General features: G+C 47.8%; 1 protein-coding gene across 1 annotated transcript; it reads left to right on the top strand.

Moving 5' to 3' along the window:
- The first annotated feature begins 38,583 nt into the window (after nt 1–38,583).
- LOC135057080 (gastrula zinc finger protein XlCGF48.2-like) lies at nt 38,584–127,155 on the top strand. The gene is made up of 10 exons (XM_063962978.1): nt 38,584–38,668; nt 53,919–54,035; nt 99,446–99,670; nt 101,370–101,431; nt 101,651–101,791; nt 104,312–104,503; nt 106,385–106,463; nt 106,582–106,679; nt 107,210–107,690; nt 125,361–127,155. The coding sequence occupies exons 1-10, from the start codon at nt 38,584–38,586 to the stop codon at nt 126,587–126,589; spliced, it is 2,709 nt and encodes a 902-aa protein (XP_063819048.1). The 3' UTR covers nt 126,590–127,155.
- Nucleotides 127,156–144,179: the final 17,024 nt, after the last annotated feature.

Genomic DNA, 144,179 nt, shown 5'->3' with positions numbered 1-144,179 from the left:
ACATCTGACGAATTTACCCAACTTCTCTCCTCTGGGCCATAACCAGACCAATCGACCAGGTACTGGAGACGTCCATACCGGCAACGGGAGTCCAGAATTTTACCGATCTCGAATTCCACGCCCCACTGAGTTCGAATTTTGGGGCCAACTGGAAGAGCACTCTGAAAACGGTTCAGGACTAGAGGTCTGAGGAGAGAAACATGAAAAGCGTTAGGTATTCGAAGAGAAGGTGGTAACTTCAGTTTGTAGGCCACTGGGTTGATGACTCTTTCGACAGGGAAAGGACCAATGAAGCGTGGTGCAAACTTCATGGACGGGACCCTGAGACGGAGGTTACGGGTTGACAGCCAAACCTTGTCCCCAGGTTTCAGATTAGGAACCGCACGTCTCTTGCGGTCGGCAAAGAACTTGTACCGGCTGGAGGCCTTTTTGAGAGAAACGTGAATTTTTCTCCAAATTGACGAGAACTGAGTCAGAGCAGTAGTGGCAGCAGGAACATCCATATGAGGGAGTTCTTGGAAATCTGGAACACGGGGATGTTGCCCATATACTGCAAAGAATGGTGTTGTTTCAGTAGCAGTATGGTATCGGAAGTTGTGGGCAAACTCGGCCCATGGGAGCAGATCGAACCAGTCATCCTGGGAAGATGAAACATACAATCTTAAAAACGTCTCTAGTTCTTGATTAACCCTCTCTGTCTGCCCATTCGTCTGAGGATGGTATGATGACGAAAACTTCAGTTTGACCTGCATGGCAGAACAGAGGGCCCTCCAAAACCTCGCTACAAACTGTACCCCCCGGTCAGATATTATTTCTGAGGGTAAACCATGTAAGCGGAAAATCTCCCGTAGGAAGATTTGGGCAAGTTTCGGGGCAGAAGGGAGACCCTGGAGAGGAACAAAATGAGCCATCTTGGTGAATCTGTCCACTACAACCCAGATGGTATTGTGTCCTTGAGAAGGAGGAAGGTCGGTGATAAAATCCATGGACAGGTGTGACCAGGGACGACTAGGGACAGACAATGGTTGTAACTGACCTGCTGGAGACTGACGAGGAGTCTTGTGCTGCACACACTTAGGACAGGATGCCACGAAATCCTTGATGTCAGTTTTCATCTTTGGCCACCAGTATGTCGCAGAGAGGAACTTGAAGGTCTTCAGGACACCAGGATGACCGGTGAACTTGGATTGATGGGCCCAAGATAGCAACTTGGGACGGAGTTCTGGGGAAACAAAAGTCTTACCAGGAGGAGGAGCTGGGGAGACTTGAGAGGCAGCGAACACCACTGGACTCAGGATGGAATGTGGCACTGAGTCAGGCGTTTCCTCTTCGGATTCCATAGATCGGGATAAAGCATCAGCTTTCACATTCTGCGAACCTGGGCGGAAATGAAGCTTGAAATTAAAACGTGAGAAAAACATAGCCCACCTGGACTGGCGAGGATTAAGGCACTGAGCTGCCTTTAAATATAGCAGGTTTTTATGATCCGTGTAGATGTTGAACGGATGTTTGGCCCCTTCTAGGAGGTATCTCCATTCCTCGAGAGCCAGCTTGATCGCCAGTAGTTCTTGATCTCCAACGGAGTAGTTAGCTTCTGCAGGAAGAAACTTGCGAGAATAAAATCCACAAGGGTGGACTTTCCCATCGGGTCCCTTCTGGGAGAGAACAGCTCCAACCCCAACTGTAGAGGCATCTACCTCCAACTCGAACGGTCTGTTTATATCTGGCTGAGACAGAACTGGAGCAGACATAAAGGCCAGCTTGATCTTCTGGAAGGCTGCTAAGGCTTCTTCTGACCAGTTGGAATGGTTTGCCCCTTTCCGAGTCAGGTTGGTAATAGGAGCGATGAGAGTGGAGAATCCCCGAATAAATTTTCTATAGTAGTTGGCGAAACCCAGGAACCGCTGGATAGACTTGAGAGAATTTGGAATGGACCAATTGGCAATAGCTTCCAATTTTGTCGGGTCCATCTGAAGACCCGATCCGGAAATTATATAACCCAGGAAGGGTATAGAGGGAACTTCAAAGGTGCATTTAGATAGTTTACCGTAGAGCCGATTCTCACGAAGACGTCGGAGAACTTCACGGACTTGTAGACGATGAGATGGAAGGTCTTGGGAGAAGATGAGGATATCATCCAAGTAAACAACGAGGTACTTATACAGGACATCACGAAAGATTTCGTTCACAAAGTGTTGGAACACTGCTGGAGCATTACTCAACCCAAATGGCATTACCAGGTATTCGTAATGGCCATCTCGAGTGTTAAAAGCTGTCTTCCACTCGTCACCACTCCGGATTCTGATGAGATTGTAGGCACCGCGGAGATCTAACTTGGTGAAGATGCGGGCTCCTTTAACTCTGTCAAATAATTCGGTAATGAGTGGTAATGGATAACTATTTTTGATGGTAATGTCATTGAGACCCCGGTAGTCAATGCATGGACGCAGTCCTCCATCCTTCTTTTTAACAAAGAAGAAACCTGCACCAGCGGGTGATGATGACGGACGGATGAATCCCTTCTGAAGATTCTCTCTGATGTAATCGCTCATCGCCTCAGTTTCAGGAACAGACAACGGGTAGGTGCGCCCCCTAGGTGGCTTCTTGCCAGGAAAGAGATCGATGGGACAATCCCATTCCCTATGGGGCGGCAGGACATCAGCGGCCTTTTCACAGAAGACATCTGAGAAGTCTTGATAAGCTGCTGGGAGACTTGACTGTGTCTTAACTTCGGTAGACTTTATGGGACACACTTGGGCTAAACAGGACTGATGACAATGTGAACCCCATGAGGTAAGCTGCAACGTTGACCAGTCAAACTGTGGATTATGTAGCTGGAGCCAGGGCATGCCCAAGACGATCTCCTGGGTGGCTTGAGGGATGACCAGGAACTTAATCAGTTCAGAATGTAGGAATCCAACTCCCAGGACCACTGGGGCAGTTTGATGAGAAATGTTCCCCTTGGAGATTCGACTACCATCCACAGCAGTAATATAAACTGGACAGGAAAGTTCACATATAGGTAAGCAAAATTTATTTACCGCAGCTTGGGTGATGAAGTTTCCTGCAGCTCCACAGTCCACTAATGCTGACGCAGACTGGAGCCCAACTGAAGTCTCTAACGTCACAGGAAGGATAAGGTCTTGATTAGAAGGAGCTTGACTAAAAGATCCCAACTTGACTCCTCCTTTACAAGTCAGGATCTGGCGTTTCCCGAACGCACTGTGCAGGAGTTAATCTGGTGGCCCGCAGCCGCACAGTACAGGCAGAGTCTCTCACGCATTCTTCTTGCCCGCTCTTCAGGGGTTAGGCGGGACCTATTTATCTGCATAGGCTCGTCAGAAGAGGGAGACTGGAACTGTACAGAAGGTATTATCCTTGATCTGCGTGGCTCACTCCGAGCGCGTTCATTATTGCGTTCGCGGATGCGAGAGTCCAACTTAATGCACAAGGAGATTAATTCAGACAATTGTACAGGAAGGTCGCGGGTCGCCAGTTCATCTTTGATCCGTTCAGAAAGTCCATGCCAGAAGGCTGCTACCAGGGCCTGATTATTCCACTGAATCTCTGCGGCCAACGTCTGGAACTGAATGACATATTGTCCCATACTACGGGTACCTTGACGAAGTTGAATCAGGTCAGCAGAAGCTGATGTTGCACGACCAGGCTCGTCGAAGATCCGTCTGAAGGTTGACACGAAGTCTGTGTAGTTGTTAATCAGAGGGTCAGCACGTTCCCACAGAGGAGACACCCAGCTCAGAGCAGATCCAGAGAGTAAGGAGATGATGTAGGCAACCTTGGATCTTGGCGTGGGGAAATTATGTGGCAACAACTCAAACTGGATTTCGCATTGGTTGAGAAACCCGCGACATAACTTTGGACTGCCATCATACTTGCTCGGCACGGGCAGGTGCAGACGTGACACTGGAGCTGATGCAGCCGGCATAGAGGAACTCACAGCACTGGCAGGTGCTGGAGTAACAGGAACAGTAGGAGTGAGTACACTAGGCAGGGATTGCTGTAGTGTATCTATCCGGGAGGACATCCCTTGCAGGAATTGAAACATCTGCTGCTGCGCAGCCTCTTGACCATCCAGACGGGAGACCAGATTTTGCAAGGCCTCTGACCCCACACTCCGTCCACCATCCGAGTCCATCGATCCTGGACTTACTGTCAGATTGTGTTTCGGTTGTGTCCCCGGAGGGGGCGCTAGTGGGTCAGTGGAGGTAGGTGGGAGAAAAGGAGGAGGCTGGATAATGTTCCTGCGCATGAGCGCAATGATATTTATTAGCAGATGATATAAACAGAATGGCAGCAGAAATAATAATAACAAATGGAAATGTCAATCACACAGCGTAATAGCTGAAAGTCTATGGCAACTGGATGACAGATGACTGGAGAAATAATAACCGGTAATATAATAAACAGGAGAACAGGTGCTTGTGAAGATGATGCTGGTTTGGAAACCAGTGCAGGGTTAAAACATGAAACTTGGCAGCAAGGTGTAGAATGGCAAACCTGGTAGCAGAGGCAGGAGTCTGACTATTCACAGTGCAGGTGATGAAGCACTGGCAGCGGCAAGCTGTATCACAGGTGGAGGAATGGAACACACCTGGAGTCAGTCTCAACTGCAAGGCTGAAGCACACAAGGTGGTGATGAGTGTGAAGCCTGTTTGAAGTTGCAGGTATTGCTGGGCCTTGAAGTTCCACGGAGCTGTGCAGAGTAACCAGGAGTACAAGTCCTTAACCAGAGAGCCAGGAACACGGGAGGAACAGGAACAGATCCTTTCACATGGGTCGCAGGAGTGACACAAAGTCCAGGATGCCTGCAGACTGATCCTGCAGTCTCTTATGTACCCCTTGGTGCACAGGCATTGGATGAGTGAAGGAAAGTGGGTGCGGCCAAGCACCGGATTGGCCGCTGTATGCTGGTTGTTTGCAAACTGTCATGGCGGCGCCCACGCCGCGGCCCAGCGGGGACGCGGCGCGCTACACGCCCGCTGTCACAGGAGCGCTCCCAGGCCCGCGATGGCGTCCCATGGCAGGGGCACAGGCGACAGGCGACCGCAGGGAGCCAGGACGGAGTCCGCAGCGGCGGATGGATGTCAGCTTGGTAAGTCGATTCCTGACAAAATCAGGTAGGGGCTCATGTGAGACAACGCCCCTACTTCTGACATACGTATTGCTAAAGCCAATGCTAAGGAACTTAACGTCAACCTCCTGTAACAGTTCAAACCAGTCCGATTGGAGGAACTGCAGCACCAAGTTGAGATCCCAAGGTGCCATGGGAGGCACCAAGGGAGGTTGGATGTGCACATCACCTTTCAAGAAAGACTGGATCTCGGAGAGAAGCCAATTGTTTCTGAAAGAAAATAAACAAGGCAGAAATCTGGACTTTTATAGAGCCTAGACATAGGCCCGCATCCACTCCTGACTGCAGAAAAAGCAGGAAACGTCCCAGATGAAATTCCACCGTATAATATTGTCTGGTTTCAAACCAAGAGACATATTTTCTCCAGATACAATGGCAATATTGAGACGTTACCCCCTTTCTAGCTTGGATCCTAGTCGGAATGACCTTGTCAGGAATCCCTCTCCTGGCTAGAATCAGCCGTTCAATTTCCATGCCATTAAACATAGCCGTGGTAAGTCTTGATAGATGAATGGGCCCTATTGAAGAAGATCCTCGCAAAGAGGTAGAGGCTACAGATATTCGAGGAGCATCTTGAGAAGATCCACATACCAGGCCCTTCTTTTTAGAATTCTTGGGATCAGTGGAAGTGGAGGAAACACGTACACCAGCTGGTATACCCACAGAGTTGTCAGAGCGTCTACCGCCACTGCTTGTGGGTCTCTCGACCTGGAACACTACAGCTTGAGATTCTTGTTGAGTAGAGATCATGTTGATTTGTGGATATCTCCACCGACGTGTCAACCACTGGAACACCTCCGGGTGAAGGCCCCATTTACCTGGGTACAGATCGTGTCTGCTGAGGAAGTCTGCTTCCCAGATGTCTACTCCCAGGATGAAGACCGCCGACTATGCCACTGTGTTTTTCCGCCCAGAGGAGAATTCTTGACACCTCTGACATTGCGGCTCTGCTTTTGTTCTGCCTTGTCGGTTTATGTTCGTCACATTGACTGACTGGACCGGAATAGCCCGATTCTGAAGAAGAAGTGCAGCTTGGTGAAGGGCGTTGCATATAGCCCTGAGTTTCAGGATGTTTATTGGAAGGACAACTTCCTGACATGACCACCCTCCCTGAAACTGTACCCCCTGGGTGACTGCGCCCCAGCCTCTGAGGCTTGCATCTGTGGTTAGTAGAATCCAATTCTGAATCCCAAACCTGCGGCCCTTGACAAGTTGAGAAGTTTATAGCCACCACAGGAGGAAGATCCTGGCTTTTGGGGACAGGCAAATCCTCTGGTGCATGTGAAGATGCGATCCGGACCATTTGTCCAACAGATCCAGCTGGAAGGGCCTTACATGAAACCTTCCGTACTGAAATGCTGCGTAAGAAGCCACCATTTTCCCCAGAAGGCGTATGCAGAGATGCACTGAGATTCGAGTTGGCCTCAAGACAGCCTGAACCATCGACTGGATTACAATCGCCTTTTCCAGGGGAAGGAATACTTTCTGAGATTCTGTGTCCAGTATCATTCCCAGGAACTGAAGCTTCTGTGTTGGTTCCAGGTGAGATTTTGGAAAAATTTAGAATTCACCCATGATCCAGAAGTAGTCTGGTCGAGAGGGCAATGCTCTACAACAGTTGTTCCCTGGACGGTGCCTTTAATCAGTAGATCGTCCAGGTACGGAAATATGTTCACTCCCTGTTTGTGGAGCAGTAACATCATCTCTGCTATCACATTGGTGAATACCCTCGATGCCGTGAAGACCAAATGGCAGGGCCTGAAACTGGTAGTGACAGTCCTGCGGTGCAAAGTGTAGATAAACCTGGTGAAGCGGCCAGATCGAACTATGAAGGTAGGCATCCTTGATATCCAGTGACACTAGGAGTCCTCCTCCAGACCTGAGATCACCACTGTCAGAGACTCCATCTTGAATTTGGACACCTGCAAGTACGGGTTCAACGTTTTAAGATTCAGAATCAGTTTAACCGAACCGTCCGGCTTTGGTACTACAAACAAGCTGGAATAATAACCCTTGTTTTGTAGATGAGGTGGAACTGGAACAATTACTTGGGTCTGTAAAAGTTTTTGAATGGCATCCTGTAAGGTTATTCTTGCCTCTTGTGAAAGAATCTGTGAGGTGGGAGCTCCTGGAACTCCAGTCTGTAGCCCTGGGACATGATCCTGGCACGATCTTGTCCAGATGTGACTGAAGAATTTTAGCTGGGCTCCCACCTGACAGACTTCCAGGCATTGTGGTCCAATGTCATGCGGAAGGTTTTGAGGAAACAAAGCCTGAACCCTGTTCCTGCGAACATGCAGTCAGGGCCGGCTCCAGGCCTACTAGCACCCTGAGCGAGAAAATGTAAAAGCGCCCCCCACCCCCCATGCGCGCGCGCTCCCGTAAAAGTGGGTGTGGCCTCTGGAAAAGTGGGCGTGGCCTCATAACTTCATATCATCAAACTATAAACACATTTTCACACAATTAGCCGCCTTACACATAGCCACAGTAGTGTTCCTTACACACAATGTCTCCAGTATAGTGCCAGATACACATAATGTGCAGTGCCAGCTACACATGACATGCCCCGCAGCAGTGCCAGCTAGCCAGCTACACATGACATGCCCCGCAGCAGTGCCAGCTAGCCAGCTACACATGACATGCCCCGCAGCAGTGCCAGCTACACATGACATGCCCCGCAGCAGTGCCAGCTACACATGACATGCCCCCCAGCAGTGCCAGCTACACATGATAGTGTTCACTTTTTAGGGCATGGTGCTGATCACAGGGAGGGCACTTTTTTAAGTTAGGAGGGCAAAATGATGTACATACTGCTTGTTGTTCCCATACCTATATGCCAAAGAATGGACAGTGCGCGCCGAAGGCGCGCAGCAAAAATTAAGGGGAGTTACTTCGTGGGGAAGGTACGTGGCCACATAATAGTGGCAATTTGCATTACACCACACAGTAGTGCAGCTAATACACACTGCACCAGGTAGAACCTCCTATACACTTTGCGTCAGGCACAGCATTGAGACACATTGCACCAGGGAGAGCACTGAGACACATTGCCTAGCCACAGACGCCTAGCGGGAACACTACATGACATGCCCCCCAGCAGTGCCAGCTACACGTGACATGCCCCCCAGCAGTGCCAGCTACACGTGACATGCCCCCCAGCAGTGCCAGCTACATAAATGGCCACACAGTGCCAGATATGCACCCACAGTTCAGATACATAAATGCCCCCAAAGTGCCAGATACATAAATGCCTCCACAGTGCAGATATGCCCCCCACAGTGCCAGATACATAAATGCCCCCACAGTGCCAGATACATAAGTGCCCCCACAGTGCCAGATACATAAGTGCCCCCACAGTGCCAGATATAAAAATGCCCACACAGTGCCAGATATGTCCCCACAGTGCCATATATAAAATTGCCCCCACAGTGCCAGATATGCCCCCACAGGGCTAGATATGCCCCCAGTGCCAGATACATAAATGCCCACATTGCCAGATGCATAAGTGCCCCCACAGTGCCAGATATGCCCCCCACAGTGCCAGAAATGCCCCCACAGTTCCAGAAATGCCCCCACAGTGCCAGAAATGCCCCCACAGTGCCAGAAATGCCCCCACAGTCCCAGAAATGCCCCCACACAGGGCCAGATAAATGCCCCCACACAGGGCCAGATAAATGCCCCCACAGAGCCAGATATGCCCCCAGTGTGCCAGATATGCCCCCAGTGTGCCAGATATGCCCCCAATGAGCCAGATATGCCCCCCACAGTGCCATAAATGCCCCCACAGAGCCAGATATGCCCCCAGTGTGCCAGATAAATGCCCCCACAGTGCAATCCATAAATGTTTGACCCCCCCACCCCACCCCACCAAATACCTGAGGCGCTGAGTCTGAGAGAGGGAGGAGGAGTGCTGGCGTGAGTGCTGGCGGGCGGGAGAGTGAGGATCCGAGTGCGGGTGGGCGGGCGGCCACTTGTGTGCGCTATGCGCGGCGCCGCGCACGCCGCACACACGGACGGCGGGGACAACGCGCTGCACACACACACAGGGCCGGCTCGCTTCGAATATGGCGGCGCCAGCGCGCGGCGCCCATTAAGGGTGGCGCCCTGCGCGGCCGCTCTATTCGAACATGCCTAGAGCAGGCCCTGCCTGCAGTAGCTGGTTTCTGTGGTTTACCGCTAGCACCTCTGGCTGCGGCAGAAGAACCTCTGGCCTTGCCCCTAAACTTGGCCATCCATTTTTTCCTATCCTCAGAGGGAAAGGGAAAAGATTACAATAACCGCTTGGGAATTAGAAATTGTTTTAATCTGGATTAACCCACGGTTGTTCAAACAGGGTATTTAATTCTTTTGACACAGGAAAGTGGCTGAGGATTTTTGAGGTACATTAAAGCAAGATTTCTCACATACTTCTTTCACCTTATTGGAAATATTTAGGACTTCCCTGATGGCATCTGTGAGCGCCACAATAACTCCCCAGCGTCTATATCCACTTCACCTTCCTCCCCTTATGACCCATTATCAGAGTAAGAATGCAGGATTTGTACGTTTTTGCGGACAAATGACAGAGGACTGAGACGCTGGTCTGAGTACTGAGTCCTTTTGCATAAACTCAGCCATAGACTTTCTTTAGTATTGTGTCTCTTTCTCGTTCTGAAATATTTTAGTAGAGACGGTGGAGATTATCCCCTTAAAGGGGTCCAGCCACACTGGCTCTGCCCCACTTGTATGAAAAGGGACAATACACTGAGTACATACTAGTGAACCCCCAGGAGTAGAGGAACACTGTGAACCCCCATCCCTGCAATGGAGCGCGGTCATCCCGCTCTTATTTATACTGGCTGAAGTAATTTTGTGCCTAAAATGGAGTCAGCCCCCTTTTTAAGTCTGTAATGCCAGTCTGGGCACTGTGTACACATACAGTGGGGCAAAAAAGTATTTGGACAGCCACCGATTGTGCAAGTTGACCCATTTAAAAAGATGAGAGAGGTCTGTAATTTCCATCATAGGTACACTTCAACTGTGAGACACAGAAACCTAGGAAATCACATTGTATGATTTTTAAACAATTTATTTGTATATTCTTGCAGAAAATAAATATTTGGACAATCAAAAAGTTTAACTCAATACTTTGTAATATAACCTTGGTTGGCAATTACAGAGGTCAAACGTTTCCTGTAGTTCTTGACCAGGTTTGCACACACTGTAGCAGGTATTTTGGCCCACTCTTCCATGCAGATCTTTTCCAGATCTGTCATGTTTTGGGGCTGTTGCCGAGCAACACGGACTTTCAACTCCCTCCACAGATTTTCTATTGGGTTGAGGTCTGGAGACTGGCTAGGCCACTCCAGGACCTTGAAATGCTTTTTATGGAGCCACTCCATGCTGGAAGACCCAACCACGTTCCATCTTCAATGCTCTTACTGAGGAAAGGAGGTTTTTGCCCAAAATCTCACGATACATGGCCCCATTCATCCTCTCCTTAATGTGGATCATTCGCCCTGATCTCTTTGCAGAAAAGCAGCCCCAAAGCATGATGTTTCCACCCCATGCTTCACAGTGGGTATGGTGTTTTTGGGATGTCATTCATCATTCTTCTCCCTCCAAACACGGTGTGTGGAGTTTATACCAAAAAGTTTGATTTTGCTCTGATCTGACCACATTACATTCTCCCAATCCTCCTCTGGATCATCCAGATGGTCACTGGCAAACTTTGGTCACTGGACATGTGCTGGCGTAAGCAGGGGGACCTTTCGGGTGCTGCAGGATTTCAATACATGATGACGTAGTGTGTTACTAATGGTAACCTTTGTGACTGTGGTCCCAGCTCTCTTGAGGTCATTGACCAGGACCCCCCGTGTAGTTATGGGATGATTCCTCACCGTTCTCCAGATCATTGATACCCCACGAGGTGAGATCTTGCATGGAGCCCCGGGTCGAGGGAGACTGTCAGTGATCTTGTATTTTTTCCATTTTTAAATAATGGCGCCAATAGTTGATCTCTTCTCACCAAGCTGCTTGCCTATTGTCGAGTAGCTCATCCCAGCCTTGTGCAGCTACAATTTTGTCCCTGGTATCCTTAGACAGCTCTCTGGTCTTGGCCATGGTGGAGAGGTAGCAGTCTAACTGTTTGAGGGTGTGGACTGGTGTCTTTTATACAGATAACCAGTTCAAACAGGTGCCATAAATACAGGTAACGAGTGGAGGATAGAAGAGCTTCTTAAAGAAGAAGTAACAGGTCTGAGAGCCAGAAATCTTGCTGCATGGTAGGTGTCCAAATACACTGTGAAATACACTTCTGTGAAATTAAACTGTCCACTTAGGAAGCAACACTGATTGACAATCAATTTCACATGCTGTTGTGCAAATGGAATAGACAACAGGTGGAAATTATAAGCAATTAGCAAGACACCCCCAATAACGGAGTTGTTCTGCAGGTGGTGACCACAGACCACTTCTCTGCTCCTATGCTTTCTGGATGATGTTTTGGTCACTTTTGAAAGCTGGCGGTGCTTTCACTCTAGTGGTAGCATTAGACGGATTCTACAACCCACACAAATGGCTCAGTTAGTGCAGCTCATCCAGGATGGCACATCAATGCAAGCTGTGGCAAGAAGGTTTGCTGTGTCTGTCAGCGTAGTGTCCAGAGCATGGAGGCACTACCAGGAGACAGGCCAGTACATCAGGAGACGTGGAGGAGGTCGTAGGAGGGCAACAACCAAGCAGCAGGACCGCTACCTCCGCCTTTGTGCAAGGAGGAACAGGAGGAGTACTGCGAGAGCTCTGCAAAATTACCTACAGCAAGCCACAAATGTGCATGTGTCTACTGAAACAATCAGAAACAGACTCCATGAGGGTCCGATGTCCACAGGTGGGGTTTGTGCTTACAGCCCAACACCATGCAGGATGTTTGGCATTTGCCAGAGAACACCAAGATTGGCAAATTCACCACTGGCGCCCTGTGCTCTTCACAGATGAAAACAGGTTCTCACTGAGCACATGTGACAGACGTGACAGAGTCTGGAGACGCCAAGGAGAACATTCTGCTGACTGCAACATCCTCCAGCATGACCGGTTTGGCAGTGGGTCAGTAATGATGTGGGGTGGCATTTCTTTGGGGGGGCCGCACAGCCCTCCATGTGCTCGCCAGATGTAGCCTGACTGCCATTAGGTACCGAGATGAGATCCTCAGACCCATTGTGAGACCATATGCTGGTTTGGTTGGCCCTGGGTTCCTCCTAATGCAAGACAATGCTAGACCTCATGTGGCTGGAGTGTGTCAGCAGTTCCTGCAAGACGAAGGCATTGATGCTATGGACTGGCCCGCCCATTCCCAAGACCTGAATCCTATTGAGCACATCTGGAACATCATGTCTCGATCCATCCACCAATGCCACGTTGCACCACAGACTGTCCAGGAGCTGGCGTATGCTTTAGTCCAGGTCTGGGAGGAGATCCCTCAGGAGACCATCCGCCACCTTAAGAGCATGCCCAGGCATTGTAGGGAGGTCATACAGGCACGTGGAGGCCACACACACCTCATTTTGACTTGTTTTAAGGACATTACATCAAAGTTGGATCAGCCTGTAGTGTGTTTCTCTGACGTCCTAGTGGATGCTGGGGACTCCGTAAGGACCATGGGGAATAGCGGCTCCGCAGGAGACTGGGCACAAATAGAAAGCTTTAGGACTACCTGGTGTGCACTGGCTCCTCCCCCTATGACCCTCCTCCAGACCTCAGTTAGATCTTTGTGCCCGGCCGAGCTGGATGCAAAGATCGGGGGCTCTCCTGAGCTTCCTAGAAAGAAAGTTAGAATTAGGTTTTTTATTTTCAGTGAGACCTGCTGGCAACAGGCTCACTGCTACGAGGGACTAAGGGGAGAAGAAGCGAACCTGCCTGCTTGCAGCCAGCTTGGGCTTCTTAGGCTACTGGACACCATTAGCTCCAGAGGGATCAAACACAGGCCCAGCCTCGGACTCCGGCCCCTTTACAGAGCCAGAAGCAAGAAGTGGTCCAGAAAATCGGCGGCAGAAGACATCAGTCTTCACCAAGGTAGCGCACAGCACTGCAGCTGTGCACCATTGCTCCTCATGCACACCACACACTGCGGTCACTGATGGGTGCAGGGCGCTGGGGGGGGGGGGGGGGGGGGTGCCCTGAGCAGCAATACTGACACTTTGGTTGGCAAACTGGCACCATATATAGCCCCAGAGGCTATATAGGTGCTTTTTAACCCCTGCCAGAATCCATAAAAATGCGGGAGAAAAGTCAGCGGAAAAGGGGCGGAGCTATCTCCCTCAGCACACTGGCGCCATTTTTCCCTCACAGCTCCGTTGGAGGGAAGCTCCCTGGCTCTCCCCTGCAGTCAATACACTACAGAAAAGGTTAAAAAGAGAGGGGGGGCACAATTTAGGCGCAGTATACAATATATGCAGCTATAAGGGAAAACACTTTTATAGGTGATATCCCTGTGTTATATAGCGCCCTGGTGTGTGCTGGCATACTCTCCCTCTGTCTCCCCAAAGGGCTTTGTGGGGTCCTGTCCTCTGTCAGAGCATTCCCTGTGTGTGTGCTGTGTGTCGGTACGGCTGTGTCGACATGTATGTGGAGGATAATGAGGTGGAGGCGGAGCAAATGCCTGTAAATGTGTTGTCACCCCCTGCGGGGTCGACACCGGTGTGGTTGGACTTGTGGAAAGATTACGTGAAAGTGTCAACTCCTTACACAAAAGGTTGACGACACAGAACAGCCGGCTACTCAGCTTGGGCCTGTTCCAGCGTCTCAAATGTCATGGGGGGCTCTAAAAACGCCTGCTACCTCAGAGACACAGATGTCGACACGGATACAGACTCCAGTGTCGACGACGATGAGACTAGTGTACCCTCCAAATAGGTCCACCCGTTACATGATGGAGGCAATGAAAAATGTATTACACATTTATGATAATACCCCAGGTACCACATAAAAGGGTATTGTGTTGGTGAGAGAAAACTATTAGTAGTTTTTCCTGCATCTGAGAAATTAAATGAGGTGTGTGAGGAAGCGTGGTCTTCCCCCGTTAAGAAATTGATAATTTCAAAACGGTTATTGGCAGCGTACCCTTTCCCGCCAGAGGATAGGTCACGTGGGGAAACACACCATAGGGTAGATACAGCGTTTACACGCTTATCAGAAAAGGTGGCACTACCGTCTCCGGATACGGCCGCCCTGAAGGAACCTGCTGATAGAAAGCAGGAGGTTACCCTAAAGCAGGCTTGTCCAACCCGCGGCCCGCGGGCCGCATGCGGCCCAAGTCGGCTAGTAATGCGGCCCAGGAGCAGCGCTGCAGCAGAGGTTTTTTGTTTTTTTCCCCCCGAGTACGGACACCACATGTGAGGCTGAGCCGGCCCCAGCAGGCTGTCAGCACATCCTGATTGGATTGCTGCTGCTGGGACCAGCACCAGCTCACGCCCTCTCCGCTGTCAGTCACAGTGTAGCTCTCCTCCGCTGCATAGCGGCACACGTGACTGAGCAGCGCGAGAGTAGAGGAGCCCAGCGGAGAAGTTGGTTGTACAAGAACACGTGGAGCGGCGGACGGAGACGGAGGAGCGGTAAGTATGTGTATGTGCGTGTGTGTGGTTTTTTTTACAGCTACAAGGGGCACAGTACAAGGGCGCAGCTACAAGGGGCACAGTACAAGGGGGCAGCTACAGGGCCACAACTACAAGGGGCACAGTACAAGGGCGCACCTACAAGGGGCACAGTACAAGGGGGCAGCTACAGGGCCACAACTACAAGGGGCACAGTACAAGGGGGCAGCTACAAGGGGCACAGTACAAGGGGGCAGCTACAGGGCCACAACTACAAGGGGCACAGTACAAGGGGGCAGCTACAAGGGGCACAGTACAAGGGGGCAGCTACAGGGCCACAACTACAAGGGGCACAGTACAAGCGGGCAGCTACAGGGCCACAACTACAAGGGGCACAGTACAAGGGGGCAGGTACAGGGCCACAACTACAAGGGGCACAGTACAAGGGGGCAGCTACAGGGCCACAACTACAAGGGGCACAGTACAAGGGGGCAGCTACAAGGGGCACAGTACAAGGGGGCAGCTACAGGGCCACAACTACAAGGGGCACAGTACAAGGGGGCAGCTACAAGGGGCACAGTACAAGGGGGCAGCTACAGGGCCACAACTACAAGGGGCACAGTACAAGGGGGCAGCTACAAGGGGCACAGTACAAGGGGCACAGTACAAGGGGGCAGCTACAGGGCCACAACTACAAGGGGCACAGTACAAGGGGGCAGCTACAGGGCCACAACTACAAGGGGCACAGTACAAGGGGGCAGTTACAGGGCCACAACTACAAGGGGCACAACTACAAGGGGCACAGTACAAGGGGCACAGCTACAGGGGCACAGCTACAAGAGGCACAGTACAAGGGGGCAGCTACAGGGGTGCAGCTACAGGGGCACAACTAGAGGGGGCACTGTACAAGGGGCACAGCTACAGGGGCACAACTACAAGGGGCACAGTACAAGGGGCACAGCTACAGTGGCACAACTACAAGGGGCACAGTACAAGGGGGCAGCTACAAGGGGCACAACTACAAGGGGCACAGTACAAGGGGCACAGCTACAGTGGCACAACTACAAGGGGCACAGTACAAGGGGGCAGCTACAAGGGGCACAACTACAAGGGGCACAGTACAAGGGGCACAGCTACAGTGGCACAACTACAAGGGGCACAGTACAAGGGGGCAGCTACAAGGGGCACAGTACATGGGGGCAGTTACAGGGGCACAACTACAAGGGGCGCAGCTATAGTGGCACAGCTACAAGGGGCGCAGCTACAGGGGCACAGCTACAAGGGGCACAGTACAAGGGGCGCAGCTACAGGGGTACAACTACAAGGGGCGCAGCTATAGTGGCACAGCTACATGGGGTGCAGCTACAGGGGCACAACTACAAGGGACGCAGCTACAGGGGCGCAGCTACAAGGGACGCAGATACAGGGGCACAGCTACAAGGGGCACAGTACAAGGGGGCAGCTACAGGGGTACAACTACAAGGGGCGCAGCTATAGTGGCACAGCTACATGGGGTGCAGCTACAGGGGCACAACTACAAGGGACGCAGCTACAGGGGCGCAGCTACAAGGGACGCAGATACAGGGGCACAGCTACAAGGGGCACAGTACAAGGGGCGCAGCTACAGAGGCACAACTACAAGGGGCACAGTACAAGGGGGCAGCTACAGGGGCACAACTACAAGGGACGCAGATACAGGGGCACAGCTACATGGGGTGCAGCTACAGGGGCACAACTACAAGGGACGCAGATACAGGGGCACAGCTACAAGGGGCACAGTACAAGGGGCGCAGCTACAGGGGCACAACTACAAGGGACGCAGCTACAGGGGCGCAGCTACAAGTAAGTTTAATATGTTAACTATGTTTTCTATGGTTTTTTTGGATGATCAGGTATCGTTACTGTTATTTTATTTTATGTGCGGCCCAAACCAAATTTTCATCTTCTAATGTGGCCCAGGGAAGGTGAAAGGTTGGACACCCCTGCCCTAAAGGATATAGTCACACACTCGGGCATTATATTGCGACCAGCCATTGCTTCGGCATGGATGTGCAGTGCTCCCGCTGCATGGTCAGATTCCCTGTCGGAAAAAAACTATGGATAGGGACAATATTTTGCTGACGATAGAGCATATAAAAGACGTGGTCTTATACATGCGTGATGCACAGAGGGATATTTGCCAGCTGGCATCAAAAATAAGCGCTAGGTCCATTGCCGCCAGACGGGGGTTATGGACTCGGCAATGGTCAGGCAATGCCGACTCGAATCGGCACATGGAAGTTTGCCCTATAAGGGGGTTAAACTGTTTGGGGATGGTCTTTCAGATCTCGTTTCCACAGCTACTGCTGGGAAATCGACTTTTTGCCACAGGTTACCCCACAACAAAAGAAAGCACCGTATCATCAAGTACAGTCCTTTCGTTCCCAGAAAAGCAAGAGGGCTAGAGGCTCATCCTTTCTGCCAAGAGGCAAAGGTAGAGGGAAAAGCTGCAGCACACAGCTGTAGTCCATAGTGGATGCTGGGAACTCCGTAAGGACCATGGGGATTAACGGCTCCGCAGGAGACTGGGCACAAAAGTAAAGCTTTAGGACTACCTGGTGTGCACTGGCTCCTCCCCCTATGACCCTCCTCCAAGCCTCAGTTAGGATACTGTGCCCGGACGAGCGTACACAATAAGGAAGGATTTATAAATCCCGGGTAAGACTCATACCAGCCACACCAATCACACCATACAACTTGTGATCTGAACCCAGTTAACAGCATGATAACAGAGGAGCCTCTGGATAGATGGCTCACAACAACAATAACCCGATTTAGTTAACAATAACTATGTACAAGTATTGCAGACAATCCGCACTTGGGATGGGCGCCCAGCATCCACTACGGACTACGAGAAATAGAATTATCGGTAAGTAAATTCTTATTTTCTCTGACGTCCTAGTGGATGCTGGGAACTCCGTAAGGACCATGGGGATTATACCAAAGCTCCCAAACGGGCGGGAGAGTGCGGATGACTCTGCAGCACCGAATGAGAGAACTCCAGGTCCTCCTCAGCCAGGGTATCAAATTTGTAAAATTTAGCAAACGTGTTTGCCCCTGACCAAGTAGCTGCTCGGCAAAGTAGTAAAGCCGAGACCCCTCGGGCAGCCGCCCAAGATGAGCCCACCTTCCTTGTGGAGTGGGCTTTTACAGATTTTGGCTGTGGCAGGCCTGCCACAGAACGTGCAAGCTGAATTGTATTACAAATCCAACGAGCAATAGTCTGCTTAGAAGCAGGAGCACCCAGCTTGTTGGCTGCATACAGGATAAACAGCGAGTCAGATTTTCTGACTCCAGCCGTCCTGGAAAGATATATTTTCAGGGCCCTGACTACGTCCAAAAACTTGGAGTCCTCCAAGTCCCTAGTAGCCGCAGGTACCACAATAGGTTGGTTCAGATGAAACGCTGAAACCACCTTAGGGAAAGAATGAGGACGAGTTCTCAATTCCGCCCTGTCTGAATGGAAGATCAGATAAGGGCTTTTACAGGATAAAGCCGCCAATTCTGACACGCGCCTGGCCGAGACAGCATGACCACTTTCCATGTGAGATATTTTAACTCCACAGATTCAAGTGGTTCAAACCAATGTGACTTTAGGAACCGCAAAACTACATTGAGATCCCAAGGTGCCACTGGAGGCACAAAAGGAGGCTGTATATGCAGTACCCCTTTTACAAACGTCTGAACTTCAGGAACTGAAGCTAGTTCTTTCTGGAAGAAAATTTACAGAGCCGAAATTTGAACCTTAATGGACCCCAATTTTAGGCCCATAGACACTCCTGTTTGCAGGAAATGCAGGAATCGACCTAGTTGAAATTCCTCCATCGGGGCCTTACTGGCCTCGCACCGCGCAACATATTTTCGCCAAATGCGGTGATAATGCTTTGCGGTTACATCCTTCCTGGCTTTGATCAGGGTAGGGATGACTTCATCCGGAATGCCTTTTTCCTTCAGGATCCGGCGTTCAACCGCCCTGCCGTCAAACGCAGCTGCGGTAAGTCTTGGAATAGACAGGGTCCTTGCTGGAGCAGGTCCCTTCTTAGAGGTAGAGGCCACGGGTCCTCCGTGAGCATCTCTTGAAATTCCGGGTACCAAGACCTTCTTGGCCAATCCGGAACCACAAGTATAGTTCTTACTCCCCTCCGTCTTATAATTCTCAGTACTTTTGGTATGAGAGGAAGAGGAGGGAACACCTACACTGACTGGTACACCCACGGTGTTACCAGAGCGTCCACCGCTATTGCCTGAGGGTCCCTTGACCTTGCGCAATACCTGTCCAATTTTTTTGTTTTTTTTGTTTAGGCGGGACGCCATCATGTCCACCTTTGGTTTTTCCCAACGGTTTACAATCATGTGGAAGACTTCTGGGTGAAGTCCCCACTCTCCCGGGTGGAGGTCGTGCCTGCTGAGGAAGTCTGCTTCCCAGTTGTCCACCCCCGGAATGAACACTGCTGACAATGCTATCACATGATTTTCCGCCCAGCGAAGAATCCTCGCAGCTTCTGCCATTGCCCTCCTGCTTCTTGTGCCGCCCTGTCTGTTTACGTGGGCGACTGCCGTGATGTTGTCCGACTGGATCAGCACCGGCTGACCTTGAAGCAGAGGTATTGCTTGGCTTAGGGCATTGTAAATGGCCCTTAGCTCCAAGATATTTATGTGAAGTGATGTCTCCAGGCTTGACCACAAGCCCTGGAAATTTATTTCCTGTGTGACTGCTCCCCAGCCTCGCAGGCTGGCATCCGTGGTTACCAGGACCCAGTCCTGAATGCCGAATCTGCGGCCCTCTAGAAGATGAGCACTCTGCAACCACCACAGGAGAGACACCCTTGTCTTTGGTGACAGGGTTATCCGCTGATGCATCTGAAGATGCGATCCGGACCATTTGTCCATCATTCTTGCGTGGAATCTGCCGAATGGAATTGCTTCGTAGGAAGCCACCATTTTTCCCAGGACCCTTGTGCACTGATGCACTGACACCTGGCCTGGTTTTAGGAGGTTTCTGACTAGTTCGGATAACTCCCTGGCTTTCTCCTCCGGGAAAAAAACCTTTTTCTGGACTGTGTCCAGGATCATCCCTAGGAATAGAAGACGTGTTGTCGGGATCAGCTGCGATTATGGAATATTGAGAATCCAACCGTGCTGCCGCAACACTACTTGAGATAGTGCTACCCCGACTACCAACTGTTCCCTGGATCTTGCCCTTAACAGGAGATCGTCCAAGTAAGGGATAACTAAAACTCCCTTCCTTCGAAGGAGTATCATCATTTCGGCCATTACTTTGGTAAAGACCGGGGGTGCCGTGGACAAACCAAACGGCAGCGTCTGAAACTGATAGTGACAGTTCTGTACCACAAACCTGAGGTACCCTTGATGTGAAGGGTAAATTGGGACATGGAGATAAGCATCCTTGATGTCCCGAGACACCATATAACCCTTCTTCCAGGTTCGCAATCACCGCTCTAAGTGACTCCATCTTGAATTTGAACCTTTGTATGTAAGTGTTCAAGGATTTCAGATTTTAAATAGGTCTCACCGAGCTGTCCGGCTTCGGTACCACAAAAAGCGTGGAATAATACCCCTTTCCCTGTTGTAGGAGGGGTACTTTGATTATCACCTGCTGGGAATACAGCTTGTGAATGGCTTCCAATACCGCTTCCCTGTCGGAGGGAGACGTCGGTAAAGCAGACTTTAGGAAACAGCGAAGGGGAGACGTCTCGAATTCCAATTTGTACCCCTGAGATACCACCTGAAGGATCCAGGGGTCCACCTGTGAGTGAGCCCACTGCACGCTGACATTTTTGAGACGGGCCCCCACCGTGCCTGAGTCCGCTTGTAAAGCCCCAGCGTCATGCTGAGGACTTGGCCGAAACGGGAGAGGGCTTCTGTTCCTGGGAACTGGCTGTTTGCTGCAGCCTTTTTCCTCTCCCTCTGCCACGGGGCAGAAATGAGGAGCCTTTTGCCCGCTTGCCCTTATGGGGCCGAAAGGACTGCGCCTGATAATACGGCATCTTCTTATGTTGAGAGGCTACCTGGGGTAAAAATTTGGATTTCCCAGCCGTTGCCGTGGCCACCAGGTCTGTTAGACCTACCCCAAATAACTCCTCCCTTTTATAAGGCGATACTTCCATATGCCTTTTGGAATCAGCATCACCTGACCACTGTCTTGTCCATAACCCTCTTCTGGCAGAAATGGACAGCGCACTTACTCTTGATGCCAGTCGGCAAATATCCCTCTGTGCATCACGCATATTGTCAGGTCTGGTCTTGTCTGTGTCCCCAGAGGGGGCGCTAGTGGGTCAGTGGAGGTAGGAGGGAGAAAACTAGGAGGCTGGATGATGTTTCTGCGCATGGCGCAATGATATTTATTGGCAGATGATATTAAACAGCAAGTTCACAAAACGGCAGTAAATAATAACAGGGAGAAAGTGCAATGTCAATAGTACAGCGTGGGAGCTGAAAGTCTATGGTAACTGAAGCATGATAAATGGATGAATGATAACTGAAGAAATGGTAACCGGTAGTGATGATAACAGAAGAACAGGTGCTTGTGAAAATGGTTCTGGTTTGGAAACCAGTGCAGATATTTAAAACAGGAACTTTAGGCAGTGAGATGTGAAATGGCAAACCTGGTAGCAGAGGCAGGAGTCTGACTTCACAGTGCAGGTATTGAAGCACTGGCAGCAGCAAGCTGTATCACAGGTGTTGGAATGAGACACACCTGGAGTCAGTCTCAACTGCAGGCTGAAGCACACAAGGTGGTGATGAGTGTGAAGCCTGTTTGCAGGTATTGCTGGGCCTTGAAGTTCCACGGAGCTTGTGCAGATAACCAGAGGTACAAGTCTTTAGCCAGAGAGCCAGGAACACAGGAGTAACGGAACAGATCCTTACACATGGGTCGCAGGAGTGACACAAAGTCCAGGATGCCTGCAGACTGATCCTGCAGTCTCTTATGTACCCCTGGGTTAACAGGCATTGGATGAGTGAGGGAAAGTGGGTGCGGCCAAGCACCGGATTGGCCGCTGTATACTGGTTGTTTGCAGACTGTCATGGCGGCGCCCACGCCGCGGCCCAGCGGGAACGCAGCGCGCTACACGCCCGCTGTCACAGGAGCGCTCCCAGGCCCGTGATGGTGTCCTACGGCAGGGACACAGATGACAGGTGACCGCAGGGAGCCAGGACGGAGTCCGCAGCGGCGGACGGATGTCAGCTTGGTGAGTCGATTCCTGACAGTACCCCCCCCTTTAAGGGTGGACACCGAACACCCACGTGGCTTGGAAGGATGAGTGCTGTGGAAAACACGGACCAACCTTGGAGCATGGACATCAGATGAGTTTACCCAACTCCTCTCCTCTGGGCCATAACCGGACCAATCGACCAGGTACTGAAGACGTCCATACCGGCAACGGGAGTCCAGAATTTTACCGATCTCGAATTCCACGCCCCGCTGAGTTCGAATTTTGGGGCCAACTGGAAGAGAACTCTGAAAACGGTTCAGGACTAGAGGTCTGAGGAGAGAAATATGAAAAGCGTTAGGTATACGAAGAGAAGGTGGTAACTTCAGTTTGTAGGCCACAGGGTTGATGACTCTTTCAACAGGGAAAGGACCAATGAAACGGGGTGCAAACTTCATGGACGGAACCCTAAGACGGAGGTTACGGGTTGATAGCCAAACCTTGTCCCCAGGTTTCAGGTGAGGCACCGCACGTCTCTTGCGGTCGGCAAAGAATTTGTACCGACTGGAGGCCTTTTTGAGAGACACATGAATCTTTTTCCAAATTGATGAAAACTGAGACAGAGCAGTAGTGGCAGCAGGAACATCCATATGAGGGAGTTCTTGGAAGTCAGGAACACGGGGATGTTGCCCATATACTGCAAAGAATGGTGTTGTTTCAGTAGCAGTATGGTATCGGAAGTTGTGGGCAAACTCGGCCCATGGGAGCAGATCGAACCAGTCATCCTGGGAAGATGAAACATATAATCTTAAAAACGTCTCTAGTTCTTGATTAACTCTCTCTGTCTGCCCATTCGTCTGAGGATGGTATGATGACGAAAACTTCAGTTTGACCTGCATGGCAGCACAGAGGGCCCTCCAAAACCTCGCTACAAACTGTACCCCCCGATCAGATATTATTTCTGAGGGTAGACCATGTAAGCGGAAAATCTCCCGTAGGAAGATTTGGGCAAGTTTCGGGGCAGACGGGAGACCCTGGAGAGGGACAAAATGAGCCATCTTGGTAAATCTGTCCACTACAACCCAGATGGTATTATATCCTTGGGAAGGAGGAAGGTCGGTGATAAAATCCATGGACAGGTGTGACCAGGGACGACTAGGAACAGACAATGGTTGTAACTGACCTGCTGGAGACTGACGAGGAGTCTTATGCTGCACACACTTAGGACAGGATGCCACGAAATCCTTGATGTCAGCCTTCATCTTTGGCCACCAGTACGTCTCAGAGAGAAACTTGAAGGTCTTCAGAACACCAGGATGACCGGTGAACTTGGATTGATGAGCCCAAGATAGCAACTTGGGACGGAGCTCTGGGGAAACAAAAGTCTTACCAGGAGGAGGAGCCGGGGAGACTTGGGATGCAGCGAATACCACTGGACTCAGGATGGAATGAGGCACTGAGTCAGGCGTTTCCTCTTCGGATTCCATGGATCGGGATAGAGCGTCAGCTTTAACATTCTGCGAACCTGGGCGGAAATGAAGCTTAAAATTAAAACGTGAGAAAAACATAGCCCACCTGGACTGACGAGGATTAAGGCACTGAGCTGCCTTTAAGTATAGCAGGTTTTTATGATCCGTGTAGATATTAAACGGATGTTTGGCCCCTTCTAGGAGGTATCTCCATTCCTCGAGAGCCAGCTTGATCGCCAGTAGTTCTTGGTCTCCAACGGAGTAGTTAGCTTCTGCAGGAAGGAATTTGCGAGAATAAAACCCACAAGGGTGGACTTTCCCATCGGTTCCCTTCTGGGAGAGAACAGCTCCAACCCCAACTGTAGAGGCGTCCACCTCCAATTCGAACGGTTTGTTAACATCTGGCTGAGACAGAACTGGGGCAGACATAAAGGCCAGCTTGATCTTCTGGAAGGCTGCTAGGGCTTCTTCTGACCAGTTAGAATGGTTTGCCCCTTTCCGAGTCAGGTTGGTAATAGGAGCGATGAGAGTGGAGAATCCCCGAATAAATTTCCTATAGTAGTTGGCAAAACCCAGGAACCGCTGGATAGACTTGAGAGAATTTGGAATGGACCAATTGGCAATAGCTTCCAATTTTGTCGGGTCCATCTGAAGATCCGATCCGGAAATTATATAACCCAGGAAGGGTATAGAGGGTACTTCAAAGGTGCATTTAGATAGTTTTCCGTAAAGACGGTTCTCACGAAGACGTCGGAGAACTTCTCGGACTTGTAGACGATGAGATGGAAGATCTTGGGAGAAGATGAGGATATCATCCAAGTAAACAACGAGGTACTTATACAGGACATCACGGAAAATTTCGTTCACAAAGTGCTGGAACACTGCTGGAGCATTACTCAACCCGAATGGCATTACCAGGTATTCGTAATGGCCATCTCGAGTGTTAAAAGCTGTCTTCCACTCGTCACCACTCCGGATTCTGATGAGATTGTAAGCACCGCGGAGATCTAACTTGGTGAAGATGCGGGCTCCTTTAACCCTGTCAAATAATTCGGTAATGAGTGGTAACGGATAACTGTTTTTGATGGTAATGTCATTGAGACCCCGGTAGTCAATGCATGGTCGCAGACCTCCATCCTTCTTTTTAACAAAGAAGAAACCTGCACCAGCGGGTGATGAAGATGGACGGATGAATCCCTTCTGTAGATTCTCCCTGATATAGTCGCTCATCGCCTCAGTTTCAGGAACAGACAACGGGTAGGTGCGCCCCCTAGGTGGCTTCTTGCCAGGAAGGAGATCGATGGGACAATCCCATTCCCTATGGGGCGGTAGGACATCAGCAGCCTTCTCACTGAAAACATCTGAGAAATCTTGATAAGCTGCTGGGAGACTTGACTGTGTCTTAACTTCGGTAGACTTTATGGGACACACTTGGGCTAAACAGGATTGATGACACTGTGAACCCCAAGAGGTAAGCTGCAACGTTGACCAGTTAAACTGTGGATTATGTAGCTGGAGCCAGGGCATGCCCAAGACGATCTCCTGGGTGGCTTGAGGGATGACCAAGAACTTAATCAGTTCAGAGTGTAGGAATCCAACTCCCAGGACCACTGGGGCAGTTTGATGGGAAATATTCCCCTTGGAGATTCGACTTCCATCCACAGCGGTAATATAAACTGGACAGGAAAGTTCACAAGTAGATAAGCAGAATTTATTTACCGCAGCTTGGGTGATGAAATTTCCTGCAGCTCCACAGTCCACTAATGCTGATGCGGACTGGAGCCCAACTGAAGTCTCTAACGTCACTGGAAGGATAAGGTCTGGATTAGAAGGAGCTTGACAAGAAAATCCCAACTTGACTCCTCCTTTGCAAGTCAGGATCTGGCGTTTCCCGAACGCACTGTGCAGGAGTTAATCTGGTGGCCCGCAGCCGCACAGTACAGACAGAGTCTCTCGCGTATTCTTCTTGCCCGCTCTTCAGGAGTTAGGCGGGACCTATTTATCTGCATAGGCTCGTCAGAAGAGGGAGACTGGAACTGTACAGAAGGTATTATCCTTGATCTGCGTGGCTCACTCCGAGCGCGTTCATTATTGCGTTCACGGATGCGAGAGTCCAACTTAATACACAAGGAGATCAGGTCAGATAATTGAACAGGAAGGTCGCGGGTCGCCAGTTCATCCTTGATCCGGTCAGAAAGTCCATGCCAGAAGGCTGCTACCAGGGCCTGATTATTCCACTGAACCTCAGCGGCCAACGTCTGGAACAGAATAACATATTGTCCCATACTACGGGTACCTTGGCAGAGTTGAATCAGGTCAGCGGAAGCTGATGTTGCACGACCAGGCTCGTCAAAGATCCGTCTGAAAGTTGACACGAAGTCTGTGTAGTTGTTAATCAGAGGGTCAGCACGTTCCCACAGAGGGGACACCCAGCTCAGAGCAGATCCAGAGAGTAAGGAGATGATGTAGGCAACCTTGGATCTTGGCGTGGGGAAATTATGTGGCAACAACTCAAACTGGATTTCACATTGGTTGAGAAACCCGCGACATAACTTTGGACTGCCATCATACTTGCTCGGCACGGGCAGGTGCAGACGTGACACTGGAGCTGATGCAGTCGGCATAGAGGAATTCACAGCACTGGCAGGTGCTGGAGTAACAGAAACAATAGGAGTGAGTACACTAGGCAGGGATTGCTGTAGTGTATCTATCCGGGAGGACATCCCTTGCAGAAATTGAAACATCTGCTGCTGCGCAGCCTCTTGACCATCCAGACGGGAGACCAGGTTTTGCAAGGCCTCTGACCCCACACTCCGTCCACCATCTGAGTCCATCGATCCTGGACTTACTGTCAGGTCTGGTCTTGTCTGTGTCCCCAGAGGGGGCGCTAGTGGGTCAGTGGAGGTAGGAGGGAGAAAACTAGGAGGCTGGATGATGTTTCTGCGCATGGCGCAATGATATTTATTGGCAGATGATATTAAACAGCAAGTTCACAAAACGGCAGTAAATAATAACAGGGAGAAAGTGCAATGTCAATAGTACAGCGTGGGAGCTGAAAGTCTATGGTAACTGAAGCATGATAAATGGATGAATGATAACTGAAGAAATGGTAACCGGTAGTGATGATAACAGAAGAACAGGTGCTTGTGAAAATGGTTCTGGTTTGGAAACCAGTGCAGATATTTAAAACAGGAACTTTAGGCAGTGAGATGTGAAATGGCAAACCTGGTAGCAGAGGCAGGAGTCTGACTTCACAGTGCAGGTATTGAAGCACTGGCAGCAGCAAGCTGTATCACAGGTGTTGGAATGAGACACACCTGGAGTCAGTCTCAACTGCAGGCTGAAGCACACAAGGTGGTGATGAGTGTGAAGCCTGTTTGCAGGTATTGCTGGGCCTTGAAGTTCCACGGAGCTTGTGCAGATAACCAGAGGTACAAGTCTTTAGCCAGAGAGCCAGGAACACAGGAGTAACGGAACAGATCCTTACACATGGGTCGCAGGAGTGACACAAAGTCCAGGATGCCTGCAGACTGATCCTGCAGTCTCTTATGTACCCCTGGGTTAACAGGCATTGGATGAGTGAGGGAAAGAGGGTGCGGCCAAGCACCGGATTGGCCGCTGTATACTGGTTGTTTGCAGACTGTCATGGCGGCGCCCACGCCGCGGCCCAGCGGGAACGCAGCGCGCTACACGCCCGCTGTCACAGGAGCACTCCCAGGCCCGTGATGGTGTCCTACGGCAGGGACACAGATGACAGGTGACCGCAGGGAGCCAGGACGGAGTCCGCAGCGGCGGACGGATGTCAGCTTGGTGAGTCGATTCCTGACACATATATAGAAATGCATCTTTTAAATGCTCTATAGTCAGTAATATACTGTCCCTATCTAGGGTATAAATATTGTCAGTCAGGGAATCCGACCAAGCCACCCCAGCACTGCACATCCTGGCTGAGGCGATTGCTGGTCGCAGTATCACACCCGTGTGAGTGTATATACATTTTAGGATATTTTCCTGCTTTCTGTCAGCAGGTTCCTTAAGGGCGGCCCTATCCGGGGACGGTAGTGCCACCTGTTTAGACAAGCGTGTGAGCACTTTATCCACCCTAAGGGGTATTTCCCAACGTGCCCTATCCTCTGGCAGGAAGGGGTATGATGCTAATAACTTTTTAGGAATTAACAGTTTTTATCGGGGGAAACCCACGCATCATCACACACTTCATTTAATTCCTCAGATGCAGGAAAAACTACAGGCAGTTTTTTCTCACCCAACATAATACCCTTTTTAGTGGTACTTGTATAATCAGAAATATGTAAAACATTTTTCATAGCCTCAATCATGTAACGTGTGGCCCTACTGGAAGTCACATTCGTCTCTTAATCGTCGACACTGGAGTCAGTATCCGTGTCGGCGTCTGTATCTGCCATCTGAGGTAACGGGCGTTTTAGAGCCCCTGATGGCTTTTGAGACACCTGGACAGGCACAGGCTAAGTAGCCGGCTGTCTCATGTCATCAATCTTTTGTAAAGAGCTGACACTGTCACGTAATTCCTTCCATAAGCTCAGCCACTCAGGTGTCGACTCCCTAGGGGGTGACATCTCCATTACAGGCAATTGCTCCGCCTCCACACCATTTTCCTCCTCATATATGTCGACACAATCGTACCGACACACAGCACACACACAGGGAATGCTCTGATAGAGGACAGGACCCCCTAGCCCTTTGGGGAGACAGAGGGAGAGTATGCCAGCACACACCAGAGCGCTATATATATACAGGGATAACCTTATAGAAGTGTTTTTCCCCTTATAGCTGCTGTTTTATTAATACTGCGCCTAATTAGTGCCCCCCTCTCTTTTTTAACCCCTTTCTGTAGTGTAGTAACTGCAGGGGAGAGCCAGGGAGCTTCCCTCCAATGGAGCTGTGAGAGAAAATGGCGCCAGTGTGCTGAGGAGATAGGCTCCGCCCCTTTTTCACAGACTTTTCTCCTGCTTTTTTATGGATTCTGGCAGGGGTTAAAATTCATCCATATAGCCCTGGGGGCTACATGTGATGTATTTTCGCCAGCCAAGGTGTTTTTATTGCTGCTCAGGGCGCCCCCCCCTAGCGCCCTGCACCCTCAGTGACCGAAGTGTGCTGAGGAGCAATGGCGCACAGCTGCAGTGCTGTGCGCTACCTTGGTGAAGTCAGGATGTCTTCTGCCGCCGATTTTCCGGACCTCTTCTTGCTTCTGGCTCTGTAAGGGGGTCGGCGGCGCGGCTCTGGGACCGGACTCCGAGGCTGGGCCTGTGTTCGGTCCCTCTGGAGCTAATGGTGTCCAGTAGCCTAAGAAGCCCAATCCACTCTGCACGCAGGTGAGTTCGCTTCTTCTCCCCTTAGTCCCTCGATGCAGTGAGCCTGTTGCCAGCAGGTCTCACTGAAAATAATAAACCTAAACTAAAACTTTCACAAAGAGCTCAGGAGAGCCCCTAGTGTGCACCCTTCTCGGCCGGGCACAAAAATCTAACTGAGGCTTGGAGGAGGGTCATAGGGGGAGGAGCCAGTGCACACCAGGTAGTCCTAAAGCTTTACTTTTGTGCCCAGTCTCCTGCGGAGCCGCTAATCCCCATGGTCCTTACGGAGTTCCCAGCATCCACTAGGACGTCAGAGAAATATTACATACAACATACAAACCCCAACATACAAACTCCAAACAGAGTGGCCTCTGTTCGTGTGCGTTACAGGCATGCGTGCGCATACATGCAGCATGCACAGGTTTGTGCGCCATGCGTATTAATGCATGCCGAGAGTATATACAGTAGCATTCGCAGAGAAGCCACAAAGACCTATTCAACACATTCATACAACACATAGATTACACATAGACAAAACATGTTTAGCACCAGACGTGTATTATACTGTATTTATATAACGAAGTGTAAAACCAGATATATATGTATTATTGGGATGCAACAAGTTAATTATATCATGCTTAGTGTCAAAATGATCAGGAGAATGTGTGGATTAATTTGATAGCTATGGGTAAATTGTAGCATATTGCAATGATTAGTTATGACCAAATGAATGAATATAAGGTCACATTCTACGACATTCTTCCTCAGAAAGCATGTGTGCAGAAAACCAGTGGTAAACCCCTATAACTGTATCTTGAAACTGGACATTGCTTGCATATGAACGGACCAATAACACAATGAATGAGAGACCTCCCTCCCCCAGACCAATAGCAGAAGACCCAGCCCCAGACATGTGCCTTCTCCAATACACAGTATATAAGTATTTTCCCTCACCCAGGCAGTGCAGTTGGTGATGACTCTAAGATGGAGATGACTGTCCACTGAGCATAGGGTTACATATACTGGCTGTAACTGCTTCTTATGTAACTATAACTCTGTACCACCTACTTAGGCATATTTATATATGTTATACTGAATGATATACTGTTCATATGTTATTTTGTATGCATAACTTAATATCAAATATATATATATATATATATATATATATAGCCAATGATGGTTCTCTGGGACGGATTACAGCTCCTCTCCTCTATGCAAAAAGAACCAGGCGGCACTCCACGGATTTAAACAAGTATAAATGTATTCTTAGTGAATCAAAACATTACAGGCATAGTGGACACCAACGTTTCAACGCCACCTGGGCGTTTTTGTCAAGGTGCTACGCTGTGTTGTGAAAAACAAAAAACTTACTAACATTACCGTTGTATTTTCTTACCTTTAAAGGTATTTGTGTAGGACTGCCTCCCCTCCATGCCGGCGTCCTCCTGGGGCCGGGAGCCGCGTCCGCCAGCTCTTCCGGGTAGACGCAGCGGGCGTGATGACGTTCATCGCTGTGTCGTACCTAATTGGCCCGCGTGCGGTTGTTCTCCGTTGCCAGGGGTACCGTCACTATGGAGACAGGGAAACAGTAAAAGTTACCAAATCATGATTATAACTTGGAGCAACTAGGCTCCGTGATCACATGGGCTTAGCATGCATTTAGGAGAGTCTGGACAGTTAATGTATGTACATCCCTGCATTTACATCCCAGTATTGAGGCTTAGTTAGCTGCAAAGTAAATCCCATTCAAAACACATGAGGGGTGTTATGGTATGTTCCCTAGTTGGTTTTAATTGGTGGCGGTAATACAGAGCAGCACTGTTTTAGTCACTGTGTTAGTTACAGTAATATATGACTGATCACGGAGCCTAGTTGCTCCAAGTTATAATCACGATTTGGTAACTTTTACTGTTTCCCTGTCTCCATAGTGATGGTACCCCTGGCAACGGAGAACAACCGCACGCGGGCCAATCAGGTACGACACAGCGATGAACGTCATCACGCCCGCTGCGTCTACCCGGAAGAGCTGGCGGACGCGGCTCCCGGCCCCAGGAGTACGCCGGCATGGAGGGGAGGCAGTCCTACACAAACACCTTTAAAAGGTAAGAAAATACAACGGTAATGTTAGTACGTTTTTTGTTTTTCACAACACAGCGTAGCACCTTGACAAAAACGCCCAGGTGGCGTTGAAACGTTGGTGTCCACTATGCCTGTAATGATTTGATTCACTTTGAATACATTTATACTTGTTTAAATCCGTGGAGTGCCGCCTGGTTCTTTTTGCATAGAGGAGAGGAGCAGTAATCCGTCCCAGAGAACCATCATTGGCTATACCTTGGAAGGAGGGCACCCCGGTGGCTGTAGAAGGGACAGTGAGTGCCACTATCACACGCATGTATATATATATATATATATATATATATATATATATGAGCGTTGGACCTCAGTATACCATGTGCGTGAGTACTTGCTTTCTTTTGAGGGCCATAGTGCTGCGACATTCAGCGCACTATTATTGTATATGGTAATAAGATACGCCTGGCGTCCGCAGTATATATTAATGCTGGCATTGAAATGTTTATTTAAAATATGGAAATTCACAGGGCACAGAGGGAGGAGCCAGTGCACACTATCAAATTCTTAAAGTGCCCAAGGCTTCTAGTGGACCCATCTATACCCCATGGTACTAAATGGATTCCTAGTTTCCCCAAAGATGTAAGAAAATCTGAATTTGCGATAATTCTTGCGTTAAGAACCAAGTAAATCCGGACCCGCTCATCTCTAATTTTCTTTTATTAAACTGTAATTGCCACACTCTTGACCATTCCTCTATTCTACCTAGATCTTTAATCATTTGTACTACCCCTCCTTGTGTGACTAACCTGTTGCATATCTTTGTATCATCTAAAAAAAAGGCATACTTTCCCTTTAATGCCATTTGCAATGTCACCAATATATTAAAGAGTACTGGTCCAATTACAGATTCCTGGGGTACTCGATGGGTAACATTTTCCTTCATAGAATGCACTCCATTTACTACAACTGTCTGTTTCAGGATACAGCCAATTTACCGGCAGTCGGGATCCCAGCATTCAGGAGACCGATGCCGGAATCCTGACAGCTGGTATTTTACCAACAGCCAGAATCCCGACACCCGCCCGGTATTCCCACTCAGTTGGTGAGTCCACACCATCAACCGAGTGGTAATATAACCTATGGTGAGCACAGCGAGCTACTGGGCTCAATACGTGGTGAGCACAGTCGCTGCCTCGCAGCCGGGATTCCGCTGTTGGTATACTGACAGCCGGCATCCCATCTTCTGGTATATCATATGTATCCCATCTGTTTCCTCTCCTGCAACCAGGTTCTTATCCTGCGATGTAGGACAGTGTAAAATGTCTTACTGAAGTCTAGATTATGCTACATCTACTGCCCTCCTTGATCTATTATTTTAGTCACAGTCAGTTTTTTTTTTTTAATAAATTTCTTTATTTGACAGCCATAGAGTCACAACATAAGTTATCAGGATTCAATTCACACAGATATTCAGCAGTGACAAATAATCAAATTCAATAACGAATAAAATGCAGAAAACTAAAGGCTGTCTGTTTTTTTGTTTTTTCTAGTAAGAGAGAAAAGAAGAAGAAAAAATATTACACATAGAGTAACATCAACACAGCTGTCCATCAGCAATAGTAGTGGGTCCGGTACACCAAGGTGCACCGCTATCCCCAGCATCAAACAACGTACATAATATATAAACTAACTATCACAGCTGTAAACAAGAAAGAGAGACAGGAAAGGAAAAAGAGTAGAGATAGAAGTAAAGAGAGGAAAGAAGAAAGGAAGAAAAAATAATACAGAGATACTATATATAGACGGTGTATATATTGCCGGGGGGGGGGGGGGGGGGAGAGGAGCTATTCAGGAGTGAAGTCTGGATGAGAAGGTGGAGTCATGGGTTTGGGGTGAGCCCTGTGGTGTGCAATATCACAATTTTGGATAGTCGATGGTATAAGTGGGGTCTACTCAGTAACCCTACCCTTTAAAATAAGAAGATCAAATAATAGTTCCCGCTATCCGATTAATCCAGTACCACGTTGTGTCTCGGAAAACTCTCCAAATACATTCACGTCTATCCCGGGGCAAACTCTCTATATAGATTCCCCATTTTTTATGGAAAAGCATAACTCCATTTTCAATTTGGAAAGTGGCCATTCGTCTCTCACAAAATAGTACGTCTAATAAAGCGGATTCCCATTCTCCTACCGTTGGGGCAGTTTTATATATCCAGTGCCTCAGTATCACCTGTTTTGCTACCGTAACCATCACAGTCAGCAAAGGGTCCACCTGAGTTAGATCAAATCGTGACAGCCAGGATGAGAAGTCAGCGAACAGCAGCGGGCCCACTACTGCAGGAAGCGTTACTTTAAGTAGACGGGATAAGTATTGAAGAATCTTACTCCAGAATCGTTTAATTTTCCCACATAACCAGAGATTGTGTGCAAGGGATGCTCCACTTACTCCACATTTAGGAGAAGTGCCTGATTCACCCGGGCGAAAGTGTTGTCTTTGGGAGGGGGATATATACATCCTATTCATTATCCTTAAATGTATTTCTTGTAATGTAGCGGATTTTAGAGCCTTGAGAACTAGGTCAGTGTTTGCAGAAACCCCGCCCATCTCGGGTGACCCTGGGAGTTCCCGCTGCCAGGAATTCGAGAGAGGGGACCAAGAGGGGGCTGACACTTCAATCAGGTCATTGTAAAGATATCGAATTTTGAAGGGATTGTGTCTGCAGAACGTGAGAGTGTCGAGAATTGTCCGAGTAGAGGTCTTTTTACCTAAGGGATCAGTAAGAGAGTTGACATAATGACGCACCTGGAGAAACATGAAAAAGTTGGAGTGGGGTAAAGAGTATTTGTCACGTAATTGCGTGAAGGAGAGCATGTGTCCACCAGGATCAAAGACGTCTCTAATGGTGTATATCCCCTTACATTTCCATGTGTAAAAATGACGATTATCTAAAGAGTAGGGGAAATTGGGGTTACCCCATAAGGGTATGTACGGTGACTCATACGGATCAGTACGAAATAGTTTATGGATGGCGGTCCAGGCTCTATAAGTGTTCCAAAATTTAGTTTGGGACTCGGTGTGTGAAGTAATGCTGCAGGGGAGTAAGGAGAGAACAATGCCTCTTCTAACTCCAGGTTCGTGAACATGTCTGACCGTAGAAGTCAATCTGAGACAAACTTTAATAGCGCTGATCTAGCAAACATCGTTACGTTAGGCATACTCAGTCCGCCCTTTCGTTTATTAACATAAGTTCAGGCTTTGGGCATGCGTGGTTTTGAATTTTTCCAAATAAATTTTGAGAATATTTGCGAGCAGAGTAGGGCATCTTGTTTAGTGATCGTGACGGGGAGCATTTGAAGTAGATAGGCCAGTTTCGGGAAGATAATAGCCTTTATCACTACTACTCTGCCTAGCAGAGAAAGTTTGAGGTCTTTCCAGGTTTGTAATAGTGTTTGAATTTGGCGGATAATGGGTGTATTGTTATATAGATATAACCGGGGGAGCTCCGAGGGAATATAAATACCTAAGTATTTTAGTTTAGTAGGGGTCATCGTGAATTGGGAGGAGAAGTCGGAGTGGAGAAGAGGGTCTGCCGTGTTAGTCAGAGGGAGTAATTCAGATTTATGGGTATTTATACGATAACCAGCAAAGGCACTAAAACAATGTATGGTTTCAAAAATAGCAGGTATCGAGGTGCGGGGTTTAGAGACAAATAAAATCATGTCATCTGCAAATAGTCCAAGCTTAACTTCCCTCTTTCCTACTGATATCCCCGAGAAGGTCGGTAACTGTCTCAATGCTACAGCCAGGGGCTCTAACGCTGCCGCAAAAAGCAGAGGGGATAAGGGGCAGCCCTGCCTGGTCCCCCTATGAATCGTTAGGGGTTGAGACAGATATTGATTTGTGAAGACTTGCGTAGATGCATTATGGTATATGGTGTGTATACTGGCCACAAATCGGTCGGAAAATTCAAAACGTCGGAGTGTCTCAAACAGGTGGTCCCACGTCACCAGATCAAATGCCTTTTCAGCATCCAATGATAATAGGAAAGTAGGACTATCCATCCGTTTCCACCCCCCTCAGGTATTGTAGAACTGTTAGGACTTTACGGATATTGGTTACCGAGTGTCTGCCTGAGATAAAACCGGTTTGATCCGTGTGGATTATTTCAGGCAAGATAAATTTTAGTCGATCTGCTAACAGTTTAGTAAATAGTTTGTAGTCCACATTAAGTAAGGAGATAGGGCGGTAAGAAGATGGGAGGAGCGGGTCTTTCCCAGGTTTGGGTATAACTCGGATCAGGGCAGAGTTAAAATAGCGTGGGATAGTTAGATTGGAAATAATAGAGTTAAAAAAGGCTGTTAGAGAGTCCACTATTTTAGGGGAGAGTAATTTGAAGAATTCCCCAGACAAACCATCAGGGCCTGGGGTCTTCAGCGGTTTAAGGGCTTTAATAGCCTCCGTCACTTCAGTAACAGTAACAGGGGCCGTCAGGGAATCTGATTGGTCCGGGGAAATCTGAGGTAACTGTACTGTTTCCCAGAAGGAGTTTTTGTTAGATTGGTCAACATTACTATGAGAGTAGAGATCGCTAAAATAGGAGTAGAAGATGTCAGTGATCTCCTTCCCTTCGGTTTGCACAGCTGAGGTCGAGTCCCTCAAAGCTGCCACGTATTGGAGTCCCTTATCTGATTTAAGTAAGTTGGAAAGCATTCGGCTCGGCTTATCTATGTATTGAAAAAATTTATATTTACCTGCTATAAGGAATCTATTATCCATATGTGTCAGAGTATGATCAAACTGGGTCTTAGCATCTCTATATTTCTGCTTGTTAGCTAATATAGGTGAGGATTCGAAAGATTGAAATGAGGAAGTGAGTGTGGATTGTGCTGCCCTATATGTGGCGTCTTGGTCCCGTCTATATTTCGTCATGTATGCTATTATATCTCCTCTTAGAACAGCTTTAGCAGTCTGCCAAAATAAGGCAGGGTCAGAAGTATGGTCTGAGTTGTTAAGGACATAGGAGTCCCAGAAATTCGTCAACATGGTTTTAAAGTCCGGAGAAGCCGCCATCTTGGCAGGGAATCTCCAATGTGAAGTCGTACCTAAAGTGAGTCTGCCTTGAAGCACAAGTGAAATAGGGGCGTGGTCTGAGATAGTTATAGGGTTAATAGCTGTCTCAGTGATCCTGGGGGACAAATCGGTGGAGACAAGGAAATAATCTATTCGTGAAAAGGAATTATGGGATGAAGAGTAGTAAGTATATTCCAATTCTATAGGATTATGGAGACGCCATATATCAATCAGTCCCAGCTGTGCAGACATATAATCCAGGTTGATCTTGGGTAGTCGGGTCCACCGGGCCGAGGTACCCTTCCTGTCCAAAACCAAAGAGGACACCATATTCATATCTCCTCCAACAATGAGAGAGGAATGCGAATATGGGCGGAAAATATTCGTTATCTCCAGGTAGAATGATTTATCATACACAGCCGGTGCATAGACATTACACAAGGTTAATCTAGTGCCTTCTAAGGTGATATCTAAGACAATGTATCGACCCAGAGGATCAATAATCTGATGATGTATGTCAAATACCACCCCCTTACGGATAAGGATAACTACCCCCCTTGCCTTAGAAGAGAATGAAGAAGATGCTACAACTTCTTGCCTAAGCATGATAAGTTTAGCATGTTCAGGAGGGGTCAGGTTTGTCTCTTGTAACATAGAGACGTCAGCTTTTATTTTATTTAAATAGGTAAGGATGCATCTCCGTTTAATAGGAGAGTTGATACCCCTAACATTCCATGATATTATATTAAGCTGTGACATCTATAACATCAGCAAGGGAATACAGAAGAATAGTAAGATGTCTTGATATAAGAAGCGTCGGTATACAGGTATTCCAGAGTATCGTAAAGATAAACAATTCCCGCCCCAGCCGTCTAAGTATCTGCAAGTAAAAAGTATCGTAGAGTAAAGTAAAAGAAGTCAGAAAGAAGAGAGAAATGTAGAGACAAAGATGAAGATAAAAATAACATATAAGAACGTCTACACCAGCATATATCAGCATAAACCTTCAGCGTGATCCCGCTGCAATGTAGAGTAATAGAAATAATTAAATAACCAACAGGCAATATGAAGACAATAGACTTAAACAGACATTCTCATGACCTAAATAGAAAAGAAATTATTTTCTAAGTGGTCATGATGGGAGTCAAATCTAAACCACCTCACAATAGAATATAATTAGTAACAATATCAACCCTTATAAGAACATGGACAAAGTCCCGGTATCTGGTATCAATCATTATCATCCACATTGCTTGGAGAGGATGGATGTGAGGCCGAAGGTGATCTCGTGGGATCGCCAAGCTTCCGTGATAAAGCCTTTAGCCGAGTCCACCGAAGTGAAATCTTTCGGGCCTTGTGGAGTGAAGATGCGCAGCCGCGCAGGGTAAAGAAGAGCAAATCGGATACCGGTTTTCACTAGGTGAGAGCATATTGGAGACATTTCTCTCCTGGCTCTAGAGACTTCTGCGGAGTAATCCTGAAAAAGGAATAGTCGCTGACCATCCCATTGAAGTGGGCCCTTACTTCGGGCCGCAGACCAAATCAGTTCTTTATGTCTGAAGTTCAAGCATTTGAAGATAACTGGGCGGGGTCTAGATTGATTAGAGTCACGTGGGGGACCCAGTCTATGAGCTCGTTCAATTTCCAAGGAAGAGAGTTCTTCAGGAATACCCAGGAGATCTGGCAGATCGGAGAGGAGGAATTTCAGAAGATCAGGGCCCTTCAGTGATTCTTTAAGGCCCACGATTCTCAGGTTGTTACGTATCGAACGATTTTCCAGGTCGTCTATCTTCATCATCATATGTTGACGTGTAGTTGTTAAAGATACGACCTGCTCTTTAAGATCCTCTATTTCCTTAAAGTTAACTCCAATCCTATTTTCGTTCACCGAGATTTTGCGGGACATAGAGCCGAGTTCTGATTTCAGGTCTGATACTGCAGTCATAAATTTATCTGCCTGAGCTTGTAATAAGGGTTCCACGGTTTCTTTAATTGCTTTAACTATTTCCGAGTAGGAAGGAGGAGCAGGGGGGGCTTTTGGGGCCATGATAGACGGTGATTCAGTGATAGCGTCTATACTGACAGGCTGGGAGGACAATGGTGCTGAGGTGGAGCTTGGTTCACCACGTTTATTGCCACTCCTATATCTTTGAGGTTTTGGTGTGGAAGATTTTAAGAATTTGTCCATAATATTAATTACGAGCTCATGAGGGTCGGGCAGGTGATATGGTTTTCCGTTGGTTATATAGATATGGAGAGGACTACATCACAGTTGAGATTGGTGCGGATTCACATATCGCTGTGAAACGTGTCCATTAATAGGGAGTTGGGAGCGGGTGTAGTTCACCAAGTTGTCAGTGAAATGCTATCGTGTTTACCAAGTAGGAAATTGCTATCGTCAATATATATGGTGGCAGCGAGACTTAGAGAGCGTGGTAAATAATATCTGATATGTAGTATTTCAATTACAACGGCAATCCGGCCTGTGGCATCACCGTGTAAGTACGGTAAGTAAGATATAATCAGTATAGGATGAGGGGAGGCAGGGTACCTGGAGCTTCCCGGCGGGCAGGAGCAGAAATCAATACCGCGGCTCTGGCACCCGGTGTAGGCCACAACCCGCAGGGACCATAAAAACGATCCCCCGGCTCCGTGACCAGACACACAGGTACCCGGAGTTATTAGGCGGGTTATGAGGGCGATATGGGGGATATATTTCAGCTGGAATTGGTGCTTTTTATGAAAATTGAGCAGGAGGTCCGAGTTCCTGCTTCCAGCTGCCTTTCCAGTCAGGCCACGCCCCCAAAACTCTTTCTTTTAATAGTTTTTCCATTACTTTTCTTACCACTGATGTAAGGCTTATGTTATGATTCCTGTACTCCAGACCGAAGGAGATCTTATGGCAGGGATCTGAGTACAGGAAAATAAGCTGGTTGTGGGAGCTGGATAGCCTAGTAACCCCTGGCGCCCTAACTCCGTTGTCTCGCCCGTGTTATCAGAAATCCCCTGCGAGACTATGGTTGCTTGAGCCCATGGCAGCCGCGTTCGAAGGGCGGATTATGTCTGCCCAACCCCGATGCCCCCGCAGGTCTTAATGGGAGACAAGGGGAAGTCCGAGACAGGGTGATAACAAGGGGCCCTCTGACTAAGCAACCAGGCCAGGGGTTACAAGCTAACTAACTAAATCAAAAGGTATGTGCGGACTAGCCACCAGGGAAAAGGACAACCAAAGATCCACTGATCCGACACTCCTATCCGGCACCGCTGGACACCAGAGTGGATCTGTGGAAGCGGAATCCTCCGCAAAGCTCCAGAACACAATTAACAAAATAATAAACAGAAGCGGACAAGCCGCAACACACGGCTGCGCCGCGACTCACGAACACCACCAGATGTTTAAAGGTGCTCGGTCAGACTCCAGGAACAGATGGTAACTTCCGAGTACAGGATCTCTGAGGACAGGAACAACCGAAAAGACCGGGACTGGGAACTCTCTGCAGCAGACACAGGCAAACAGGAAGCTTTGGAACTGGCAGGAACAAGCTAAGCTCTCAAGCAGACTGGAAAGCTAGAAATATCACCAGCATCTGCGAACTGCCCTCAGCCAGCATATAACAGGGAGACCTAATTAATAATCACATGCAGCTGCCTTGTTGCATGATTCCAACCTGACCAGATGCAATTAGCAGCCAGGTGAGGCTGAACACATGGAACAAGCTGCAATTACACAGACTAACCAGCGGCAGCAGACAAGAGCATACTAAAACAGAGCAACAGGAAATCCTGGCATGCAAGACAACTTAATAAACATAAAATAGGAATGAACCACTACCTGTGGTTCATAACAGTATCCCCTCCTTAAGGGTGAGCTCCGAGCACCCCATGACACCCACGGGGAACATAAACAGAAGTATAACATAAAATACAGAACCAAAATGCAAAACAGGAATGAGCCACAGCCGTGGCTCATAACATTACCCCCCTCTTGAGGAGGGGTCAAAAGACCCCAAAATTCAGACTATCCAGAACAAGGGATACAAAAAAAAAACTGACACATTGGTCAGACAGACACGAAAACAGAAACAAGCTGCAACCACAGCTTGTAACAGTGCCCTCCCCCTGACGGTGGCCACTGGACACAAGATAAGGAAAAAAAAAAAATCTTTTTTTTTTTTTATCAAGGCAAGAGTCAAAAATTATTTATTTTTCTTCTTCTTCTTTTTACAAAGCTCTTTAGGTCTGACCAAGGTAATTCCCCAAACATTGTCTGAACTGATGGTACCACCCAACAAGGCTGCGTTCAAATCAGAGACAGGTTTCTTACCCTTGGGAGCTGAACTTTCTGGCAAAGTACTATTATTAGAAGAAGAAGAAGTCAGAAAAGCACATCCTGCAGTCAAAACAACGGGCTGGGACTCTTGTGCCGAGTTTACAGTATTTGGTGGAATCTCAGCAGACAAGACGGGTGACTTAGAGGAACCTGAACCAATTTCTTTGGAACCATATCTTTTAATAATTGCATCACTGAATGCTGGGGGATCCTGAAGAATGGGATCTTCAGCTTTCATTAGGCTGGTCACCCACTCAAAAGGCTCTCCTTTAAAAGAATAAATAAGATAGAGAACAAGGTTCTCTGGAGTGATGCCCAGAAATGGTCTAGACAACATAATAATGTAATAGTGTTTGTAAAGCGCCAGAAATTGGGCTAAGTCCCCATCAAAGATTATGGATGTTGAGATATCAGAGTCAGGATCTGTTTCCTTCCCATCTGACTGACTGAAGTGCTTTGCTAGGACCTGGTCACTACTGCCCTTACTTGAGGCTGAGACTCTCTGAACCCCACCCGGGGCAGTGACTTTCTGAACCCCACCCGGGGCAGTGACTTTCTGAACCCCACACGGGGCAGTGACTTTCTGAACCCCACCCGGGGCAGTGACTTTCTGAACCCCACCCGGGGCAGTGACTTTCTGAACCCCACCCGGGGCAGTGACTTTCTGAACCCCACCCGGGGCAGTGACTTCCTGAACCCCACCTGGGGCAGTGGCCTCCGGGAACCCCGCTGGGGCAGTGGCCTCCGGGAACCCCGCTGGGGCAGTGGCTTCCGGGAACCCCGCTGGGGTCAGCACCTCGGATTCTTTTACTGGGACCGGGCCGTTGGCCTCCCTGACTGGGATCGGGCCATCGGCCTCCCTCTCTGAGTCGATAATTATCGAAAGTTCTCCCGGGACTATGACTTCCGGGACTTTTGGTGAAGCAATAACGTTCAGATCCTCCACTAATGCTATGCTTCTTAAGTTCTTTCCTGGGGAAGCGACCTCTAGACCCTTCTTTGGGGCTGCGTCTCTCGAGACCCCACTTGGGGATATTACTTCAAAGATCCCTTCTGGGGTTTTGCTTCTCGAGTTCCCTTCAAGAACTATGGTTTTAGATACCCTTTCTGGGATTGCGCTTTTCAAATCCCTACCTGGGGTAACAGCTTCTGAGACCCCTTCCGGTATGGACACCTGAACTATAATATTTGATGTCCCTCTATAAGCTAGGGCATCGGGTACCGCTCCAGCACTCTGGGCATCGGGTACCGCTCCAGCACTCTGGGCATCGGGCACCGCTCCAGCACTCTGGGCATCGGGCACCGCTCCAGCACTCTGGGCATCGGGCACCGCTCCAGCACTCTGGGCATCGGGCACCGCTCCAGCACTCTGGGCATCGGGCACCGCTCCAGCACTCTGGGCATCGGGCACCACTCCAGGACCCTGGGCATCAGGCACCACTCCAGGACCCTGGGCATCGGGCACCACTCCAGGACCCTGGGCATCGGGCACCACTCCAGGACCCTGGGCTACGGGCACCACTCCAGGACCCTGGGCTACGGGCACCACTCCAGGACCCTGGGCTACGGGCACCACTCCAGGACCCTGGGCTACGGGCACCACTCCAGGACCCAGGGCTACGGGCACCACTCCAGGACCCTGGGCTACGGGCACCACTCCAGGACCCTGGGCTACGGGCACCACTCCAGGACCCTGGGCTACGGGCACCACTCCAGGACCCTGGGCTACGGGCACCACTCCAGGACCCTGGGCTACGGGCACCACTCCAGGACCCTGGGCTACGGGCACCACTCCAGGACCCTGCAACTCTGCTTCAACAGGAACCTCAAGAGAGGAAAGAAACATTCTCTTTTGATTCCGGAATCTATACTGGGGCTCCCTTGCCCAAGGACCCCAATTATAGGACAGAGAGTTTTTTAGTGTGGGTTGTGTGACAAGTACGTCTGCCACAGTAGGGACAGGAGTAGGTCTTGTATCCTGACTCAACTTGGCCAGAGGGCAAGACTCGTCACCACACTTTGGCTTGCGCAACTCACAGGTCTGCAGATAGTGGCCTAAACCCCCACAATATAGGCACAAGTTTAAGTTTCTGCGACGCAGACGCTCCTCTTCTGAGAGCCTGGGCCGCAGAAAACTTTTAAACCTTTTCTCTTCAATTAAACCAGAGGATTCTCTTGTCACCATACTGTGAACAAGAGTCTCTTTAGAGATAGATGTACTCTCAACGACTTCTGGCAAGAGGAGCAAGATTTTAGTCAGAAGGTTTTGTAGTTGCTTCAAAGATTGCTGCAAAACTGCTAGTCGCTCAGGTTTCAGAGCACTGACAGCAGAGTTCAGGGCTGAGAGAGATGCCTGCAGGGCTTGCATAGTTGACATAGGAGGACTTAAAACTAGACAAGGCAAGACTAGACAAGGCAAGACTAGACAAGGCAAGACTAGACAAGGCTAGACTAGACAAGGCTAGACTAGACAAGGCAAGACTAGACAAGGCTGGAAATTTTTTTATTTTATTTAATTAAATTTTTTAAAATTTTTTATTTATTTATTTATTTTTTTTTTTTTTAAAACACCGGACTGGATCTCTAAACAAACACCACACTGGATCTCAAAACACCGGACTGGATCTCAAAACACCGGACTGGATCTCAAAACACCGGACTGGATCTCAAAACACCGGACTGGATCTCAAAACACCGGACTGGGCCAAAAAAGAAAAAAAAGTGTTTTATTTCTTTTTTGTGGTAGGGCTGGTGATAATGTTATGATTCCTGTACTCCAGACCGAAGGAGATCTTATGGCAGGGATCTGAGTAAAGGAAAATAAGCTGGTTGTGGGAGCTGGATAGCCTAGTAACCCCTGGCGCCCTAACTCCGTTGTCTCGCCCGTGTTATCAGAAATCCCCTGCGAGACTATGGTTGCTTGAGCCCATGGCAGCCGCGTTCGAAGGGCGGATTATGTCTGCCCAACCCCGATGCCCCCGCAGGTCTTAATGGGAGACAAGGGGAAGTCCGAGACAGGGTGATAACAAGGGGCCCTCTGACTAAGCAACCAGGCCAGGGGTTACAAGCTAACTAACTAAATCAAAAGGTATGTGCGGACTAGCCACCAGGGAAAAGGACAACCAAAGATCCACTGATCCGACACTCCTATCCGGCACCGCTGGACACCAGAGTGGATCTGTGGAAGCGGAATCCTCCGCAAAGCTCCAGAACACAATTAACAAAATAATAAACAGAAGCGGACAAGCCGCAACACACGGCTGCGCCGCGACTCACGAACACCACCAGATGTTTAAAGGTGCTCGGTCAGACTCCAGGAACAGATGGTAACTTCCGAGTACAGGATCTCTGAGGACAGGAACAACCGAAAAGACCGGGACTGGGAACTCTCTGCAGCAGACACAGGCAAACAGGAAGCTTTGGAACTGGCAGGAACAAGCTAAGCTCTCAAGCAGACTGGAAAGCTAGAAATATCACCAGCATCTGCGAACTGCCCTCAGCCAGCATATAACAGGGAGACCTAATTAATAATCACATGCAGCTGCCTTGTTGCATGATTCCAACCTGACCAGATGCAATTAGCAGCCAGGTGAGGCTGAACACATGGAACAAGCTGCAATTACACAGACTAACCAGCGGCAGCAGACAAGAGCATACTAAAACAGAGCAACAGGAAATCCTGGCATGCAAGACAACTTAATAAACATAAAATAGGAATGAACCACTACCTGTGGTTCATAACAGTATCCCCTCCTTAAGGGTGAGCTCCGAGCACCCCATGACACCCACGGGGAACATAAACAGAAGTATAACATAAAATACAGAACCAAAATGCAAAACAGGTATGAGCCACAGCCGTGGCTCATAACAGCTTACTGGTCTGTAGTTACTTGCTTCTTCCTTGCTTCCACTTTTGTGCAGCGGAACTGCATTTCCTCATTTCCAGTCCACTGGAATTGTGCCTGTATCTATACAGGTACTGATCCTTAGTCCCAGTATGGAGAGAGGTTTGTTTGGAGCATATATGGAGATTTAGGTACTTGGATTATCTACAGAGCCCACCGGGATCATTGCCATAAGAAAATGTCACCAAAGCTAAAGGCCAATCTCAGTCACTCAAAATGACAAATGCTGCATTTTTATGGGGTCCACTAGCAGTATAGCAGTGGTATTCATGAAATTATAGGAGAGTCAGTGTACAGATGGGTTTCCTGTACAGCAACACCAGTCTTTAATTTAGATATGGAGATTATATGGGGGGAGGGGGGGGGGGGGGCTGGACTGCACACCCTAACTAAACATAATAAAAGGTGCTACCATGTCGCACACAGAAAAAAAGAATGTAAAGAACCTCATTTTTACTAGATGTTAAATTGCCGAATTTATTATAATTATTCTGATTTTAGTAATGTTTTGGAGTGCACATGCATTCTTTTTTTCTGTGTGGCAAGTCTCAGCATGGTAGCACCCCTGCTCTTTATAGTCTACATTGTGTGCATGTACAGTATGTACAGTTGATGGTGGAGACTCCTTCAGTCGGGATTGGCACCCCTCATTCCTACCAATGGGTGATTTTAATTATGAACCCTTGCATTTGCAGAATGTATATTGAACAAGGCATTAATAATGGTAAGACCTGAATACATTTATATAGTCAGTAATGAGGATGAGTTTGAGGTGTGGGACCTTCTGGGTTGGTGTGACCAGGCTGCTTCATGGCATCACAATGTAACCCTTAATTTAGCACTTCACAGCAACCTATTTGTTTTTTAATAATATTTAACACATGTATTATTATCTGTCATCCATGTAACACTCTTAACACATAGAGGGCGCAGAGAGCAGCTGATAACACTTTACTTGATACCTCTCTCTAGTGTGGTGCCTTAGTATGGTTTGGCTGAGAGGCTTGCCCTGGACTTGAACATTTATAATGTTTGGGACCTACCTGATGATGAGGTTTCCTGGATGTGGTGGATAGGCCCAGTCTTTTGGCCAAAATTATGCCAATAACCTCACATTTACTTGATGTTAAATTGCAAAATGTATTACAATTATTCTGATTAGTAATGTTTGGAGAGTGTACCTGCGTTTTTTTTTTCTAGGTAAGGAGATTAGCCTTATAAATTGCAAGGCCAACCTCCTTTTTTTAGGAGAATTCAGACCCTTAAGGTGGGTACACACTAGACATTGTGCAAGTGACGTGATGGTCGTCTTGATTTCCCTTCATCCCCAGAATAAGTGATATAGTGCGTACACACTGTGCAATCCTTCAAATGACCGAATGATACATCTTGCATTGTTTGGTCATTTGATCAGTAACAATATATGTCTGGTTGGCTGTACACACTACACGATTTACACATAATCATTAAAGATAACTTCTGATCTGCCTGCACTGCATGGCATGTCTGTGGGTAGTGGCACAGCTTCCGCCACTCACAATACCTAGAATATATAAGATACAGTATACAGTCACACTGTAGAAGAAGCAAGCATGGCAATGATAATGACCACCCCATTTCTGCTGCCACAAAAATGCATATAACAGTCATGTGACCCAGTTTAAGCACCATAAATACTATTATTATAACCAATAATAAACTTCTATCCTGTTATCTGATGTTACTTTAGTTTTATTGGGGGGTACAGGCAGATTTACCCATATTTCACTTTTCACTGCCAGAATCGATTTTGCAGTAATCCCATTATTGCGAATTTGCAATTCAATTGATGATTTGCGGGAGCATTCAAAAAAGCTGCGAGAAGGGCAATCATTGTAATTATGTGGCTAATTGAATTCCTCCCTATAAGTTAAAGTGTTTATTATTCCATTTTACAAAGCATACTCATTACTCAATTCATGAGACATTTATAAATAATAAACACATTTACATTGTTAGTTAAGGTATTAGAGGTGAGAATGTATACAGAAAAAGCATTAATGGTATTAATTAGGGGAGGTACATAGGTAACGTGTTTCTTAGGATTGTTTAAAAATGTTATTACAAAATTCAATATCATATTTCAACATGAATTTTCTTATACAATTTGGGTTTACAAAAACAAAACAAAAGGGATTAGATAATAAGATTTTAAACCTACCGGTAAATCTTTTTCTCCTAGTCCGTAGAGGATGCTGGGGACTCCGTGAGGACCATGGGGTATAGACGGGCTCCGCAGGAGACATGGGCACTTTAAGACCTTTCAATGGGCGTGAACTGGCTCCTCCCTCTATGCCCCTCATCCAGACCTCAGTTATAGGAACTGTGCCCAGAGGAGACGGACATTTCGAGGAACGGATTTTGTTAATTAAGGGTGAGATACATACCAGCCACACCACAACACACCGTACAACCTGTGATATAACTAAACCAGTTACCAGTATGAACAAATAAGATCAGCAACAGGTCAATCTAAACTGCAACACGACCCTTGTGTAGACGTTATCAATAACTATGTACAAGTATTGCAGATTTATTCCGCACTGGGACGGGCGCCCAGCATCCTCTACGGACTAGGAGAAAAAGATTTACCGGTAGGATTAAAATCTTAATTTCTCTTAGGTCCTAGAGGATGCTGGGGACTACGTAAGGACCATGGGTTTTATAACAAAGCTCCAGACCGGGCGGGAGAGTGCAAATGACTCTGCAGCACCGATTGAGCAAAAGAGAGGTCCTCATCAGCCATGGTATCAAACTTATAGAATTTTGCAAAAGTGTTTTGAACCCGACCAAGTAGCTGTAACGCCGAGACGCCTCGGGCAGCCGCCCAAGAAGAGCCCACCTTCCTAGTGAAATGGGCCTTTAACGATTTTGGTAACGGCAATCCAGCCGTAGAATGAGCCTGCTGAATCATGTTACAGCTCCAGCGTGCGATAGTCTGCTTGGAAGCAGGAGCGCCAACCTTGTTGGCTGCATATAGGATAAACAGAGCCTCCATTTTCCTAATACGAGCCGTTCTGGCTACATAGATTTTTAAAGCCCTGACTACATCAAGGTACTTGGAATCCTCCAAGACATCCGTAGCCACCGGCACTACAATAGGTTGGTTCATGTGAAACGACGAAACCACCTTAGGTAGAAATTGTGGACGAGTTCTCAATTCCGCTCTATCCATATGGAAAATCAGATAGGGGCTCTTGTAAGGCAAGGCAGCCAATTCTGACACCCTCCTTGCAGATGCCAAGGCCAATAACATGACCACTTTCCAAGTGAGAAATTTTAACTCAACAGTTTGAAATGGTTCAAACCAATGTGATTTAAGGAACTGTAACACCACGTTAAGGTCCCACGGTGCCACTGGGGCCACAAAAGGAGGTTGGATGTGCAGCACTCCCTTCACAAAAGTCTGCACTTCTGGAAGAGAGGCCAATTCCTTCTGAAAAAATATTGATAAGGCCGAAATCTGCACCTTAGTGGAGCCTAACTTTAGGCCCATATCCAGCCCCGCCTGTAGAAAATGGAGAAAACGGCCCAGCTGAAAAACCTCCGTAGAAGCATTCTTGGATTCACACCAAGACACATACTTCCTACAGATACGGTGATAATGCTTCGCCGTTACCTCCTTCCTAGCTTTAAGCAGAGTAGGAATGACCTCCCCTGAAATACATTTCCTAGCTAGGATTTGGTGTTCAACCCCCATGCCATCAAACGTAACCGCGGTAAGTCTTGGAACAAACACGGCCCCTGTTGTAACAGGTCCTCTCTTAGAGGAAGAGGCCAAGGATCTTCTGTGAGCATTTCCTGAAGATCTGGATACCAGGCCCTTCGAGGCCAGACTGGAACAATGAGTATCGTTTGAACTCTTGTTCTTCTTATGATCCGCAATATCTTTGGGATGAGTGGTAATGGAGGGAACACATAGACTGACTGATACACCCACGGTGTCACTAGTGTGTCTACTGCTATTGCTTGAGGGTCCCTCGACCTGGAACAATACATCCAAAGCTTTTTGTTGAGGCGTGACGCCATCATGTCTATTTGAGGGAGTCCCCAACCGTTTGTCACTTCTGCAAAAACCTCTTGATGAAGCCCCCACTCTCCTGGATGGAGATCGTGTCTGCTGAGGAAGTCTGCTACACAGTTGTCCACTCCCGGGATGAAAACAGCTGACAGAGCGCTTACATGATTTTCTGCCCAGCGAAGAATCCTGGTGGCCTCCGCCATCGCTGCTCTGCTTCTTGTTCCGCCCTGGCGGTTTACATGTGCCACGGCTGTGATGTTATCTGGCTGGATCAGTACAGGTAGGTTGCGAAGAAGATGCTCCGCCTGTCTCAGGCCGTTGTATATGGCCCTCAATTCCAGCACATTTATGTGCAGGCAAGCCTCCTGGCTTGACCATATTCCCTGAAAATGTCTTCCTTGTGTGACCACTCCCCAGCCTCGGAGGCTCGCATCCGTGGTTACCAGAACCAATCCTGGATTCCGAAACTGCGACCCTCTAGAAGGTGAGCACTGTGTGACACCTTGCTTGCGCAGGAGCACCATCATTTCCGCCATTACCTTGGTGAAAATCCTCGGGCCGTGGAAAGCCCAAACGGCAACAGCTGACATTGGTAATGACAATCCTGCACAGCGAATCTCAGGAACGCCTGATGAGGAGGATATATGGGGACATGAAGGTATGCATCCTTTATGTCTAGTGACACCATAAAATCCCCTCGTCCAGACTGGAAATCACTGCCCGGAGAGATTCCATCTTGAATTTGAATCTTTTCAAATAGAGGTCTAGGGATTTTAGGTTCAGAATTGGTCTGACCAAGTCGTCTGGCTTCGGGGGCCACAAATAGAGTTGAATAAAACCCCTTTACCTGTTGCAACAGAGGAACCGTGATAATCACTTGCTGTTGACATAGCTTTTGTATCGCAGCTGAAACTATTTCTCTCTCTGGGAGAGAAGCTGGTAAGGCCGATTTGAAAAATCGGTGTGGAGGCACGTCTTCGAACTCCAGTCTGTATCCTTGGGTTACAATTTGTAGCACCCAAGGATCCAAGTTCGAATTAATCAAGACTTGGCTGAAGAGATGAAGACGTGACCCCATCAGTGTAGACTCCCGCAACGCAGAGCCCCAGCATCATACGGTGGATTTGGTAGAGGCAGGAGAGGACTTCTGCTCCTGGGAATTAGCCACAGCTGGTGTTCTTTTCCCTCTACCCTTGCCTCTGGCGAGGAACGACGATCCACGTTCCTTTCTGAATTTATGAGACCGATAGGACTGCATCTGGTATGTAGGCGTTTTCTTTTGCTGTGGGGGAACAAAAGGCAAAAAAGAAGACTTACCCGCGGTAGCTGTGGAAACCAGGTCCGCATGGCCGTCCCCAAACAAAAGTTCACCCTTGTAAGGCAAGGCCTCCATAAGTCTCTTGGAGTCAGCATCACCAGTCCATTGACGGGCCCACAACGCCCTCCTAGCTGAAATTGCCATGGCATTGGCCCTCGATCCCAAGAGGCAAATATCTCTCGCAGCCTCCCTCTCCGCTGCGTCCTTGATGTGACCCAATGTCAACAATACACTCTCCCTGTCGAGGGTGTCCATGTCAGATGACAAGTTATCTGCCCATCCTGCAATCGTGCTACTCACCCATGCCGACGCTACCGCCGGTCTGAGCTGGGTTCCCGTAGTAGCATAAATCGATTTCAAGGTAGTTTCCTGCCTGCGAGCCGCAGGATCCTTTAGTGTCACCGTGTCCGGAGACGGTAGGGACGCCTTTTTGGATAAACGCATCAAAGCCTTATCTACCGTGTGTGATGATTCCCACAGTAACCTGTCCTGTGAGGGGAAAGGATACGCCATAACAATTCTCTTAGGAATCTGCAGTCTTTTGTCTGGAGTTTCCCAAGCTTTTTCAAATAAAGCGTTCAGCTTATGGGATGGGGGAAATGTTGCCTCAGGTTTCTTCCCCTTAAACATACAGACCCGTGTGTCAGGGACAGAAGGGTCCTCTGTGATATGTAATACATCTTCTATTGCAATAATCATGTACTGAATACTCTTGGCTACCCTTGGGTGTAACCGAGCGTCATCAGTCGACACTGGAGTCAGAATCCGTGTCGGTATTAGTGTCTGCTATTTGGGTAAAGGGACGTTTCTGGGAGTCACTATTACATTCTGCTCCGCATCCTCTCTAGAATAGCCTTCCACCTCAGACATGTCGACACACACGTACTGACACCCCCACACACCCTGGGATATAGGGGACAGACCCACAATAAGGTCCTTTAGAGAGACAGAGAGGGAGTTTGCCAGCTCACACCCAGCGCCACTGCGGTCTGTAACATTAATAATGTCCCAGACCTGTAAGCGCTTTCTGTATCACACTAGCACCAAATTAATGTGCCCCCCCCCCCGTTTTGCACCGTGTCACTTGTATACAGCGGTGAAGGGAGTCCGGGAGCAGCGTCTCTGCAGCAAGCTTTGGAGAAAATGGCACCGGTTAGAGCTGAGGGACTAAGCTCCACCCTCTCAATGGTGCGCTTCGGTCCCGCTAATTGTAATACTGGCGGGGGTCTGTATATACTGCCCATGCAGTATCTATGCGTGCCAGTGAACTTTTATTAGGTAATTATTCCTGCCCAGGGCGCCCCCCCTCCTGCGCCCTTGCTGTGCCTCGTGTGTGTGTGGGAGCAATGGCGTGCAGCATGATCGCTGCGCGGTACCTCACGAAGATCTGAAGTTTTCTGCCGCCTTTGAAGTCTTCTTGCTTCTCATACTCACCCGGCTTCTATCTTCCGGCTCTGTGAGGAGGACGGTGGCGCGGCTCTGAGACGAACAGCTAGGCGTACCAAGTGTTCCGACCCTCTGGAGCTAATGGTGTCCAGTAGCCTAAGAAGCAGAGCCTATCAGTAAAGTAGGTCTGCTTCTCTCTCCTCAGTCCCACGAAGCAGGGAGCCTGTTGCCAGCAGTGCTCCCTGAAAATAAAAAACCTAACAAAGTCTTTTTCCAGAGAAACTCAGTAGAGCTCCCCTAGTGTGCGACCAGTCTCCTCAGGGCACAGAATCTAACTAACTGAGGTCTGAAGGAGGGGGATAGAGGGAGGAGCCAGTTCACGTCCATTAAAAGGTCTTAAAGTGCCCATGTCTCCTGCGGAGCCCGTCTATACCCCATAGTCCTTATGGAGTCCCCAGCATCCTCTAGGACGTAAGAGATATTAAATAATTACAATTGTTTATATCAGGCATGTCCAAACTGCGGCCCTCCAGCTTTTGTGAAACTACATATCCCAGCATGCCCTGAGACATTTTTGCTGTCAGAGAATGCAAATGCTGTGTCAGGGCATGCTGGGATGTGTAGTTTCTCAACAGCTGGAGGGCCGCAGTTTGGACATGCCTGGTTTACATAATGGGTTTGATATGGGTGTAATTAGGAAAGTAACATTGGTAAAGTGGATTTAATGTTTAACAGTGATGTTGCTATCATTCTTGTATAACATTTTTAGATTGCAAACATCATTTCACACTCAATCGCAGGTGTGAGTCTCACGGCGACACAAGGTCTGAATATAGATAGTAAGCCGAATACTTTCCTCTAATCAACTAAAGGATCCTGCAACCCACATACATCCTTTGAGAAATGTAACCTTAACACGTATAGGCCCTACACACTGGGCGATATTACTGAAAGATATGAACGATATCGTTCATTAATGAACGAGATACCGTTCATATCTTTCAGTGTGGAGGCACCAACGATGAACGATGCGTGGCCCCGCGCTCGTTCATCGTTGGTGCCCCGTCGCTTTTGCATGCAGACCAATATGGACGCTTTTGTCAATATTTGCTTGCACTGCTATGGAGCCAGGTGACGGGGGGAGTGACGAAACTTCAGTCCCCCTGTCATCTCCCCCCCACCGCCGGGTCGCCCGTATCCGCCATCGGGCAGCTCGGTGGTGGATCGCATAGTGTGTAGGGCCCTTTACACTCAGCAACACCAAATTCTTGGTTTACTTATTTCAATATTTTGTCCCATGTCTTTATTTATTTTGAACTTAAATTTTATTTTTATATTCATATTTTCACTACCTTATTTTTTCATTCATTGCTTCAATTTTAATTTTAATTTCATCTTTTATTATTTTTATTTTATCTTTATTTATATTTTTTCATTTTTATGTTTACTTTATTTTTCTCTATACTTTGCTTTTTTCATTTTTATTTATCTTTCACTCATTTCCACCACCTATGGATCATTTTCACCACCACGGCCATAAGTGGTGGAAATGAGTGAAAGATAAATATGTTTCCACAGTGTCATCATTCTTCTCACTTTATTTCCATTCTTTAAGTTACCGTATATACTCGAGTATAAGCCGAGTTTTTCAGCACATTTTTTGTGCTGAAAAAGTTCCCCCTCGGCTTATACTCGAGTGATGCTCCGGAGCAGAGCGTAGAGAGCTCTGGGAAGGAGGGAAGGAGGAGGAGGGAGGGGGACACGGGAGCCGCAGCAGCGCACTGTAATTGGTGCATCAATCAGTGACGCTGCTGCAGCCGTCCGTCTCCCTCTCCCTGCTCGCTGAAGCACCGCCGCGCCGCCCGCCTCCTCAGCCGCTGCAGACTTTCCTGTATGACCTAAGGCCGGCCACCGATGCCCGCACCGCCTGCTGCTGCCCGCATTCCGCTGCCCCTTCATTCGTTTACACATAGCCCGTCAATGGTGAGTAGAGACAGGCGGCGGCAGTGGGGGGGTGGGGGAGGGGGTTGGGGGCTGTGCATATCTGGCACCATGAGGGTATATCTGGCACTGTGAGGGCATATCTGGCACTGTGGGGGAATGTGTAGCACTGTGGGGGCATATCTGGCACCGTGGGGAAAATCTGGCAGTATGAGGGCATATCTGGCACTGTGGGGGCACATGTAGCACTGTGGGGGTATATCTGACACCGTGGGGGAATATCTGGCAGTATGGCACTGTGGGGGCATATCTGGCACTGTGGGGGCATATCCGGCACTGTGGGGGCATATCTGGCACTATGAGGGCATATCTGGCACTGTGGGGGCATATCTGGCAATGTGGGGGCATATCTGGCAATGTGGGGGCATATCTGGCAATGTGGGGGCATATCTGGCACTGAGGGCTGTGTACGGCTAGACTTGCATTTCCCACCCTAGGCTTATACTCGGGTCAATAAGTTTTTCCAGTTTTTTGGGGTGAAATTAGGTGCCTCGGCTTATATTCGGGTCGACTTATACTCGAGTATATACGGTAATTTCTCCCACCTACTTTTTTCTTCCCTTAAAAGCATATCACAACATTATCAGAAACATGAGGCTGCCGCCGATTTTAACTCCTGGTTTCGGGCATTTCTGGTATTTTCAATAAAGTTTTTTTTAACCTATTTATAGACCAACCTGCAAGAAAAAATATACGTTATGGTAAGAACTTACCGTTGATAATGGTATTTCTCCTAAGTCTACAGGATAACAATGAGATATGATGGAGCGACAGTGGATTGGCACCAATCGATCAAAGCTTTCTGGCCTCTCAGTATGCAATGGGCCCTTCCATAAATCCCCGCCCACTGGCTCAGGCAAATGGGTTGTATTCCAAAGCACAAGGGAGGAGCATCATGTAGAATCCTAATCAGGCGATAAGAACACACATGCACACCCTTCCATACAAGAAGGAAGAGGTTAGTGAGTATCCTGTGGACTTAGGAGAAATACAGTTATCAACAGTAAGTTCTTACCATAACATATATTTCTCCGGCAGGGTCCACAGGTTATCCACAGGATAATAATGGGATTTCCCGAAGCAACTTAGTGGTGGGGACGCTCCTGATTGGGCAGGAGAACCCTACGCCTGAATTCATCGTCATGAGAGGCAAAGGTATCCAAGGCATAATGTCTAATGAATGTGTTAATGGAAGACCATGTGGCTGCCTTACATATCTGTTCTGCTGAAGCACGATGTTGTGCTACCCATAAAGGACCTACCTTATGAGTAGAGCGAGCAGAGACATTTGCCGGAACAGGGAGAGCAGCTTGAGACTATGCTTCTGAAATCGTCATTCGAAGCCATCTTGCCAGCGTCTGTTTAGTAGCAGGCCATCCTCTCTTGTGAAATCCGTAGAGAATGAAGAGAGAATCTATCTTTCTGATGGCACTGGTACGGTCCACGTAGATCCTTAATGCCTGGACCATGTCCAGCGATGCATCTCCCGCAGAAAGTCCCAGTACCTGAAAAGCCAGGACTACAATTTCTTCATTAAGGTGGAATTTAGACACCACCATAGGAAGATACCTAGACCTAGTTCTGAGAACTGCTTTATCTGGATAAAAAAAAATCAGAAATGGGGAACGATATGACAGCACTCCTAAATCTGATACTCTTCTAGCTGATGCCATAGTCAGTAGAAAGAGCACTTTAGCTGTCAACCATTTAAGATCCACTTTATTATGTGGTTCAAATGGGGCCACTTGAAGGGTCTTTAGGACTAAATTTAAGTCCCAAGGCACTGTAGGTGGAACAAACAAAGGCTGAATGTGCAACATTGCATGGAAAAAAAAATGCACATACTGTAAATTGGCAATTTTCTTTTGGAACCATACAGTCAATGCCGATACTTGTACTCTAAAGGAAGCCACCTTCAAACATTTATCCATTCATGCCTGCAGGAATGCTAGGACTGTGGAAATGATGAAAGATTTAGGATCCTCCTTTCTTTCACTACACCAATGAATATAGGTTTGCCATATTTGGTGATAAATACGAGCGGAGGAAGGTTTCCTTGCTCTGATCATTGTTTGAATTACCTGTTTTGAGGGGATGCAGTCACTTTACCTCCAATCATAATACCGACGGACTATATACCGACACCCATTGACCGATGGTCGATATCCCGACAAGGTCTAAATACCGACACGGACTAAATACCGACATGTGAAATACCGACAAGGTCTAAATACCGACATGTAAAATGCCGACAGGTCTAAATACCGACACAAGTTTTTCATGATTTTTTTCATTAAAACCGACTTGTTCATACTTTACCGTCCCAGTGGACCTGGAGGGAGAATATAGAGAATATAATAGTGTGCCGAGCGCAGCGAGGCACCGTGCCCGAAGCATGGCGAGCGCAGCGAGCCATGCGAGGGGACGCGGTACACTTTATATGGTGTCCATGTTGATTTATGTCGACATACACACAAAAAAACATAAAAAAAACATGAAAAACTTGTGTCGGTATTTCGACCTGTCGGCATTTTACATGTCGGTATTTAGACCTTGTCGGTATTTCACATGTCGGTATTTAGTCCGTGACGGTATTTAGACCTTGTCGGGATATCGACCATCGGTCAATGGGTGTCGGTATATAGTCCGTCGGTATTATGATTGGCGGGATATCATACCGATCCCGTTTTGAGAATCCTCTTGACTTCAGAATAGAGGTTTCAAGAGCCATGCCATCAAAGACTGTAGAGTCAGATGTTCGTGATAACGAGGACCCTGCAGTCAGTAGGTCTGGACGTTGAGGGAGCAGAAATGGAGCATCCATCGACATTATCTGCAGATCCATTTACCAATGTCTTCTGGGACAAGCCGGAGCTATTAGAATCACGGCACCCTTTGCTTGCTTTATTTTCCTCACCACCCTGGGTAATAGGGTGATCAGAGGAAACACATAAGCCAGATGAAAGTCCCATCTCACCAACAAAGCGTCCACAAAGATTGCTCTGGGATCCTTTGTTCTTGACCCGTATGCGGGCACTTTGTTAATCAGACGGGATGCCATGAGCTCTATCTCTGGCAACCCCCATTTGTCTACTAGAGCCTGGAAGACCTCCGGGTGTAGAGCCCATTCGCTTGCTTGAATGGTGTGTCGACTGAGAAAGTCCACTTCCCAGATTAGGACTCCCAGAATAAATACTGCGGACAAGGCTGGATGATGGAGTTCTGCCCATTTTAGTATGTGACTAAGCTCCTTCATTGGTTTTTGGCTGCGAGTTCCTCCCTGATGGTTGAGGTGCACTACTGCTGTTGCATTGTCCGAGCGGATCTGGACTGGTTTTCCTTGAAGAATGTCCTTTGTCTGAATCAGTGCCATGTATATGGCCCAAAGTTCCAACAGATTTATTGGCAGGCATCTTTCTTCTTTGGTCCATTGTCCCTGGAACCACAATCTTCCAGACACTGCACCACAGCCCCGAAGACAGGAATCTGTTGTCAGAATCTCCCAATCTGATATCCAAAAGGGTCTCCCCTTGTCTAGATGGGATGTTTGTAGCCACCAGGCTAATGACTTTCTTACTTTTACCAAAAGTACCATAGTCTGTTTCTTTATTGTCTGATGTATTCCATTCCATTTGGCAAGAATCAGACGCTGCAGAAGTCTTGAGTGGAATTGTGCATACTCCACCATGTCGAATGTTGACACCATTAAACCCATCACTCGCATTGCTGTGTGAATGGATACCATCTGACTGTGTAACAAGGCCTGAATCCTTGACTGTACCTTGGATATCTTGTCCCAAGTTAAAAATACTCTCTACAGACCTGAATCCAGTACAGCCCCCAAGTGAGTCATCCGCTGTGACGGAACTAGAGACGATTTTGCCCAATTTATGAGCCACCCATGTCTCTGCAGACAAGCTATTGTCTATTGGAGATGACATAGGAGCAACTCCTGTGACTGTGCCACGATTAAAAGGTCGTCAAGGTATGGAAAAATTCTTATCCCCTGCTGGCGGAGATAAGCTGCCATAACCACCATAATCTTGGTAAATACTCTGGGGGGCTGTGGCTAACCCAAAGGGTAGAGCCTGGAACTGAAAATGTTGTTGGAGGATAGCGAACCTGAGATAACACTGATGGGACAGTGCTATAGGAACATGTAGGTAAGCATCCTGTATATCCAGGGAGACCATATAATCCCCTGGTTCCATGGCCAAAATTATGGAACATAACATCTCCATGTGAAACCGAGGTACCCAAATGTATTTGTTTAGCATTTTGAGATTGAGAATGGGCCAAAATGACCCATTTGGGTTCTCAACCAAAAACAGGTTGGAGTAAAAACATTGTCCTCGTTGTGCAAGGGGTACTGGACTGACTACTTCTGACTGAAGCAATTTCTGAACTGCTTCTTGCAAAGCCCTGGACTTCGTCTCTACTCGAGGTGGGCTGGTGCAGGACCACCTTCGAGGAGGATGCTTCTTGAAGAGAAAAACATAACCTAGAGATACCACTTCCTGCACCCAGGCATCTGTTGTACACTGCTGCCAGATCTGTGCAAACTGAAGAAGTCGGCCCCCCACCCTGGGGTCCCCCAGGTGGAGGCCTGCACGATCAGGCTAATGGCTTGTCTTCTGGTTTGTAAGCCGGCTCTCTGGTGGCCCAATGCTTTTTTGACTTACCAAACCTATTGTATTGGGGCTGCTTGCGATCACTTTTTCCCTTCGCTTTTCCTTGAGACCGAAAGGGCCAAAAAGCCGGACCCTTAGGTTTGGAGTTATATGTGGATGGAAACTTGACCTTTTTGGAGTCTGCTTCTGACTCCAGAATATCTGTCAATTCTTTACCAAAAATAATATTTTCCGAAAAAGATTCCAAAACCTTCTTAGACTCTGAATCAGCTTTCCACGTACGCTGGGCGGGTTTGTGACGTCAAAACAGGAACTAAACAGTGTGATCGCAAGCGCTTAGTAGGTCTTGAGCTACTCTGAAACTGCACAAAAAACCTTTGTAGCCGCTCTGCGATACATTCGTTCGCACTCCTGCTAAGCTAAAATACACTCCCAGTGGGCGGCGGCATAGCGTTTGCACGGCTGCTAAATACTGCTAGCGAGCAATAAACTCGGAATGTCCCCCTTAGTGCTGTATAGCCCGTACTCAGTAGTCTGGGATACAGGGAGACTCACCTCGCTTCCAGGATCAATCAATACGTTAGCGAACGCTGAGTGGATCCAGACGCTACTAGTGTACACTGCCGCTCCCTGAACCTATAGTGAACACAGACGCTCAGTGAACACAGACGCAACGGTCACACAGCCAACTATGCTGCGACCGTGACCTCTCGTGGTAGTGCTCAGCTAACACAGCCGCACCGGTCACACAGCCGCCTATGCTGCGACCGGGTCCCCTCGTGGTAGCATCTGGGATGGAAGCTAGGAAACAGTTCATGGCAGGAGACTCAGCGGAAACTGGTCATGAACCGGGGGGGAGGGGTGACCAGGAGAGCGTCTGACTCCCCACTGCTGACATCAACCCTAGGGATCGCAGCCTCATGCTATTCCTGGTGCCTATGATACCCAAGGCCTAGCGCTGGTGCACCCATGGTGGCAGCCGCATCAGCTACTGTTTGGTAGTCTCCTCCCAATACAGTGCGGCTGTGTCCGTATTCCATCTACTAAGCAGAACCGATGCCTTACCTTCTTCCCGTGCTCCGGCCACAGCCTGGTAACATCTGCTGGACCTGCTAGTATATCCGACACAGACGCCTGCCGAAACAGCACTGTACTCGTGGGTAAGCATTGTCGCGACCCGGCGGAGAGTTGTTGGAGTGACTCTTTCTAAGCATATAAGACGCTGTTTAGAAAGATCACTCAAAAAAATAAAATAAGAACGCTTAGGGCTGCTAAAAAAACAGCAGCCCTCTGACCACGGTCTGGCTCCTGCTGCACCAAACAAAAAACAGATTTGCCTGAGCCAGGGGGCAGGGATATATGGGCAGGCCCATTGCTTCCTGTGAGCCTAGAAGGCTTTGATCGATTGGTGCCAATCCGCTGTCGCTCCATCATATCCCATTGTTAAAGCATCCTTGAAAAATATTCTGAATAGATTTGAAATGTTTTGGAGAAACAGAGGAGCGGGAACAGCAGCAAAGATATAATTGCTGAAGACACGCTGCTCAACTAGATACAATGACACATCAATATAATTTAAAAAAATTAACAATTTATTAATACAAACATATGGCAATATATTAAAAACACCTCACATCATACAATAGTCTTTAAATACTTTTTATTAATATATTGGAAAAAGATGATTCCTGCAATTAGATATTAGTTCAAAGAATAGGGAGCAGCTTTTAGCCTGCAGCGCACTGGCATCCCGAATTGCCATATGTAGTGTGGGTCCCGATAATCACGGGACAAGGTGGATGCAGGGAGAATCCTGTAACGCGTTTCCCCGCCTCTCGATGTGACTAATCAGCAGCTTCCTCAGACAGTAAGGATATTGTATTGCCCAGGATTGGCTTCTAAACCCTGCTATTTGTTTAATTGATGCCTTTAAACAATGCAAACCTGTAGTGCTCTTTATCGCCTTCCGACTTGCGTTCCATTGGTCAGACATCCGCGTTCCAGCGGCTGCAGTTACCAGCGTTCCTTTGCTCCAAATATATATACCAACAGTTCTTATCAGTGTTATTAATACTAATAATATTAGTGCTAATCAGTACTCTTATATAGGTTACTGTTTCTATTCTAACGGTCAATATATTATCTCCTTTGACAACTTCACAACAAATATAAAAACATAATACTTAATTATAATATAAACTAACAAATGTATATGCATATAAAAATACATCATAGGATATATACACTGCACAAAAAAATAAAGGGAACACTAAAATAACACATCCTAGATCTGAATGAATGAAATATTATTATTAAATACTTTGTTCTTTACACAGTTGACAACAAAATCACACAAAAATTATCAATGGAAATCAAATTTATTAACCCATGGAGGTCTGGATTTGGAGTCACACTCAAAATTAAAGTGGAAAAACACAATACAGGCTGATCCAACTTTGATGTAATGTCCTTAAAACAAATTAAATGAGGTTCAGTAGTGTGTGTGGCCTCCACGTGCCTGTATGACCTCCCTACAATGTCTGGGCATGCTCCTGATGAGGTGGCGGATGGTCTCCTGAGGGATCTCCTCCCAGACCTGGACTAATGCATCCGCCAACTCCTGAACAGTCTGTGGTGCAACATGGCGTTGGTGGATGGAGCAAGACATGATATCGCAGATGTGCTCAATTGGATTCAGGTCTGGGGAATGGGCGGGCCAGTCCATAGCATCAATGCCTTCGTCTTGCAGGAACTGCTGACACAATCCAGCCACATGAGGTCTAGCATTGTCTTGCATTAGGAGGAACCCAGGGCCAACCGCACCAGCATATGGTCTCACAAGGGGTCTGAGGATCTCAACTCGGTACCTAATGGCAGTCAGGCTACCTCTGGCGAGCACATGGAGGGCTGTGCGGCCCCCCAAAGAAATGCCACCCCACACCATTACTGACCCACTGCCAAACCGGTCATGCTGGAGGATGTTGCAGGCAGCAGAACGTTCTCCTTGGTGTCTCCAGACTCTGTCACGTCTGTCACATGTGCTCAGTGAGAACCTGCTTTTATCTGTGAAGAGCACAGGGCGCCAGTGGCGAATTTGCCAATTGTGGTGTTCTCTGGCAAATGCCAAACGTCCTGCACGGTGTTGGGCTGTAAGCACAACCCCCACCTGTGGACGTCGTGCCCTCATACCACCCTCATGGAGTCTGTTTCTGATCATTTGAGTAGACACATGCACATTTGTGGCTTGCTGGAGGTCATTTTGCAGGGCTCTGGCAGTGCTCCTCCTGTTCCTCCTTGCACAAAGGCGGAGGTAGCAGTCCTGCTGCGGAGTTGTTGCCCTCCTACGGCCTCCTCCACGTCTCCTGATGTACTGGCCTGTCTCCTGGTAGCGCCTCCATGCTCTGGACACTACGTTGACAGACACAGCAAACCTTCTTGCCACAGCTCGCATTGATGTCCCATCCTGGATGAGCTGCACTACCTGGGCCACTTGTGTGGGTTGTAGACTCCGTCTCATGCTACCACTAGAGTGAAAGCACTGCCAGCTTTCAAAAGTGACCAAAACATCAGCCAGAAAGCATAGGAGCTGAGAAGTGGTCTGTGGTCACCACCTGCAGAACAACTCCTGTATTGAGGGTGTCTTGCTAATTGTCTATAATTTCCACCTATTTGCACAATAGCATGTGAAATTGATTGTCAATTAGTGTTGCTTCCTAAGTGGACAGTTTGATTTCTCAGAAGTGTGATTGACTTGGAGTTACATTGTGTTGTTTGTGTTCCCTTTATTTTTTTGAGCAGTGTATATATATATATATATATATATATATATATACATACATATACACATAAAAGTTTTGTTGCCAGTAATTAGTAAAACATGAGACTAAAAACGTATGGTATCAAATATCATTTAATTCTTTAGTGTGGTTTAGACACATCCCGTATTCATCCTGTGCTAAACTCCCCGCTTACAGTGCTGCTGCAGTAGACCTGTAAACAGGCAATGGCAGTGAGCGGTGGGAGAGTGGTGCCAGGATGGGGGCTGGTACCGGCTGCCTGAGCGAAGGCGACAGGAAGACAGCTGTGGCAGAGAGTATCCCAGTACTGACAGCCATGTGACTGCAGTGAAAGCAGGGGGCAGGAGCTGCTGATGGAAAAGCCGGCTTCAGTGACATGACAGAGAGCATCCACTGGCCACCGATAGGAGTATGCAGGGCGGAATCGAGGGAGTGGCTACAGGCAGTAGCAGCATGAGCAGATGAGAGAAACGGAATGAACAGCTGAAGGGTGAGATCTAAGCAAGCACACTGCACCCCTCATTGGTAACCAGAGTCTAGGGATAAGGCTGGCACTACTTACCACCACATGCAAGGTCAGCCATTCTGCATATACATATATTCTGTCTTCATACAAGACTCCATGAGTAGAAGAAATTCATTCTATAGCTGCTGCCAACACACTTCACTATTAGCAAACCAGCGCCACCTATTGGCCACATGCGGCATTGCTTGATAGTGGTTGTCTAAGCTACAAGGCTCAGCAATGACACAGATACTAGCCCAAAGGTTCTCAAATTGTGTGCCGTGTGCCAGATACTCTAGGGCACCGTGAGTCAAAAAAGTTTGGGAACCACTGGACTCGGCTAATAGCCATAACCCTTTACAGTGCGGTAGTGGTGGCAGCACATAACCCTGCCTGTGCCGCATTCAGATAGGAAGATATCGGCAACTGCATTAGTGCATAGCAATAGAACTATAGATATTGATATAATTGCAGTTAGCTTCTAATTATCACAGACTGTAGTAGAGGATTTGTGAATTAGAATTGTTTTCCTAAAGCATTTGGTTACATTACAACACGTTAAGTGTTGGCAGAGTGTACTGGGCTATCTGGTGCAGTGACGTCAGTCCACACACTTGAAGACTTAAACAGTAATGCAGGTTTATTTAGTGTACACATGTGACTCAGATGTAACACTGATAGCGGTAATCAGGAGCCCATATATCACACAAGGTAACAGCATTAGATAGTGGTACTTATCAGGAGGTGTCTGTGGTGGTGAAGCATGGAGGACTGCACAGCCGTGCAGTCTGACTCCCACTGCAGAGAAGATGATGCATGCACTGGAACACTGAGTCTCTGTAGCTGAGATCTGCTCCCAGTCTCAGCTCTGCACACTTGTACACACAGGACTCTGTCTCTCAGTCTCTCTGTGTATCACACTCTCCCTGACATGGAGGTACAGGAACTTACATCATATGACTCCGCCTCCAAGTGACTCCTGGCACTAGAGCTCTAACACTAGGGGATGCACCCATAGACTAATACACAGAAGGAGACAGGTACAGAGCACACCATATCCTAACATTAAGTCCTTAAGATCCCGACCGGCGGTAGACTAACTACATCCCGTAACAGACTTATGGCTAGAGTTCCATCCCAGTTATGGAGAAACTGTTGTAGTATTTTGCAGTGAGAACCACAAGGATATCATTACTACTGAAAGCTTCCACTGATATCAGATCAGAGAGTTATGTTTAATACTAAGAGAACTGACCCTGATTTCTGAGACAATAATCACTACATCTTTAAGCTTTAAAGAATTACAAGCTACAGGCATATTGTTACCAGATGAGTCAATGGAAGGAGAATATTACTGTAAGAGTAGTAATCACCCTTTACTCAAGGAAAAGTGATTACATTTATAGCGACCGGGACAAATATATTGGATGTCAACATAAACGCCCCAACTGTGCTCCAACGACACTGCGGGGAACTAAAACACACTGGGTACCCAGGCTTATTTATATCATTAGTATTACATGCACTAGAGATCGTATTTACTATAGTAATGTAAATTTCCATACATGTTACATATTGTACAAATTGTGGCTAGTGTGTGCCTAGACAACCTTTATATATATTTATGTATATTACATTCAGTATACTTACCTGCTGACTAAACTTGCATGTGTATACTTGGAGGGAGAGAGAGGTCAGGTTTAATGGTATACTAACCTAATAGAATTTATACTTACAGCATATATGAGGGTGTTAAAATAGGATTTTGGTACCTACCGGTAAATCCTTTTCTCTTAGTCTGTAGAGGATGCTGGGGATTCCAAAAGGACCATGTGGTATAGACAGATCCGCAGGAGCTTGGGCACACTATAAAGACTTAAACTGGGTGTGAACTGGCTCCTCCCTCTATGCCCCTCCTCCAGACCTCAGTTAGAAAACTGTGCCCAGGAGAGATGGACAATTTCGAGGAAAGAATTTATTGTTATAAACATGGTGAGTGTCATACCAGCTCACACCTCAAACACACCGTAGAACGTGCCATTCAGTAGAATACCAGCCAACGGCATGACCAAAACACAGCCACATGCGGACAGAATATGTAACACAACCCGTGTGTCCACAGACGCAAAAATTCGACCCCACATGCTATGTCATGAACAACGGTAGCAACCGCAAGACAGAGAAGACACACCACCAGGGTGTAACCAAAAGCAATAACTGCAGACCCCGTACGCACTGGGACGGGCGCCCAGCATCCTCTACGGACTAAGAGAAAAGGATTTACCGGTAGGTATCAAAATCCTATTTTCTCATACGTCCTAGATGATGCTGGGGATTCCAAAAGGACCATGGGGTTTATACCAAAGCTCCAAAACAGGCGGGAGAGTGCGGACGACTCTGCAGCACCGAATGAGCAAACATAAGGTCCCCAAAAATCAGGGTATCAAACTTGTAAAGCATCGCAAAAGCGTTTGACTCCGACCAAGAATCCACTCGTCAAAGTTGAACCGCCGACACTCCTCGGGTATTCGCCCAAGAAAAGCCCATCTTCCCAAAAGAAGGAACCTTCACCGACTTCGGTGACGGCAAAGCAGCCGTATAATGAACATGCCAAGCCGCATTACAGATTCAGCATGTAACAAACTGCATAACGCAGTCTCCCAAGGAAACTGGGAACATACCAGACAAATAGGGCCTCTGTTCCTCCAAACTGAGCCAAATTGATGATTTACATACTCAAATCCCTGGTTAGATCAAGGGACTTTGAACCAGCTAATGCCTAAGTAACCCCCGGCATCAAAATAGGCCGATTTCTGCAAAACCCAGAAACCACTCTTGGTAGCACCACCAATCTAGTACTCAATTCATCTCTATCCACCTGAAAGATCAAGCAAGGCACTTGTGAGACAAAACCACCACTTCCGACACCCGCCTTACGGACGTCAAAGTCAAAAGCCTGACCACTTTCAAAAAGAGAAATTTCGTAAAGAAAGTTATTAGGCTTGCCTCCACATCGGCTTGTATGGATAAGCACTACCTAGCTGAAAGTCCTCCATAGGAGCCTTCCTGGATACACACCGAGACACATAATTACTCCAACAACGGTGGTAATGCTGTGCCATCAGTTTTTTCCTAGCCTGAAGAATTGAAGAAACGACTTCACTGGGAACACCCAATTGGCTTAGGATACAACATTCAACCGCCCCACCATTAAACGCAGCCGCGGTAAGTCCTGATACACGCCCCAATCTTGTTGTAACATTACCTCACGTAAAGGAAAATAAGAATTTACTCACCGGTAATTCTATTTCTCGTAGTCCGTAGTGGATGCTGGGGACTCCGTAAGGACAATGGGGAATAGACGGCTCCGCAGGAGACTGGGCACATCTAAAGAAAGATTTAGGACTATCTGGTGTGCACTGGCTCCTCCCCCTATGACCCTCCTCCAAGCCTCAGTTAGGAACTGTGCCCGGAAGAGCTGACACAATAAGGAAGGATTTTGAATCCCGGGTAAGACTCATACCAGCCACACCATTCAAACCATATAACTCGTGATAGGAACCCCAGTTAACAGTATGATAACAACGGAGCCTCTGAACAGATGGCTCGCAATAACAACCCGATTTGTGTAACAATAACTATTTACAAGTATTGCAGACAATCCGCACTTGGGATGGGCGCCCAGCATCCACTACGGACTACGAGAAATAGAATTACCGGTGAGTAAATTCTTATTTTCTCCTAGTGGATTCTGGGGACTCCGTAAGGACCATGGGGATTATACCAAAGCTCCCAAACGGCCGTGAGAGTGCGGATGACTCTGCAGCACCGAATGAGAGAACTCCAGGTCCTCCTCAGCCAGGGTATCAAATTTGTAGAATTTTGCAAACGTATTTACCCCTGACCAAGTAGCAGCTCGGCAAAGTTGTAATGCCGAGACCCCTCGGGCAGCCGCCCAAGATGAGCCCACCTTCCTTGTGGAATGGGCTTTTACAGATTTAGGCTGCGGTAATCCCACCGTAGAATGCGCCAGCTGAATAGTGCTACAAATCCAGAAGCGATAGTCTGCTTAGAAGCAGGAACACCCAGCTTGTTGGGTGCATACAGGATAAACAGCGAGTCAGTTTTCCTGACTCCAGCCGTCCTGGAAACATACATTTTCAGGGCCCTGACTACGTCCAGTAACTTGGAATCCTCCATGTCCCTAGTAGCCGCAGGCACCACAATAGGTTGGTTCAAGTGAAAAGCTGATACCACCTTCGGTAGAAACTGAGGACGAGTCCTCAACTCTGCCCTATCCATATGGAAAATCAGATAAGGGCTTTTACAAGACAAAGCCGCCAATTCTGATACACGCCTGGCCGAAGCCAGGGCCAACAGCATGACCACTTTCCACGTGAGATATTTAAAATCCACAGTCTTAAGTGGCTCAAACCAATGTGATTTCAGGAACTCCAAAACCACATTGAGATCCCAAGGTGCCACCGGGGGCACAAAAGGAGGCGGAATATGCAGAACTCCTTTGACAAAAGTCTGAACTTCAGGCAGTGAAGCCAGTTCTTTCTGGAAGAAAATCGACAGAGCCGAAATCTGGACCTTATTGGACCCCAATTTGAGGCCCAACGTCACCCCTGCTTGCTGGAAATGCAGGAATCGACCCAGTTGAAATTCCTCCGTTGGGGCCTTCCTGGCCTCACACCAAGCAACATATTTCTGCCAAATGCGGTGATGTTTTGCAGTGACATCCTTCCTGGCCTTGATCAGGGTAGGGATGACTTCCTCCGGAATGCCTTTTTCCTTCAGGATCCGGTGTTCAACCGCCATGCCGTCAAACGCAGCCGCTGTAAGTCTTGGAACAGGCAGGGCCCCTGCTGCAGCAGGTCCCGCCGTAGCGGTAGAGGCCATGGGTCCTCTGAAAGCATCTCTTGAAGTTCCGGGTACCAAGCTCTTCTTGGCCAATCCGGAACCACGAGTATAGTTTTAACTCCTCGCCTTCGTATTATTCTCAGTACCTTGGGAATGAGAGGCAGAGGAGGAAACACATAAACCGACTGGTACACCCACGGTGTTACTAGAGCGTCCACAGCGATCGCCTGAGGGTCCCTTGACCTGGCGCAATATCTTTTTAGCTTTTTGTTGAGGCGGGTGTTATGCACACCAGTGCCTGCAGGAATGTACTGATATCTGAACGGATAGGGATGCAAAACAAATGAATTCACAGACAGGCTGGGGAATATGACATTACGTACACAGAAGGTGATAGGGTAACAAAACAAACACAAAGTGAACAGAGAAGCCCAGAGGCTAAGAAACTGGGAGTCTCCCTAGCATTAGGAATGCTCAGATGGAAAGAGCAAGATGTTGTGTTTTAATACGTAGAGAACCCGAAATGCTGTTGCTAAGGGCAACAGCAAAACCCTAAAGGGTTACCAACGGGTGTGGCAGTAAACTCCTTGGTCAGAGATGGAATGATAGACACAAGGAGAGTCTCCACAATCCTAATCCTCACTTGCAGTGCACAGGTTCAGCTTACTGCCACTAAACTGACACCTGAACACCTTGCACAGTGAGAAAGGATTTAGGCAGGCAAGTCTGAGAATACAGCCTGCAAACTTGCTAAGTTCACAGAGTAGCAAAAGAACCCCAGCAAGTTAAACAACTGACTCCAGTCTTACTGCTAGGTCTGGATTGGCAGAGTGTAGTACCAAATCCCCAGGCCTATTTGCAGTAAGCAACAACAAATCCAAAGCTACACAGTACTGGCTAACTTTCAGGAACTAACTAACCAACAAAGATTCAGCAGCATCTGCTTAACCTGAGAAGAGGGTTTATAAAGCAGGTGCTGTCCACACCCCACTCAGACCTCACAGACTGTGAGCACAAAAACCAGCACCGGATCCCCTGCCGTGCACAGAGCCTGTAACCACTGCACAGCAAAAGACCCAAACCGGAGTATCAGCTGCGCTCAGGTTACTCCGCTAGCACTTGTCTCCCGGTTGCCATGACGACGTGGCAGCACAGGGCAGGAGACCCTAACAGTACCCCCCCTCTGACGAGGGGTCAGAGAACCCCTAGCACCGGGTTTATCGGGGAACTGCGAGAAGAAAGAGCGTATCAGTCTGGGGGCATGAAGATCACAACTGCGCACCCACGACCACTTCTCCGGGCCATACCCCTTCCAGTGCACCAAAAATGACAGCCGACCCCGAACCATCTTGGAGTCAAGAATCCTTTCAACAACAAACTCCCTCTGGCCACGTATCAGAAGAGGGGAAGGTCTTCCACTGGAAGAAGGATTACTAATCGCCCGTTTTAAAAGGGAACAATGAAATGTTTTATTGATACCCAAAGAACGGGGCAGATCTAACTGAAATGCCACCGGATTGATAACCCTGGTGATCTTATAAGGGCCGATGAACCGGGGGCCTAACTTATGAGATGGCTGTCTCAACTTCAAATTCTTGGTAGACAACCAGACGAAGTCTCCTAATTTGAAGCTGCAGGGTCTTTTCCGCTTATCAAAAACCCTTTTGGTCACTAATGACACAGACACAAGGGCTTTCTTCACTTTCCTCTAAATACCTCTAAGGACCGAAACCACAGAGGAACCACCAGGCGTGGAGTCCAGGGGGTCAAAAGAATTGGCCTTAGGATGATGCACATACACACAAAGGAAGGGAGAGATCCCTGTAGCAGAGTGAGCCGCGTTGTTATAGGCAAACTCCGCCATGGACAGATGAGCAACCCAGTCAGTCTGACACTTGGAGACATAACACCTGAGGAACTGCTCCAAGGACTGGTTCACCCTTTCCGTCTGCCCATTAGACTGCAAATGGTAGCCTGACGACAAGCTGACAGAAATCTGGAGATCGGAACAAAATGCCCTCAAGAATTTGGCCACAAACTGGGATCCGCGGTCAGAGACCACATCAAGAGGCAACCCGTGGAGACGCACAACATGCCGCATAAATAATTCAGACAGGCGTCTGGCCGATGGCAGCCCAACCAGTGGAAGGAAGTGCGCCATCTTCGAAAACCTGTCAACGACAACCCAGATGGCTGTCATCCCCGAGGATTTGGGCAAGTCCACCACAAGATCCATTGAAATGTGGGTCCATGGCTTAGATGGAATAGAGAGTGGATGTAATGGGCCAACAGGAACCCCTCTTGGAGTCTTCTTTCGGGCACAGATGTCACATGCCCGAACCCACTGATCCACATCCTTAGCCATCGAGGGCCACCACACCGCCCTAGATAGCAACTCCCGAGTTCTGGCAATACCCGGGTGACCTGCCGACTTCTTGGCATGGAATTCCAGGAACACTCGCTGTCTTAACCTAGGAGGCACAAACAAAAGACCTACCGGAAGGTCTGGAGGAGCCTGCTCCTGTGCTCTAAGGACTAATGACAAGAGGTCCTGGGTAATGCCCACTTTAATACATGATGGGGACACAATGGGCAACGGCTCCTCGGTGATCTCCTGGATTGGAGCAAAACTCTGCGAGAGCGCATCAGCCTTGATGTTTTTTGATCCAGGGCGATATGTTATCAAAAAATTAAAGAGAGCAAAAAACAAAGCCCATCGTGCCTGCCTGGCATTGAGACGCTTCGCTGACTCTAAATATGCCAGATTCTTATGGTCGGTGAGAATTGAGACCACAAACTTAGCCCCCTCAAGCCAGTGTCTCCACTCCTCGAGTGCATCCTTAATAGCCAACAATTCCCGGTTACCCACGTCATAATTCCTCTCGGCAGGCGAAAATTTACGGGAAAAGTAAGCACAGGGATGAAGGTGATTATCAGACACTCCCATCTGAGAAAGCACTGCCCCAATACCCATCTCAGAGGCATCCACCTCCACCACAAAAGGACGCTCTGGATCTGGGTGTCGCAGCACCTTGGCCGAGACAAATGCCATTTTGAGACGGGCAAAAGCCGCTTTAGCCTCACAAGACCAGTGAGCAACATCCGCCCCTTTCTTAGTGAGAGCCACCAAGGGCGCCACTATAGACGAAAATCCAGCGATAAATCGTCTATAAAAATTCGCAAGGCCCAGGAAACGCTGAAGCGCCTTCAAACTAGTGGGCTGCACCCAATCCAGGACTGCCTGTACCTTGGAACCCTCCATTTGGAAACCTTCTGGGGAGATAATATATCCTAGAAATGCGATTTGCTGAACTTCAAATTCGCACTTCTCCAGCTTCGCCCCAAGCCGGTGGTCTCTGAGTTTCTGGAGGACTAAGCGTACATGCTTCCGATGTTCCTTCAGGGAATCGGAGAAGATTAGGATGTCATCTAAGTATACAACTAAGAATCTATCCAAATATTCCCTGAGTACATCGTTCATGAAATCCTGGAAGACTGCCGGGGCATTACAGAGCCCAAAAGGCATCACCAAATATTCATAATGCCCTGAGTGGGTATTAAAGGCAGTCTTCCATTCATCCCCCTCTCTTATTCGGATTAGATTGTACGCCCCGTGTAGGTCAATCTTAGAAAAAATGGTAGCAGTACGAAGCTGGTCAAACAAGACCGAAATGAGAGGCAGTGGGTATGAGTTTTTAATCGTGATACGGTTCAATTCCCTGAAGTCGATGCAGGGTTGAAACGAACAGTCCTTTTTACCAACGAAGAAGAACCCCGACCCAACTGGAGACTGTGAAGGTCTGATAAATCCCTTAGCCAAGTTCTCCTGAATGTACTATGCCATAGCCTGAGTCTCAGGACGTGACAGGGAGTACAACCTGCTCTTGGGAAGCTAAGCATTCGGCAACAAATCAATGGCACAGTCATAGGGGCGATGGGGAGGTAGTACCTCTGCAACTTTTTTGGAGAACACGTCCGCAAAATCTGCATAACACCCTGGCAATCCTGGCAAACTTAGCTGCGAGAGCCTGACTGGAAGGCTCAAGCAACTCCTGAAACAATCAGTACCCCAACTAAGAATCTCCCCAGAGACCCAGTCAAATTGAGGATTGTGGGCCCTTAACCAGGGTAACCCCAACACCAATGGGGCAAAAGTACAGACAGTCACATAAAAGGACAATTTTTCAGAGTGTGTGGCTCCAATAAACAAAGAAATCTGGCTAGTGCAAGAGGTAATTTTACCTTGGGATAATGGTTCCCCGTTTAACCCACAAATCTCAATTTCCAATGCCAAGGGTACTAAGGGAACAGAGTGTTTCAGGGCGAATTGGCGGTCCATAAAAACCCCGTCGGCCCCACTGTCCACAAAGGCCTCAGTCTTGACAGTTTGACCGAGGATCTTCAAGGTCACCGGAATGATAAAAGTCTTCTTGGGAAATTCTGACTTCTGGCCCTCAGGCCCTGAAGTTATCCGGCTTTTCTGGGCATGATACTACCACATGACCTTTATTCCCACAGTACAAACACAACCCCTGCTGTCTCCTCCGCGTCTTCTCACGCGAGGAGAGGCGGGTAGCCCCAATCTGCATAGGCTCCTCGGAAAATTCCTCAGAGTCTGAGGTTCCCTTGGGAAAGAAGGAAACCTCGGTCTCCCTTTCAAGCCTACGCTCTCTCAGCCGTCTATCCACCCGGATGGATAACTGCATGAGCTGATCCAAGCTATCAGGCAAGGGATATTGTACCAGTTGGTCTTTTATCTGGTTAGAAAGACCTCTTCGGTACTGGTGTCTCAGGGCTGGGTCATTCCACTGGGTATCATGGGCCAACCTCCAAAACTCCGTACAGTAAACCTCAACTAGCCGTCGCCCTTGCTTAAGGATCGAAATCTGAGCCTTGGCTGAGGCCATCTTGTCAGGGTCATCATACAACATGCCCAGTGCCGTAAAAAAAAGCATCAACACTTTTAAGCGACGGACAGTCAGGCTGCAACCCATATGCCCAGACCTGTGGGTCTCCTTGTAGCAAGGAAATCACTATGCCCACCCGCTGAATCTCCGACCCAGAAGACTGAGGCCTAAGCCGGAAGTATAGCTTGTAGCTCTCCTTGAAACAAAAGAACTGTGAGCGATCTCCAAAAAAACGATCCGGGAGATTTACCTTCGGCTCCTTAACCCCTGAAGGTGCTGCTGCTGCAGGAGCTCCGCCAGCGGCCTGGGAGGTGTGCGTTTTAATGGATAAATCATTAAATTGTCGAGTCAGGACCTGCACCTGATCGACCACCTGTTGCAACGTATTTTGAGGGGTATGCTCCATATTCCCACAAAATTTAAACAGGAGTATTTGGCTGCTGAATATGTTATGCACACCAGTGCCTGCAGGAATGTACTGGTGTCTGAACTGTTATGCACACCAGTGCCTGCAGGAATGTACTGGTGTCTGAACTGTTATGCACACCAGTGCCTGCAGGAATGTACTGGTATCTGAACGGATAGGGATGCAAAACAAATGAACTCACAGACAGACTGGGGAATATGACATTACGTACACAGAAGGTGATAGGGTAACAAAACAAACACAAAGTGAACAGAGAAGCCCAGAGGCTAAGAAACTGGGTGTCTCCCTAGCATTAGGAATGCTCAGATTTAAAAAGCAAGATGTTGTGTTTTAATACGCAAAGAAACCCGAAATGCTGTTGCTAAGGGCAACAGCAAAACCCTAAAGGGTTACCAACGGGTGTGGCAGTAAACTCCTTGGTCAGAGATGGAATGATAGACACAAGGAGAGTCTCCACAATCCTAATCCTCACTTGTAGTGCACATGTTCATCTTACTGCCACTAAACTGACACCTGAACACCTTGTACAGTGAGAAAGGATTTAGGCAGGCAAGTCTGAGAATACAGCCACAAACTTGCTAAGTTCACAGAGTAGCAAAAGAACCCCAGCAAGTTAAACGACTGACTCCAGTCTTACTGCTAGGTCTGGATTGGCAGAGTGTAGTACCAAATCCCCAGGCCTATTTGCAGTAAGCAACAACAAATACAAAGCTACACAGTACTGGCTAACTTTCAGGAACTAACTAACAAACAAAGATTCAGCAGCATCTGCTTAACCTGAGAAGAGGGTTTATAAAGCAGGTGCTGTCCACGCCCCACTCAGACCTCACAGACTGTGAGCACAAAAACCAGCACCGGATCCCCTGCCGTGCACAGAGCCTGTAACCACTGCGCTTAGGTTACTCCGCTAGCACTTGTCTCCCGGTTGCCATGACGACGTGGCAGCACAGGGCAGGATACCCTAACAGCGGGACGCCATCATGTCCACCTGTGGTATTTCCCAACGGTTTACCAGCATTTGGAAGACTTCTGGATGAAGTCCCCATTCTTGCGGGTGGAGGTCGTGCCTGCTGAGGAAGTCTGCTTCCCAGTTGTCCACTCCCGGAATGAACACTGCTGTCAGTGCTAACACGTGATTTTCCGGCCATCGGAGAATCCTTGTGGCTTCTGCCATTGCCCTCCTGCTTCTAGTGCCGCCCTGTCTGTTTACATGGGCGACCGCCGTGATGTTGTCTGATTGGATCAGTACCGGCTGGTTCTGAAGCAGGGGTCTTGCTTGGCTTAGGGCATTGTAAATGGTCCTTAGCTCCAGAATATTTATGTGAAGTGAAATCTCCTGAGTTGTCCTTGGAAATTTCTTCCCTGTGTGACTGCACTCCAGCCCCGAAGGCTGGCATCCGTGGTCACCAGGACCCAGTCCTGTATTCCGAATCTGCGGCCCTCTAGTAGATGAGCCCTCTGCAGCCACCACAGCAGCGACACCCTGGTCCTTGCTGACAGGGTTATCCGCTACTGCATCTGGAGATGGGACCCGGACCATTTGTCCAACAGGTCCCACTGGAAAATCCTTGCGTAGAACCTTCCGAATGGAATTGCTTCATACGAAGCTACCATTTTTCCCAGGACTCGTGTGCATTGATGTACCGACACCTGTCCTGGTTTTAAGAGATTTCTGACTAGAGATGACAACTCCTCGGCTTTTTCCACTGGAAGAAACACTCTTTTCTGGTCTGTGTCCAGAATCATTCCCAGGAACAGAAGACGTGTCGTCGGGACCAGCTGTGACTTTGGAATATTGAGAATCCAGCCGTGCTGTTGCAGCACTTCCCGAGAAAGTGCTACCCCCACTACCAACTGTTCCTTGGACCTCGCCTTTATCAGGAGATCGTCCAAGTACGGGATAATTAAAACTCCCTTCTTGCGAAGGAGTATCATCATTTCGGCCATTACCTTGGTAAAGACCCTCGGTGCCGTGGATAACCCAAACGGCAGCGTCTGGAACTGATAGTGACAGTCCTGTACCACAAATCTGAGGTACTCCTGGTGAGGTAGGGAAATGGGGACATGCAGGTACGCATCCTTGATGTCCAGGGAGACCATGTAATCCCCCTCGTCCAGGCTCGCAATAACCGCCCTGAGCGATTCCATCTTGAACTTGAACCTTTTGATACAAGTGTTCAAGGATTTTAAATTTAAGATGGGTCTCACCGAACCGTCCGGTTTCGGTACCACAAACATTGTGGAATAGTAACCCTTTCCTTGTTAAAGGAGGGGTACCTTGACAATCACATGCTGTGAATACAGTTTTTGAATAGCCACCAACACTGCCTCCCTGGCAGAGGGAGTTGCCGGTAAGGCAGATTTTAGGAAACGGCGGGGGGGGGGGGGGGGGAGACGTCTCGAATTCCAGCCTGTACCCCTGAGATACTACTTGAAGGACCCAGGGATCCACCTGTGAGAGAGCCCACTGTGCGCTGAAAGTCCTGAGACGGGCCCCCACCGTACCCGGGTCCGCCTGAGCAGCCCCAGCGTCATGCTGTGGACTTACCGGACGCAGGGGAGGACTTCTGCTCTTGGGAACTAGCTGTGTGCTGCAGCTTTTTCCCTCTACCTCTGCCTCTCGGCAGAAAGGATGAGCCTCTAACCCTCTTGCTTTTCTGGGACCGAAAGGACTGTATCTGATAATACGGTGCTTTCTTTTGCTGTGGGGTAGTCTGTGGCAAAAAAGTCGATTTCCCAGCAGTAGCTGTGGAAACGAGGTCTGAAAGACCATCCCCAAACAGTTCCACCCCCTTATAGGGCAAAACTTCCATGTGCAGTTTCGAGTCGGCATCGCCTGACCATTGCCGAGCCCATAACCCCCGTCTGGCGGCAATGGACATAGCGCTTATTTTTTATGCCAGCCGACAAATATCCCTCTGTGCATCACGCATGTATAAGACAGCGTCTTTTATATGCTCTATCGTCAGCAAAATATTGTCCCTATCAATAGTATCAATATTATCCGACAGGGAATCTGACCACGCAGCTGCAGCACTGCACATCCATGCCGATGCAATAGCTGGTCGCAATATAATGCCCGTGTGTGTGTATATAGCTTTAAGGGTAGCCTCCTGCTTTCTATCAGCCATATCCGGAGACGGTAGTGCCACCTTTTTTGATAAGCGTGTCAGCGCTTTATCTACCCTAGGGGGTGTTTCCCAACGTGACCTATCCTCTGGCGGAAAAGGGTACGCTGCCAATAACCATTTTGAAATTATCCATTTCTTATCGGGGGAAGTCCACGCTTCCTCACACACCTCATTTAATTCCTCAGATGTAGGAAAAACTACTGGTAGTTTTTTCTCACCAAACATAATACCCTTTTTTGTGGTACCTGGGGTATTATCAGAAATGTGTAATACATTTTTCATTGCCTCAATCATGTAACGGGTGGACCTATTGGAGGGTACACTAGTCTCATCGTCGTCGACACTGGAGTCGGTATTCGTGTCGACATCTGTATCTGTCATCTGAGGTAGCGGGCGTTTTAAAGCCCCTGATGACATTTGAGACGCTGGAACAGGCACAAGCTGAGTAGCCGGCTGCCCTATGTCGTCAAACCTTTTGTGTAAGGAGTTGACACTGTCACGTAATTCCTTCCATAAGTCCATCCACACAGGTGTCGACCCCGCGGGGGGTGACAGCACATTCACAGGCATTTGCTCCGCCTCCACATCATTTTCCTCATCATACATGTCGACACAGCAGTACCGACACACAGCACACACACAGGGAATGCTCTGACAGAGGACAGGACCCCACAAAGCCCTTTGCGGAGACAGAGGGAGAGTATGCCAGCACACACCAGAGTGCTATATAACACAGGGATATCACCTATAAAAAGTGTTTTCCCTTATAGCTGCATATATATTGTATACTGCGCCTAAATTTGTGCCCCCCCTCTCTTTTTTACCCTTTCTGTAGTGCAGGACTGCAGGGGAGAGCCAGGGAGCGATCCTTCCAGCGGAGCTGTGAGGGAAAATGGCGCCAGTGTGCTGAGGGAGATGGCTCCGCACCTTTTTCGGCGGGCTTTCTCCCGCTATTTTATTAATTCTGGCAGGGGTTAATTTACACCTATATAGCCCCTGGGGCTATATATGGTGTCAGTTTGCCAGCCAAGGTGTTTTTAATTGCTGCTCAGGGCGCCCCCCCCACCAGCGCCCTGCACCCATCAGTGACCGGAGTGTGTGAAGTGTGTATGAGGAGCAATGGCGCACAGCTGCAGTGCTGTGCGCTACCTTGGAGAAGACAGAAGTCTTCAGCCGCTGATTTTCCTGGACCTTCTTGCTTCTGGCTCTGTAAGGGGGACGGCGGCGCGGCTCCGGGAACGGACGATGAGGTCGGGTCCTGTGTTCGATCCCTCTGGAGCTAATGGTGTCCAGTAGCCTAAGAAGCCCAAGCTACCACCAGTTAGGTAGGTTCGCTTCTTCTCCCCTTAGTCCCACGTTGCAGTGAGCCTGTTGCCAGCAGGTCTCACTGTAAAATAAAAAACCTAAACTATACTTTCTTTCTAGGAGCTCAGGAGAGCCCCTAGTGTGCATCCAGCTCGGCCGGGCACAGAAATATAACTGAGGCTTGGAGGAGGGTCATAGGGGGAGGAGCCAGTGCACACCAGATCGTCCTAAATCTTTCTTTAGATGTGCCCAGTCTCCTGCAGAGCCGTCTATTCCCCATGGTCCTTACGGAGTCCCCAGCATCCACTAGGACGTCAGAGAAAAGGGCAGTAACTTTCTATGAGTAAACCATGAAAAACTGGATAGCCAACACTCTCTGGTTAGACCGGATTTCAGAGGATCACCGGAACCATCGATCATCTTACGCTTACCACTGTCAGAAAAGTGAAAGCGGAGAGGTCACCTAGACCGACCAAAAACACCCACGGCGTCACGAGGATGTCCGCCGCTATATCCTGAGTGACCCTTAACCTGGAACAATCTCCGCGAGGCCTCTCGTTGAGACGAGTCGCCAACATGTCCAGTTGCGACACTCCACAAAGACCTTGTCACGTCTGGGAAAGCTTCTTGATGATGACAGTATTTTTCCCGGCTGGATATCCTGTCCGCAAAGGAAATCTATTTCTCCGTCGTTTACCTCCGGAACGAAGACTGCTAACATAGCGTTTACCAGATTTCCCCCTCAACTGCAAACTGTGCAACTTCTGCCATTTCCACTTTTTCCTTGTTCTGCCCTAGCGGCTTACTTACGCCATTGCTGACAAGTCTTCTGGCAGAATTAACACGGGCAGAACACGAAGAATACGTTCTTCTAAAGTAGCTCTTAATTCAAGAAAGCCTACAGCAGACAAGTTTCCCAACTTGACCTCATCCTCTGGAAATACGTCCCTTGCAAAGGATTGCTCCCCAGCTTCGGAGATCTATATGCACTGACACCAGGATCTAAACCTGGATCCCTAACCTTCATTCCTCTAGAAGGAAAGAACTGAGCAGACACCACAGGCGCGATGTCCTGGCCATTTTGATTATATTCCGGTGCATGCACAGGTGAGACCCGAAGCACATTTCCAACTGGTCCCATGAAACCCACTCTGGTATTAGACCTGCTCTTTGAAAAAGGCCTCTTATGTCGCATCCATCTGTCTTATTAATGAAACCTATTGATGAGGTGTCATCTCAAAGCCGATCCAGCTCTGGATCCGCAGACCTCTTTCCACAGGAAAAACACCGAACCTTAACCGGTCAGTATCTACTCTGAAACCCACGTCTGACAACTGCGTCGTTGGGAACATCAGGCCAATTCCTGCGCCGAAGAACAGTCAGAGATATTCACCCTTTTTACAGGGACAACCAGACAATGTCCTGAACATGACACACCTCTGTATGGCGTTGCGTGTTACCTCCCCTACCATAGGGGAGAGGCACAAAAAAAACGATTAGAAAAAACAGTAAGGGGAAACAACCATAACTCAGAATGTTCCCCTTTGGCTTCTATAAATAACTCACAAGTCCTAGTCTATTCCTGGACTAACTGAAAATTAGTAGACAAGTGGTCACCGGAGTGGGGACCAGCCAGATAGACTCAGCGACAAGTGGTGTATGTAGTGGAAACAGAAACTATGTCCACTTCTGCGAACCTAACCAGGCTGCAGAACACTTACCTTTTCACCTTCCACTGACTACACAGAAAAGGAAAAAGGAATGGTATCGAACCGGTTAAACGACTGCATCCCACAAAAGAATGCGTCACCGTTGTGAAGGAGGTTAACTCACGAAATTAGACTTACCAGCGGATACCGCCGAGATTGACTGAAGAGAGGCCACACCAAACAGCCGTATACCTCCCACCAGCATCTCCTGAAGACCTCCTTCGCATTTTTCTGGCCACACCACCTGTCGTCACGTGACAGCCTGCTGTAATGTTATAAGGAAAAATAACATAGGCAAGACTACCCACTCTGGGTAGGATCATTCTATCGGATGCTTACCCGACTACCACACTCCCTCAAGTGCATACATTGCAAATAAGGTCAAAGTATAGAAATAAAATTTTCACTTAGCTGCCGGTGTATGATCCTTTGTGACCGGGCTCTGCGTCGACCAGGAGTTGATTGTCATAATTTTCTCTCCGCGTCGGGAAGAGAATAATATTCGGACTCCTTGAGAGGATCGAAACCGACTCGTCCCGGCCAATCTAGAGCTTAATCAACAGAGCGGTCAGCACATGATAAGAATACCATTATTTCAGCATTCATGGATATACATCATGTAATACACAATAAAACACCCATATCCTAACCATGCATATATAAAGTTATATCCACACATATATACATATAGACATAACCTATACGCAAGTGGATTGTCCAGACCCGTCGGGTCCCTAGTGACAGTAATGTGTTGTGACTGTGTATGACCATGTACTGACGTTCCCCCGATGTGGATCTACCAGGAACTTTACGGCTGACAGAAACTGAGTAAATGTCGACAGCACGGAATAGTAAGCGGACAAAAATAATAATAACCTTGGAACCCCAAGGGGTCTGAGGGAAGCATACACCTACAATTGTAATAACACTCCCCCTCCTTATATTTTATATATATATATATATATATATATATACCAATACAGGTACAAGGCAATAACAGCCGGTTAATTCTTTTATCCAGGAATTACCGTTGATGTCGACAGGGCATCGACCGACCGCCGTGTCTCCCCTAGCGTGTTTACTTGTTTTTAAGCACACAAAAGCAACCTGCTAATACTTAGTCGTTTGAATCAAGTACCGGCAAGCGTCGGCGAAACCGACAGTTATCGCCACAGGAGCTTTTGACAAAGCCCTCACACCTGTCGACACATGTCGACTAACCAATAGTGGGTAAATAAAAAGGGAAACAGTGACATTATGTTAACACAACCAGGATTATGCGCCCATTAAGTAACCTAATGCTATATTACACCCCGATAGCATTAAAAGCACTGTGTCCCCCCTCCTTCAGTAAATTTTGGCGGGGACCTGAGGGAAAATGTCGCCCACTCTTGTGTAAGGGCTAAGCTCCGCCCCCTCCCGGCGCGCTTAAGCCCGACCAACATATAACTGAAATTTAGCTAGGGACTAATCCCCTGTATATATCCCTATATATCCAACACGCAGCCCAGGGCGCCCCCTGCGCCCCGCACCCACGGAACTCGTTGGTGTGTGGGAGCGATGGAGCGCAGCGCTCACGCTGCAGTGCCCTGGCGGGGTGAAGACACCCGGAGTCCGGGTATGCTTCCCCCCCCCCCCCCCCCGCCCGGGAAAAGTTAAAAAATGCTGCCCAGGACGCTACCCCCCAGCGCCCTGCACCCATGGGGCTGGAGGCGGTGAATAGGTAGCGCACAGTGCGCTCCAACACGCTGGCGGGGTCCGAGACACGGAGCCCCAGCCCCGCCAGCTTACTGTGCCAGTCTGTCGGGGAAAAATGGCGCCTAGTGCGCTATACATAGTGGCGGGTGTCCGGAACACGGAGCTCCGGCACCTGCAGAGTCACAGAGGCCTTAACACATCTGCCCAGGGCGCTCCCCCCCCCCAGCGCCCCGCACCCATGGAAGCCTGCGGCGGGGGAGTAATGGCGCGCACTATATGCTGGCGGGGGTATGGGATACGGTGCTGAGGCACCCAGATACTTTTTTTGCCAGCTACAAACAAAAAAAGACATCAGCAACCTGCTGCCCAGGGCGCTCCCCCCTCAGCGCCCTGCACCCAGTGAGTGCGTTGGTGTGTGGGAGCATGGAGTGTAGCACAATCTGTTACCTCCGTTACTGAAGTCTTCTGTTCTTCTCATACTCACCCGGCTTCTTTCTTCTGGCTTCTGTGAGGGGGTGACGGCGTGGCTCCGGGAACGAGCAGCTAGGCGCACCAAGTGATCGAACCCTCTGCAGCTAATGGTGTCCAGTAGCCGAGAAGCAGAGCCTTGAAACTCACAGAAGTAGGTCCTGCTTCTCTCCCCTCACTCCCACGCTGCAGGGAGCCTGTAGCCAGCAGGTCTGCCTGAAAATAAAAAACCTAACATAAAGTCTTTCAGAGAAACTCAGGAGAGCTCCCCTAGTGTGTGACCCATCACTCCTGGGCACAAAGTCTAACTGAGGTCTGGAGGAGGGGCATAGAGGGAGGAGCCAGTTCACACCCAGTTTAAGTCTTTATAATGTGCCCAAGCACCTGCGGATCCATCTATACCCCATGGTACTTTTGGAATCCCCAGCATCCTCTAGGACCTATGAGAAATATATTACACACCTACATGTAGGAGACTATTAGATTGCCTACATAATCGTGCTTACCCAAGCAACGCCCATAGATTAATTACAGCTTGGATGGAGGCACTTCTGTATTAATTACCCATAGGTGGTAAGAGGGGGTTACATTATGACAACTCAGGCCGCTCCTCCTGTATAGTAGGATGTCACATGCAACTCCCCCTGTATATTATTGGTCTGCGGCCATTGTATCACAGTAACGGCGGGGTCTGCGCCACCTGTATTATAATAAAGGTGAGGTCTGCACCACATGTATTACGATAACATCGGAGTCTGCGCCACCTGTATTATGGTAATGGCGGGGTCTGCGCCACCTGTATTACAGTAACGGTGGAGTCTGCGCCACCTGTAATACGGTAACGGTGGGGTCTGCGTCACCTATATTAGGGTAACGACGGTGTCTGCACCACCTGTATTACGGTAACGGCGGGGTCTGCACCACCTCTATTACGGTACTGGCGGGGTCTGCACCGCCTGAATTATGGTAATGGAGAGGTCTGCGACGCCTGTATTACGGTAACGGCGGGGTCTGCGCCAACTGCATTACGGTAGCGGCTGGGTCTGCACCGCCTGTATTACAGTAACGGCGGGGTCTGCGCCACCTGTATTAAGTAACGGCGGTGTCTGCGCTACCTGTATTACGGTAAAGGCGGGGTCTGCTCCACCTGTATTACAGTAACGGCGGAGTCTGCGCCACCTGTATTAAGTAACGCCGGGGTCTGCGCTACCTGTATTACGGTAAAGGCGGGGTCTGCGCCACCTGTATTAAGTAACGGCGGGGTCTGCGCCACCTGTATTACGGTAAAGGCGGGGTCTGCACCACCTGTATCACAGTAATAGAACACTAGAGTGTCAGCCACCTGTACAGGGATAATGCGGCACCAGAGGCTGCTCCAGCTGCACTATAACAAGGCACCAGAGGCTGCTCCCCCTGTAGTACAGAACCTGACACCAGAGCTGCTCAGCCTATAGAATAATAATAATAATAATAATAATATCATTACATGCTGCCAGACACAGCAATGGCTGCTCTCTGCTCCTGCTGCTTTGTGGGAACGATTGAAGGAAGGCGGAGCTCAGACCAGGGGGAAATGGCCGCCGCTCCTGACGTCACTACATGGCCGGGGGGAACCTATTGCTGCTGCAGCTGCCGTACTGGTCTATAAAAAAATGGCCGCCGGCCTCCTACACAGAGGACATGTATGGTAATAGTAAATACATAGGGTGGTGCTGTAGAAGCGGAGGAGCCAGTCATCAGGAAGCAGCCTGTGCCAATCATACCATTATTCCGTCCTGTGCGTTTCACCTCACTTCCGGGCTGTGTGTTCCATACACAGGAAGTGAGTTTCTATTGGTTGCTGCCGCCTTCCAGTTTCCGTCGTGATCAGGTAATGGCGTCTTTATATACAGGGGTGTCCTGTTATGATTATTATACAGGGGGAGCAGCCTGTGGTGTCCAGTTAACATTATTATACAGGGGGAGCAGCCTGTGGTGTCCTGTTATGGTTATTATACAGGGGGAGCAGCCTGTGGTGTCCAGTTAACATTATTATACAGGGGGAGCAGCCTGTGGTGTCCAGTTAACATTATTAAACGGGGAGCAGCCTTTGGTGTCCAGTTATTATTATTATTATACAGAGGGCGCAGCCTGTGGTGTCCTGTTAACAGTATTATACAGGGGGAGCAGACTGTGGTGTCATGTTGTTATTATTATACAGGGGGAGCAGCCTGTTGTGGCTTGTTATTATTATTATTTTCTCTGACGTCCTAGTGGATGCTGGGAACTCCGTAAGGACCATGGGGAACAGCGGCTCCGCAGGAGACTGGGCACAAAAGTAAAGCTTTAGGACTACCTGGTGTGCACTGGCTCCTCCCCCTATGACCCTCCTCCAAGCCTCAGTTAGGATACTGTGCCCGGAGAGAGGGGGGCACTAATTAGGCACAGTATTAATAAAACAGCAGCTATAAGGGGAAAAACACTTCTATAAGGTTATCCCTGTATATATATAGCGCTCTGGTGTGTGCTGGCATACTCTCCCTCTGTCTCCCCAAAGGGCTAGTGGGGTCCTGTCCTCTATCAGAGCATTCCCTGTGTGTGCTGTGTGTTGGTACGATTGTGTCGACATGTATGAGGAGGAAAATGGTGTGGAGGCGGAGCAATTGCCTGTAATGGAGATGTCACCCCCTAGGGAGTGGACACCTGAGTGGCTGAGCTTATGGAAGGAATTACGTGACAGTGTCAGCTCTTTACAAAAGATTGATGACATGAGACAGCCGGCTACTCAGCCTGTGCCTGTCCAGGTGTCTCAAAAGCCATCAGGGGCTCTAAAACGCCCGTTACCTCAGATGGCAGATACAGACGCCGACACGGATACTGACTCCAGTGTCGACGATTAAGAGACGAATGTGACTTCCACTAGGGCCACACGTTACATGATTGAGGCTATGGAAAATGTTTTACATATTTCTGATAATACCAGTACCACCAAAAAGGGTATTATGTTTGGTGAGAAAAAAACTGCCTGTAGTTTTTCCTGCATCTGAGGAATTAAATGAAGTGTGTGATGATGCGTGGGTTTCCCCCGATAAAAACTGTTAATTCCTAAAAAGTTATTAGCATCATACCCCTTCCCGCCAGAGGATAGGGCACGTTGGGAAACACCCCTAGGGTGGATAAAGCGCTCACACGCTTGTCTAAACAGGTGGCACTACCGTCCCCGGATACGGCCGCCCTTAAGGAACCTGCTGACAGAAAGCAGGAAAATATCCTAAAATGCATATACACTCACACGGGTGTGATACTGCGACCAGCAATCGCCTCAGCCTGGATGTGCAGTGCTGGGGTGGCTTGGTCGGATTCCCTGACTGACAATATTGATACCCTAGATAGGGACAGTATATTACTGACTATAGAGCATTTAAAAGATGCATTTCTATATATGCGTGATGCACAGAGGGATATTTGCCGACTGGCATCAAGAGTAAGTGCGCTGTCCATTTCTGCCAGAAGAGGGTTATGGACAAGACAGTGGTCAGGTGATGCGGATTCCAAAAGGCATATGGAAGTATTGCCTTATAAAAGGGAGGAGTTATTTGGGGTAGGTCTAACAGACCTGGTGGCCACGGCAACGGCTGGGAAATCCACATTTTTACCCCAGGTAGCCTCTCAACATAAGAAGACGCCGTATTATCAGGTGCAGGCCTTTCGGCCCCATAAGGGCAAGCGGGCAAAAGGCTCCTCATTTCTGCCACGTGGCAGAGGGAGAGGAAAAAGGCTGCCGCAAACAGCCAGTTCCCAGGAACAGAAGCCCTCTCCCGTTTCTGCCAAGTCCTCAGCATGACGATGGGGCTCTACAGGCGGACTCAGGCACGGTGGGGGCCCATCTCAAAAATTTCAGCGTGCAGTGGGCTCACTCACAGGTGGACCCCTGGATCCTTCAGGTGGTATCTCAGGGGTACAAATTGGAATTCGAGACGTCTCCCCTTCGCCGTTTCCTAAAGTCTGCTTTACCGACGTCTCCCTCCGAAAGGGAGGCGGTATTGGAAGCCATTCACAAAACTGTATTCCTAGCAGGTGATAATCAAGGTACCCCTTCTACAACAGGGAAAGGGGTATTATTCCACGCTGTTTGTGGTACCGAAGCCGGACGGCTCGGTGAGACCTATTTTAAATCTGAAATCCTTGAACACTTACATACAAAGGTTCAAATTCAAGATGGAGTCACTCAGAGCGGTGATTGCGAACCTGGAAGAAGGGGATTATATGGTGTCTCTGGACATCAAGGATGCTTATCTCCATGTCCCAATTTACCCTTCTCACCAAGGGTACCTCAGGTTTGTGGTACAGAACTGTCACTATCAGTTTCAGACGCTGCCGTTTGGTTTGTCCACGGCACCCCGGGTCTTTACCAAAGTAATGGCCGAAATGATGATACTCCTTCGAAGGAAGGGAGTTTTAGTTATCCCTTACTTGGACGATCTCCTGATAAGGGCAAGATCCAGGGAACAGTTGGTAGTCGGGGTAGCACTTTCTCAAGTAGTGTTGCGGCAGCACGGTTGGATTCTCAATATTCCAAAATCGCAGCTGATCCCGACGACACGTCTTCTATTCCTAGGGATGATCCTGGGCACAGTCCAGAAAAAGGTGTTTCTCCCGGAGGAGAAAGCCAGGGAGTTATCCGAACTAGTCAGAAACCTCCTAAAACCAGGCCAAGTGTCAGTGCATCAGTGCACAAGGGTCCTGGGAAAAATGGTGGCTTCCTACGAAGCAATTCCATTCGGCAGATTCCACGCAAGAACTTTCCAGTGGGACCTGCTGGACAAATGGTCCGGATCGCATCTTCAGATGCATCAGCGGATAACCCTGTCACCAAAGACAAGGGTGTCATAGTAACATAGTAACATAGTATCTGAGGTTGAAAAAAGACAATTGTCCATCGAGTTCAACCTATTTGTGGTGTCCTATGCATGATGATTTGACTAAAATTTCTGACTGATGCTGCTGTCAGCCATTGCATTTTATCCCTATTTATAGTAACTATAATGCATGACTATGCACCATACCCCTGGATATCCTTTTCCAATAGGAATTTATCTAACCCATTCTTAAAGGTGTTGACAGATTCCGCCATTACAACTCCCTCGGGCAGGGAATTCCAAACACGTATTGTCCTTACCGTGAAAAAGCCTTTACACTGTATTGTGCGGAATCTCCTCTCCTCTAACCTGAGCGAGTGTCCACGAGTCCTCTGTGTTGATCTAACCAAAAACAGGTCCCGCGCAAGCTCTGTGTATTGTCCCCTTATATATTTGTAGATGTTGATCATATCCCCTCTTAGTCTCCGCTTTTCCAATGTAAACATGCCTAGTCTTTCAAGCCTTTGCTTGTATTCCATCGTCTCCATGCCCTTAATTAGTTTGGTCGCCCTCCTCTGTACCTTTTCAAGCTCCAGGATATCCTTTTTGTAGTACGGTGCCCAGAACTGTACACAGTATTCAAGGTGTGGCCTCACTAGTGATTTATATAACGGGAGTATAATACTCTCGTCCCTAGCATCAATACCCCGTTTTATGCATGCTAATATCTTATTAGCCTTCTTTGCTGCAGTCCTACTTTGGATACTACTTCTTAGCTTGCTATCTATGAGGACACCTAAGTCCTTTTCCAGTACAGAATCCCCTAATTTTACCCCATTTAGTAGGTAGGTGTAATTTTTGTTCTTGTTACCACAGTGCATTACCTTACACTTGTCTGTGTTGAAGCGCATTCTCCATTTGGCTGCCCATGCTTCTAATTTAACTAAGTCGTTCTGAAGAGACTCGGCATCCTCCTCTGTATTTATAGCCTTACACAATTTGGTATCATCTGCAAAAATTGACACCATGCTCTCTAGACCTTCTGTTAGGTCGTTAATGAAAATATTAAACAATAGCGGTCCTAATACTGAGCCTTGCGGCACACCACTTAGCACTTCAGTCCAAGTTGAAAAAGATCCATTAACCACAACGCGCTGCTTCCTATTATCTAACCAGTTTTTGACCCAAGTGCATATTGTGCTTCCTAGCCCTGATTCTTGTAGCTTGTATATAAGTCTCATGTGTGGTACAGTATCGAACGCTTTGGCAAAGTCTAAAAAGATTACATCCACATCTTTACCCTGATCTAGGTTTGCGCTTACTGTTTCATAAAAGCCAAGTAAGTTGGTTTGACAGGATCTGTCCTTCATAAACCCATGTTGATTCCTTTTAATGACCTTATTGGTTTCAAGGAACTTCTGAATACTATCTCTTAGAATACCTTCCAATACTTTCCCCACTATAGATGTAAGACTAACTGGTCTATAATTACCTGGTTCAGCTTTACTTCCCTTTTTGAATATAGGCACTACTTCCGCTATACGCCAGTCTTTGGGAACCATACTTGATATAACTGAATCCTCAAAGATCAAAGATAGTGGTTTTGCCAGTTCAGAGTGAAGCTCCATTAGAACCCTTGGATGAATACCATCGGGCCCTGGTGATTTATTAATCTTTAAATGTTTTAATTGGTCACAGACTACTTCCTCGCTTAAATAAGTACCTATCAGTGTGATATTGTCATTATTGAGATTGTGTGTCAGTCCCTGAATTGGGTCCTCTCTAGTGAATACTGTTGAAAAAAACTCATTTAGTGTGTCCGCTATGTCATTATCATTTTTGCTTAAGACTCCCAACTTGTCTTTCAAAGGGCCTATACTCTCCTTTTTTAATCTCTTGCTATTAATGTATTTAAAGATTTTTTGGGGATTCGCTTTGCTTTCCTTTGCTACTAGTTTTTCAGTTTCTGCTTTAGCCGCTCTAATTTCCATTTTGCAATTTTTGTTACATTCCTTATATTGCTGAAATGACTCTGCATCCCCGTCAGATTTGTATTTTTGAAATGCTCGCCTTTTCTTGCCCATAAATTCCTTAATCTTTTTGTTAAGCCACATCGGTTTATGATTTTTATTCCCTTTTTTGCTACTCATAGGAATATATTTGAGTGTATTTTTAGCTAGCAGGGATTTTAGTACCTCCCATTTCTCCGTAGTATTTTTTCCTAAAAACAAACCTTCCCATTCAATATCCCTGAAAAATACCCTCATCATTTCAAAGTTGGCTTTGCTAAAGTTTAAAGTCCTAATTGAGCCAGTATAGGGCTGTTTGTAGAAACTGATATTGAATGTGACCATATTGTGGTCGCTGTTTCCTATGGGTTCCCCTACTATAATACCCGATACCAAATCCTGATTGTTTGTTAATACCAGGTCTCTCCTGTGGTGGTTGCAGAGTGCTCATCTTCTAGAGGGCTGCAGATTCGGCATTCAGGACTGGGTCCTGGTGACCACGGATGCCAGCCTGCGAGGCTGGGGAGCAGTCACACAGGGAAGAAATTTCCAGGGCTTGTGGTCAAGCCTGGAGACATCACTTCACATAAATATCTTGGAGCTAAGGGCCATTTACAATGCCCTAAGCCATGCAAGACCTCTGCTTCAAGGTCAGCCGGTGCTGATCCAGTCGGACAACATCACGGCAGTCGCCCACGTAAAACAGACAGGGCGGCACAAGAAGCAGGAGGGCAATGGCAGAAGCTGCAAGGATTTTTCGCTGGGCGGAAAATCATGTGATAGCATTGTCAGCAGTGTTCATTCTGGGAGTGGACAACTGGGAAGCAGACTTCCTCAGCAGGCACGACCTCCACCCGGGAGAGTGGGGACTTCACCCAGAAGTCTTCCACATGATTGTAAACCGTTGGGAAAAACCAAAGCGTCACGCCTAAACAAAAAATTGGACAGGTATTGCGCCAGGTCAAGGGACCCTCAGGCAATAGCTGTGGACGCTCTGGTAACACCGTGGGTGTACCAGTCAGTGTATGTGTTCCCTCCTCTTCCTCTCATACCAAAAGTACTGAGAATTATAAGACGGGGAGTAAGAACTATACTCGTGGCTCCGGATTGGCCAAGAAGGACTTGGTACCCGGAACTTCAAGAGATGCTCACGGAGGACCCGTGGCCTCTACCTCTAAGAAGGGACCTGCTCCAGCAAGGACCCTGTCTATTCCAAGACTTACCGCGGCTGCGTTTGACGGCAGGGCGGTTGAACGCCGGATCCTGAAGGAAAAAGGCATTCCGGATGAGGTCATCCTGACCCTGATCAAAACCAGGAAGGATGTAACCGCAAAGCATTATCACCGCATTTGGCGAAAATATGTTGCATGGTGCGAGGCCAGTAAGGCCCCGATGGAGGAATTTCAACTAGGTCGATTCCTGCATTTCCTGCAAACAGGAGTGTCTATGGGCCTAAAATTGGGGTCCATTAAGGTTCAAATTTCGGCCCTGTCAATTTTCTTCCAGAAAGAACTAGCTTCAGTTCCTGAAGTTCAGACGTTTGTAAAACTGGTACTGCATATACAGCCTCCTTTTGCGACTCCAGTGGCACCTTGGGATCTAAATGTAGTTTTGGGGTTCCTAAAGTCACATTGGTTTGAACCACTTGAATCTGTGGAGTTAAATATCTCACATGGAAAGTGGTCATGCTGTTGGCCCTGGCCTCGGCCAGGCGCATGTCAGAATTGGCGGCTTTATCCTGTAAAAGCCCTTATCTGATCTTCCATTCAGACAGGGCGGAATTGAGGACTCGTCCTCATTTTCTCCCTAAGGTGGTTTCAGCGTTTCATCTGAACCAACCTATTGTGGTACCTGCGGCTACTAGTGACTTGGAGGACTCCAAGTTGTTGGATGTAGTCAGGGCCCTGAAAATATATGTTTCCAGGACGGCTGGAGTCAGAAAATCTGACTCGCTGTTTATCCTGTATGCACCCAAAAAGCTGGGTGCTCCTGCTTCTAGGCAGACTATTGCTCGTTGGATTTGTAATACAATTCAGCTTGCACATTCTGTGGCAGGCCTGCCACAGCCAAAATCTGTAAAAGCCCATTCCACAAGGAAGGTGGGCTCATCTTGGGCGGCTGCCCGAGGGGTGTCGGCTTTACAACTTTGCAGAGCAGCTACTTGGTCAGGGGCAAACACGTTTGCTAAATTCTACAAATTTGATACCCTGGCTGAGGAGGACCTGGAGTTCTCTCATTCGGTGCTGCAGAGTCATCCGCACTCTCCCGCCCGTTTGGGAGCTTTGTTATAATCCCCATGGTCCTTACGGAGTTCCCAGCATCCACTAGGACGTCAGAGAAAATAAGAATTTACTTACCGATAATTCTATTTCTCGTAGTCCGTAGTGGATGCTGGGCGCCCATCCCAAGTGCGGATTGTCTGCAATACTTGTACATAGTTATTGTTAACTAAATCAGGTTATTGTTGTTGTGAGTCATCTATCCAGAGGCTCCTCTGTTATCATGCTGTTAACTGGGTTCAGATCACAAGTTGTACGGTGTGATTGGTGTGGCTGGTATGAGTCTTACCCGGGATTCATAAATCCTTCCTTATTGTGTACACTCGTCCGGGCACAGTATCCTAACTGAGGCTTGGAGGAGGAGCCAGTGCACACCAGGTAGTCCTAAAGCTTTACTTTTGTGCCCAGTCTTCTGCGGAGCCGCTGTTCCCCATGGTCCTTACGGAGTTCCCAGCATCCACTACGGACTACGAGAAATAGAATTATCGGTAAGTAAATTCTTATTATTATTATTTCTCTGACGTCCTAAGTGGATGCTGGGACTCCGTAAGTACCATGGAGAATAGCGGCTCCGCAGGAGACTGGGCACAAAAGTAAAGCTTTAGGACTACCTGGTGTGCACTGGCTCCTCCCCCTATGACCCTCCTCCAAGCCTCAGTTAGATTTTTGTGCCCGGCCGAGAAGGGTGCACACTAGGGGCTCTCCTGAGGTTCTTAGTGAAAGTTTTAGTTTTAGGTTTTTTATTTTCAGTGAGACCTGCTGGCAACAGGCTCACTGCATCGAGGGACTAAGGGGAGAAGAAGCGAACCTACCTGCTTGCAGCTTGGGCTTCTTAGGCTACTGGACACCATTAGCTCCAGAGGGATCGAACACAGGACCTGACCTCGTCGTCCGGTCCCGAAGCCGCGCCGCCCTCCCCCTTACAGAGCCAGAAGCAAGAAGGTGGTCCAGAAAATCGGCAGCAGAAGACTTCGGTCTTCAACAAGGTAGCGCACAGCACTGCAGCTGTGCGCCATTGCTCCTCATGCACACCTCACACTCCGGTCACTGATGGGTGCAGGGCGCTGGGGGGGGGGGGGGCGCCCTGAGCATCAATACTAACACCTTGGCTGGCAAAAATACACCATATATAGTACTAGAGGCTATATAGGTGTAAATTAGCCCCTGCCAGAATTCCAGAAAAAGCAGGAGAAAGTCAGCCGAAAAAGTGGCGGAGCCATCTCCCTCAGCACACTGGCGCCATTTTCCCTCACAGCTTCCCTGGAAAGATCGCTCCCTGGCTCTCCCCTGCAGTCCTGACTACAGAAGGGTAAAAAAGAGAGGGGGGGCACTAAATTTAGGCGCAGTATATGTAATACAAGCAGCTATAGGGGAAAACACTCTGTATAGTGATATCCCAGTGTTATATAGCGCTCTGGTGTGTGCTGGCATACTCTCCCTCTGTCTCCCCAAAGGGCTTTGTGGGGTCCTGTCCTCTATCAGAACATTCCCTGTGTGTGTGCGGTGTGTCGGTACGGCTGTGTCGACATGTATGATGAGTAAAATCATGTGGAGGCGGAGCAAATGCCGGTAAATGTGATGTCACCCCCTGCGGGGTCGACACCTGAGTGGATGGACTTATGGAAGAAATTACGTGACAGTGTCAGCTCCTTACTTACATAAAAGGTTTGACGACATGGGACAGCCGCCTACTCAGCTTGTGCCTGTCCAGGCGTCTCAAAAGCCATCGGGGCATTGAAACGCCCGCTACCTCAGATGGCAGACACAGACGTCGACACGGATACCGACTCCAGTGTCGACGAGGAGGAGACCAATGTAACTTCCAATAGGGCCACCCGTTACATGATTGAGGCAATGAAAAATGTATTACACATTACTGATATTACCCCAGGTACCACAAAAAAGGGTATTATGTTTGGTGAGAAAAAACTACCAGTAGTTTTTCCTGCATCTGAGGAATTAAATGAAGTGTGTGAAGAAGCATGGGCTTCCCCCGAAAAGAAATTAGTAATTTCTAAACGGTTATTAGCAACGTACCCTTTCCCGCCAGAGGATAGGTCACGTTGGGAAACACCCCCTAGGGTAGATTAAGTGCTTACACGTTTGTCAAAGAAGGTGGCACTACCGTCTCCGGATACGGCCGCCCTAAAGGAACATGCTGATAGAAAGCAGGAGGCTACCCTGAAGTCTATATATACACACACGGGCATTATACTGCGACCAGCTATTGCCTCATCATGGATGTGCAGTGCTGTGGCTGCGTGGTCGGATTCCCTGTCGGATAATATTGATACCCTGGATAGGGACAATATATTGCTGACAATAGAGCATATAAAATACGCTGTCTTATACATGCGTGATGCACAGAGGGATATTTGCCGGCTGGCATCAAAAATAAGCGCAATGTCCATTGCCGCCAGGGGAGGGTTATGGACTCGGCAGTGGTCAGGCGATGCCGATTCAAAAAGGCAAATGGAAGTTTTGCCTTATAAAGGGGTGGAGCTGCTTGGGGATGGTCTTTCTGAGCTCGTTTCCACGGCAACGGCTGGGAAATCAGCATTTTTGCCACAGGTTACCTCACAGCAAAAGAAAGCACCGTATTATCAAGTACAGTCCTTTCGGCCCCATAAAAACAAGAGGGCTAAAGGCGCATCTTTTCTGCCAGAGGTAGAGGGAAAAAGCAGCAGTATACAGCCAGTTCCCAGGAGCAGAAGTCCTCCCCCGCTTCCGCTAAGTCCACCGCATGACGCTGGGGCTCCACAGACGGACCCAGGTACGGTGGGGGCCCGTCTCAGAAATTTCAGCACACAGTGGGCTCGCTCACAGGTGGATCCCTGGATCCTTCAGGTAGTATCTATGGGGTACATGCTGGAATTCGAGACGCCTCCCCTCCGCCATTTTCCTAAAATCTGCCTTACCAACAACTCCCTCAGGCAGGAAGGCAGTGTTGGATTCCATACACAAGCTGTATTCACAGCAGGTGATTATCAAGGTACCCCTCCTTCAACAAGGAAGGGGTTACTATTCCACAATGTTTGTGGTACCGAAACCGGACGGTTCAGTGAGACCCATTTTAAATTTGAAATCCTTGAACACGTATATAAAAAGATTCAAGTTCAAGATGGAATCGCTCAGGGCGGTTATTGCAAGCCTGGACAAGGGGGATTACATGGTCTCACTGGACATCAAGGATGCTTACCCGCATGTCCCCGTTTACCCTCCTCACCAGGAGTACCTCAGGTTTGTGGTACAGGACTGTCACTATCAGTTCCAGACGCTGCCGTTTGGGTTATCCACGGCACCGAGGGTCTTTACCAAGGTAATGGCCGAAATGATGATACTCCTTTTGGAAGAAGTTTTAATTATCCCGTACTTGGACGATCTCCTAATAAAGGCGAGATCCAAGGAACAGTTGTTGGTGGGGGTAGCACTTTCTCTACAACAGCACGGTTGGATTCTCTATATCCCAAAGTCACAGCTGGTGCCTACGACACGTCTTCTGTTCCTGGGAATGATTCTGGACACAGAGCAGAAAAGTGTTTCTTCAAGAGGAAAAAGCCAAGGAGTTGTCATCTCTAGTCAGAAACCTCCTAAAACCAGGACAGGTGTCGGTGCATCAATGCACACGAGTCCTGGGAAAGATGGTAGCGTCATACGAAGCAATTTCATTCGGCAGGTTCCACGCAAGAACTTTCCAGTGGGACCTGTTGGACAAATGGTCCGGATCGCATCTTCAGATGCATCAGCGGATAACCCTGTCGCCAAGGACCAGGGTGTCTCTACTGTGGTGGCTGCAGAGTGCTCATCTTCTAGAGGGCCGCAGATTCGGAATACAGGACTGGGTCCTGGTGACCACGGATGCCAGCCTTCGGGGTTGGGGAGCAGTCACACAGGGAAGAAATTTCCAGGGACTGTGGTCAAATCAGGAAATTTCACTACACATAAATATTCTGGAGCTAAGAGCCATTTACAATGCTCTAAGCCAAGCAAGACCCCTGCTTCAAAACCAGCCGGTACTGATCCAATCAGACAACATCATGGCGGTCGCCCATGTAAACAGACAGGGCGGCACAAGAAGCAGGAGGGCAATGGCAGAAGCCACAAGGATTCTCCGATTGGCTGAAAATCACGTGTTAGCACTGTCAGCAGTGTTCATTCCGGGAGTGGACAACTGGGAAGCAGACTTTCTCAGCAGGCACGACCTCCACCCGGGAGAGTGGGGACTTCATCCAGAAGTCTTCCAAATGATTGTAAACCGTTGGGAAAGACCACAGGTGGATATGATGGCGTCCTGCCTCAACAAAAAACTAAAAAGATATTGCGCCAGGTCAAGGGACCCTCAGGCGATAGCAGTGGACGCTATAGTGACACCGTGGGTGTACCAGTCGATTTATGTGTTCCCTCCTCTGCCTCTCATTCCCAAGGCACTGAGAATAATATGAAGGAGAGGAGTAAGAACTATACTCGTGGTTCCGGATTGGCCAAGAAGGGCTTGGTACCCAGAACTTCAAGAGATGCTCTCAGAGGACCCATGGCCTCTACCGCTAAGGCGGGACCTGCTGCAGCAGGGGCCCTGCCTGTTCCAAGACTTACCGCGGCTGCGTTTGACGGCATGGCGGTTGAACACCGGATCCTGAAGGAAAAGGGCATTCCGGAAGAAGTCATCCCTACCCTGATCAAAGCCAGGAAGGATGTAACTGCAAAACATTATCACCGCATTTGGCGGAAATATGTTGCTTGGTGTGAGGCCAGGAAGGCCCCAACGGAGGAATTTCAACTGGGTCGATTCCTGCATTTCCTGCAAGCAGGGGTGACGATGGGCCTCAATTTGGGGTCCATTAAGGTCCAGATTTCGGCTCTGTCGATTTTCTTCCAAAAAGAACTGGCTTCTCTGCCTGAAGTTCAGACATTTGTCAAGGGAGTTCTGCATATGCAGCCTCCTTTAGTGCCTCCAGTGGCACCTTGGATCTCAATGTGGTTTTGGGGTTCCTGAAATCACATTGGTTTGAACCACTTAAAACCTTGGATTTGAAATATCTCACGTGGAAAGTGGTCATGCTGTTGGCCCTGGCTTCGGCCAGGCGTGTATCAGAATTGGTGGCTTTGTCTTGTAAAAGCCCTTATCTGATTTTCCATATGGATAGGGCAGAGTTGAGGACTCGTCCTCAGTTTCTCCCGAAGGTGGTATCAGCTTTTCACTTGAACCAACCTATTGTGGTGCCTGCGGCTACTAGGGACTTGGAGGATTCCAAGTTACTGGACGTAGTCAGGGCCCTGAAAATTTATGTTTCCAGGACGGCTAGAGTCAGGAAAACTGACTCGCTATTTATCCTGTACGCACCCAACAAGCTGGGTGCTCCTGCTTCTAAGAAGACTATTGCTCGCTGGATTTGTAGCACTATTCAGCTTGCGCATTCTGCAGTAGGACTGCCGCAGCCTAAATCAGTAAAAGCCCGTTCCACAAGGAAGGTGGGCTCATCTTGGGCGGCTGCCCGAGGGGTCTCGGCTTTACAACTTTACCGAGCGGCTACTTGGTCAGGGTCTAACACTTTTGCTAAATTTTACAAATTTGATACCCTGGCTGAGGAGGACCTTGAGTTTGCTCATTCGGTGCTGCAGAGTCATCCGCACTCTCCCGCCCGTTTGGGAGCTTTGGTATAATCCCCATGGTCCTTACGGAGTTCCCAGCATCCACTAGGACGTCAGAGAAAATAAGATTTTACTCACCGATAATTCTATTTCTCGTAGTCCGTAGTGGATGCTGGGCGCCCATCCCAAGTGCGGATTTTCTGCAATACATGTACATAGTTATTGTTAACAAATCGGGTTATTGTTGAGAGCCATCTGTTCAGAGGCTCTGTTGTTATCATACTGTTAACTGGGTATAGTATCACGAGTTGTACGGTGTGATTGGTGTGGCTGGTATGAGTCTTACCCGGGATTCAAAATCCTTCCTTATTGTGTCAGCTCTTCCGGGCACAGTATCTTAACTGAGGTCTGGAGGAGGGTCAAAGGGGGAGGAGCCAGTGCACACCAGATAGTCCTAAAGCTTTCTTTACGGAGTCCCAGCATCCACTACGGACTACGAGAAATAGATTTACCGGTGAGTAAAATCTTATTTATTATTATTATTATACAAAGAGAGCAGCCTGTGGTGTCCTGTTATTATTATACAGGGAGAGCAGCCTGTGGTGTCCTTACTATTGTTATACTTTGGGAGTAGTAGGTTATGTTCTACTATACAGGAAGAGTGGTCAGTGGTGTCCTGTTATTATTTTTATACACGGGGAGCAACGTTTAGTGTCCTATTATTATTATTTTTATTATTATATGTAATTGTAGGGATTTAATATTTCTGCAGCAGGGTACATTGTGTTCCACAGGGAAACATCAGGGGTGTAGAGTGGATCTTGATCAAGGGGCACCAACAGGCTAAAGCTTTAGGCTGTCCCAGGATGCATTGGGGCCTCCTCTAGAACCCCGCCTCCAGGCACCGTGAGCTCAGTTTTTAGCAGGTCACTTAACAGGGGAGCTGCGCTGGGCAGCCTTGAAAAAGCTTTCTAAGAAGACTTCATGGGCCGCAGCGCTGTTATTTCAGTGTGACATTCAGAACTGCGACGCCATCATCTCCCAAGCGGTGTCGCATACTCCCGCGGTTTGTTCCCGGGTACTTACGGCGGAGATGCTCCGGATTTAGTCACATAGTCACAGACGCTCTCCTGGTTCGCGTGGCTGCTACGGTGAGGAGGTAAGAGGATCCCCCAGGCGGGACCCGACGTTAAATCGTGTTCCTGTCGCGGTTTAGGGTGATGGACCGCGCCGCTGGCGTTTACACTGCCACAGTGCAGGGACCCCACTAGACCACCGGGACGTATTGCGTACAGGTTGGGTGTACTAACACCCCATTAATAAGGCTCACTGTACTCGGGGTGGAAGTTCAGCATAGGGGAGTCATCGCTTGACTTGTAGCCCCGGCTCAGGGCGCCATCTACTGCAGCTTTTCCCACCGTGGAGCTGCCTCACACTTTCCCTTACTCCCTGACAGAGAAGATGGGCGCCATCTTCTAAGCATAGCTGTGGCCATCTTCTAAGCATAGCTGTGGCTGGTCTTCGGGACTGCAGGGCTAGGTCTCCATGTAAAGCCGCCTGTATACAGCGCTGTGACTTTACAAACACTTGAGTATTCTACATGTCTTTATACAGACAGCATTAGTTAAGAAAAAGTGTAGCTACTACAGAATATATTGTACGAGTATTCCGATATATACCTCTGGTCTAGGACCATGCCATATCTATTATCTATCTATCTATCTATCTATCTATCTATCTATCTATCTATCTATCTATCTATCTATCTATCTATCTATATATATATATATATATATATATAATCTGTACATATACTAGTCCAGTGCAGTGATATTGTCATGATCATTATCTGCATTGCCTGTGACTGTGTGTGCCTGTATCTGCTGTGAGGTTTCACTTTCAATGTTTCCCAGATATATCTATCACTATATTCTGTACCCTAAGGGATTAGGTGCGTCAGGGTCATATAATATATATATATATATATACATATAATGCGTCACAGTATTTACCCAATACGTGTGTTCTACTCAGTCACGTAAGATATTCAGTCACATCCTAAACTGATTTATTCACAGGTGTTTTACTCTCTCTGGCTTAATCATACTAAACCGCTCTGTTGCATTTGTGTACAATGTCTAACAAGAAGGGCAGTAAGTCTGGGGATGCTCCTGCATCATGCAGAGCAGGCGCCAAGGATTTACCAGAGGGGGAAGTTCTGCATGATGGTGTACTGTGTGTCATACATCTCCCAGTCAGTCCGCAGCTCCTATAACTAATCAGGAGCCACCCTTGGCTGCATTCTCAAACCTACTGGATACTCTGGTGGAACGCCTTACTCCCCCTATGGGACCACCTGTGCCACTACAGCCACAAATTGCCCCTATGGTTAATCCGATTTTGGCGGAAACTTTGTCTACCCAGTTGCAGCAGTTAAATCAATCCTTGGTCAGACAAAAATCTACTCCAGGTTACTCCCGTGTCTCTGGGTCATCTAAGCGGCTGCTTCCTCCTGACAATCCACTAATCTCTCAGATGTTTCATCTGAAGAGGAGGAGGAGCATACTGTCCTGTCACACACCGGATTCTCCATTGCAAATTGATGTCCCTGTGGTTGCTATTAAGCAGATCCTACAAATCACTAATGATCAGGATTCCACTACTGTCACCAAGAAAACGGACATGTTTAAACGGCAGAAGGTGGCTATAAAATCTATTACCCCAATCTGACCATTTGGTGGACATCAGACAGGAACCCTGGTCTACCGGCCTTGGCTCGCTATCCTTTCCCGGCAGAGTTATGTAACAAGTGGAAAAAGTCACCGCCGGTGTGGATATGCTACAGTTTCTGGAGGCAACCGGCATAGTTTTTCAGTTGAATGGAGTGCCAGACCATATGCTACTTTATTTAGTATAAAGTATGTAAAGGCCCGTTGGCCTTCTCACGTTGCTTCAATAAAACCATAGCTTCACTTTTTCTCCGAGACTGAGTGCCGCCTCTTCTTTCCATTGGGGGACACCTGTATTTGCAAATGATTCCTTTGGGAAGGCACCCCGAGAGCTTTACCCCATATCTCGGAGTGCCCTTCTACGTGTGTGTGTGTGTGTGTGTGTGTGTGTACATAGATAGTTATTATTGTGTGTATTATAAACCTAACCCCCCACCTTTCCCCCAGTACTGCCTAAACTTCTATTTACCCTTACTGCCTCCAAACCCACAGTACTGCTTGTACCTACCTCCCTCCTTGCCTGCCCTTACTCCCCATAATATGTGATGGGACCCAGAAATATTGGAGTAGGACCCCATTTTTTGGAAGTGAGGGGTCCCTGGGACACACAAATTTTTTTGCTCAGTGCGATCACTGGACCCACTATGGCTGCCCCCTGGGCTGCTAAAGGTATTGAGTTCAGGCATTAGAGGGAGAGCTGCCCGAGGATATATCTGACAATACCTGTCTCACATTACCAATGCCGCCTAATAAATTCAGGAGACGTCCTCTGAGGAGGTTGTGTTGGCTGCCAAGGCGTCAGCTACGTCTGTCCTGGCTTGCCGTATTCTGTGGTTGAGGTCATCGAAGGTGGACCTAGACTGCAAAAGACTTTGGAGATACTCCTCTTTAAGGGGGACATTTTGTGTGGGGAAGACCTTAATAAAATTGTGTCTGAACTGGTGGCTGCTAAGATTGCTTTTCTCCCAAATACTAATCCTTCTGCACAGAAGGCTAAAAGTACCACATTTCGTTCCTTTCGGCCTCAAGGTAAAGCAAATCATCAGGCATACCCAAGACAATCTCGTGCTACCAAAACCACTTAGCTCAAGACAAAGCAGTCCTGGGCGACCCGTCAGCCTGCTTCCAAACAAGACAAGCCTGCCGCATTGCGGGCCGGGCCTTCCCCTGGGGAACCCCAGGGTGGAAGGCCGACTTTGTCAGTTCACCCAGGTCTGGTTAAATACCACTTCAGACGCATGGGTGCGAGAAGTTGTCTCTCACGGGTATGCAGTCTCTTTCAAGAGTGGTCCCCCTCGCCAGTTTTGTGCCACGGTTATTCCCTCGGATCCGTTAAAGATGCAAGCTCTGCAAAAGGTTGCGAGTTCTCTCCTGAATACAGGAGTGGTAGTGCCGGTACCTCTGGCCCAGAGAGGCAGAGGTTACTACTCGACCCTGTTTCTAGTTCAGAAACCCAATGGGTCTTTCCGGCCTATACTCCACCTCAAATCACTGAACAAGTTTGTGAGAGTGTCCAAGTTCCGTATGGAAATGCTGTGCTCTATTGTACTGGTGATGGAACCCGGAGACAATGTGGTATCCCTGAATATCTAGGATGCTTACCTGCATATACCTATTGCCATGTCACATCCGCAGTATCTGCGGTTTGCTATTGGCAACCTCCATTATCCGTTCCAGGCTCTGCATTTGGACTGGCTATGGCTCCTCGGATCTTCACCAAGGTAATGGCCGTAAAAATGGCCCATTTGCGTTGCCAGGGAGTCATTATCCTGCCGTATATGGACGACTTGCTGATTCTGGCAGACTTCCACGATGTCCTCCTCTGTCATCTACAACTGACGATAAACTTCCTACAAGCCCACGGGTTGCTCATCAATTGGAAGAAATCCTCGCTGGTCCCAGGTCAGAGCATGGTGCACATGGTGGCACTCCTAGACACACAGTCAACGTCTGTTCTTGTCTCTGGAGAAAGTCCTGAAGCTTCAGGACAGGATACGATGCTTCCTTTGTTGTCCCGGAGTGTTAAAGCACTCGGCGATGCTAGTACATAGCCTAATAGTGTCGGCATTCGACATGTTGGCGTACGCTCGATTTCATTCTCGCCCTTTGCCGAGGTTAATCCGTTCCAAGTGGGACTGCCTACCTCATCAGATCAGAACTCACATGATCACTTTGACTCCGGGGGTTCGTCTGTCGCTGACCTGGTTTCTACAGGATCAGCAATTGAGCAGGGGCCGTCCCTTCTGGATCCTGACAACATATGCCAGTCTGCGGGAATGGGATGCGGTGTTGGAGCAACACTCCTTTCAGGGTTGCTGAACCAAGGAGGAATCACTCCTCCCAATAAACATTCTGGAGTTGCGGGCAGTGTTTAACGCATTAACTCTCGCCCTGCCTCTGGTACAGAACAGGCCTGTTCAAGTATGGTCAGACAACGCCACCGTGGTGGCATACATTAACCATCAAGCCGGCACTCGAAGCCACATGGCAATGATGGAAGTGTCAAAATTCCTTTGTTGAGTGGAGCGCCATCTGCCAGCAATATCGGTAGTGTTCATTCCGGGTGTCCTGAACTGGGAAGCGAACTTCCTCAGTCGTCAGGACGTGCACGCATGAGAGTGGAGTCTTCATCCAGAAGTCTTTCAACTACTAGTGGACGTGAGGCCTACCAGATGTAGACCTGATGGCGTCTTGACACAATCACAAGGTTCTGGTCTTCGGATCAAGGACCAGGGATCCTCAAGAAGCATTTGTGGACGCACTAGCCGTTCCATGGACTTTCGGCTGCCCTACGTATTCCCTCCAGTGTCACTCCTGCCCAGGGTCCTGCGGAAGTTCAAGCAAGAAGGAGCAATACTACTTCTAGTCACTCCGGCGTGGCCCAGACGGCATTGGTTCTCAAGACCTGCAGGGTCTATTGACAGAGCGTCCCCTGCTACTTCCTCAGCACCCAGACCTCCTTGTAAAGGGCTCTTGTCTCTGCCCAGACCTGGCCAGACTGCCTTTGATGGCGTGACTCTTGAAGCATCACTCCTGAGGGCCAAAGGATTTTCTGAGGCGGTTATACAAACTATGTTGAAAGCCCGCAAACCAGCATCTGCCCGTATTTATTATAGGGTCTGGAATTCTTATTTCACCTGGTGTGCTGATAAGAATTAAGATGCATACAGATTCATAACTTCCAGATTTCTGGCTTTTCTGCAACAAGGTCTGGACTTAGGCCTTCGTCTAGCCTCCCTCAAGGTTCACATATCTGCCTTGTCGGTATGGTTTCAGAGAAAGATTGCGTCTATACCTGACATTCACTCAGGGTATGTTACGGATTCAGCCTCCCTATGTCCCTCCTGTGGCTCCATGGGATCTATATGTTGTCCTGAATGCCCTGCAAGAGTCTCCATTTGAACCTCTTGAGTCGGTGGACCTTAAATAGCTCACGGCCAAGGTCCTGTTTTTACTGGTTATTGCCTCTGCTAGAAGGGTGTCGGACTAGGTGCGTTGTCCTGTCGTCCACCCTTTCTGATATTTCATCATGACCGGGCAGTTCTTAGAACTCACCCAGGTTATTTGTCTAAAGTGGTGTCATCTTTTCACCTTAAACAAGAGATTGTGGTCCCGGCCTTTATCTCTTCTGATTTGTCCTCCAAAGAGCGGGTTTTGGATGCGGTAAGGGCTCTCCGCATATATGTGGAGAGGACTGCCTCTATCAGGAGGTCAGATACCCTTTTAGTCCTGTTTGGTTTCCGCAAACGTGGCTGGCATGCGAATAAGCAATCCTTGGCCAGTAGGATTAGAATGGTGATAGCACAAGCTTATGCGCAGGGTTGTCCCCCAGCTCCTGCTATTTCTAAAGCCCATTCTACTCGGTCTGTTGGACCTTCTTAGGCGGCCCACCGTGGCGCGTCCGCAGAACAATTGTGCAAGGCGGCTACGTGGTCCTCAGTGAACACGTTCATTAGGTTCTATGCCTTTGATACTTCCGAGGCGGATGCCTCCATTGGACGCCGGGTTCTCATATCCGCTAAGGCGAGTCCCCTCCCTTGAGAACTGCTTTAGGACATCCCTGATGTTTCCCTGTGGAACACAATGTACCCTGCTGCAGAAAAGGAAAGTTATGGTAGACTTACCATGATTAACTCTCTTTCTGCGAGGTACATTGGGTTCCACAGGGCGCCCACCCTGACGCACCTAGCATCTATGGGTTTGTATGGCATTAGCCGCTGGTCCCTTCTCCTGTTGTGAGAATGTGGTTCTATGTGACTAACATCTGCCTTCTCTCTTGCCTGCTCCTCAATTGGACTGGGTAATAAAACTGAGCCCACAGTGCCTGGAGCCAGGGTTATAGAGGAGGCCCCAATGCATCCTGGGACAGCCTAAAGCTTTAGCCTGTTGGTGCCTCTGGGGAGGTGAGGGGATCTGGGAGTGTATGCAGTAATATCATATATCTATAGTAATAATACAGGGACATGACTGGGGGGGTGAAGGGATCTGTGAGTGTCACAGTGACATCACTTATATCTATAGTAATAATACAGGGACATGACTGGGGAGATGAGGGCATCTGGGAGTGTCACAGTGACATCACATATCTATAGTAGTAATACAGGGACATGACTAGGGAGGTGAGGGGATATGGGTGTGTCACAGTGACATCACATATCTATAGTAATAATACAGGGACATGACTGGAGGGGGAGTCTTAATTAAAAATGATAATGACATAGCAAACAAACTAAACAAGTTTTTTTCAACGGTATTTACCAGAGAGAACCAAATGCTGGGTTTAACACAAAATCTCAACAAAGATAATATCCCACTGCTAAATGCTTATTTGTGTGAGGAGGTAGTCTGTGACCGATTAAAAAAGTTAAAGATTAATAAGTCACCTGGTCCCGATGGAATTCACCCCTGGGTTCTTATGGAGCTGCACGCTGAAATACAAGACCTCTATTTTTGATCTTCGTGGATTCGGTTAAATCGGGTATGATTCCCAAAGAGTGGCGTATAGTGGAGGTAGTGCCGATATTCAAAAAGGGGAGCAGAGCTGAACCAGGTAATTCTAGACCAGTTAGTCTTACATCTATAGTGGGGAAAGTATTGGAAGGTATTCTAAGGGACAGTATTAAAAAGTTTGTTTAAGCAAATAAGGTCATCTTGGCTTTTATGAAACAGTAAGTGCGAACCTGGATCAGGGTAAGGAGGTGGATATAATCTTTTTAGACTTTGCCAAAGCTTTCGACACTGTACCACACATGCGTCGTATCTATAAACTACAAAAAATAGGGCTAGGGAGCATAATATGCACTTGGGTCAGTAATTGGTTAGTTAACAGGGAGCAGCGCATTGTGGTCAATGGATCATTTTCAATTTGGACTAAAGTACTAAGTGGTGTGCCACAAGGGTCTGTACTTGGACCACTTTTGTTCAACATTTTCATCAACGACCTAACAGTAGGTCTAGAGAGTATGGTGTAAATTTTCGCAGACGATACCAAATTGTGTAAGGTTATAAATATGAAGGGGGATTCTGAACGACTTAACTAAACTGGAAACATGGGCAGCAAAATGGAGAATGAGATTCAACACAGACAAGTGTAAGGTAATGCACTGTGGGGGCAAGACCAAAAATTACACCTACATACTAAATGGGGTGATATTAGGGGATTCTGTACTGGAAAAAATACTTGGGTGTTCACATAGATAAATTAAGCAGCAGTACCCAAAGTAGGATTGTAGCAAAGAAGGCTAATAAGATATTAGCATGCATAAAACGGAGAATTGATGCAAGGGACGAGAGTATTATACTCCCATTATATAAATCACTAGTGAGGCCACATCTTGAATACTCTGTGCAATTTTGGGCACCATATTACAAAAAGGATATCCTGGAGCTAGAAAAGGTTCAGAGGCGGGCGACCAAACTAATCAAGGGCATGGAGACGCTGGAATACAAGGAAAAGGCTTGCAAAGTTAGGCATGTTTACATTGGAAAAGAGGAGATTAAGAGGGGACATGATCAACATCTACAACTATATAAGGGGTCAATACACAGACAATGGGAGGGACCTGTTTTCTATAAGATCAGCACAGAGGACACGTGGTCACTCACTTAGGTTAGAGGAGAGGAGTTTCCGCACATTGAGGCGAAAAGTTTTTTTCACAGTAAGGACAATACGTGTTTGGAATTCCCTGCCTGAGGGAGTTGTAATGGCCGACTCAGTCAACACCTTTAAGAATGGGTTCGATAAATTCCTATTGGATAAAGATATTCAGGGTTGGACTAGTTATAGTAACTATAATGCGTGCCTACGCACCATAACCCTGAATATCTTTATCCAATAGGAATTTATCGGACCCATTCTTAAAGGTGTTGAACTAGTCCTAACATAAAAATAACTAGTCCTATAATAAGACTGCATAGGAGACCACAAATATGTTGAACTCGAAGGACAATTGTCTTTTTTCAACCTTAGTTACTATGTTACTGGGGAGGTGAGGGGATCTGGGAGTGTATGCAGTAATATTTGGTGTCTTTCACAATATAAAGGATTACACCATAGTGAGGAAGATATCTGTTGAGTGTGAAATACCAAGCAGCAGTCCTGTTGTGTCAGGAGGACTGAGCAGGATCCAGAGCTCCATCACGGTGCCTCAAGCTCACTCACTGATACATGAGAGAGGCAATGACCAGAAGTTCCTGGAACTCACCAACAAGATCATTCAGCTACTGACTGGAGAGGTGACTGCTGGGAATGGGACATTATACAGTAACACCAGGGGATGTGTCTGGGTGATGACTGCTGGGAATGGGACATTATACAGTAACACCAGGGGATGTGTCTGGGTGATGACTGCTGGGAATGGGACATTATACAGTAACACCAGGGGACGTGTCTGGGTGATGACTGGAGAGGTGACTGCTGGGAATGGGACATTATACAGTAACACCAGGGAATGTGTCTGGGCGATGACTGGAGAGGTGACTGCTGGGAATGGGACATTATACAGTAACACCAGGGGATGTGGCTGGGTGATGACTGGAGAGGTGACTGCTGGGAATATGACATTATCCAGTAATACCAGGTGATGTGTGTGGGTGATGACTGGAGAGATGACTGCTGGGAATGGGATATTATACAGTAACACCAGGGTACGAGTCTGGGTGAGGACTGGAGAGGTGACTGCTGGGAATGGGGCATTATACAGTAACACCAGGGGACGTGTCTGGGTGATGACTGGAGAGGTGACAGCTGGGAATGGAGCATTATACAGTAACACCAGGGGATGTGTCTGGGTGATGCTGGAGAGGTGACTGCTGGGAATGGGACATTGTACAGTAACACCAGGGGATGTGTCTGGGTGATGACTGGAGAGGTAACTGCTGGGAATGGGGCATTATACAGTAACACCAGGGGATGTGTCTGGGTGATGACTGGAGAGGTGACTGCTGGGAATGTGACATGATACAGTAATACCAGGGGATGTGTCTGGGTGATGACTGGAGAGGTGACTGCTGGGAATGGGGCATTATACAGTAACACCCGTGGAAGTGTCTGATTGATGACAGGAGAGGTGACTGCTGGGAATAGGACATTATACAGTAACACCAGTGGATGTGTGTGGGTGAGGACTGGAGAGGTGACTGCTGGGAATGGGGCATTATTCAGTAACACCAGGGGATGTGTCTGGGTGATGACTGGAGAGGTGACAGCTGGGAATGGAGCATTATACAGTAACACCAGGGGATGTGTCTGGGTGATGACTGGAGAGGTGACTGCTGGGAATGGGGAATTATACAGTAACACCAGGGGATGTGTCTGGGTGATGACTGGAGAGGTGACTGCTGGGAATGCGGCATTATACAGTAACGCCAGGTAATGTGTCGGGGTGATGACTGGAGAGGTGACTGCTGGGAATGGGACATTATACAGTAACACCAGGGAACGTGTCTGGGTGATGACTGGAGAGGTGACTGCTGTAAATGGGACATTATACAGTAACACCAGGGGATGTGTCTGGGTGATGACTGGAGAGGTGACTGCTGGGAATGGGACATTATACAGTAACACCAGGGGATGTGTCTGGATGATGACTGGAGAGGTGACTGCTGGGAATGGGGCATTATACAGTAACACCAGGGGACGTGTCTGGGTGATGACTGGAGAGGTGACTGCTGGGAATGGGACATTATACAGTAACACCAGGGGACGTGTCTGGGTGATGACTGGAGAGGTGACTGCTGGGAATGGAGCATTATATAGTAACACCAGGGGATGTGTCTGGGTGATGACTGGAGAGGTGACTGCAGGGAATGGGACATAATACAGTAACACCAGGGGATGTGTCTGGGTGATGACTGGAGAAGTGACTGCTGGGAATGGGACATTATACAGTAACACCAGGGGATGTGTCTGGGTGATGACTGGAGAGGTGACTGCTGGGAATGGGACATTATACAGTAACACCAGGGAATGTGTCTGGGTGATGACTGGAGAGGTGACTGCTGGGAATGGGGCATTATACAGTAACACCAGGGGATGTGTCTGGGTGATGACTGTTTCATTGTGTGTGTCAGGTGCCTATAAGCTGTCATGATGTCACTGTCTATGTCTCCATGCAGGAGTGGGAGAATATAGAGGAACACAGGGGTCTGTACAAGGACGTGATGATGGAGAATCACCGGCCCCTCACATCACTGGGTAAGAGGAGACTGTCATGTATTGTACAGGGGAGAGCAGGTATGGGGGCCCCTATATACACACATCACCTGATAATCACTTATATACACTGTACTCAGTCACTATGTGTCTCCTACAGATGGGCCCAGTAACAGAGATACCCCAGAGAGATGTCCCCGTCCTCTGTATTCCCAGGATTGTACAGAGGAGAATCACAGGATCCCACAGGAGGATCAGGTAGGTGGGATTTAGGGTCTCGCCAATATACCAAAGTGACGGTCACTGTATCAGTCATTCCAGGTGATAATGAGACACAGGGAAAGCAGTGTAATTGGGGGTCTCTAGCCCCATGCACCACAGTAGGACCCTGATAACATCAAAACATCTATTCCTGTATAAGAAAGCAGTTGGAGATCACAGATTTATTGTATATTTTACATATGTCATAAAGTGTAATATGTGAGAAATATGGGCAATTAGTTCTATTGTGTTATTTTTCTTAAATGTTTATATAATTTATATATAACGGCACCTAAACATTTTATCTGATAGCGATTATATTAATTACAAATATATTGCTTTGCAAATGTCAGGGGTACAAATAAGGCAAATCGACTGGATGGGGGACCCAGCAGGATATGACTGAGAACCATTGCACTATATGGTCTGTACAGAGCTGTGTGTCTAATACTCTGATAGTCTCCTGATTACTCTGAGTAATGATGTCCGGCATTAATAACGCATTCATTTATATATGGGTTATTCAGGGTGAAGATCTGACTAATATAAAGGGAGAAGAAGAGACGTATGTGGCTGATATGAGGACAGAAGATATAGATGGAGAAGAAGAGACGTATGTGACTGATATGAAGGCAGAAGATATAGAGGGAGAAGAAGAGACGTATGTGACTGATATGAAGCCAGAAGATACAGAGGGAAAAGAAGAGACGTATGTGACTGATATGAAGGCAGAAGATACAGAGGGAAAAGAAGAGACGTATGTGACTGATATGAAGGCAGAAGATACAGAGGGAGAAGAAGAGACGTATGTGACTGATATGAAGCCAGAAGATATAGAGGGAGAAGAAGAGACGTATGTGACTGATATGAAGACAGAAGATACAGAGAGAGAAGAAGAGACGCATGTGACTGATATGAAGGCAGAAGATACAGAGGGAGAAGAAGAGACGTATGTGAGGGGTGATCAGCAGTGTAAGGAGGAGGAAATCCCTACAGATATCAGCACAGGTGAGTAATAAGCACTTTTCTCTAACGTCCTAGTGGATGCTGGGGACTCCGTCAGGACCATGGGGAATAGCGGGCTCCGCAGGAGACAGGGCACATCTAAAAAGCTTTTTAGGTCACATGGTGTGTACTGGCTCCTCCCCCTATGACCCTCCTCCAAGCCTCAGTTAGGTTTTTGTGCCCGTCCGAGAGGGTGCAATCTAGGTGGCTCTCTTATAGAGCTATTTAGAAAAGTTATTTTTAGGTTAAATATCAGTGATTCCTGCTGGCGACAGGATCACTGCTACGTGGGACCTAGGGGGAGAGACTGGTAACTCACCTGCGTGCAGGAGGATTGCAGTCTCGGCTACTGGACACTGAGCTCCAGAGGGAGTCGGAACACAGGTCAGCCTGGGGTTCGTCCCGGAGCCGCGCCGCCGATCCCCCTTACAGACGTTGAAGACGGCGGAGACGGAGATCCGGTGAAAGGCGGCAGAAGGCTTCAGTCTTCTGAGAGGTAGCGCACAGCACTGCAGCTGTGCGCCATTGCTGTCACACATCACGGACACTGTCACGGAGGGTGCAGGGCGCTGCTGGGGGCGCCCTGGGCAGCAATATATATATATGTATATACCTCTTTGGCAAACTAAATACACACCATATAGCCATTAAGGCTATATGGATGTATTTTTAATCCAGGCCAGTGTTAAAAAAGAACGGGAGGAAAAGCCCGCCGAAATAGGGGGCGGAGCTTATTCTCCTCAGCACAAGCGCCATTTTCCTTCAGCTCCGCTGGTGAGGAAGGCTCCCGGGACTCTCCCCTGCACTGCACTACAGAAACAGGGTAAAACAGAGAGAAGGGGGGCATAAATTGGCTATATATTATATATATAACAGCGCATATGTACTAGACAACACCTTTTAGGGTTGTTTGTATATATTTACAACGCTGTTTGGTGTGTGCTGGCAAACTCTCCCTCTGTCTCCCCAAAGGGCTAGGGGGTCCTGTCTTCAAAAGAGCATTCCCTGTGTGGCTGCTGTGTGTCGGTACGTGTGTGTCGACATGTTTGAGGACGATGTTGGTGTGGAGGCAGAGCAATTGCCGATGATGTCACCCCCTAGGGAGTCGACACCTGAATGGGTGGCTTTAATAATGGAATTACGTGATAATGTCAGCACTTTACAAAAGTCAGTGGACGAAATAAGACAGCCGGCAAACCAGTTAGTACCGGTTCAGGCGTCTCAGACACCGTCAGGGGCTGTAAAACGCCCTTTACCTCAGTCTGTCGACACGGGTACCGACACAGATGATTCTAGTGTCGACGGTGAAGAAATAAACGTATTTTCCAAGAGGGCCACACGTTATATGATTGCGGCAATGAAGGAGGCTTTGCAGATCTCTGATGCTGCTGGTACCTCAAAAAGGGGTATTATGTGGGGTGTGAAAAAACTGCCTGTATTTTTCCCAGAATCAGAGGAATTGAATGATGTGTGTGATGAAGCGTGGGTTACGCCCGATAGAAAAATGCCCATTTCAAAGAAGTTATTGGCATTATACCCTTTCCCGCCTGAGGTTAGGGCGCGCTGGGAAACACCCCCTAGGGTGGATAAGGCGCTCACACGTTTATCAAAGCAAGTGGCGTTACCGTCTCCTGATACGGCCGCCCTCAAGGATCCAGCAGATAGGAGGCTGGAAACTACACTGAAAAGTATATACACCCATACTGGTGTTATACTGCGACCGGCAATAGCCTCAGCCTGGATGTGCAGTGCTGGGGTAGTGTGGTTGGATTCTCTGACTGAAAATATTGATACCCTGGATAGGGACAGTATTTTATTGACTCTAGAGCAATTAAAGGATGCTTTTCTTTATATGCGAGATGCTCAGAGAGATATTTGTACTCTAGCATCAAGAGTAAGCGCGATGTCCATATCTGCTAGAAGAAGTTTATGGACGCGACAGTGGTCAGGTGATGCGGATTCCAAGAGGCATATGGAAGTATTGCCATACAAAGGAGAGGAATTGTTTGGGGTAGGTCTTTCGGACCTGGTGGCCACGGCAACTGCCGGAAAATCCACTTTTTTACCTCAGACCCCCTCCCAACAGAAAAAGACCCCGTCTTTTCAGCCGCAGTCCTTTCGCTCTTATAAAAAGCGACCGAAAGGACAATCTTATCTGCCGCGAGGCAGAGGTAAGGGTAAGAAGGGACAGCAAGCAGCCCCTGCCCAGGAACAGAAGCCCGCCCCGGCTTCTACTAAGCCATCAGCATGACGCTGGGGCTTTACAAGTGGACTTAGGAACGGTGGGGGGTCGGCTCAAGAATTTCAGCAATCAATGGGCTCAATCACAAGTAGACCCGTGGGTCCTGCAGATAATATCTCAGGGGTACATGCTGGAGTTCGAAAGGTCTCCTCCGCGCCGGTTCCTAAAGTCTGCTTTACCAACGTCTTCCTCAGAAAGGACGTTGGTTTTGGAGGCCATTCACAAGCTGTATTCTCAGCAGGTGATAGTCAAGGTACCCCTCCTACAACAGGGAAAGGGGTATTATTCCACACTATTTGTGGTACCGAAACCGGACGGTTCGGTAAGACCGATTCTAAATCTGAAATCCTTGAACCTGTACATACAGAAATTCAAGTTCAAGATGGAGTCACTCAGAGCAGTGATAGCGAATCTGGAAGAAGGGGACTTCATGGTGTCCTTGGACATAAAAGATGCTTATCTACATGTCCCAATTTACCCTTCACACCAAGGGTATCTCAGGTTCGTGATACAAGACTGTCATTATCAGTTTCAAACGCTGCCGTTTGGTTTGTCCACGGCTCCTCGGGTCTTTACCAAGGTAATGGCCGAAATGATGGTTCTTCTACGAAGAAAAGGCGTATTAATTATCCCGTACTTGGACGATCTCCTGATAAGGGCAAAGTCCAGAGAACAGCTGGAAGCCAGTGTGGCACTTTCACAAGTAGTGCTTCGGCAACACGGGTGGATTCTAAATCTTCCAAAATCTCAATTGACTCCGACAACACATCTGTTGTTTTTGGGCATGATTCTGGACACGGTTCAGAAAAAGGTATTTCTCCCGCAGGAGAAAGCAAGGGAGTTATCCGAACTTGTCAGGAACCTCCTAAAACCAGGAACTGTGTCAGTACATCAATGCACGAGAGTCCTGGGAAAGATGGTGGCTTCGTACGAAGCGATTCCTTTCGGCAGATTCCATGCACGGACATTCCAGTGGGATCTACTGGACAAATGGTCCGGGTCGCATCTGCATATGCATCAGAGGATAACATTGTCACCAAGAACAAGATTGTCTCTCCTGTGGTGGTTACAGACAGCCCATCTGTCAGTGGGCCGCAGGTTCGGCATACAGGACTGGGTCCTGGTGACTACGGATGCCAGCCTACGAGGTTGGGGAGCAGTCACAAAAGGAAGAAACTTCCAGGGCGTGTGGTCAACCCTGGAAAAGTCTCTTCACATAAATATACTGGAGCTAAGAGCGATATACAATGCCCTAAGCCAAGCAAGACTTCTGCTTCAGGATCAGCCGGTGCTGATCCAGTCCGACAACATCACGGCAGTCGCCCACGTCAACCGACAAGGCGGCACGAGAAGCAGAAGTGCAATGACAGAAACTGCACGGATTCTGCGCTGGGCGGAGAATCATGTCGTAGCACTGTCAGCAGTGTTCATCCCGGGAGTGGACAACTGGGAAGCAGACTTCCTCAGCAGACACGACCTTCACCCGGGAGAGTGGGGACTTCATCCAGAAGTCTTCAACATGATGGTGAACCGTTGGGAAAAACCAAAGGTGGACATGATGGCGTCTCGTCTCAACAAAAAGTTGGACAGATATTGCGCCAGGTCAAGAGACCCACAGGCGATAGCTGTGGACGCTCTGGTAACACCATGGGTGTACCAGTCAGTATATGTGTTCCCTCCTCTGCCTCTCATACCAAAGGTACTGAGAATTATACGGAAAAGAGGAGTAAGAACAATACTGGTAGCTCCGGACTGGCCAAGAAGAACTTGGTACCCGGAACTTCAAGAGATGCTCACGGAGGACCCGTGGCCTCTACCTCTAAGAAGGGACCTGCTTCAACAGGGACCTTGTATGTTCCAAGACTTACCGCGACTGCGTTTGACGGCATGGCGGTTGAACGCCGGATTCTAAAAGAAAAGGGCATTCCTGAGGAAGTTATTCCTACTTTAATTAAAGCCAGGAAAGATGTGACCGCACAGCATTATCACCGTATATGGAGAAAATATGTTGCGTGGTGTGAGGCCAAGAAGGCTCCAACGGAAGAATTTCAATTGGGTCGATTCTTACATTTCCTGCAAGCAGGATTGTCTATGGGCCTAAAATTGGGATCCATTAAAGTTCAAATTTCGGCCTTATCAATTTTCTTCCAGAAAGAATTGGCGTCAGTGCCTGAAGTACAAACTTTTGTCAAAGGTGTACTACATATACAACCCCCAATAGTGCCTCCAGTGGCACCGTGGGATTTGAACGTGGTTCTAAATTTTCTCAAATCTCATTGGTTTGAGCCTTTAAAATCGGTAGATTTAAAATACCTTACATGGAAGGTAACCATGCTATTGGCCCTGGCTTCAGCCAGGAGAGTTTCAGAATTGGCGGCTTTGTCGTACAAAAGCCCATATCTGATTTTCCATTCGGACAGGGCAGAATTGCGGACACGTCCTCAATTTCTCCCTAAGGTGGTTTCGGCTTTTCACTTGAACCAGCCTATTGTGGTGCCTGCGGCGACTAGCGACTTGGAGGACTCCAAGTTACTGGACGTTGTCAGAGCATTAAAAATATATATTTCAAGGACAGCTGGAGTCAGGAAATCTGACTCGTTGTTTATATTGTATGCACCCAACAAGATGGGTGCTCCTGCGTCTAAACAGACGATTGCACGTTGGATCTGTAGCACAATCCAACTTGCGCATTCTGTGGCAGGCCTGCCACAGCCTAAATCTGTAAAGGCCCACTCCACAAGGAAAGTGGGCTCATCCTGGGCGGCTGCCCGAGGGGTCTCGGCATTACAACTTTGCCGAGCAGCTACGTGGTCAGGGGAGAACACGTTTGTAAAATTTTACAAATTTGATACTCTGGCTAAGGAGGACCTGGAGTTCTCTCATTCGGTGCTGCAGAGTCATCCGCACTCTCCCGCCCGTTTGGGAGCTTTGGTATAATCCCCATGGTCCTGACGGAGTCCCCAGCATCCACTAGGACGTTAGAGAAAATAAGAATTTACTTACCGATAATTCTATTTCTCGTAGTCCGTAGTGGATGCTGGGCGCCCATCCCAAGTGCGGATTGTCTGCAATGCTTGTACATAGTTATTGTTACAAAAATCGGGTTATTACTATTGTTGTGAGCCATCTTTTCAGAGGCTACTTCGTTTTGTTATCATACTGTTAACTGGGTTCAGATCACAAGTTGTACGGTGTGATTGGTGTGGCTGGTATGAGTCTTACCCGGGATTCAAGATCCTTCCTTATTGTGTACGCTCGTCCGGGCACAGTACCTAACTGAGGCTTGGAGGAGGGTCATAGGGGGAGGAGCCAGTACACACCATGTGACCTAAAAAGCTTTTTAGATGTGCCCTGTCTCCTGCGGAGCCCGCTATTCCCCATGGTCCTGACGGAGTCCCCAGCATCCACTACGGACTACGAGAAATAGAATTATCGGTAAGTAAATTCTTATTATTACAGGAAATAGTCACATATTCTCCTTGTCCAGTTACTGCAAAATCTCCCATACTTCACCCTCCCCTGTCATTTCATACTAATGAGGGAAATGTATCTGTAAAGTGGGGGAATCAGGAGCCATCAGCACCTATTGTATTCCTGCTCTCCCCCTCACATCATGTCACTGTGTGTTCCAGCCCAGAGATCTGACCAGTCTCCTGCCAACACTCTCTGGTGTATCTCATACATCAGGAGCCATCAGCCCCTATTATACTCCTGCTCTCCCCCTCACATCATGTCACTGTGTGTTACCAGCCCAGAGATCTGACCAGTCTCCTCCCAACACTCTGGTGTATCTCATACACCAGGAGCCATCAGCCCCTATTATACTCCTGCTCTCCCCCTCACATCATATCACTGTGTGTTACCAGCCCAGAGATCTGACCAGTCTCCTCCCAACACTCTCTGGTGTATCTCATACATCAGGATCCATCAGCCCCTATTATACTCCTGCTCTCTCCTTCACATCATGTCACTGTGTGTTACCAGCCCAGAGATCTGACCAGCCTCCTCCCAACACTCTCTGGTGTATCTCATACATCAGGATCCATCAGCCCCTATTATACTCCTGCTCTCCCCTTCACATCATGTCACTGTGTGTTACCAGCCCAGAGATCTAACCAGTCTCCTCCCCACACTGTCTGGTGTATCTCATTCATCAGGAGCCATCAGCCCCTATTATACTCCTGCTCTCCCCCTCACATCAAGTCACTGTGTGTTACCAGCCCAGAGATCTAACCAGTCTCCTCCCCACACTGTCTGGTGTATCTCATACTTCAGGTGCCATCAGCCCCTATTATACTCCTGCTCTCCCCCTCACATCATGTTACTGTGTGTTACCAGCCCAGAGATCTGACCAGTCTCCTCCCCACACTCTCTGTTGTAGCTCATTCATCAGGAGCCATCAGCCCCTACTATACTCCTGCTCTACCCCTCACATCATGTCCCTCTGTGTTACCAGCCGAGAGATCTGACCAGTGTCCTCCCCACACTCTCTGGTGTAGCTCATACATCAGGAGCCATCAGCCCCTATTATACTCCTGCTCTCCCCCTCACATTATGTCACTGTGTGTTACCAGCCCAGAGATCTGACCAGTCTCCTCCTCACACACTCTGGTTTATCTCATACATCAGGTGCCATCAGCCCCTATTATACTCCTGCTCTCCCCTTCACATCATGTCACCATGTTGGTAATAGTCACTCCAATGCAATACACCAACCGCTGTGCCTTCCTTTCATACCATATGAGAATAAGGTTCCTGAAACAGACAAAACACAAGAACTAGGCGGCACTCGTCGGATTTAACACTCAAGATAATGTGTATTTAGTTCTTAAATTAAATGTGCAGGCATAATGTCTGCTCAGAACTGTTAAGAAACAAGAAGTGTTACAATGTTACCTTAAATAAGGGTGTCTCCTTTATCTGTGATGCCAGCGGCGGGCAAGAAGTCAGGTCCGCTTCAAGCACCTGGACCCACCTGATGATGTCATTTTGCCTGGCGGCCTCAGACGCCCGATCCATGATTGCTGCGGACAGAGATATGTTTCCCTCCGTCACACTGATCACAGGCATTGCCAAGCGGCAGCAATAGAGGGTCTAACAGCACCAGAGGAGCCCAAGCTGAGATATGTTTCCCTCTGTCACACTGATCACAGGGATTGTCAAGCAGCAGCAATAGAGGGTCTAACAGCACCAGGAGAGCCCAAGCTGAGATATGTTTCCCTCCGTCACACTGATCACAGGGATTGCCAAGCACAGTAATAGAAGATCTAACAGCACCAGAGGAGCCCAAGCTGAGATGTTTCCCTCCGTCACACTGATCACAGGGCTTGTCAAGCAGCAGCAATAGAAGGTCTAACAGCACCAGGAGAGCCCAAGCTGAGATTTGTTTCCCTCCGTCACACTGATCACAGGCATTGCCAAGCGGCAGCAATAGAGGGTCTAACAGCACCAGGAGAGCCCAAGCTGAGATATGTTTCCCGCCATCACACTGATCACAGGGATTGCCAAGCGGCAGCAATAGATGGTCTAACAGCATCAATGCAGCCCAAGCTGAGATATGTTTCCCTCCGTCACACTGATCACAGGGATTGCCAAGCACAGTAATAGAGGCTCTAAGAGCACCAGGGAGTCCAAGTTGAAATATGTTTCCCAAAGGTGGAGAAGACATGCAATTGCTCAGACTTGTAAGTGTTAAAAGCCACTGCTGGCGGCTTGTCTCCCTGACAAGTCCCAGTTGTTGGTAGGCATCCGGGACACCATAGGTCCCGCTGGTTGCTATGCAACCAGGATGCCAGACAGCTATGGCGACTGTGGTTACCTAAGAGTCTGGATGCTTAGGGTACGTGCAGCAGTGCAGCTGCATGAGATTTCTAATTATGTGGACCTTCCTATTCTGGCTGTTCTGATGGGTTGGGTATGATTTACCGGCAGCCGGGATGCTGGCTGTAGACGTTGACACTGGCGTTTTGCGGGTACCATCTAATGATGCTGCCAGTTGAGGACCTGTGAGGAGTCTATTTTTCCAACTAGAAACTCTAATGTACTTGTCTTCTTGCTCAGTTGTGCACCAGGGCCTCCTACTTCTCTTTCTACTCTGGTTAGAGCCTGTTTGTGCTGTTCTCTGAATGGAGGAGTACACACCGTTGTAGGAAATGTTCAGCTTGATGGCAATTTCTCGCGTGGAATAGTCTCCATTTCTAAGTACAAGAATAGACTGTCGCGTTTCACATGAAAGTTCTCTTTTTCTTGCTATTTTGAGAGTACAATCGAACCCACAAATGTGACACTCCAGATACTCAAGTAGCTCCAAGGAAGTTTTATAGCTTCTCTAACGAGCAAACCCGTTTTAAGCTGTACTAACATACAGTGGGGCAAAAAAGTATTTGGACAGCCATCGATTGTGCAAGTTGACCCACTTAAAAAGCTGAGAGAGGTCTGTAATTTCTATCATAGGTACACTTCAACTGTGAGAGACAAAATCTGAAGAAAAAAACCCCCCAGGAAATCACATTGTATGATTTTTAAACAATTTACTTGTATATTCTTGTGGAAAATAAATATTTGGACACCTACCAAGCAGCAAGATATCTGGCTCTCACAGACCTGTTGCTTCTTCTTTAAGAAGCTCTTCTATCCTCCACTCATTACCTGTATTAATGGCACCTGTTTGAACTGGTTATCTGTATAAAAGACACCTGTCCACACCCTCAAACAGTCAGACTGCTACCTCTCCACCGTGGCCAAGACCAGAGAGCTGTCTAAAGACACCAGGGACAAAATTGTAGCTGCACAAGGCTGGGATGAGCTACTTGACAATAGGCAAGCAGCTTGCTGAGAAGAGATCAACTATTGGCGCAATTATTTAAAAATGGAAGAAATACAAGATCACTGACAGTATCCCTCGATCCGGGGCTCCATGCAAGATCTCACCTCGTGGGGTTTCAATGATCTTGAGAACGGTGAGGAATCAGCCCAGAACTACACGGGGGGACCTGGTCAATGACCTCAAGAGAGCTGGGTCCACAGTCACAAAGGTTACCATTAGTAACACACTTCGTCATGGATTGAAATCCTGCAGCACCCGAAAGGTCCCCCTGCTTAAGCCAGCACATGTCCAGGCCCGCCTAAAGTTTGCCAGTGACCATCTGGATGATCCAGAGGAGGATTGGGAGAATGTCAGATGAGAACAAAATCTAACTTTTTGGTATAAACTCCACTTGCCGTGTTTGGAGGGAGAAGAATGATGAATGGCATCCCAAGAAGCATGGGGGTGTAAACATCATGCTTTGGGGCTGCTTTTCTGCAAAGGGGACAGGACGACTGATCCATATTAAGGAGAGGATGAATGGGGCCATGTATCCTGAGATTTTGGGCAAAAACCTCCTTCCCTCAGTAAGAGCATTGAAGATGGAATGTGGCTGGGTCTTCCAGCATGACAATGACCCCAAACACACTGCCCGGGCAACTAAGGAGTGGCTCCGTAAGAAACATTTCAAGGTCCTGGAGTGGTCTAGCCAGTCTCCAGACCACAACCCAATAGAAAATCTGTGGAGAGAGTTGAAAGTCCGTGTTGCCTGGCGATAGCCCCAAAACATGACAGATCTAGAGAAGATCTGCATGGAAGAGTGGGCCAAAATACCTGCTACAGTGTGTGCAAACCTGGTCAAGAACTACAGGAAACGTTTGACCTCAGTAATTGCCAACCGAGGTTATATTACAAAGTATTGAGTTAAACTTTTTGATTGTCCAAATATTTATTTCTTCTGCGGGGTACACTGGGCTCCACAAGGATTGACATTGGGATGTAGAGTAGGATTTTGATCTGAAGCACCAACAGGCTCAAAGCATTCCCAGAATGTACAGCACGGCCTCCGTGCACAGAAGCTCAGTTTTGTAGTTGGTGCTTGCAGTGAGCAGGCATACAACAGGGGGGCTGCTCCAGCAGCCCTGAGAAGAAGCTTTTTGAAGAAAAAGAAGACTTCAAGGGCTGCAGCAGAGGCACTGTCTGTGCTAGATGTCAGAAGACATCTCCTGCTGCAGCTCCATCACTCCCCCAGCGGCGCTGTACACTCCCGCACCCTGGTTACCGGGTACTTATAGCGGAGGCTCCGGATTTTCTTCTGGATAGTCGCACACACGACCGCTGCTCTCCTGGATTGCGTGGCCACACATAGGGAGGAGGTAGGTGGGTTTCCCCGGCGGGACACGCTCTTTGTCGCGGTCCAGCGTGGCCGGTTGGAGGCGGGCCGTGCGCGCTGGCGTGGACACTGTGGCAGTACAGGGACCCCACTAGACCACCAGGGCATGGGCGCAGGTTGGTTTTCTCTCATAAAACCGTTTATTTAAGCCCACAGTACCCGGTGGTGAAGTCGAGCAGGGGGATAAGGCTTTAACCTGTAGCCCCTCCCCCAGCCCCAGGGCGCCATTTAGAGTAAATGTTCCCGCCCTGGAGCTGCATCTCTTTCCCCCTCACTCCCGGTCAGTGTTTGGGCGCCATTACACAGAGCAGCCCTGTTCCTGGGATTGTTTGGGCAAATCCTCCTCTGTAAAGCCGCCTGCATGTCAGCGCTGTGCATTTTACAGGACACTAAAGTATTCTACATGTCTGCTGACAGTGTTAGTTAAGAAAAAGTGCATTTAGTCAGGGTTATGTAGTACAAGTACCCTGTGATATACATCCAGTCTTTACTGTGCATTGTTATATATATCTTATATATAGCTATATTGAATGGCTAGTCCATTGCAGTATTATTGCCAGTCATAACTTCTGCATTGTACAATGTGACTATGTGTGTGTGCATCTAGCTGCTGTGTGACCTCCATTTCGTGTATCTCACTCAGATTGCTATCTCTATAGTCTATAACCTGTGGGGGCTAGGTGCGTCAGGTTTGTATATATATATATATATATATATATATATATATATATATATATATATATGGGGTTCACAGGATATACTCTATTTTTCTCTGTGATATTTAGTCACCATATCTCTCCTGAATTCTCTGTTGTGCTGATACACTGCGCAGGGGTTCTGGTCAGGTATTGTGCTGCTGTTTTTGTACTGTGTTGCCTTATATTGCGCTCTATAATATGCTACAAAGGGCAACTGTGCTGGGGCTGATCTCACAGTGAGTGGTGGTGACGCTGCAGACACGTTTGAGGAAAATATAGCCGCTATGGGTTCTGGTTCTGGGGGTTCCTTGCCCCCCAGTGGGACTGTAGCAATGGGGGTTCAGAATGACCCACCTTGGGCTACCTTCTCCATGCTACTTAATACGCTGGTAACTAAACTGACGCCCCCTATGGGACCTCCTGTGTTGGTACAACCGTTCATGGTCCCCACTGTTAATCCGCCATGGGCAGATCAACTGTCCACTCAGTTACAGCAATTGAATGACTCACTGACTGCTAAGAAGTCTAACCCTCGCCCGCCTAAGACCAAGGGGTCCTCTAAGCGAGCCATTACTTCCTCACAATCCACCACTGTCCCTGACACCAGTCTGATGAGGACGGCGTTTATACTGACCCCACAGGTTCTGATGCTTCTGATGGGGAAGTTGTTTCACGGGTGGATGTTCCTGATTTATTGGAGGCTATCAGGCTCATTCTTCAGATTACTGATGACCTGGAGCCTACCGTTGCTTCTAAGAAACCTGATAGATTCAAACGTCAGAAGGTGGTTAAACAAGTTTTACCTCATTCTGACCATCTGGTTGACATACGTCAGGAGTCCTGGGAAAATCTAGGAAAGAAGTTCACGCCTCACAAGATGCTAGCTCACTATCCCCTCATCCTGGAGCTGAGTCAAAATTGTGAGACACCCCGCCGGTGGATTCATATGTGGTGCGGATGGTGGTTTCCTCAGCTCTACCTGTCACTAACGTCACGTCTCTGAAAGAGCCAACGGATAAGCGTGTGGAGGGTTGTCTAAAGGCGATTTACACCCTAGCAGGTGCTGCGCATTGGCCCACTATTGCAGCGACATGGGCTGCAGAAGCTATTGAAGCGTGGGCCCAGGAGTTGGAAGCTGAAATCTCTTCCGATGCTTCTGATCATGTTAAACAATACTTGTCGTATATTGTCACAGCTTCTCATTATGTTAAAGAGACGGCTTCTGATGCCGGTATTCTGGCGACCAAGGCTTATACTACGTCCATTCTGGCCCGCCGGATTCTATGCCTGCGGTCCTGGTCTGTGGATCTAGACTCTAAGAAAACCCTGGAGGTTCTCCCTTTTAAGGGAGACATCCTTTTCGGAGAAGACCTCAACAAGATTGTGGCAGACTTGGCTACTGCTAAAACAGCCTGTCTGCCTAGTGCTGCCCCTTCAGTGCCGAAGGCTAAAAGTACTTCCTTTCGCTCCTGTCGTCCTTCAGGGAAAGCAAAGGGTCAGGCGTACCCCAAACAGGGTCACACTTCCAAACCCGGTAAGCCCAAACCCAAACAGACCTGGGCTGCCAGTCAGCCTGCATCCAAAACTGATAAGCCTGCCGCATGACTGGGGGCGGGCCTCCCCCTGGGGGATCCCAGGGTGGGGGCGGGCGACTTCTAGGGTATACCCAGGAATGATTGAAGACCACTTCCGATGCCTGGGTACGGGAAGTCGTTACTCGAGGTTACGCCATGTCCTTCAAAAATTGTCTGCCTCATTGATTTTGCCTGACAGACGTCCCTTCGGATCAGGTGAAGGCAAAAACTCTTCATTCGGTGGTACAGACCCTCCTGGATACAGGAGTGGTGGTACAGGTGCCTCTAGCTCAGAGAGGCCAGGGGTACTATTCACCGCTGTTCCTAGTCTGAAACCGAATGGGTCCTCCCTGCCCATTCTCAACATCAAGGCATTGAACAATTTTGTGAGGGTCTCCAAGTTTTGTATGGAAACTTTTCGCTCTATTGTTCTGAAATTGGAACCTGGGGATTATATGGTCTCCCTGGACATTCAGGATGCTTACCTGCATATTCCCATTGCAATGTCGCATCAGCAATACCTGAGGTTTGCGGTTGGCAACCTCCATTACCAATTTCGGGCTTTACCTTTTGGTTTGACCACGGCTCCACAAGTCTTCACCAAAGTCATGGCGGTAATGATGACTGTACTACGCCGTCAAGGGGTCAGGATCCTACCGTACCTGGATGATTTGTTGATCCTTGCAAATTTCCCAGATATTCTATGTCATCTACATCTGACTGTCCAGTTTCGGCAAACCCACAGGTAGCCCGTCAACTGAAAGAAATCCTCCCTGGTCCCTGCTCAGAGCATGGTGCACCTGGGGGCATTGTTGGACACTCACAACCAGTGGTTGTTCTTGTCTCAGGAGAAAGTCTTGAAGCTTCAGCACAGGATTCGATGCTTCCTATCTCATCCGCAAGTGTCGATACATGCGGCAATGCAAGTGCTAGGTCTCATGGTGTCTGCATTCGACATGGTGGAGTATGCTCAATTCCATTCTCACCCTCTGCAGTAGCTGATTCTTGCAAGGTTGGATGGCCTGACTCACCGGATCAGGTCTCACATGATGTCCTTGAATCAGGAGGTCCATCTGTCACTGAGCTGGTAGCTCCAGGACCAACGATTGAACAGGGGTGGTCCCTTTCTGGATCTCCAATTGGGTCCTGCTGAATTGCCAGTGCGTCCATGAATGTTGCTTGAGGATCCCCTTGTTCTTGCTCCGAAGACCGGAACCTTGTGATTGTGTCGAGACGCCATCAGATCCACGTCTGGAAGGCCCCACCTGTCCACAAGGAGTTGAAACACTTCTGGATGGAGGCCCCACTCTCCAGCGTGTACGTCCTGACGACTGAGAAAGTCAGCTTCCCAGTTCAGGACCCCCAGAATGAATATTGCCGATATGGCTGGTAGATGACGTTCCGCCCACTGGAGAATCTGTGATACTCCCCTCATTGCCATGCGGCTTCGAGTGCCGCCTTGATGATTTATGTATGCCACTGTGGTGGCGTTGTCCGACTGTACTTGAACATGTCTGTTCTGTATTAAATGCTGGGCCAGATTCAATGAGTTCAGAAATTGCTTCAGTCAGGAGTAGTCATTCCAGTTCCTCCTGCACAACGAGGACAGAGTTTTTACTCCAACCTGTTTAAAGTTCAGAAGCCATATGGGTAATTTCGGCCCATTCTCAATCTCAAACTGCTAAACAAATACATTTGGGTACCTCGGTTTCACATGGACACCTTACATTCCATCATTTTGGCCATAGATCCTGGGGATTATGATTACCTACATGTTCCTATAGCACTGTCCCATCAGTGCTATCTCAGGTTCGCTATCCTCCTACAGCATTTTCAGTTCCAGGCTTTACCTTTTGGGTTAGCCACAGCCCCCAGAGTATTTACCAAGATTATGGTGGTAATGGTAACTTATCTCTGACAGCAGGGGATAAGAATTTTTCCATACCTCAACGATCTTTTAATCCTGGTACAGTTGCAGGAATTGCTCCTATGTCATCTGCAACAGACAGTAATGTATCTGCAGAAACATGGGTGGCTCATAAATTGGGCAAAATCATCTTTGGTTCCGTCACAGCGGATGACTCACTTGGGTGCTGTACTGGATCAAGCCTTCATAGAGTAATGTTACCTCTGAACAAGATATCCAAGGTTCAGTCAAGGATTCAGGACTTGCTACACAGTCAAAAGGTATCCATTCACGCAGCAATGCGTGTGATGGGTTTGATGGTGTCAACAATCGACATGGTGGAGTATGCACAGTTCCACTCGAGGCCTCTGCAGTGCCTGAGTCTTGCCAAACGGAATGGCCTGCATTACATGATAAAATCACAGACTATGGTTCTTTTGAGAGAAGTAAGGTAGGTCATTAGCCTGGTGGCTACAGACATCCCACCTGGACAAGGGGAGACCCTTGTGGATATCAGATTGGGAAATTCTGACAACGAATGCCAGTCTCCAGCGCTGGGGAGGAGTGTCAGGAAGGTTGTGTTTCCAGGGGCAATGGACCAAGGAAGAAGGTTGCCTGCCAATAAACATATTGGAACTTCGGGCCATATACATGGCACTGATTCAGTCAAAGGACAGTCTTTGGGGAAAACCAGTCCAGATCCGCTCGGACAGTGTGACGGCAGTAGCGTACCTTAACCATCAGGAGGTAAGTCACATACTAAAGTGGGCAGAACTTCATCTTCCAGCCTTGTCCGCAGTATTCGTTCCGAGAGTCCTAAACTGGGAAGCGGACTTTCTCAGTCGACACGCTATTCGGGCAAGCGAATGGGCTCTGCACCCAAAGGTCTTCCAGACTCTAGTAGACAAGTGGGGGTTGCCAGAGATAGATCTCATGGCATCCCGTCTGAACAACAAAGTGCTCGCATATGGGTCAAGAACAAAGGATCCCAGAGCGATCTTTGTGGATGCCCTGTCGGTGAGATGGGACTTTCATCAGGCTTATGTGTTTCTTCCAATCAGCCTATTACCAAGGGTGGTGAGAAAGATAAAGCAAGGGAAAGGTGCCGTGATACTAATCGCTCCAGCCTGGCCCAGAATGCATTGGTACACAGATCTGCAGAGAATGTCGATGGATGCTCCATTTCTGCTCCCTCAACATCCAGATCTACTGATGCAAGGTCCTTGTTATCACAGACATCTGGATCGGCTGTCTTTGATGGCGTGGCTCTTGAAACCTCTATATTGATGTCAAGAGGATTCTCACAACAGGTAATTCAAACTATGCTTAGAGCAAGGAAACCTTCCTCAGCTCACATTTATCACCGAATATGGCAAACCTATTTTCATTGGTGTAGTGAACGGAAAATGGACCTCAAGTCTTTCAGAGTTTCCAGGGTCTTAGCATTCCTTCAGGCAGGAATGGATAAAGGTTTGAAGGTGGCTTCCTTGAGAGTGCAAGTGTTGGCATTGACTGTATGGTTCCAAAAGAAAATTGCCAACTTACAGGATGTGCATACTTTTTTCCAGGGAATGCTGCGCATTCAACCTCCTTTTGTTCCTCCTACAGTTCCTTGGGACTTACATCTAGTCCTGAAAGCCCTTCAAGTTGCCCCATTTGAACCACTTAATAAAGTGGATCTTAAATGCTTGACAGCTAAAGTTCTCTTTCTACTGGCTATGGCGTAAGCTAGAAGAGTGTCCGATTTAGGGGCATTGTCAGGTCGTTCCCCAGTTCTGATTTTTTTTTTTATCTAGATAAAACAGTTCTAAGAACTAGATCTGGGTATCTTCCGAAGGTGGTGTGTAAATTCCACCTTAATGAAGAAATTGTAGTCCTGGCATTCCAGGTACCGGGCCTCTCTGCGGGAGATGCATTGCTGGACGTGGTCCGTGCATTAAGGATCTACGTGAATCGTACCAGTGCCATCAGAAAGACAGATTCTCTCTTCATTCTCTATGGATTTCACAAGAGAGGATGGCCTGCTGATAAGCAGACACTGGCAAGATGGCTTCGGATGACTATTTCAGAGCATATTCTCAAGCTGATCTCCCTGTTCTTGCTAATGTCTCTGCTCACTCTACTTGTACGGTAGGTCCATCATGGGCAGCACAACGTGGTTCTTTAGAGCAGATATGTTAAGGCAGCCACATGGTCTTCCATTAACACATTCATTAGACATTAGGCCATGGATACCTTTGCCTCTCATGACGCTGAATTCGGGCGAAGGATTCTCCTTTCCAATCAGGAGCGTTCCCACCACTAAATTGCTTTGGTAAATCCCATTGTTATCCTGTGGATAACCTGTGGACCCTTCCCGGAGAAATATACGTTATGGTAAGAACTTACCGTTGATAACGGTATTTCTCCTAAGTCCACAGGATCCACAGGGGTCCCACCCTGAAGCACCTGATTTGTGGATCCTTTTACTCACTAACCTCTTCCTTCTTGTACGGAAGGGTGTGCATGTGTGTTTTTATCACCTGATTAGGACTATCTATGATGCTCCTGCCTTGAGCTTTGGAATACAACTGATTTACCTGAGCCAAGAGGCGGGATATATATGGAAGGGCCCATTGCATGCTGGGAGGCCAGAAAGCTTTGACCGATTGGTGCAAATCCGCTGTCGCTTCATCCATATCTCCTTGTGATCCTGTAGACTTAGGAGAAATACCATTATCAACGGTAAGTTCTTACCATAATGTATATTTCACATGTTTCCCCAATATAGAACCTGCTTTGGTACATCTCATTAGTTGTTACCTGATAATTTTGTTACTCTGTAGAACTCCATGGTAGCCCCATATATCCCTCCCTTCTATGTGTTTATATTTTGTAGAAAAAGCTGTGGAAGTCACTTCAGACAAGGATGGTAGAGAGGTCAGGGATAGACCTTCTGGGGATCTGAACTTTTACCTGTATCTCATGGGGAAGAGGCTTTATCCCCCTAGTTATGGCTGCTGTATAGTTCTTCCATTAACATAATTTTCTTATATATATATTTTATTCTCTGTAGATGAATGTAACAGAAGAAATATATTAGCTGAACGTCCCATTGTATCTCCAGATTGTGAAATTGAAGCTAAAGACATCATGCGAGATTCTCTGGAAAACCCTGTGATACCAATTATACATCCAGTCCCTCACAGTGCAGATATATCATCTGTTACCTTTAATCATGAGGAATTTTCACCTGATACCTCAGATATTGGTCAGTCTATCACAGCTCTTAGAGTAGATACGCCATTTCCCAGTGCTGTACATGACATATGTTTTACTCAGAGCACAAAGATTATTACCCATCTGCCACCTAAGACAGGTGAGAGGCCATTTCCATGCTCTGAGTGTAGAAAATGTTTCAAACACAAATCACATCTTGTTACACATCAGAGAAGTCACACAGGTGAGAAACCATTTTCATGTTCTAAGTGTGGGAAATGTTTTACTCGAAAATCACTGCTTGTTGAACATTTGATAATTCACACAGGTGAGAAACCATTTCCATGCTCTGAGTGTAGAAAATGTTTCAAACGCAAATCACATCTTGTTACACATCAGAGAAGTCACACAGGTGATAAACCATTTCCATGCTCTGAGTGTAGAAAATGTTTCAAACACAAATCACATCTTGTTACACATCAGAGAATTCACACAGGTGAGAAACCATTTCCATGTTCTGAGTGTACAAAGTGTTTTAGTGACAAATCACAGCTTGTTATACATGAGAGAAGTCACACAGGAGCAAAGCCATTTCCATGCTCTGAGTGTGGGAAATGTTTTAGACTGAAATCATATCTTGTTATACATGAGAGAAGTCACACAGGTGAAAAGCCATTTCCATGCTCTGAGTGTACAAAATGTTTTACTCAGAAGTCGAAGCTTATTCAACATGTGAGATGTCATAGAGGTGAGAAGCCATTTACATGTTCTGAGTGTGGGAAATGTTTTAGTTTCAAAGCAGATTTTGTTAGACATGAGAGAATTCACACAGGTGAGAAACCATTTCCATGCTCTGAGTGTAGAAAATGTTTCAAACGCAAATCACATCTTGTTACACATCAGAGAAGTCACACAGGTGAGAAACCATTTCCATGTTCTGAGTGTGGGAAATGTTTTGCACAAAAATCAGCTGTAATTGAACATAAGAGAACTCACACTGGTGAGAAACTATTTCCATGTTCTGAGTGTGGAAAATGTTTTACACACAAATCATATCTTGTTAGACATCAGAGAATCCACAAGTGAGAGGCCATTTACATTTTCTGAATGTTGAAAATGGTTTTATACACAAATCACAGCTTGTTGAACATCAGAGAATTCACACAGGTGAGAGGCCATTTCCATGCTCCGAGTGTGGGAAATGTTTACACACAAATCCACTCAATGGGGTATATTTACTAAGGTCACTATTTTGACCGAGATGCCGTTTTTTCTTCAAAGTGTCATCTCAGTAATTAACTAAGCAAAAATCACGGCAGTGATGAGGGCATTCGTAATATTTTGGAAGTCCTCGTAAAAAATCACGAATCAATGCGCCATCGGTCAAATACGCCTGCAATTTGGTAGAAATCGGGAATTTACTAAAAAGTGCAAAACAGAAACACTGCCGACAATAGCCAAACACTGCCGTGATGAAATAGAAATTGTGAAAAAGTGCTAAACAAAAAACAGACCTGCTTTTTTATCCCATGTTTGTATAGGCATTCACGGATCCATGAGATCCGTGCATGTTTTTCAGTGGGAAGGGGTGGGAAATGTTTTAATTTTTATTTAAAAAAAATGCGTGGGGTCCCCCCTCCTAAACCAAACCAGCCTCGGGCTCTTTGAGCCGGCCCTTGTTGCAAAAATATGGGGAAAAAATTGACAGGGGTTCCCCCATATTTAAACAACCAGCACCGGGCTCTGCGCCTGGTCCTGGTTCCAAAAATACGGGGTACAAAAAGCGTAGGGGCCCCCTGTATTTTTGAAACCAGCACCGGGCTCCACTAGCTGGACAGATAATGCCACAGCCGGGGGTCACTTTTATACAGTGCCTTGCGGCCGTGGCATCAAATATCCAACTAGTCACCCATGGCCGGGGTACCCTGGGGGAGTGGGGACCCCTTCAATCAAGGGGTGTCCCCCCCCCCAGCCACCCAAGGGCCAGGGGTGAAGCCCGAGGCTGTCCCCCCCATCCAATGGGCTGTGGATGGGGGCTGATAGACTTTGTTGAAAGTAATGAATATTGTTTTTAGTAGCAGTACTACAAGTCCCAGCAAGCCTCCCCGCAAGCTGGTACTTGGAGAACCACAAGTACCAGCATGCAGCAGAAAACCTGTAGTAGTACTACTACTAAAAAAATACCCCAATATATACATTACACACACACCTTGAAAGTATAACTTTAATGCATACATACACACCACCATATACACATACTTACCTTATGTTCACATGAGGGTCGGTCCTCTTCTCCATGTAGAATCCAAGGTGTACCTGTTGAAAAAATCCTACTCACCAAATCCAGTGTAAAGGGCTCCTCAGGTAATCCATTTGTAATCCATGTACTTGTAAAAATAAAAAAACGGGACACCCGACCACGAATTGAAAGGGGCCCCATGTTATCACATGGGACCCCTTTCCCCGAATGCCAGAAACCCCCTCTGACTGATGTCTAAGTGGGTTTCTTCAGCCAATCAGGGAGCGCCACGTGGCACCCTCCTGATCGGCTGTGTGCTTCTGTACTGTATGACAGGCGGCACACGGCAGTGTTACAATGTAGCGCCTATGCGCTCCATTGTAACCAATGTTGGGAACTTTGTGGTCAGCGGTGAGGTCACTCATTCAACCACTGACCACAAAGTTCCCACCATTGGTTACAATGGAGCGCATAGGCGCTACATTGTAACACTGCCGTGTGCCGCCTGTCAGACAGTACAGGAGCACACAGCTGATCAGGAGGGTGCCACAACGTGGCGCTCCCTGATTGGCTGAAGAAACCCACTTAGACATCAGTCAGATGGGGTTTCTGGCATTCGGGGAAAGGGGTCCCATGTGAAAACATGGGTCCCCTTTCAGTTCGTGGTCGGGTGTCCCGTTTTTTTATTTTTACAAGTACGTGGATTACAAATGGATTACCTGAGGAGCCCTCTACATTGGATTTGGTGAGTAGGATTTTTTCAACAGGTACACCTTGGATTCTACATGGAGAAGAGGACCGACCCTCGTGTGAACATAAGGTAAGTATGTGTATATGGTGGTGTGTATGTATGCATTAAAGTTATACTTTCAAGGTGTGTGTGTAATGTATTTATTGGGGTATTTTTTTAGTAGTAGTACTACAGGTACCAGCGGGCCCGGTTTTCCGCCGCATGCTGGTACTTGTGGTTCTCCAAGTACCAGCTTGCGGGAGAAGCTTGCTGGGACTTGTAGTACTGCTACTAAAAACAATATTCATTACTTTCAACAAAGGTTATCAGCCCCCATCCGCAGCCCATTGGATGGGGGGGGACAGCCTCTGGCTTCACCCCTGGCCCTTGGGTGGCTGGGGGGGAACCCTTGATTGAAGGGGTCCCCACTCCCCCAGGGTACCCCGGCCAGGGGTGACTAGTTGGATATTTGATGCCACGGCCGCAAGGCATTGTATAAAAGTGACCCCCGGCTGTGGTATTATCTGTCCAGCTAGTGGAGCCAGGTGCTGGTTTAAAAAATACGGGGGACCCCTACGCTTTTTGTCCCCCGTATTTTTGGAACCAGGACCAGACGCAGAGCCCGGTGCTGGTGGTTTAAATATGGGGGAACCCCTATCAATTTTTCCCCCATATTTTTGCAAACGGGACCGGCTCAAAAGCCCGAGGCTGGTTTGGCTTAGGAGGGGGTCCCCACGCAATTTTTTTTTTTAAGTTTAAACATTTAGAATTTTTTTTTACAAGGTGCACAATGAAGCCCAGCACGGATCTCTCAGATCCGGCCGAGATTCATTGTATTAAAGTCGGCAGTGTTTTAAAAGTCACTCACATAAAACACTGCCTAAAAAAACGAATGACATCGACATCGGAAAAAACAAAAATGCAGAATACGGCAGCTTAGTAAATTAGTCGTAATAAATTCAAATTTGCATATTTACACTTTCGATGTCATTCGTGATTGAACTTTGACCTCAAACGGGAAAATATGATTCTTAGTAAATTTACCCCAATATTTTGGATATTCTAGAGTTGCCTTTCACATAAAAGAACATCAGCAAATACAACCTCATTAATAAAGGGAATGGAAAAATTATAAAGAGAGTTTAGAAAAATATTTGTTCATTTGTATAAAAAAAGCAAACCCCACTGAGCTGACCTAATTAAAATGTATAAATATATTTGAGAAACATACAAAGATTTAACAAGCACATCACACTATGCTCATGTACAATTGTACCATTATTTTTATGTTTGTATTTTTTTCTTGTTTTATTATTATTTTTATTAATATTTTACAAACAATATAGTACAGGCAATTTGTTACATGTTACTGTCGCTGTGCAAACTCTATGTAGATATAGAAAAAGGATGAGACTTTGTATAAAACATTTAATAATCAAAGTGTAACTTTCAATATTAGAAAATGTCATTTGCATAAAAAGTCTCAATATAGCAGAGATTAAAAATAGGATTATACTGGAGTCTTAGTACGATGGGTTATAGATGGGGTCCAAAGGAGCCGGGGCATTTTAAATTTCTTCAACTGGATGTGCTGGCTCCTCCCCTCTATGCCACCTCCTAAGGCCAGTCTAGGTAAAACTGTGCCCGAAGGAGAATGGACATACTTGAGAGAAGGAACAGAACAATGAGTGGTGAGATTTACACCAGCACACAACAATGTAACTGACCAGCAACAGCTGAACAGGTAAACTTTTATAAAAGAGAACCCTGCAGACAAGTCAACGCACTGAGGCGGGCGCCCAGTATCCCTTATGGACTACGAGAAAAGGGTTTACCGGTAGGTAATTAAAATCCTATTTTCTCTAGCATCCATAAGGTACTGGGGTCTTAGTATGATGGGGACGTCCCAAAGCTTCCAGAACGGGCAGGAATGTGCGGAGACATCTGCAGCACTGCCTGCCCAAACTGGGTATCCTCTTTGTCAAGGGTATCAAACCTGTAGAACTTCACAAAGGTGATCTTCGCCAACCAGGTAGCAGCTCAGCATAGTTGTAAGGCCGAGAATCCATGGGCAGCTGCCCAGGAAGACCCCATTGATCTTATAGAGTGGGCCTTCAGAGACTGGAACAGCTAAGGCTGCCGACACATAGGCCTGTTGGGTAGTCAGCCTAATCCATCGAGCAGTGGACGGCTTAGAAGTAGGGTAACCCTTTTTCTGCACATCTTAAAGCACAAACAGGGAATCCGTCTTTCTGAACCAAGCTGTCCTCTTGATGTAGGTCTTCAAGGCTCGCACAGCATCCAGTGCCTCTGGAGGGGCAGAAGTGCCAGAGCCTGACGGAACCACAATAGGTTGGTTCAAGTGGAAAGCAGAGACAACCTTCAGCAGGAACTGCTGCCTAGTCCTGAGCTCTGCTCTGTCTTCATAAATGACCAAGTATAGTTTTTTACACAATAAGGCCCCCAATTCTGAGACATGCCTAGCAGAAGCCAGGGCCAGTAACATCACTGTGTTCCACGTGATGTATTTATCTTCTACCATCCTCAACGGTTCAAACCAGGAGGACTGTAGAAATTCCAATACCACATTCAGATCCAAGGGTGCCGTTGGTGGCACAAAGGGAGGCTGTATGCGAAGAATCCCTTGCAAAAAGGTCTGAACTTCTGGCAACACTGCCAACTTCTTCTTAAAGAAAATAGAGAGGGCTGAAATCTGGACCTTAGCAGAACCCAGATGTAAGCCCATATCCGCTCCAGCCAGGAGGAAACGTAAGAAACGTCACAAGTGAAAATCCGCCAGAGGATACTTGCGCTCCTCACACCAAGAGACATATCTCCTCCAGATATGATGATAGTGCTTTGACGTCACGGGTTATCTGGCCTGAACCATGGTTGCAATAACCTTGGAAAGGCCTTTGCGAGCTAGGATGTTCCGTTCAACCGCCATGCCGTCAAACGAAGCCGCCGTAAGTCCGGGTAGATGAAAGGTCCTTGTTGCAGAAGATCTCTTCTCATAGGCAAAGGCCAAAGGTCTTCGACGGACATGTCCAGAAGATCCGCGTACCATGCCCTCCGAGGCCAGTCTGGGGCAATCAGAATTGCCTGGACTCCTTGATGCCTGATTCTCTTTAGCACCTTCGTAAGCAACGGAATCGGAGGAAACAGGTAGACCAACCTGTAACGCCACAGGGTTGTCAGTGCATCCACTGCTACCGCTTGAGGGTCCCTGGTCCTCGAACAATACTGGTGGAGTTTCTTGTTGAGCCAAGATGCCATCAAGTCGATCTGTGGGCAGCCCCACAGATCAGTGATCTGCTGAAATACCTGTGGGATGAGGCTCCACTCCTCCGGGTGTAAGTCGTGACGACTGAGGAGGTCTACTTCCCAGTTGTCCACTCCCGGAATAAAGATGGCCGACACTGCTCTTGCATTTCATTCTGCCCAGAGGAGTATCCTTGACACATCTCGCATACAGGCTCTGCTCTTTGTTCCCCCTTGTCGATTGATGTATGCCATGGCCATGGCGTTGTCCAACTGAACTTGAATGGCCTGATCTCGGAGTAGAGGAAGATCCAGAATGTTGGTTGGAAGTAGGGCTTTGTGGGCTGACCACCTGCCTTGGAACTGAGCCCCTCGGGTGACAGCTCCCCATCCTCTCAGACTTGTGTCCACTGTAAGGAGTATCCAATCCTGAATCCCGAAACTTCGACCTTCCAGCAGGTTTGAGGACTGTAGACACCATAGGAGGGAAATCCTGGCCTGAGATGATAGACGTATGATCCGATAAAGCTGAAGATGTCATCCGGACCACTTGCTTAGGAGATCTAATTGAAAAGTTCTGATATGGAACCTTCCGTACTGGATCGCCTTTTATAAGGCTACCATCTTTCCCAATCTTATGCAAAGATGGATGGAGAACCACTCGGACCATCTTTTGTAGCGTCCTTTCTTTGTCCTCTGGGAGGAATACTTTCTGGGCCACTGTATCCAGAAACATTCCCAGGAGCAGGAGCCACTGAGAAGGCTCCAGGTGCGACTTCTGTAAATTGAGGATCCACCCATGATGTGACAGAAGCTGAATAGTGCAGTTTTTATCAAGAGCTTGTCTAGGTAAGAGACCATATTAACCCCCTGGACTTGGAACATCATTTCCGCCATCACTTTCGTGAAGACCCTCTGAGCTGTGGACAGGCCGAAGGGCAGTGCCTGGAACTGGTAGTGATCGTTCAACAGGGAAAACCGTAGGTAAGCCTGGCGAGGCGACCATTTCGGGATATGGAGATAAGCTTTTTATCCTGTTCTTCCTGAACCTCAATCACTGCTCGCAAGGATTCCATCCTGAACTTGAAAACCTTTAGGTAAGGGTTCAAGGATTTTAGATTCAAAATGGGCCTTACCGAACTATCCATTTTTGGTACTACACACAGGTTGGAGTAGTAACCCTTTCCCTGTTGTTGCAGTGGCACTGGAACAATGACTTGGGACTGGACCAATTTCAGGATGGCCTTTTGCAATGTAACTCGCGTATCCTCCAAAATTGGTAAGCTTGATTTGAAAAATTGGTGGGGAGGAGCACTGTCGACCTCCAGCTTGTACCCCTGAGAAATTAGCTCCTTTACCCAGGCATCCTGGCAGGAGCTTTCCCAGATGCAGCTGAAGTGACACAACCAAGCTCCCACCTCGAGATTCCCTCGGGGTGGGGGAACACCGTCATGCTGAGGTCTTGGTGGAAGCAGAGCTGGAGCTTTGTTCCTGAGAACCAGCGGCGGCTAGTTTTCTTGTCTTGTCCCTGGTGCCTCTTGCAGCGTTTGAGGTGCCTCTGGCTCTTGACCTAAATCCATTGTTCTGAAAGGACTGTGTAGATGGCCCCAGGTAGGAGCTCCTGGCCGGTGGGACTCCAGAGGGGTGAAATGTGGATTTCCCCGCAGTAGCTTTCGAAATCCATGTATCCTACTCAACCCCTAATAGCCACTCCTGAGAAAGGAAGAGACTCCACACTACGCTTGGAATCTGCATCAGCTATCCACTAATGCAGCGACAAAGCTCTGCACAGACATTGCCATGGCAGTAGTCCTAGCATTAATAGCGGCTATCTCCTTGATAGAATTACACAAGACACGTGCAGTAACCTGAATGTGTTTTATTAGTGTAACCATATTCAGGCTAACTTGAACATGTCATCTAATTCCTTAGATTCAGGGAAAGTGACGCTAACCTTTTTCTGGGAGGAGAAGAATGGCTGCTGTGCTGCATCGTCTTCCACTGAGATTTTGAATACATCCCTGATAGCAAGTATGAGGGGTTCAATCCCTTATGCTGGAGATTAATCCTCTGTAATAGGGTCCAGCTCCGCCCCTCCTCCAGTCCCTCTTCAGCTTCAGAAAATAAGTCAGGAAGACCACGTTTATGTGTCCCTGAGCTCAGGGAGAGTGGTGTCTGTCAGGCCTGCTACAGCCTGCTGCAACTGCTGTGTCTTTTGACTATTTGCAGTGAGCTGGGAAGACATATTAGCCATCATGGATTTTATAGTACCTAACCAGGATGGCTCCAGAACCCCCCCCCCCCCCCCCCCAGCTTCCTCACTAACTTGGGAGGACTGGTTGCATTGTTCACATGAGGGAACCAGCCACGAAGGGAGAGAATCGGGTATTACATACTTTACATAATTGGTGTTTTTACCATGTTTACAGGAGACAAAACACTCACACACAAACACACAGACAAGTATATATAGCAAGCCTGCTCAGACTGTTATGTGAGGAGGAGACCCAGAGAGAAAGACCAGCACACCCAAGCCTAGCAGACTCCGTAAGACTGCAGGCTGTATTTATCTTGGTGTAACACCGGAGATTGTCCTTTTCAGGACACTATATTATGTATAATAGCGGCTCCCCCCCCCCCCCCCCCCTTATTTACACCCCTGTACCAGTATCCTGGGTATTCTGGAGGAGCTGTGTGCCTTGCTGCTGCAGCTGTAAGCAGTGGGAGATGCCAAGAAGACGCTGGTCCTGCTCTGAGTTAGCTCCACCCCCTGTAATGGCACCGGTGCAATGCATTTATTTATACTGGCAAATCTCCAGATCCCAGTTTACGCAGGGGTGGTCTGGATGCCGCCCTTGCGATTGCTCCACCTAGAACTGGGAGACCCCTCTAGCGGGGCCTGAGGTTTGTACTCACCACTCTTTTTTCACCTTCAGGCAATTTTAGGGGCGTGCGGCGTGCTGTGATTGCGTTTTCTAAGGCACCATGCACACGGTACCACAACCTCTCAGGATGGTGGTCCTGCAGCGGGGATGCGGCTCTGACACCTTACAGAGGCCAGTGACTGTCCCCCCACTAACTCCCACGGTGCAGGTATGCTGTTGCCCAAACAGCATACCGAAAATAATGTTTATTTTAAACTGAAGAAAAATCCTCTGGAGCTCCAGACTGTGAATCCTCCACTGAAGGCACATTTTTCTAAACTGGCTCTGGGAGGGAGCATAGGGGAGAAGCCAGCACAACTAGTTGAAGAAATTTAAAGTACACCGGCTCCTTTGGACTCCATCTATACCCCATCGTATTAAGACCCCAGTATCCCTAATGGATGCTACAGAAATAACACATACATTGTGTGTCTTATTGGAGATAGTGGTGCCCAAATGAAATATATGGAATACCACATGACCTTGTAGATCTACCTATTGCTATAACTCCATATGTTCTTTCCAAGTATGGTCAAATAAAATGGAACTTGATCCTCCCTGACATCCTGCCGGTAGCCTCTCTAAAGCCAATGTTATGGAGAATACTCCTGGTGTAACAAGATATGCAATAGTACAAATAATATGGAAAGTGCATCAATGTTCTATTTAGTTTCATCAAAAGTGATATAATAAGATACACAAATATGTCCAGAGTACATTGTTCAAAGATAGAAAATATTTTTACCCCGGACCATGCGCCAACAAGGTTCACACTGACGCTCTCTTCCCCTAGATTGCTCTCCTTTAATTGGAGGATTCCGTCTTATTTAGTAAACTCACCAGACTTTGGAGCATCGCTTTTTTATTTATACAGACGACAATATCCAACATACAGAGAACATACATTTGTTTTGAGCTGCATCCGAGCCGGTACTCCGGGGTCACGTTATTGCATATGTCACCGCTATAACACTAAATAAGAGGCTGCGGGAACTTAGTTTAGCTGTCTCCAATTCTTACTCCGACCTGCTGAATAGCAACACCCTGGAGACCCATCAGGTGTACACAGACACTAAATCACTGTATGATACTTTATGTACAGAGAAAGCCCAATACTCCCTGGACTACCAAAACCCTGAAACTCTACATGGGGCAATAAAGCTGGCAAGTTATTAGCCTCCGTGGTTCACAGTCCACAACCCCCGGTAAACATCCTGAAAATCACCTGAGACACAGGACAACTGACCTCTGCTCCTGACATTGCTAATTTGTTTTTATATTATTATGCACGTTTATATACTGCTCCCCCTGATAACCCGTCTCTAGGTATGGAATTTATTAGGAAGGTCGGAGTCCTGACATTAACAGAGGATGAACATGACGCCTTAGTAGCCTCCTTTTCAGAACAGGAAATTTGTTCTACTATTAGTTGATTAACTAACAGTAAAGTCCCAGGTCCTGATGGACTAGGTGCTGAATACTATAAATGGCTGTCACCTCATCTATTACCACATCCACTAAAATGATTTCCATATTGTTCGGTTAAAAACCCCGCCCGACTTTCACCAGGCCGGGATCATTATACTGCCAAAACCAGGGAAGACCCCACACAGGTCCAATCATATCGACCCATTTCATTAATGAATCTTAAATTACTAACAACTTTAGCGGCACAGCGTTTACAGGTCATCTTGCCAAAATAGCTCCATCCCTCTCAAACCTGCTTTGTGAAAGGCCGTTCGTCGGAGCATAATATTTGACAGGTAGTGGCAGCGCTGACTCAATCTCTGAATGAACCCTCAGGCACATCACTCGTAAGGGCCCTACTCACTGGCCGACCCGCCGCCGAGCTGCCCGACGGCGGATACGGCCGACGAGCGACCCGGCGGCGGGGGGGCAGTGACGGGGGGAGTGAAGTTTCTTCACTCCCCCCGTCACGCGGCTGCATTGAAGTGCAGGCAAATATGGACGAGATCGTCCATATTGGCCTGCATGCACAGCCGACGGGAGACCAGCGAGGAACGAGCGCGGGGACGCATTCATCTCTGGAGTCTCCACACTGAAAGATATGAACAAGTTCTCGTTCATTTATGAACGAGATCGTTCATATCTTTCCGAAAATCGGCCAGTGTGTAGGGCCCTTTAGTCAGCTGAGACGCAGATGAAGCGTTTGACAGAGTGTCCTGGACCCATTTACACACACCAAATTTTGGCACGGGCTTCATTAATTTGTTCCGCAAGTTGTACAAACCTCTAAAGCGTTTCTTACCATCAATGGTTTGAACACCACTAACCTCACACCCTATCGTGGCACCAGGCAGGACTGTCCACTATCCCCTCTACTCTTCAACCTGGCACTAGATCCCCTAATTAGGCACTTTTATCTACATACTCCTTGGCGAGGAATATCGGTGGTCCCAAATACTCTGAAAGTCTCACCATATGCAGACGATCTATTGTTATATTTTATTAAACCCCAAGAAGCATTCCCGGGCTTCCGGCAGCTTTTACAGAGTATTTCAGGATTTCTGATGAATAAGTAAAACACCAAGGCATTGGCTTTACATACGGGTGCTCTAGATGGCTGGACGGAAAACTTTCCTTTTTTTTTTTTTTTTTATATTACATTTTAATTGAGGTTTTACACAAACACCAAATTACATAACAAGAAGGGGGGGGGGGGGGGTGCAGAAAAAAAAAGGAAACCAATAGGGACATGGGGGATGGGGACATATCGGGTAAGGAAGAATACATTAACAGAGTTAGGACATGGGGCCTAATTCAGACCTGATCAGCTGCTGTGCATTTTCACACAGCAGCTGATCAGGTCTGAACTGCGCATGCGCAGGTGCATTCCAGACAGCCGATGGCCATCTCAGCCCGGCGGGAGGGGGCGCAATGCAGGCGTGACCGAACCCTGTGGGAGGCGGGCCACGGCGGCTACGTGACGTCACACGCAGCCAATGTGACCCGGACAGCGATAGGTATCTCCCTGCCAGCGCGCAGGAGCTGCTCGGGTACGGAGCTACTCAAGTACAAATGCATTGCCGCTGTGCATTGCTTTTGTACTTGTGCAGGGGGAGGACTAGCCCTGTGCTGGGCGTCCCCCCGCATGCCTGAGTAACTAATCGTAGCCGCGCGGCTACGATCAGGACTGAATTAGACCCATAGTAAGTTAAAATAACATTAAGTCTACAACATTTAAGGATTCAAGGTCGAGTCTGACCTTGGAGGCCTTAGCACACAAGTCCACAAAAGCACTATAAATATAGGATTGGCCTGATCTCCCTTTATATAGGGTCCATTTCTACCATTGCATGTGAATAGCGGAAGCCAGCGAAGAATATTTACATTCCGCCGTTTCAAAAACAAAATGTTGATGGACCTTATTTTCAATGATCAATATAGTAAGAAATAGGGCAGACTTCCACATTTGGGCGATAGCGGCCTTAGAGTCCAGCAGAATATGGCCCAGAAGGTATTTATCCCCACGAGACATCTCACCAGGGTAGTAATGGAAACGCGCTAAGATGGGATCAGCTAAAATAACCACTCCTAATACGATGGAAATAAAAAGAAATACATCTCGCCAACGTGGCTGTATCACCGGACACAACCAGTAGATATGTAGGATATCGCCTACCATCCCACAATTCCTCCAACAGCTAGAAGAGACATCAGGGCAAATCCTATGTAGTCGCTCTGGTGTAAAATACACCCTATGAACCAACTTGTAGTACATTTCGGAATGATTCACACATTTGGAGATTTTAAAACAGGCATTAAATGTCTTTCTAAATAGCATGTGTAAACACATTAGGAATGTCTTTTGCCCTTTTGGTCTGTGAAGTAAACACCTCACTTCGAGATCCCATAATCCCACCTCTATTGGTTCTGGACGTTAGAAGAGATATCAATATTTTAGTGAGACCAATGTGGCAGGGACATTTGGGATGGCAACCTTGGAGCCAGTGTCACAATTTGAGGTACTTATAAAAGTCTTGTTTAGGTATGTGAGATTTCTCATAAAGGAGGAAAAATGAAAAGTTATGGAAGACTTACCATGTTTAACTCTCTGCAAAGTACATTGGACTCCACAGGGAAACATTGGGGTGTAGAGTGGATCTTGATCCAGAGACACCAACAGGCTAAAGCTTTAGGCTGTCCCAGGATGCATTGGGGCCTCCTCTATAACCCCGCCTCCAGGCACTATGAGCTTAATTTTGTTAACCAGTCCAATGAAGGAACGGGCAAAAGAGAAGGTAGATGTTAGTCACATAGAACCACGTTCTCATGACAGGAGAAGGAACCAGGGGCTAATGCCATACAAACCCATAGAGGCTAGGTGCGTAAGGGTGGGTGCCCTGTGGAACCCAATGTTCCTCGCAGAAAGAGTTAACCATGGTAAGTCTACCATATTTCTCCTTTTCTGCAGAAGGGTATATTGTGTTCCACAGGGAAACATCTGGGATGTCCTAAAGCAGTTCCTCAAGGGAGGGGATGCGCCCTAGCGGGTATGAGAACCCGGCATCCAAAGGAAGCATCCTGGGAGGCGGAAGTATCAAAGGCATAGAACCTAATGAACGTGTTCACTGAGGACCATGTAGCCGCCTTGCACAATTGTTCTGCAGATGCAACACGGTGGACCGCCCAAGAAGATACAACAGACCGAGTAGAATGGGCTTTAATAGCAACAGGAGCTGGGAGATCAGCCTGCGCATAAGCTTGTGCAATCACCATTCTAATCCATCTGGCCAAGGTTTGCTTATTCGCAGGCCAGCCACGTTTGCGGAAACCAAACAGGACAAAAAGTGTATCTGACCTCCTGATGGAGGCAGTCCTCCATATTTATATATATATATATATATATATATACATTGCAGACAGCGGCGGCACTCGGAGACTTCAATTAAAGTGCATAAAGTGTTTATTATCAAACATCTACGTTTCGGGGTACGCAGCCCCTTCGTCAGGATAACCAGCATAAATCAAATAAAGTGTTTAAATACCTTCACCCACGAGGATGCCCCGCTCAGCCTCCCTCCGCGTCGCCCGGGTTCCGGATCTGTCTCACAGGAAGTGACGACATCCCGGCCCGACCAGCCAGCGCGTAGGAGCTGTAAACAGAGTAACCATGGTTACCGTGTGAACAAAACATTACACCGCATAACTTGTTTGCTTGTATCGTAACATACATACACATAAATCGTACTTGTACCACAAATAATTAAGATCATTAAAATCTTTTACACCAGTTATTCCGCCATTAGCCAATACCAGGGTGCCCTATCTATGTGTAATTCATAGCTCCCCATATTGCTTGACCCTACTGAGTATACATGAATTTACTCACATACCTAAGCTATATCCCACTCACACAGATAGTGAATACTGGGGATTAAACGTTACCTAATCCCAATTTCCTGATTACTCAAGACAACCTTCTATAGAAAACATTTGTAATTAATCATTTCGTTGAGCCCTTTGGGAAAAATGGTATTTAATTTGTCGATCCACATCGCTTCCACCTGTAGCAATCTTTTGGATCTGTCACCTCCTCTTATAGAACGTGGGACGTGGTCTATTAATTTATATCTTAATGTGGATACATTGTGCCTAGCCTGTGCAAAATGCCTTGCTACAGGCTGTTCACTTTGTCCAGATTTGATGGCCTCCCTTATTGCGTACCTGTGTTGGGCCATACGAATTCTGAACTCACAATCAGTTTTTCCCACATATACCAACCCACATGGGCAGGTGAGTGTATACACGACAAACTTGGATTTACACGAAAGTGGAAACCGAATGGTATATTTCTTTCCGGTGTGTGGATGTTGAAAATATTCTCCCGGACTAAGAAAACTGCATGTGGTGCATCCACTACACCGGAAACAACCTTTTCTAGGTTTCAGGAAATGTGTCGGTTCAGAATTAAATTTTGACAGGTCTGTTTTTACTACCATGTCTCTGATACTTTTATTTCTCGAGTAACTAAATAGTAATTTACTACCCATAGTTTTTCCTAGCTCTCTATCTGTGGCTACCACTGGCCACAGTTTTTTTACTTGTTTCGCCAGGTGTGGGCTGCTGGAATTATATTGTGTTACCCATGGAAATCTATTTCCTAATTCTTTCTTCTTAATGGGTGCCAAAAGTTTCTCGCAGGAATTTAGTAGCGCTTTCTTTTTGGCTTTCTCTAGGTCTACTACCGAGTACCCTCTCTGTAAAAATTTCTGAACCATTGTTTCCAATTGTCTATCCCTCTCAACGTTGTCACTATTGATACGGCATACCCGTAATAATTGGGAATATGGTAAACCTTGTGTTGTAGATCTCGGGTGGAAGCTATCCGCCCTCAATAAATTATTTCTATCAGTAGGTTTACTAAAGAGGCATGTCATTATATTCCCTTCATTCAAGGTGATGCAGACATCAAGAAAATTAATCTGTCTTTTATCCATATTAGCTGTGAATTTGACCGGACTGTCCGTTTTATTGTGGTCTTCCACAATCTTGGTCAAACTCTCCTCATCACTGTTCCAAAAGATGATCACATCATCTATGTACCTAAAGTACATTGTCAGTTGAGATGAGATCCTGGGATCCATCAAAAATAGATCTCTCTCTAACTCCCACATATATGCGTTTGCGAACGCCGGCGCCACCGCCGACCCCATCGCACAGCCTGTGCATTGGATAAAAAAATGTCTTTTCATACAGAAAGAAATTTTTTGTAAGTGTGAATTCTAACAATGAAAGAAAAAATCCAATGTCTGGCCCGATGTATCTAGGGTTGTTAGAGATTAAATGTTTCACCGTTGCCAATCCCGCTGCATGCGGAATACATGTATACAGACTTGTAACGTCTAGTGACGCCAGAAGTGTGTTGTCAGGAATTTTCCCCAATTCAACCAACCTTCGTAACAGGGACGAAGTATCTTTCAGGTATGTGGGGGTGTGTTGAATACATGGCTGTAAAAAACTGTCGCAGTATACTGCCAAAGGTTCATTTAACGACCCCCTGGCCGAAATTATTGGCCTACCTGGGGGTTTCACGGGATCTTTGTGTAATTTGGGGATTATATAAAACACTGGGGTGACTGGGAATTCCACTGTTAGTGCCTTGCTAACCGAAGGCAGTATGATGTTTTCCTCTACTGCCTGCGTTAGCATTGCATCCAGCTCATCCTTGAATTTGAGGGTAGGGTCTGACTTCAGGGGTCTATATGTATTAACATCAGAGAGCAATCGCTTACATTCCTGTTTGTAATCTGCTGTGTCCAAGATTACAATTGCTCCCCCTTTGTCTGCACCCCGAATTATTATGTCCTCCCTTTTACTTAACCCCCTTAATGCATCAGATTCTTTTTTAGACATGTTTGGATGTAAACAATCAATGCAATCATTTGGTAAATTCTCGAACATTCTACTAAACGTTTTAATGGATGCATTAGCAGAATAGGGTTCAAAAGTTGATTTAGAGAACCTTCTCACCTGTTGCGGGAGAACATCCCTTTGCTTCTCCAAATCAACTGTTGCCACCTTGGAAAAATGTTCCTTTAATTTCAAAGATCTTGATAATTTGTAAGAGTCTATCTTCCACTGGAAAGTGTCCAGCGACCGTGTCGCACAAAAGACAGTCCTTTTCCCAGCACCATGCTCTCAGCAGGAGATAGTTCCTTAGATGACAAATTATAAATTCATTGTTCTTGGCTCGTGGAGGTCGCGTATTTCCTTTTGCTCCTCTCCTGCCGTCTTTTCTGCCCCCCTCGCCTCGTCGGGGCACTTCTCTGCCGGCGATAATGGCCCTTGTGCGTACCCCTAAAGGGATTTCTCGACGATTTTGTTGTCTCCCTGGGGTATGGTCATCTGCTTCACTAGCTGATGTACTGGATTCGTACTGCCGTGGTCCTCTTTTCCAATATTGTGGCTTCCGTCCTGGTTGTCCTCTATTGGCTTGATTGCTTAGCCAGGCGTATACTCTGTGTTGTTCATAATCTTGTTGGACTTTCGTCCGTTTTTGTTTTTTAAACTTAATGAGATTATTTTTATAAGTTTCCACTTCTACTGACATATTTTTCAGCCAGTCAGGTAGAGGTTCTTCCCCGATACCATGTTCCTGTTTCACCTGATTAATTTTCTCCTTAGTAATCAGTCGTTCCTTTGTTGCCTCCTCGATGACCAGGAGCATCAGGTCTAAGGAACATTTATTCAGGATCATGATCCATTTTCTGCAAAACGTGTCATCGTACCGTCCTATTGTTGGCATATTATGGACTCTGAATCCTCTTGGGATCTGTTTAGCACGAGGATTGTCAGAGAGAGTGATTGCATGATACAGAAAATCTTTTTCCCTTTTGTAGAGTTTCAATAATTCTCTATAGATATCCTCATTCGTTGTGCCAGTCTCCGTGTCAAATAGAGGTTCCTTCACAAGGATGTTTTCAGCCTCTATATCACTGAAGCTGAGGGTATCATGTGTGTCACATTGTAGAAAGAATGTAGCTTCCTCAGCCGTAGCATCCCTGGTATTAGCCATCGCGATGTAACTTGTGCAAAAATTAAAGTGCTTTGTGCCTCACCAGTGTTGGCTTCTTAAAGTGCTGAAGCGTGAAAAAATTATCCTGTGGGTGAACGCCTGGGAATTCAGGGTGCCTTTATCTGACACTTGGTGCACCACTGCGGGTTTAACAAGTGTATACAATGTCCAAAGCGATCCGGCACTCACTCCGTCCCCACGGATTCCACAATCTTGCTCCTGTGCCCTCCTCCTTGAGAGACAGCGCGTCCCTCACAAATACATTGCAGACAGCGGCGGCACTCGGAGACTTCAATTAAAGTGCATAAAGTGTTTATTATCAAACATCTACGTTTCGGGGTACGCAGCCCCTTCGTCAGGATAACCAGCATAAATCAAATAAAGTGTTTAAATACCTTCACCCACGAGGACGCCCCGCTCAGCCTCCCTCCGCGTCGCCCGGGTTCCGGATCTGTCTCACAGGAAGTGACGACATCCCGGCCCGACCAGCCAGCGCGTAGGAGCTGTAAACAGAGTAACCATGGTTACCGTGTGAACAAAACATTACACCGCATAACTTGTTTGCTTGTATCGTAACATACATACACATAAATCGTACTTGTACCACAAATAATTAAGATCATTAAAATCTTTTACACCAGTTATTCCGCCATTAGCCAATACCAGGGTGCCCTATCTATGTGTAATTCATAGCTCCCCATATTGCTTGACCCTACTGAGTATACATGATTACATAATTTGTCATCTAAGGAACTATCTCCTGCTGAGAGCATGGTGCTGGGAAAAGGACTGTCTTTTGTGCCGACACGGTCGCTGGACCCTTTCCAGTGGAAGATAGACTCTTACAAATTATCAAGATCTTTGAAATTAAAGGAACATTTTTCCAAGGTGGCAACAGTTGATTTGGAGAAGCAAAGGGATGTTCTCCCGCAACAGGTGAGAAGGTTCTCTAAATCAACTTTTGAACCCTATTCTGCTAATGC

Source organism: Pseudophryne corroboree, chromosome 3, assembly GCF_028390025.1.
Source record: "Pseudophryne corroboree isolate aPseCor3 chromosome 3, aPseCor3.hap2, whole genome shotgun sequence".
Lineage (NCBI taxonomy): Eukaryota > Metazoa > Chordata > Amphibia > Anura > Myobatrachidae > Pseudophryne > Pseudophryne corroboree.
Note: the sequence above shows the minus strand (reverse complement) of the source record. Positions and strands in the feature narration are given on the sequence as shown.

What these genes read in the sequence shown, in the direction of transcription:
- LOC135057080 (XM_063962978.1), top strand. Translation starts at nt 38,584, where the DNA reads ATGGGGGATATATTTCAGCTGGAATTGGTGCTTTTTATGAAAATTGAG. An exon ending in CATCGTCATGAGAGGCAAAG is followed by an intron (nt 54,036 to 99,445) that starts GTATCCAAGGCA and finishes TATCCGTTCCAG; the next exon opens with GCTCTGCATTTGGACTGGCT. An exon ending in TTCAGCTACTGACTGGAGAG is followed by an intron (nt 104,504 to 106,384) that starts GTGACTGCTGGG and finishes GTCTCCATGCAG; the next exon opens with GAGTGGGAGAATATAGAGGA.